At 39.7% G+C, this 121,896-nt stretch overlaps 9 protein-coding genes across 12 annotated transcripts; all 9 read right to left on the bottom strand.

Annotated features, from left to right (window-relative positions):
* Nucleotides 1–693: 693 nt before the first annotated feature.
* On the bottom strand, nt 694–12,627 carry RB195_015705 (uncharacterized protein; the record flags this gene model as incomplete). The annotated part of the gene is made up of 7 exons (XM_064206544.1): nt 2,503–2,707; nt 3,782–3,933; nt 3,986–4,147; nt 6,465–6,580; nt 6,644–6,716; nt 6,847–6,949; nt 7,236–7,426. The coding sequence occupies 7 exons, from the start codon at nt 7,424–7,426 to the stop codon at nt 2,503–2,505; spliced, it is 1,002 nt and encodes a 333-aa protein (XP_064062425.1).
* A 1,850-nt stretch (nt 12,628–14,477) lies between these two features.
* Nucleotides 14,478–18,226, bottom strand: RB195_015704 (uncharacterized protein; the record flags this gene model as incomplete). Its single annotated transcript, XM_064206543.1, has 10 exons — nt 14,478–14,633; nt 14,686–14,847; nt 15,198–15,282; nt 15,652–15,773; nt 15,943–16,058; nt 16,122–16,194; nt 16,325–16,427; nt 16,711–16,816; nt 17,891–18,057; nt 18,192–18,226. 10 exons carry the CDS (start codon nt 18,224–18,226, stop codon nt 14,478–14,480), a joined length of 1,125 nt encoding a protein of 374 aa, XP_064062424.1.
* A 3,215-nt stretch (nt 18,227–21,441) lies between these two features.
* RB195_015703 (uncharacterized protein) lies at nt 21,442–27,162 on the bottom strand (the record flags this gene model as incomplete). Its single annotated transcript, XM_064206542.1, has 10 exons — nt 21,442–21,597; nt 21,670–21,831; nt 22,138–22,222; nt 22,876–22,997; nt 23,965–24,080; nt 24,141–24,213; nt 24,345–24,447; nt 24,739–24,844; nt 24,932–25,098; nt 27,137–27,162. The coding sequence occupies 10 exons, from the start codon at nt 27,160–27,162 to the stop codon at nt 21,442–21,444; spliced, it is 1,116 nt and encodes a 371-aa protein (XP_064062423.1).
* A 2,487-nt stretch (nt 27,163–29,649) lies between these two features.
* On the bottom strand, nt 29,650–48,274 carry RB195_015702 (uncharacterized protein; the record flags this gene model as incomplete). Of its 3 annotated transcripts, XM_064206539.1 has the most annotated exons (21): nt 29,650–29,763; nt 29,843–29,917; nt 29,976–30,107; nt 30,978–31,049; nt 31,643–31,841; nt 34,130–34,436; nt 34,494–34,659; nt 35,598–35,696; nt 36,742–36,807; nt 38,271–38,414; nt 38,469–38,544; nt 38,921–39,073; nt 39,128–39,260; nt 42,123–42,205; nt 42,394–42,545; nt 42,694–42,775; nt 42,867–42,987; nt 43,048–43,126; nt 45,304–45,405; nt 45,460–45,509; nt 48,208–48,274. In XM_064206539.1, 21 exons carry the CDS (start codon nt 48,272–48,274, stop codon nt 29,650–29,652), a joined length of 2,472 nt encoding a protein of 823 aa, XP_064062420.1. The 3 variants fall into 3 exon arrangements, with proteins under 3 accessions (XP_064062420.1, XP_064062422.1, XP_064062421.1); XM_064206540.1 differs by lacking the exons at nt 29,650–29,763; nt 29,843–29,917; nt 29,976–30,107; ... (1 more) ...; nt 31,643–31,841; nt 48,208–48,274 and adding exons at nt 45,640–45,643; nt 47,092–47,205 and having other exon boundaries at nt 34,111–34,436; XM_064206541.1 differs by lacking the exons at nt 30,978–31,049; nt 34,130–34,436; nt 34,494–34,659; ... (12 more) ...; nt 45,460–45,509; nt 48,208–48,274 and having other exon boundaries at nt 31,643–31,828.
* Nucleotides 48,275–48,485: 211 nt separating this feature from the next.
* On the bottom strand, nt 48,486–60,535 carry RB195_015701 (uncharacterized protein; the record flags this gene model as incomplete). 2 transcript variants are annotated; one of them, XM_064206538.1, is made up of 17 exons in its annotated part: nt 48,486–48,607; nt 48,673–48,838; nt 49,653–49,751; nt 51,115–51,180; nt 52,593–52,736; nt 52,796–52,871; nt 53,299–53,451; nt 53,514–53,649; nt 54,103–54,185; nt 54,370–54,521; nt 56,073–56,154; nt 56,259–56,379; nt 56,462–56,540; nt 59,794–59,886; nt 59,951–60,000; nt 60,128–60,186; nt 60,507–60,535. In XM_064206538.1, 17 exons carry the CDS (start codon nt 60,533–60,535, stop codon nt 48,486–48,488), a joined length of 1,710 nt encoding a protein of 569 aa, XP_064062418.1. The 2 variants fall into 2 exon arrangements, with proteins under 2 accessions (XP_064062418.1, XP_064062419.1); XM_064206537.1 differs by lacking the exons at nt 60,128–60,186; nt 60,507–60,535 and having other exon boundaries at nt 59,951–59,998.
* A 1,368-nt stretch (nt 60,536–61,903) lies between these two features.
* RB195_015700 (uncharacterized protein) lies at nt 61,904–70,187 on the bottom strand (the record flags this gene model as incomplete). The annotated part of the gene is made up of 14 exons (XM_064206536.1): nt 61,904–62,028; nt 62,087–62,252; nt 62,379–62,477; nt 64,572–64,637; nt 66,417–66,560; nt 66,629–66,704; nt 66,785–66,937; nt 66,997–67,132; nt 67,652–67,734; nt 68,098–68,249; nt 69,102–69,183; nt 69,248–69,368; nt 69,448–69,526; nt 70,083–70,187. 14 exons carry the CDS (start codon nt 70,185–70,187, stop codon nt 61,904–61,906), a joined length of 1,587 nt encoding a protein of 528 aa, XP_064062417.1.
* A 23,657-nt stretch (nt 70,188–93,844) lies between these two features.
* Nucleotides 93,845–100,926, bottom strand: RB195_015699 (uncharacterized protein; the record flags this gene model as incomplete). Its single annotated transcript, XM_064206535.1, has 23 exons — nt 93,845–93,988; nt 94,086–94,148; nt 94,211–94,295; nt 94,589–94,686; nt 95,304–95,400; nt 95,458–95,554; nt 95,978–96,077; nt 96,248–96,329; nt 96,391–96,478; nt 96,541–96,627; nt 96,719–96,798; nt 96,860–96,994; nt 97,092–97,167; nt 97,235–97,334; nt 97,463–97,565; nt 97,650–97,767; nt 97,886–97,999; nt 98,072–98,163; nt 98,330–98,445; nt 98,524–98,627; nt 99,283–99,606; nt 99,812–99,904; nt 100,800–100,926. 23 exons carry the CDS (start codon nt 100,924–100,926, stop codon nt 93,845–93,847), a joined length of 2,523 nt encoding a protein of 840 aa, XP_064062416.1.
* A 4,173-nt stretch (nt 100,927–105,099) lies between these two features.
* On the bottom strand, nt 105,100–105,972 carry RB195_015698 (uncharacterized protein; the record flags this gene model as incomplete). Its single annotated transcript, XM_013439613.2, has 3 exons — nt 105,100–105,216; nt 105,625–105,705; nt 105,820–105,972. The coding sequence occupies 3 exons, from the start codon at nt 105,970–105,972 to the stop codon at nt 105,100–105,102; spliced, it is 351 nt and encodes a 116-aa protein (XP_013295067.2).
* Nucleotides 105,973–108,513: 2,541 nt separating this feature from the next.
* RB195_015697 (uncharacterized protein) lies at nt 108,514–112,981 on the bottom strand (the record flags this gene model as incomplete). Its single annotated transcript, XM_064206534.1, has 13 exons — nt 108,514–108,653; nt 109,161–109,286; nt 109,372–109,564; nt 109,669–109,748; nt 110,081–110,168; nt 110,405–110,581; nt 110,646–110,708; nt 110,903–111,062; nt 111,325–111,419; nt 111,679–111,798; nt 111,856–111,976; nt 112,586–112,725; nt 112,796–112,981. The coding sequence occupies 13 exons, from the start codon at nt 112,979–112,981 to the stop codon at nt 108,514–108,516; spliced, it is 1,689 nt and encodes a 562-aa protein (XP_064062415.1).
* Nucleotides 112,982–121,896: the final 8,915 nt, after the last annotated feature.

Here is a 121,896-nt window from a genome sequence, read left to right as displayed (position 1 = left end):
AAGATGGGACGTTTCTGCGTGGGAAAATAATAAAAACATAGCAGACCCAGCACGGGAATGGTGTTAAACAATTTTTTCAGAGCTGGGCCTCAAAATGCATACAATAAGCGTGTTATGGGAAAACAATCGCGGCATGTAAGGTTCATGCTCATCAGAATTATTGAAACAAACGACAAACGTAAAAAATCAATAAAAGGTGAGAATTCTGTGCTAACTGTCACAACAAAGAGGTCGAAGCATGTCTGGTAAAAATCGTTCGAGGTCCTACTGCTGATTCTAACAACGATCAGTTTCCACTTTTTTAAATATTTTTTTTCTGAAATTTTCGCTTTGCAACTACTAACGGAGACAATTGCTCATATAAAATCGTTCAGAAGACATGCATATGCGATAGATTCTGCTAAGTTTTTATTCCAAATATCGGCGCTGAAAATATGCTATTAAATGGAGGGATGCGGAGTCCTACGACTAACGTATTAGTGGTTAGTCGTGAGCGTTCTTTTCTCAATTTTAAGCATACAACTGCTAACTTTAATTCTCTTCTCATGTACAAAAAAGCGGTATTAAATTGGTAAATTTTGATTTTATTGGTTTTCGTTTTTTCCAAAATTATCCAAAGGCAACCGTACGAACGAAGTGGAGCATTTTTAAGCTTCGTTTCCTTTTTTTTAGCGTTTATTCCAGATGATATCATTACTGAGTTGCTGTGGTTTTTCGAGATTTGTCCAGTGCACAGAGAGCATAGAAGAAGACCTGTAAAACATCTAAAAAAAGAAAATAGTTCGAGGAATTCACTTGTGAAATATCTATGTTTCACAAATACTTACGGAGAGGAAGTAGAGCTGCCTGATGTTTGCCTTCGTTCGTCAAAAATGTGAATTTTGCCTCGAGATCACACCTCTTGACGATTTCGCTTAAGTTGAGAGGAAATTCTCTCTTTTCTAAACAAAAGATATTAGTGCAGTTTCTCATCATTTTTTCGATAGTGCTCATGCACATCACAAATTTCACAAGCGCGCTTTGGACCACATTACCTAGAATAAATGCAAAAAAGTTGAAAGTGTCCCGTTTTGTCCACTTTGCCCTCCGTTTGAGTAAAATGTGAAACAAATGACATTTCATTTTGTTTTAATTAAAACCACAGAACAAAAGTAGATGATGCTCTCACACTTTTTTTCGGCAGTCGCCTTCTCTTCAAACCTTGGAAAGTCAGAGACGTATGCAACATACCGTGACAACGCTTCATCACAACGCAATTCTTCATTTAACAAGAGAGTATAGTAAGGGCCAGATCAGAAAAAACAAAACTGTCATTATTATTTTAATAGGGCAAAAGTCCCGGTACAAGGTCAACTTGCTGATCAGAAAGATGTACTATTCGTTTCTGTTCATCTCTTAGTGTTGCTTATGTTCGGCTGTCCTTGAATCTTGACATGTTGAATACGAAGCTTTTTCATTAAGTTGCTTCAGCTGTGGCCAAGATTGGTATCGATATTTATTAACAGCTAACGTTTCCGCGTTTTCGCCTTCGTCAAAGACTGGAAAAATCAAAGCCACTAGTGATTTATTTCCTCAAATGCCTCGTCACCCTACGGAACCAAACGGTAGGTAAACTCGAATAGCAACACAGTAATGTAATGCTTACCTCGTTCGCTCTACGTGGTAACGCAACTGACGACCATGCCTTCAGCTGGGTACTCATTGCACATTGACACTTTATGGGCCAGATTAGGTAGATATATAAAGAACAATGTTGTGAACGTTTTGTGCCGGAACGCATTTGGAGGAGAATAGTGATTAGGTCAAAGTCCATTTGTGATTGTATTCGCTCAAGTGCTAGGTCTAGATTGCGGAAAAAGTTCAGACGATTAGTAGACCATCAGTAACATCAGAAGGTTAGTGTGTCTGTTAGGTCTACATCTGTATGTTCACCAATGGCTCAGCTATTCTATTTTTACGCCTTCGCTCTTCTTCTTTAGCTCTCAGTCACTACCTGTCATAAACGAATTGGATGCCACGATCCTGCGTGATGCCTCCGGACTTATTGATTGCACAGGAACGAAACCATTGTGGTCCAAAAATACAGATGTAGATCTAACAGAATCACTAACCTTCTGATGTTGCTGAATGTCTACTAATCGGACAATGGACTTTGACTCATCCACTATTCTCCTCCAAATGCGTTCCGGCACAAAACGTCCACAACATTGTTCTTCAAACATCTACCTAGTCTGGCCCATAAAGTGTTGATATCTAATAGGTACCCAGCTGAAGGTTGTGTTGCTCGACAAGCTTGGCAATCACTTCGAATCCAACGTGGATGGCCCAAAAAAGATTCCGTTCTGTTTACCTTACATTTCTGATTATGTGAGCAGAGCGGTACTGAGGTGTCTGCGAAAAGCGGGTCTTTAAAACGACGTGAGGGTTGATGACGTGAGATGTGATTTCTGAAAACTATGATTTCTCCAGCCATCTTATGTGGGATCCACTTTATCGAGCTTTTCACCTTCCACTTTCCTTCGAGTGGCAAACGACAGAAGAGTATTTAACGTTTTCTTCGTCGGCATCTTCTCGTGTTTTTAGGACAGAGTCTGCTCCAATAATAGCTCTCAGTAGGCCATTGTCAATTTCTGATGGCCGACCACTACGGGCGTCATATCCAAGATTTTCCTCTTCACTCCAGGACTTCTGGAATCTCCTTGGCACTCTACATTGATTAGTCGAGATACGTTCTCGATAGTGTCAGTTGCCTCCGTTGCAGTATGACCCGAATTGAATTCACATAAAAATATGTCTAGAGTTTGGTCTCTTGCTGGATCAAACCAGTGGATTACAATGAAGCTGACATATACAGATGCGAGTAAAAGAATGTAAGCAGTCCACTGAAGCAATGTATATCATTAGCATATCTAATGAGGAATAAACGTCTGTTTGAGGGATAACGGTCAACCATACAAAACCGACAGAACCTTTACATCAACCTATTAGGTATTTTCTTAATCTACCTTATTCATGAAAGGCAGGAATAAATGGATTACTACTCTATGAATTCATACTTTTCCTTCTTAATTTTGCCTTAATTTGCTACTTTGGTTATCTTATCTTATATCTTGAGTAGTCCGTTTGCACGTAAAAGCATCTGTAGCCTTTTCTAAAGTTCCTTTCAGCGTTCTCAAATATAGGGTATCATGGTTAACGCTAAGGGCGTGAAAATGGTTGAGATGGAAAGCTTTTCTCGAAGAATTGTTGATGCTTCAGGGACATGAAATGTAAAGACGATTTGCCTTTTTCTCAAAAGGAAAATAGTCTTCACATTATTTTCTATACTATTATTTTCTTCTATTCTCTTCAATTGGAACAATCTCATTTGATTCTCCCCTCTGCCTTTCTTCCCCCAACTGCTACGACCTAAACCTGAAATTGATATGCCGTCCTTAACAAGTTGAAAATTCAATTATGATGATAATCTGACTGAAATTGGACTTATAGCTAACTTTTGCACCTAACACATGCAGTGTCTCGTGTTCCATGATAATTTCTTTCTTGGCTCTGGCCTTCTGGGAACATCGTATTGTGCGCCTAAGGTAGTGTTGCGTTATCGGAAAATAAGCGGAATCCCAATGTTTTCTGTTGTCAAAATTGGTTGGGTTGTAGAAAAAAGGTTTCCAGTTTTCAAAAAGGGGGTTTCCATCCTTCATAGTTCACTTTCTTTTTTTTCTTTTTTTCCAGAATTTTCTACAGTTCAGATAGGTAACCTTGACAAAATTTATTTTATACAAACTGTCCTACAAATAACGGATTTTTGTCTTTTGTGAGAGCAAACAAAAATGGATGGTCGGCAACGAAGCGTTTTGCTTCGTTCGTTTCAAGGCTTGCTGTTTCCATAATCTCCATCATTGTGGCAGCTGCAGCGGTTGTGCCGGCCTCGTCAACCTTGATGAAAGACACTAAAAGCAGTAAAGGTGGTAGGAAGTCAGTTCTGTACCTCAATAATTGCCTTATGAGCGGCTTTCGAAACATAAAGTGGTGGCGCTTTGACAATTCCGCTGAGATCGGCGTTCGCGGTGAACATTTCCGTTGCTCCCATGGCGACGAGAGCTTTCTTCAGTTTGAAGTCTGTTTCGATTTTTATCTTCGGTATTGTTATCTAAAAACAGATGGCACAATATTCCAGAGTAGCAACATGACTACTGAGACGCTTAAATACATATTACACACTTTTATCACTTCACATCAGAACTTTAGAGACCAATGAACGATAACGTCGTATTAGTCGTGTTAGTGGCCAAAATTACCTGATTCTACAGTGTTCGTGAAGCTTGGGAATTCATGGAAATGAGACACCTAGTTTTGTTTCCCTCTTCTCATGAAAGATAAAGGATCTGGCGTTAGTCAATCCGCTTGAGATGCGCCACACGTTTATTTCAATCGTTTGGGAATCGTTTGGGATTCACGAACGTGTGACTGGCCTATACAATAACTTGCGGTGGCTAGCCGATGTCTCAGGTCAGTGGTTTTATTCTCCCAGACAAGTCTGGTACCAATTTATCGACCCGGAGGGATGATGGGCTTGGTAAGCACAAGGGCGGATTCGAACTCCTGATCGATCGTGCAGACAGCGGAATCTCTTACCGACTGCGCTACACCTGCTCCATCCCCCTCTTTTCATAAATCTTTCAAAACTCAAATATCTAACTCAACTCTTTTAAAACAGCACTACAGACAAATAAATGAAAAGATGAGTAAGATTTTTAACTAGTACTAAAAGGTATGTTCTTCCAAATCTAGCCACTACAGTAAACACAAAGTTTTATATTGACAGAAGGATTAAAATACTAACCGAAATCATTGTGGTATCCAATTGCGACAAGTACTTTTGAATTGTTTCTCCTTTGAAATTCCCACGGATCGTTGCAAGATTGAATCTGAGAGAATGTGATTTTTAGACTTAAAGGCACCACCACGAATCTGGGGTGGTACGTGTTTCAGGTGGGTTATGCCTATACGCGATCGTAGATTGTGGGAAAGAGGGTGATTCCGTTCATCCCTGCCTAATCGCCGTGAAAAAAGATGCGGCACGTGTACAAGCCTGGCGCGCTCCAATCAAATTCATTGTAGAAAATAGAGTCTCGGAACGCTCGGAGCCGCATCTTCCGGGCCGTATTTTACGGCAGTCATGAAGAAATAGACGGAATCACTCTCGTTCCCGTAATCTACGATACCGTATAGGCATAACCCATCTGAAATCAGCATCACCCCAGATTTGTGAGGTGATGCCTTTAAAGCAACAATATGCCCTATGTTTCTTGCAAGAACATTAATACACAATTTGAATTAATAGTGCTTCCAAAAACCGATAGCTATATCTCCTACCACCACAATTTAGATTTTCATGACTTTCTATCTATCGACTTCTAAAACGTGGAGTAATGCTTTCTGTCTTTACGAAGAGTTTCGCCCATAACTACTTTCTTTAAAGGCATCACCCCACGAATCAGAGGTGGCACGGATTTCAGGTGGAGTATTTTTATACGGGATAGCAGATTATGGAGAGGGGGGGTGATTCCGTCCATTTCTTCCTAATTGTCGTAAAAAAAACGGCTTGGAAGATGCGGCGCCGCACAAGGCTGGTGCGCTCCAGTCGAGCTCCCTGTAGAAAACAGTACGCCAGAACGTCTGAAGCCGTACATTCAGGGCCGTAAGAAACGGCATCTTCCAAGCCGTTTTTTTACGACAATTAGGAAGAAATGGACGGAATCACACCCCTCTTCATAGTCTCCCATGCCGTACACGAATACTCCACCTAAAATCCGTACCACCTCAGATTCGTGGAGTGATGCCTTTAAAGAAGTTGTATGTGATGTAGATTACTTTTGCTTTGGCAGGAAGATGTTGAAAGCGTAGGAAGGATCCTTGTACGACAGCGAGAGCACCTGGAGGTCTTGGTCTTCCGTGTAGAGCCTATACGCTTCAAAATCGTTCATAAATGTGATCTAAATGCAGAGATCGTATTTAAAAAGTAGAGGAACTAGACGTTCTATTGAATGAAACAAAGTTGCGAATTAAAAAGTGTTCGTCAGTCTTCAAACTCCACTACACAAAAATAAAAAATTTATTTTTTTTTTTTTTTTTTTTTTGTGGGCCCCCCCCTCCTTTTTTTTTTTTTTTTTTTTTTTTTTTTTTTTTTTTTTTTTTTTTTTTTTTTTTTTTTTTGGTTTGGGGGGTTTTTTTGTTTTTTTTTTTTTTTTTTCCTCCAAAATTTTTTTGCCAATTTTTTTACCCCGGGGGGGGGGAGGGGTTGGGGGGGGCTGGGGGGGGTTTGCACCCCCCCTGTTTTTTGGGGGAAGCGGAACCTCTAACCGCTACACCACACCCGCCCCTACTACACAAGATGGCTCAAACAAGATGGCTCAAACAAACAGACCTTTGCAATTTGTCATTTCTTCATGGAAGAACTAGCTAACCTCTCTTCCTTTTTCTGGTGTAGTGTGGAACGTTCCAAGCGAATTTCTGTTACTGTCAAACTTAATTTCCCATTCGGCGTTGAAATATATGGCATTCACAATAATAGAAAACGGATCTGTAATGGAAAGAACAACAAACATCTATTATTACATGCGACAATATTTCTCGGATTACACGCCTTTCAATTCTTCTGCTTTCACAATTTCTTCTATTTTTCCTGCCGTTGTTTCGTTGACAAATGTGTTTATTGTCTTAATAAATGAAAGTCGCAGAATATCAAAATTCTGATGGGAAAAAATCAAACTTTGTGTTGAGTGCTGTTGTCTTCAACTCGAACGATTCATTGATACACAGGTGATGTAGAATGCGAAGGAAGTCTACCTCAGCTGCCTGTTGCTGATTTGTGAAGTCCACAGACTGTATAAGAGCTGCATATTTCTTCGCGATATCACCTCTGTACTGATCTGAGATGGCGAACTGCTTGCTAAAACAACGCGTTTCAGATAACTTCGTCAGAGTTGAGCCATTCACCTTCGACTGCACAGAAGAACGGAATGGAACGGAACCTTTTTAACCGATACATGAGGATGCGGTTTTTCACTTCCTATAATGTCGCTTCAAAACTATTCAGAGTACTCCTCAGGTTTGTTAAAAATTCAACGTATTATTACCTAATAGTCAGGCATATATATACGTAGTGGGCAAGAGAGCTTAATCAGGGAAACGTTCCTCCAAGCAGAAGTAACAGCAGAAAACTCATAGAAACTCACTTTAAGAAGAAACCATTAGCAATTCTAGTGCTCACTCCATTAGTCGCATTTTGTATTTGGCTCGACAGGTTCGAATAGTAGTTGATGATGTCAGTGTCAGATGATTCTGAATCTACCGAATACCATTTAAGGTGGCTTTTGTATCTTCTTCTTGTGATCTCTCTTTCTTTCGAAAAGTTGAGGCGAGCCATCAGTTGTAAGCTATGCTATCTGCACTGGTGTGCAAAACCTTAGAACGAAATGGGTAAGGTGAGACAACATATTGTCAACTCGTTGGAAATGAATAAGAGTGCGAGAGTAAGTTGCCAGAATTTTGCAATTCTTCGTGCCTGATTGACGTGTGCCCCTTCCTGCTTGTTGCACAATTTGGTGTTCATCTACTGTCGTAGTTAATTGCGGTTAACCACCTTCTCTTCTTCAGGTAGCAGTGCCTATATGTCGGAACGCTCCATATGCACGCGAAACAATGCTGTGAGCAATACCTCAAACCCTTGGGCTTCATTCGACGTCACACTTCGTCCTTCCACTTTCTCAATGATTCTTTCTTGTATAAAATCATCTAAATGCTGGCTTGAGTCATACTGTAATAAAGAACACCACTAGGGTGCTTCGTATCTTTTTGGTGCAATAATGAGAGATCTCTTCGCACATCCCATTCATTCTCACTGAGTTGCTGATATGTCATGTTAGTTTACTTATTTCGTCTTTAAGTTTCGCACAAAGTGTATAAGGTAGTTCACAGAAGGTGCGCAAACGAAATATTTTATAACTACCACCGCGTACCTTTTGAAATGAGTTGGTTAATTTGTGTTTTCGTCTTTCCTTTCGCTCCAAGCTGAATCATTCCGAGAGCGAATATCACCGAAATGGGAGAGACAAGGAGAGATTCGGTCGCAGGCGCTTGTCTCATCATATTCAGCCCAAAATCTGTTTCAGCAATTAAAAACTTGCTGAAATATAGAAATGGTAGGTAATTTTGCGATAAAATTTCACAAAACATGAAGTCAGTGGATGCACATGAAGATTTCCGATGAGAAGCACAGACCAAAACTTTGGATCCATTCTACATGGATCAGTTTACCTGTCAGAAGTGCCTGGGTTATGCGACAATGGCATCAGTGGCTATCAAGGAAGCTTCCGTAGTTTTCCTGAAATTCTCAGAACGACAACTCAAAAGAACGGAAATTAGCTTGGTAAAATCTTCTAGACTGAAAAAAACTGATTCTAGCTTGAAAGCTGATTCTATCCTTCCAAAAATATATGTATGTAAAGAAAACGAAGAAACGATCTTAAGTTTATAGCAACAGAGAGGGAGGAACAACAGTTACCGGTTTTGTGTTAACGCAACGAATAGCTAGCAAAAAGCAAAGGCAAACGGTGCGAGGCTCACAGAACCAACTCAGAGAAATTCAGAACTCAGCGCTAACGAAAAGACGGTGTGAGGCTATCTATAGGAAAAATGAAAGGTAACGGAACACAGTATAAGAATTCAGCTGGAGAATCGGCACAATTTCTCGTGCAAGAAGGACAAGTTGTTTGAATTTTGTTTATTATGGACGTAAGAATATAACTATTGTGAAAGAATTCTACAGGGAACTGAAGCTAAGTCTTGTAGTACAATTATTCAGTAATTATTGATTTGTTAAAGTTTCTCTCATAATCATGCTATATAATAAGGGGCTTATTCTGTCGCGTGAGAGCGTGTATGTGACGTGTACAGTGGCCTTAGATAGATGTATTGGCGCCGCAAAGCGATAAAATGAAGTTAGACGGGTTCCACGACGTCGAATTGGTGTGCCAGCGTCAAGAAGTGCAAAATGTTTTAGACGGGTACCACTGCATGGCGGTGCAGTAGTACGGCGCAATGATTCCAACTGAATTTGTCAAGAAGTAAACTAAACGTTGTGAAGCATTTTATGGCCTTAAAAAGTTGCTGTGTTGGATTTAACCCTTTTGTACTCAGCCGTATCTCTTTCCGTTTCTTCAGGGAGGGTGGTAACACGACTGAAACCGACTGCTTAAATAGTAGCTAACTGTTGAACGGTCTAATGTGAAACCTTATCCTCATCGGTACGATGATGACGTTCGCGTCATTTCGTGCCAGCACATTAACTTGCGCGAATTGTTGGGGGGAAGAGAAGAAAAGTGATTCGAATTATGCTCCCAAACTTTTACGGAACCGAAGGAATATATGTAGGTGTATAATGAAGTATGAATACCTTCAAAATGCAGTACTAACAAATCTAGCCTGAGGACCATAAAATCATCAGTTCAATTAACGATAATTTCGTGGACGCTTAAATTTCTAGAAGGAAAGAACGAAGGAAGCGTAGTTAGAAAAAGTAACAATTTAATTCCTCGGAAAATGCCACTACATTTAACTTATATTGATCAATGCAGGTGGACAAGGCATGCACCAGAAATATGATGTCCGGGGTTAGCAGGACTGGTTAGTAATATATTAGTAACAGCAAGAGGTCCTTTCACATTGCAGCAACTTCAGCTCAGCGGAATTGCCTTCTGTTGAAATGGAAGGTGTTAGTACTCTACAAGTATTCTCCTCAAGAGAAGCATATATTGTCATATTTCCCGTTGTAAGGATATCTCTGCCCTTTTTTGATACTTTATTACACTTTGTTGTAGTGGACACAGACAGAAAAGGTGTTGTTAGTCGAACACCTGCACCCAGTATTTTTCTGCGCGAGACATTTTGCATAATCTGGCGAACAAATAGAAGAAATGCATTCAAAAAAGAAAAAAATGATAAGAAAAGAAAAAAAAGAAAAGAAGAACCTGGTCTTGAGCAGTCGAAAAGGCAGAGGAGGCTGCAAAGATACCGATTGGTTTCCGATGAACTATGGAGATCAACAAGTATTCGTTCCAAACAGAAATTTGCTAGCTTGGGATCACATTTTCGCCTACTTCCGCTGAGTTGGCCTGGAAATATGTTTCTAGGCCAACGAAAGGGCAAAAACGAATGAAAACAACCGTTTGCTTTCCGATGCATTACTGTAGAGATCAGTAAATACTTGTATAAATATAATTTTGTGGTTTGTTGCCTTTAAGATGGTGTCTTTAAGATGATGAGTGTATACACAAGCGTTAAATATATAGGTAATAATAAAACGTTCACGTTGTGTGTGTTCGTTTTAGTTAGGCGCATCGTCTATTGTGTAATAGGAATGAAGAGATGGATGAGTAGTTTGAGAATGTGGTCAATGTTAAGTTCTTAGTTAAACCTTTGCGCAAACCCGTTTCCTTACATTTCTGACTTTGTGTGAGTCGCTCTTTTACTACCAATATTGAGCAATTGCGATATTCCCGCTCCATGCTAAAACCAACTGGTGTGGATCAGCGTTTAAAATTTGGATTACAGTCGTAGCAGTCACTGCTGGGAGCACATTTGTTCTCATTTGGAAGTTTAAGTGAAAAGTGACCAACATGAGAGTGATGGATAGAGGAAGTACTTTTATTTTGCGATTTTTCGATTTTTATTTTCAACCAGTTTGACCGATTGATTCACGCGAGCCTTATAGCGACTACACTAGGAACACAGATCTTAGGGAAGGATATATTTTGTTGGTTTCTTTACCTTATTTTATTTGTGTCATTGTAATAACACGTCCACGTGTCTGTATTGGGGCCGCGTACAAGTCTGATGGCTAACTGTTCGTGGTGCCCGTGCGTCAACTAAACGGAATTAGGCGTTCCAATGTACGCATTAAGAACATACGAGCTATATAATCTGCACTGTTATGCGGCGAAAGATTCCAATACATTGCAAAAAGGTGCTTGCACATTGCCAAAGCCTATAACCTGAAAGGCCAACTGCCTGAAGGGTAAATGGAATCTTTGGCAACAACCATTCGTTTCGTCACGCTGAACTCCCAAACTTGTAGAGTGACCCCAACAAACTGCACTGTCTAGACTTCTGATTCTTCTATATCTCTGTTTGCCGTTTGCTACACTGCAGAAAACATGAGCATGCAGCAGCATGAAAACACGCATGAGAGATCGGCTCGTCAGCAGCATCGAAAGTTACACCTTATTTTGCGGCGATGGTGATAAGAAGAAAGTAAGTAGCTGCGCGTTCGCTGTGAGTAATGACTGTAATAACCTGGTGGAGGAATTTGGCTCAACGTTGCCTAGCATTTGTACGACAGCGAGATACGAGAGGATGTAAATTCTGGATTCTGGATCTTAAGTGTCCGTGTAATTACGTAAACCGCTGAGGACAACAACAAGGACGCCTTCCGTGATGAACTCAATCTCAGTCTTATCGACTTATGTTAAGAGGTGGGCTTCATCATCGCTTCCCGTTTAAGAGGAACCGCCGACGCCATCAGCTTACGTGGCAGAGGTCAACCTTATTGACGCCTGGAAAGCAGAAGATTAGAACTCTCAAACTCTAGCTTGACCACTTTCTGACGGGGAACATTCCTCAGTCTGATATCCGAGAATCTAGAGGTGTTTAGGATGTCGCGTTTGACTCCGACCACCGCCAAATTTTCCTCAGCATCAAGAAACCGTTCCACAAGAGAAACCAACAAATTCTCTTCCACCCAAAAATCGACAAGGCAGGTCTGGAAGATAAAGAATGGAGAACGAAACTCCGCCGCGTGTCTATTCATATTGCGGTCTCGATATTGCACGCAGCGCTCTCGGTTCCAGGTAGGAAAGCGCGCGAATGCGAATGGATGTCAAGACTGAAGAAGTTTGAGAAGACGTGGGAAGAAAACAATTTGTAAAAAGCCAATGGTTTACTGAAACAGTATAGCAGCAAAACGAAAAGATCTTCTCCAGTCCACAACACAGCCAATAGAGTGGCTGTCGGTGAATCAACGCATCCAATTTGGATGGATCATTTCAAGATCTTCCTGAACTGTCAGCCGCCGTCAGATCATGACCTCGGGCGCGTTAATGGAATGACACATGTGGTTAACGAGGAACCACCGACCGAGTCGGAAGTTCTCGTCTGTATCCAAAAGATGAAAAATGGGGAAATCTGGTGGAGACGACGGAATTAACGCGGAAATGCTGAAATATCTTCCAGATGACAAATACTGTCCGCTCAATATAGATAAACGGAAGGATACCTGACTCGCACAGACACGCTATCATAATTCACCCCCACAAAGAAGCTATCCGACACGGACCCTAGGAACTATCGAGAATTCTCTTCGATGCGGGTTATTTACAAGGTTGCGGAGCGGAGTATCTCTCACTTTATGACATGAATCAACAGCTGTTGCAGTCCAAACACCAGCCAAATGTACAACACCGTTTGGTAGGTAATTGGAGTAACACAAAGGGAAGTGGCAGGAGACTTCCTGTTCAACTTCGGTATCGATGATGTCATGCCAATAACAGTGGATCGATGTCCCTCTGACATAGCCTTACCACCATCAGGGTGCCCCTTGACTACGATGTTGTTGTATTAGCGGAAAGCAGTACGAAACTTCAACATGTCGTCAATCTTGTATCGATGTTGGCTGTAGCCTATGATTACGTCTACGCATTGATAAATGCAAGCAGATGTGGATCTCTTCGAGAGTTCGAGCGGGAATCAGGGTGGGAGGACAACCGATCGAACTCGTCGATGAGCTCTGTTGCTTGGGCTGTATGTTGACGAACAACGGAAACTACGAGAAAGATATTCGGCAAAGGTTATTTTTGCATTTCACTCCTCAACGAAATGTCTGTGGTCGACTCCCATCACTAACGAAGTCAAACTGTAAGTCAACCCACCATCTAAACAGAATTTGGTAGAATAAACAGGATTTTTCCGGACTTTCTTCTGCTACACGGCTTGACCACTGTTCAGTAATACTTTACATAGTGGCACCTCAAACTTGGGTAAATAAACCATGAAAAATACAACGTAATGACCTAACATAAAAAATTGCGAACAATTAAAAGCAAAACAACAAAATAAACTAATGTTGGGAAAAGTACGCAGGAATGAGCCCGTCTCACTAACACTGAGAATCTAACGGAATATGGTTCCTGAACAGAAAGCGAATTTAAAGGACGCTGCGTCCTTTTAAATCTTCAAGGGACGTCATGAGAAGTTCAAAGTTAACTGAGCGTTGTAAGGTCGCGAACACCATCCGCAATTCGCCGCATTATGATGTACACATCGGAGACTTGCGCAGCAACGCCTTCTGTGACGAATAGGCTTGATTGCACGGAAAGGAAGGTGATCAGACGTCTACTTAGTTACTTCTGGCTTGGGGCATGCCACAATGAAGAGCTCTATACGGAAATCGATGTTCTGTACTTGGGGACACGTGGAAGATATCAAAATACGGAAAGTTATGGATTGCGATAATATTAGCTTGCTAATTAGGTCGAGTAAGTCAAATCAGCATATGTGTTGACGGATGAATGTCTAGTTGAGCGATAAAGACTAACTATACAAAATGATGAACTTCAGCACCAGCAAAGTAGCTATTTTCTAGATACGCACTCTTCCTCAGAGGTGGAAATGGCTAGAATATATGCTTTTCTATCTTAATTCTGGTCTTAATCTGCTAGTTTGATTGTATGTTATCTTGCCTGATTCGTACCCACAGCTGCCCTTCACAGTTCACATACCAGAGGTAGACGAGCTATGTACAATAGTCCTCGATATTAGCTAATAAATTAGTTTGAAAATCAAATAATTGATGTGCAAACTGCAAAAAATAGGTGATGCTCTAAAAAAAAACAAAATGTGAAGACTATTTGCACCTTTTTTTAAAGGAGAGTTCTATTTTATTCAACTACAACAATCTCATTCAAGGAATTTCCATTTCGTAGCATATCCCCTTTTCTTTCGCTATAAATAAGAAAAAAAATGAAACGTCATATATAGAGAAAATCTGGCTTTAATTGAAATTATAAAAAACTCTTTAACACATGCAATGTCACAATGCTCCAGGATAAACTCTACAGCTTATAATTACCCCTACCAGAACTGTGATCTTTTCACGTAGTTAACCTCTTGCGAGTATATTAATAAGTGACACGGGTAGTGTCGCGTCATTAGCAATTATCAGGGAATCCGCATATGGTTTCTGACTCAAAATTGGTACGTATTATGGAAAAATGTTCTATTTCTTTGAAACATTGAATGTGATTTTTTTTCTCATTGCATGCTTACCGTTTAGTGTGTTTTTAGACTTTCCAGTACTCATAATTTATTTTTAAGCTTTGAAATTTCTCATATTCGTCGAAAAAGGCAGCCACGAGGAACTCGTTTTATACAAATTGTCCAATGAATAATGGGTTTCTGTCTTTTGTAAGAACAAACATAAATGGATGATCGGCTACGAAGCTTTTTGGCTCGCCCATTCCACTGCCGGCCATAATCTCCATCATTGTGGCAGCTGCAGCGGTTGTACCAGCCTCGTCAACCTCGAAGAAAGACATTTAAAACGGTAGAAGAGGCAAGAAATAAGATGTGTACCTCAATAATTGCCTTGTGAGCGGCTTTCGAAACATAAAGTGGTGGCGCTTTGACAATTCCGCTGAGATCGGCGTTCTTGGTGAACATCTCCGTCGCTCCCATGGCGACCAGGGCTTCCTTCAGTTTGAAGTTCGTTTCAATTTTTATTTTCGGTATTGTGATCTAAAAAGAGAATATTGTGGGTTGGCAGCTTGATTACCGATAGGCCTAAAAACATTCTCACCAACTTCTACTGCTGGACATCAAAACTTTAAAAAGATTAATGGACGATAATGTCATTATCCATGTCAGTGGGCAAAGTTACCTTCTTTAGCGGCGTTCATAATATCTTGAAAATGTGACAGCCAGTTTTGTTTCCCTCTTCTCACAACTCTTTCAAAACAAGGCTAGCGGTAAATGAATGAGAAGATAAGTAACATTTTTCAAGTAGCAAAAGTTATGCCTTTCCTAATCCTTGCAATAAGCACAATCACCGTAAAGTTTAGAACTTTCAGTATGATTAAAATCCTCACCGAAACCTTGGTGGTATCCAACTGCGATAAATACTTTTGAATTGTTTCTCCTTTGAAATTCTCCCGAATCGTTGCAAGATTATATCTGAGATAGATATCAAAACATGCAATATATTAATGCAAATACATACAATATATTAGTAGATATAAGTATATCCGCTAATTTTTCTGTGCTGTTCCTGTGGCTGGAGCTTCTCAGACAAAAAGTAACCCTACTCAGTGCATGAAAAGAGAATTCATACAATTACTGCAGAAAATAAAAGTCTCCTTTGCTAGTTCTCCTTCCACCAAACCCTAAAAGTTCACAAGTTGTCATTTATAGAATGGCTAAAACATGAACTAATTTACTCTTTTTTACGGAGAGCTCCGCCCATATCTTGATTTTATATTCCATATTTTGTTATATTTTTCCACACTCCATATTTTGAAATGAGATACGTGTGAGGTGAATTACTTTTGCTTCGGCAGGAAGATGTTGAAAGCGTAGGAAGTATCCTTGTACGACAGCGAGAGCACCTGCACGTCTTGGTCTTCTGTATAGAGTCTGTACACTCCAAAATCGTTCATAAATGTGATCTAAATGATTGTATGTAAAAAAGTAGAGGAACTAGACGTTCTACTGTATGAAACAAAGTTGGGAATTAAAAAGTGTTCGTCAGTCTTCAAACTCTACTACATCCGACAAGATGGTTCAAACAAACAGACCCTTCCAATTTGTCATTTCTTCATGGAAGAACTAGCTAACCTCTCTTCCTTTTTCTGGTGTACTGTGGAACGTTCCAAGCGAATTTCTGTCACTGTCAAACTTAATTTCCCATTCGGCGTTGAAATATATGGCATTCACAATAATAGAAAACGGATCTGTAATGCAAAGAACAACAAACATCTATTATTACATGCGACAATATTTCTCGGATTACACGCCTTTCAATTCTTCTGCTTTCACAATTTCTTCTATTTTTCCTGCCGTTGTTTCGTTGACAAATGTGTTTATTGTCTTAATAAATGAAAGTCGCAGAATATCAAAATTCTGATGAGAAAAAATCAAACTTTGTGTGGAGTGCTGTTGTCTTCAACTCGAACGATTCATTGATACACAGGTGATGTAGAATGCGAAGGAAGTCTACCTCAGCTGCCTGTTGCTGATTTGTGAAGTCCACAGACTGTATAAGAGCTGCATATTTCTTCGCGATATCACCTCTGTACTGATCTGAGATGGCGAACTGCTTGCTAAAACAACGCGTTTCAGATAACTTGGTCAGAGTTGAGCCATTCGCCTTCTGCGCATCTCGATTGCACAGAAGAATGGAATGGAACGGGACCTTTTTAACAGATACATGACCATGCGGTTTTCACTGCATGTAAACTATTCAGAGTACTCCTTAGATTTGCTAAAAATTCAACGCATTAGTACCTAATAGCCAGGCATATACATGCGTAGTGGGCAAGAGAGCTTAATCAGGGAAACGTTCCTCCAAGCAGAAGTAACGGCAGAAAACTCGTAGAAACTCACTTCAAGAAGAAACCATTAGCAATCCTAGTGCTCACTCCATTAGTCGCATTTTGTATTTGGCTCGATAGGTTCGAATAGTAGTTGATGATGTCAATGTCAGATGATTCTGAATGGCCGAGGTCAAATTAAGACAGCTCTTTTCTTGTGATCCCTCCTTTTTCCGGAAAGCAGAGACGAACCGTCAGTTCCCAAAGATGTCATCTACAGTGGTGCGCAAAAGGGAAAGATGAAATAGGTAAAAAAACATAATACATTATCAACTCGGTGGAAATGAACGAAAGTGTGAAAGCATGTTGCCAGAGGTGTGCAATTGTACCCTCTTGTTGACGCGGGTCCTTTCTTTCTCGTAGCACCATGTAGCGTTTATCTGCTGCCGTAGTTGAGCGCGGATAATAACCACCTCTACTTTGCGTAGCACTGCCGCTTCCCATGCGTGCAAAACAATGCTGCAAGCAATACCCCGAACTTCTGGGATTCTTTCATTCGACGTCACGCTTCGTTCTTCTTTCACTTTTCAAAGATTTTTTCCTGTGTAAAATCATCCAGATATGGTCTCCAAGTCATAGTGTAATGAAGAATTCCACAATAATGCATCGTAACTGCCTGCTAGGGCGGGTGTAATGTAGCGGTTAGAGGTTCCGCTTCCTGCACGATCGATCGGAGGTTCGAAACCGCCCTAGTGCTCACCAATCCTTTCATCCCTCAGGGGTCGATAAATTGGTACCAGACTTGTCTGGGAGGATAAAAACAATGACTTGACACATCGGCTAGCCACCGCAAGTCATTGTGTAGGCCAGTTACACAGTTCGCGAACCTCAAGCGATTCTGAATTGAAGTGAACGTGGGGTCGCAACCCAAGCGGATTGATTAACGACAGAAACTTTATCCTTTATCGTTTAACTGCCTGCTGATCGACACACACTATCCCTTTTTGTTGCCTCAACTGTCTCGTGTTGCGTGGTCACATCCAGAGTTCAGTCACGTTGGCTCAGCGCCTTGTCCAGATTTCTGTGGAACACTGATAGACCTCTGGCAACGTAATTCCGCACTTTCATTAATTTCAACTGAGTTGGTAATACGTAATGTTACTTTACCAATCTCGTCTTTAATTTTTACACAGCAGTGTATAAGGTGTTCCACAGAAGATGCACAAAAAAGTTTTATAACTATCACCGCGTACCTTTTGAAATGAGTTGGTTAATTTGTGTTTTCGTTTTTCCTTTGGCTCCAAGCTGAATCATTCCGAGAGCGAATATCACCGAAATGGGAGAGACAACGAGAGGTTCGGTCGCAGGCGCTTGTCTCATCATATTCAGCCCAAAATCCGTTTCTGCTGTTAAAAACGCGCTGAAATATAGAAATGGTAGGTAATCTGGTGAAAACCTTCACAACACATGAAATCAGTGGATGCACATAAAGATTTCCGATTGGAAACACGGATCAAAACTTGTAAAAGGTGCATTGTACATGGATCAATTTACCTGTTGGAGCTGTCTTGACTGTGCGACAACGACATCAGTGGTTGTGAAGCAAGCTACCAAAGTTTTTCTGTAATTTCTACAGCGACAACTCAAAAAAACTAGAACTATCTAAGTAAAATCCTCGACCATGACAAAAGTGATTGTTGCTTTTGAAGTCCCACATCCTTCAAAAAAGAAGATGACGAGGAACACGTCCCTCACGTTGCACGCTTTTTAGTTCAGAACAAGAAACTGTAGATACAGCAATTACCGTTTTTTAGTAGCAACCACCGTGAAATCCTAGTGAATTTGCTACAAATGTCGGTTTTTGAGGAGTTTGTGTGAAATCTCAAGGCTTTCTTTTAGTGGATTGTTTACGAATTTTTGATTGATTGAAATTTGTCGTTTTTTTTACAGCAAACCAGCAGAGGCTTTAAGAACGTTTTCGAACATTTACTGGAGGGTTCAGAGCTGAATAATATGGGGTGTCCAGGGAATCAGTACCAAATAAAAATCCTTAAAATGCACAGTTTTCAACGAAAAAATTCAATCTTTTGTGCAGACTGTTCGAAGATTGTTTGCCGTTTAAGTATGAAATATGATATTAGGCAGACTTGACAAATTTCCACAAAAAGAAATCGGATAGCCTCAGATCACTGGATCAGGCCACTTTTGACAGCCACGCAAAGAAAGCCCAATACGCGACCTCTACCTACAAAATTCCTTTTTTTTTCGAATTTTTCGAACTTCCCCTTTAACTGGAGCTTCATGACGACAGAGCATTTCATGCAATATGCGAACGGTTGCTGTGGAACTTTTATTGTCTTTGTAAAAAAAAATTCCCAAATGAAATAATAATAGCTGAAATACGTTGCTTAGCAATCTTTTTCTCCATGGCGAAATGAACACTGAACAACAGTATAAACGACAAGACGCTATGAGGCTATAAATGGCAAAGATGAGAGATAAGGAAAATTAGAAAAAGAGTGGGCAATTGTAGTTAGAAAAAAATGGGCGCCAGTTCTAAGTTCGCATCAACTGCCTGAACACCGTATAAAAATTCGCCAGTGGAATCGGTACAATTTCTAGTGCAAGAAGGGCGAATTGTTTGAATTTTGCTTCCCAATATGGACGTAAGGATATTACTATTGTGAGAAAACTGAAGCTAAGTTTTGTGTAGTACAATTATTTAGTAATTATTAATTTGTTAAAGCAACTCTCATAATTATTAATATACTAGTAACAGCAAAAGGTCCTTTCTCGCTCGCAGCATCGGCAGCTGGGCAGAATTAGCTTCTATTTGGACGGAAAAGTGGTGTTGGGTTCTGTGGAAGTACTTTACAAGTACTCTCCTGCACTTATATATTGTCATACTTCTCGTTTTAAAAGAATATCTGCTCCTTTATGACACTTTATTACACTTTGTTGTAATGGACATAGAGAGAAGAGGTGTTACTAGTCGAAAAACTGCAAATACTTTTTTTTTCTGCGTGAAACATTTTGCATGACTTGTAAAATAAATAAATTGCAAAATAACAAATAGAAGAGATATATTTGAAGAAAAAACCAGGAGAAAAGAAGAAATAAGCGGTCATAGATGAGCCGTCGAAAGGTTACTGATTGTTGCAAAAAAGAAGTGCAGACGCAATCGATCAATCGGCGATGAACATCTGTGGAGATCAATAGGTTTTCGTTCAGTTGCACGGAAACCTACTATATTTGTATAATTTTTACTTACTTTTTCTGAGTTAGTCCAGGAATATGAGTCCTAAAAGTCAACAGAAGGATTCGAAAACGAATGAGATTAACGAAGTATACTTGAAGTGTAACAATTTTTGACAATGATATGGTTTAAAGAGGCACATAAAGAGGCAAAACTGATTGAGAGGCAAATAGAAACTTTATCTAGCATTAACAAAGAAATAAAGAATGTGGTGAAGAATTCAATACAAAAATCCTGATATTTTTGAGGTCGAAGTCGAAGTCGAGAAGCAAAGTAGTCGGATTTCTTCAGAATTTTCTGCAAAATTATTACAGATAACCTTGAAATGATCCTTGATTGATCGGTTTTCGAGTAGTTCGCTGCGCGTATTTGCACCAATGCAACTAAAGAGAAAAAAGTGAAAAAGTGAAGAAATGTTGGTTCTGATGTCTGTTCTCAAAAGTTCTTTTCTTTTCCTTACTCAGAAAAATGGAGGAGAATATAAAAATATGGAAGATGGTTGCGATTTTTTAGCGAAGGGATAGGGTTATGGATGTAGATTGCAAGTGTCCATGCCCGTAACTTTTTCAAGTATTTCCTGCCATCAAATTTTGACCAGTTTGACTTTTTTGTGATTCACACAAACCTATACAGATTGCACTGAGAGCACAGATTTTATAGCAGAACATGTCCAGTTAGTTTCTTCATTTTATTCTATGTATACCATTGTCGATATTTTCCAATTTTGCCAGATTCTCTATAAGATCAGACGGGGTTTCTGTTGGGATCACTTAGGTGATCTGAAGCAACTTGGACCAAATTTTGTTTGAAGATGTCTGGGGATTTGCTTTATTTCTCGAGGCGCTCGCCACTGCCGTTGCTTCACTCGGTTCACTCGATGGCAGTGAGTCTCGACAGTGACGTTGGTTTGCTCCTTTGCTTGGAAGAACAACCTTGGATTACATTTATCCTGAGAGCGACTAGAAGGGGTGTGGTTGGCTCGATACCTTCGTTCTCCTGCTGGAAATAAGCAACGATTCGGGACACGTTGAATCCTAAAATAATATCTTTTTTTTTGCTGAGATTCATCACTACAACGTCTCCAGAAATTATTTCTTTCAAGCCAGTTAACCACCTTAAGGCATTTTAAAACTGCTGGGCGCGCTCGGTTCCGAAAGTGATTTTTTTGAGGAGGGCAGGTGTAGCGTAGCGGTAAGTGGTTCCGCTTCCTGTACGATCCATCGGGGGTTCAAATCCGCCCTAGTGCTCACTAAGCTTTTTATCCCTCCGGGGTTGAAAAATTGGTGCCAAACTTGTCTGGGAGGATAAAAACACTGACTTGACTTCGGCTAGCCACCGCAAGTCATTGTATAGGGCAGTTACACGTTCGTAAACCTCAAGCGATTCTGTATTGAAGTGAACGTGGGGGCGCATCCCAAGCGGACTGATTACCACCGGACACTTTATCCTTTACTTTATCTTTTATCTTAATATTTTACATATCTTCTACATATCTATCCATTATATTGAAGTATCCTTCTAGGTCGGTTCTTCTAGGTTCGAGAAATTTTATACAAATTGCCCAATGAACAGCGGATTTTTGTCTTTTGTAAGAACAAAGATGAAAGGATGGTCAGCGACGAATATTTTTGGTTGTCTCATTGCAGTGCGGACCATGATATTGAAGGAGGTGGCACCAGCGGCTGTTGTACCAGCTTCGTCGACCTAAACAAGGGATTTTTAAGCAAAACAACGCAAGTGACAGACAGACAATAGGTGGTGAAGAAAAATGTTCACTTCGATTACTGCTTTGTGATTTGCTTCAGAAACGTAGAGCGGCGGTGTTCTTGCAATACCAGTGAGGTTGGCGTTATCACTGAACATCTCCGTAATACCCATTGCAATCAGAGCTTCTTTCAATTTGAAATCATTTTCCATTTTCATCTTTGGTATTGTGATCTAGAAAAAAATGACTACACAACTACAGTAATAACTTGAGAGCAGCCTCAAAAAAAGAGGTAAGATCCGAAAAATTTTGAGGAAAATTCTCGCCGAGTGAGATCATCTCAGGCCGCATTTGTCACTGAGATTATGGGGAATTGAATTTATTGAGAGAGATGAAGTTATGTTTTGCAGTTCTTTGATAACACCACCTAATACCATTAATCTTTTTCAATACAATTTTTTATGTTTTAGCATTAAAAGAATTAGAATTAGAATTAAAAGCACTCATGCAAAGAACTTCAACGACATTCAAATCCTCACCGAAACCATGGTTGTTCTTAGTTGCGACAGAAGTTTCTGAATCGTCTCTCCGTCCAAGTTTTTGCGAACCGCAGCAAGATTGAATCTAAAAGTCATGTCTATTTGAAAATGAGGTGGATCAATTTGCAGTGGATTCGTTTTGTTCGTAGAGGGGCTTTTGACGCAGGTAACCATGCGTTCTGACTAAACGAAAACTCCCTGTCTAAGGTACCGCATCACGAAAATGACGATATTGGGGTCCCCGCGTGCAGATGCAGTATCCGGAGAGTAGACGAGACGCGCACGAGAGTGGCATCGCTTAATTCCTCCCAATGTTCACGGAAAACGGCGTTTGTTGCTAAAATGTACTTGGAAACGTTCCACCTTGTGCACGCACCGCTTTCATGAATGAGCGGTTAATGAATGATCAATGAGGTCTCCTCAATGCTATTCGTAGGAACTAACGCCATTTCCGATGTCGTTTTTCAGGATGATTAGAGTTGAGTGCAATTCCGATTGCACTGGTAATCAACACTCCGAACTTTGTATTTTCCCACAGAGACCCCAACATCTGTTTCGAGATATGCCGTGCTGCCCTGATCCGACCACGTTACTTTATGATACAAAAACAACATCACTATTACAAAGAATATGTGTGAGAACAGATTCCAAAGATTGGAAATCGTTTGGTGCAGAATATGGGAAAGAGGTATCCATAGGCGCTTCTTGCTGCCTAATGCTAAATTTTCATAAATGTACCTTTGTTTCGGCAAGAAAATATTGAAGGCGAATGAAGGATCCTTGTAAGGCAATGAGAGGACCTGGACATCTCGATTTTCCACGTAGAGCCTGGGAACTCCATAGTCGTTCATAAATGTTATCTAAATATGGATTTCATTTTAAAAAAATCATAAAAATGTGCAACGTATGGTCAGGTCAAACCGGCATGAAGCACGCAAGTGGCTGCGCTCGAGGCGGCGCGGTGGAGATGGCGTTTGGAATCGAGGTGGGACCATTGCGAGCGAACTGCGGCGATTCATGGTTGCAGTAAGGGTCCTCCCCCGATCCTAACCGCTACACTCCACCGCGCCGCTTCGACCGCAGCCGCTCAGGCAACCGCGTCGTGCTTCATGTCGTTTTGACCCTACTTTATAAACCGATGAAATTTAATTAATTATGGAATAAACTGTTATTGTTTTGTATTAGATAACAGGATTCTCTAGTGCTATAGTATTACTACATTGTAGTGCATTGGATTTATACGACGATTCTGGGATAAAGGATAAAGTGCACGGTGTTGGTCGACCTCTTTGGGATATGACTACGGAATCGACTGCACTCCAAATCGTTCGTGGTTTTTAAGCCTTTCACTGACCTGGTGGGGAAAGCCGGTGTGTTGAATCAGTGTTTCTATCCTCCCAGACACAAACAAGCCCTTTCAAAGGATAAAGGAAAAGTGTCTGGCGTCAATCAATCCGCTTAGGATCCACCACCACATTCAATTCAGAATCGTTTGAAGTTTGCAAACGTGTAGCGAAACAAGTCTGGTGCCAATTTATCGACCACGGTGGACTTGGTCCTGGTTCCTACCACGCAGGATTCGAACATCTGATCGATCATGCAGCCACAATGAAATATCTCACCGATTACGCTACATCGCCCAGTTACTATATACCATGGTTAACAGTGTGAAAGCAAAATTAAAAGAGAGTAGAGTGGTTGAACTCGCAGAATTTCTTGAAATTCTTTTCATAAAGTTAGTGGAGATTTTTAAGGGAAGAAGAACTTTATTTCATAGTTTTGTTACATAGTATAACAATGTACAAGATGATAATTATTAATCTTTACCTCTTTACTTTTCTCCTCTGCACTGTAAAACTTAGAAGTGGTGCTGCTTTCATTGTCGAACTTATTTTCCCACTCGGCATTGAAGTAAATAGCGTTCACCACCACAGAAAATGCGTCTATTTAAAAAAAATTATTACTTCTTGTAATTTGACATATCACGGGAGAGAAAAAACAACCTTTAAGGGTCTTCGCTTCCACTAGTTTTGTTATTTTCCCAGCTGTTGATTTGTTGACAAATTGATTTATAATCTAAACAGATTAAAGAATCTGGTTGAAAAAAAATAATAATAGATTATCTTAATTTTTTGGGCAAAAATTTTGTAAACAGTGGAAGAATGTAAGAGCCAGATCATGAAATTTTATGTGCATTTTTCACTTACCTTTGCTGCCTGTTCCTCTTTTTTGAAGTCTAGCGATTGTATCAATGCTGAATACTTCTTCGTAATCTCATCTCTGTACTGATTTTCAATGACGAAGTCCTTACTGTAATACGAATATGAAGTGAAATACGAAAGACGGACACGTCCATCATTCGGAAATACCAATATTGGACAATAAATTGGTTAAATCGGAGTCCCCGAATCTTTTCTCTACGTTTTTCAAATGAATTCTGTTTGTGGAGTTTCGCCGGAGGAAACTGTGTTTGACAGCAGAATGGAGCACAAAGATTAGAGAACCGAATTTTGCTTCAGTTGGTTTCTAACAGCTTTGTTAGAAATATGGAGGAGGTAAAAGAAGTCGTGAGGAGATCAATAACCGCCAATTGCAACTAACTTCAGGAAAAATCCATTTGCGATTTTAGTGTTTACTCCATTGTTTACATGTTGTATTTGGCTGGATAGGTTGGAATAATAGTCTACTATTTCCATGTCGGTTGATCCTTAACATTGACACTTAACACTAGTGATTTAAGTGTTGTTTTTTTTATATCAAGTATTTATTAATTTACTACTTTACAACCGTTTACCTTTCGAGATGAGCTGGTTGATTTGTGTTTTCGTTTTTCCTTTAGCTCCGAGCTGAATCATCGTAAGAGCGAGTATCACCGAGACGGGAGAAACTACCAGTGATTCAGTGATGGGTACTTGCCTAATCATATTCAACCCGAAATCCGTTTCCGCCGTCAAAAACGAGCTGAAAAATGGATGAGTTATTGGAGAAAATTGCCCATGTTCGACTGTCTTTGAATCCTGGCATGTTGAAACGTAGTTTTTAATTGATTTTCTTGAGCTGTAGCTAAGATTGGTATTGATCTTCCTTTATTAAACAACAGCTAACGTTTCGGAGTTATCACCTCCGTCAGAGCCTAGAAAAAATCAAAGCCATCAGTGATTTATTCTCTCAAGCGCCTCATCACCCTAATGAAAGCATGCAAACGATGGGTAAATTCAAACAGCAACACATCAGCTAGTGTTTACCTCATTTGCTAGATCAGGATACGCAACAGACCGCTATGTACCACAACTATGAGTCACAAGGGCTTTTTTATAGTGACCTCGCGGCCCGCCCGTAGATCAGAACCCGCATAGGTCTTGATATGGGGACAGTTCGTTTCTGATCGCAATACATTCATCCTTTCTGTTAATTTCTGCACTTTTGGCGGTGATTCAAAATGCCTTTAGTGTTCCGTGTGCTGTGATTTCAGACTCGTAGGATAGTATACTAACTTCTGTTTCTACTCCGGAGTTTTGATGACATGCTCTACGGTATGGTCCAAGTGGGGTGGAGAGTTTAGATTTTGCGAGTCCATTTAGATGCTCCTTGACCCGAACACACAGTGGACGTCCCGTTTCCCCTACATAATCGTCTCCACACGACCTGCATTTGATACGATACACCGCTTCTGATGTCATACAAACCTCGCAGCTAGGACTATGTAGAGTCGGTCATGCGCACGATTACGTACCAGTTGGCCCTTGAGGTTCACTGGAGGTATTTCCACAACCCTCACGTCATTCTTAAGACCCGCTCTTTGCAGGCAGCTCAGTACCGCTCTACTCATATCATCAGATATGTAAGGTAAACAGAACGGAATCTTATTTGGGCCATCCATTACGTTGGATCTTCGAGGTGAATGTCGAGTTTGTCGAGTAACGCAGTCTCCAGTTTGGTACCCATTGGATACACCCGCTTTATGAACCAGGTTTATAGAATATGTCTTCTCCTGGCTACTCGATGCCACTCTTGCCGCCATCCTGTACATGTTACCTACAACAGATCTTTTCATTCCGCTGGGATGCCCTTATCGCATTATAATGAGAACTGCACTACAATGTCACAAATAACTCTTCTCTAATGTTACATCACAGATGTTCTTAATCAATTAATGATAAATATGACAAAATTGGTTCGGCAAAAAAAATTCGCTTAGAAAACTCACTTACTTGTTGTAATTGGTGTGAAAAATGTATTTATATAGTATTTGTATTTAATTCTAAAAATTACTCTATTATAATTGTAACACTCTGTGAGCCGTAAGATTGTCCCACATACAGTTCCTCAACGTTATCCAAACATCAGTACTTAAGGATACTGCACAGTGCGTAGATTTCATCCGCCTTGGTAGCAATTTGTAAGAACGCAGTGGCCCACCAACCCCGCTAATCGGTGAGTTTGTTTTGCTTTCAAAGGTCCTGCGCGGTATAGTTAGAACAATATCGAGGCTTGGCAAGAAGACAGGAGTTTGGCGGGATATGCATAGCATCAAAGACTTCGAACCCTTTTCAGGCCTTTGATTAAGACGAGTTTGTCCCAACGTCAGGCGAACAGTTAAGTTTCACTTAAACCTCGTTGGCATAATAAGAAAACCTAAATACTTAATTATTGTAATTGGTTAAATCAAATGCCTCTTCCTTCCACTCAGTATCCGAATAGATTAGCATTGGTATTGTTTACAAAATGGTTCAAGGACAGAAGATTGAAATCTGCAACTATTTTAGAAGCACAGTTGAGGGTGACCTCGATTAGTTTACAAAACAGTTGGATGAACCATTCATGACTATCCTCTTTCGCTTTTTATACTGCCACAGCAATCATATACGCAGATAACTGTCCCATGGAATTCACGTACGTAGGATTTTTTTTCCAACCAATTCAACTTTTTTTGAAATACTCTATACTCATTTTCTACTGCCATTTTTTCGAAGTTTCACTAACGTTGCTGATCACGTACCTGTCGGACGCCTCGGGCACCGGCATCAGTAGTAGCTGTACGGCTGTTCGGATCCTGTTTGTAATTTTTGAAATAAGCAAGAACAAAAAAGTGAAAAAAGTAATACCGAATGCAACAGAATACACAAACGTGAGAGAAAAAGAAATAATAAGTCGTATCACAATTCAGGGTAGTTTTGGTTGAAGTTAGAATATGCGCTCATTCTTTAGGAATTTTCTTTTAAATCATTGATGAGAAATTTTGGACATAGATACGGTAGTTATGATGATACGATAGGCAGTAGGTATTTGTTGTGGATTCTATCTTTTTCTTACATATTCTATGAAATAGGATACCGAACAAAAACAAGCCATCATTATACCTATCTAGTCGAATGCAATTCAAAAAATAAACGAGAAACGTTTGTGTTCAATTGAGTATGTATGTGGTTGGAGCGATCCAAAAATGCAGAAAATCACCCTTTTAAACAGAACCAACAGTCATCATATGCTAATTTTGTTTACAGATCCATGTGACACAAACATGAAAACATTTCAGCAACAGATTACGAGAACGCAGTTGTGATACAAAAAAAAATTCATGGGGACTATAAAGGATTCGTTCTACATTCACCCAGCCATGCATCTATGGATAAAAGTGGTCCTGGATGGCGTTCAGGAAGGTGTTCCATCCGCGGAGAAAAGTAGCAATATGTTACCAAAGTTCAACGAACAGATTAATCGAAAACGGTAATTGGGAAAATGAAAATTGGGAAAACGAACCAAGAAAAGTTGGGAGATTGGCGAATACTATCCTGTTGCTTAGTGTTCGTTTTGTGATTTCTCCTAGAATATTCGAATGGCCAAACTCGTCCTTCGAATATTTTACGGTGAAATCAATTAATTTTGATTTATGATTTAAGATGGGACCAAAAAGTGCACCAAACTGAGTTGTCCGTGATCGCGCGCAATTGATCGTAACGAAAGCATCACTGTCACTGTCCTATCACTGCTCTAGACAATCTTTGAACCAGGGTAGAATTAAGGGAACGTCTCATGCAGATTTCAGCGGTGATTTTCCCGATAATGGAGAAGGGAAAACAGAAATCAGGGATTTTCCCGGGATCTAAATGAGTAATTGAAAGAATCAGGAATTGATAAAGCTTAAAAAAATCCAGAAATCGATCGTTCTAGGAAAATTCTAAAAAAAATTAACTGCATCAATCACCGAAAATTGTAGGAAAATTTTAATAGATCTTCTGAACTTGCTGAGAACAGTTAAACTTGAGAACACCACAAAAACTATGTAGCCAAAAAGGATTCTGAAAAAAAAGAGAGAACAGAGTGAGAGAGAGAGCAGAGACTAACAAGGTGGTCATAGTTCTACCGCTGTTTAACCCAAACAGCGGTTCACCAAGGAAGAGAAAGTTGTTTTGTCCTTATTACACTTTGCTTCCCCGGACATAAAAGCAAGAAGTACTATTCTTCCTGCACTTGCGCAAACGTTTCTTTTTAATCTGTACAATTTGCCGAATAGCGAGCAGAAATCCGTTACGAAAAAAGGAAAGAATGAATCAGCAGGACGTTACGGATGTGGATGTGTAATCGAAACGTTAAGGGATCGATGCACACAAGTCAGCGGGTTACGTGGAGGTCGCAGATCTGTGGTTTTGTTGGTTTTAACAGTTGAAAACAGTGACATCGTAAGAAGAAATTACCAGTAAATATGTACTCTTTGAATTGCAGAAAGAGTTTATCATCTTAGTTCCTATTTCCTAAACTGTTCACTCAATTCGTAATGAGAAATTGGCTTTTGTTCTTTCAATCGAAAGGTCAAATGGAGACTGACCAACTCGTTTACTCAAGTGATTTTTAATGGAATTTTTCTTTTACCTTTTTTGAAAAAAAAAACAGTGAGGAAGATGGAAGACACTCGGAAAAAAGGAAAAGAAAACGGTCGTAGATGTTAGATGAGAGGGGTAGTAGTTGTATGAGCAAATGAATTTAAGGAATGACGGTTTGAATGACTAAGGAATGACCGCATGAACAAGGAGAGATGGATAAAAGGGAAAGGCCAACGGCTGGTGCATTCTATAGAACGAGCAGGAGTTCAAGAGTGAATGCAACGTAATTACTTCGTAGCAAAAAATAAAATAATCCTCGATGAATCAGCGTGCGCACTTTCTGTACTCCCAAAAACAAACAAAGGAATTAGAAGCAGTTTTTTTTCCTGCAATCAGGTTTTCGTCACGTTTTCGAAAAGTTTAGCAACAGTTCGTTGTGATGTGCGTCGTAGCAGCAGAGAAATTTCTCAACGTTTTTGAAAACACATCTGATTCTTTTCAGGAGGAGCATGTGAAAAAAAACTATGACTTGACTTGACTTGACTATGTAATAATTCATTCCTTCCCCATTTCTGTATTCTTTGAAACATCTAAATCTATCATGCACGTCTTCTCATGTGTGTGCTCCTTGGAAAAACGTAAGAGAATATTTTTATTCAATTGCTGTTGCTTCAAAAATACGGTGCTCCGACTATCGTTGTTTCGTGGGGAATCGCATTGGTTCGACCACAGTTCTATTCCAGTAGCTGTCCATATTGTTAATCTCCATTACAAGCGCTAAGACTTGCTTGTACAGCTCCATATCCTATAAATAAGTGCACTATGCACAAGGCTTCTGATAGGCGAAACCAGATAATTAGACTATTCTAATGATCTTATAATACATTTTCATTCTGAGCAATATCCAGAGCGGCAGCGATGATGACAGACAGCTGCATAGAACGGAGTAGCTTCGTGTACTGTAAATAAACGCCGTAATCGTCCCTTGGGGAGAAAAAAGAGGGGAAAACCGCCAACACTTTTCGCTTCGTCACCAGTGATGTCAACGATTTCTGCCAGTTTGTAGACGAATACACTCATTTTCTTGTAGAGACCAACTATTCGTGGTATTGCCACATTCAGGTAGGATGGTCGGTAACGCGTATCAATCTGAATTCATACTAACAAACGTTTCGAAAGCATAATCGTTCTGATTTCCACCAAAACCAACGCTCTACATTGCAGGACTATTTTCTACGACCACGAAAAATTTTCTGGGAACCAACTTCTTTAGAATTCGAGGTTTGTTTTCAAAAAAAGAAGCTTGGGTTCCAATTTACAACAAATCTTCGTCAGGTAAGATACCAGAAGATAGGAAGCTTATCAGGGAGTCTAGAAAAAAGAAATACTACATCAAAATGTAATGAGGGAGCAATAATACAGAGAACTGGAATGTAGACAGTTCCGTAGCAAATAGATACTGTCAATTTTAAATCACTTCTAACCAAAAATATTGCTTTTATTTTCATATTTTTACTGTTTTAAAGTTCTTTTCTCTTGTTCTAAACTCTACTCTTCTCAGTTCGTTCGTTGATTTATTACGTCATACTTTCCTGCTCTTTTCCAGTGTTTCCCATTCTCCACTATACAAAAGAGTTAATGAAGGGAAAGTATTCATTGTTGAGTCATTTTTTTTCATAAAAGTCGGTCCACAGTCGTTTTTCAGCGTTTTTCAGCAAAAAAAAAGAGATTATCCTTTAGGACTGAAGTATAAACGTTACAGAGCATAATTGACATTGATCCGTTCCAGCCTGATGTTGATAGAGCTACACACAATATACAATTCGACACAAAATGATTTCCTACACACAATATACAATTCGACACAAAATGATTTGAAGAGATCAGAATTCATAGAAATGAAATGAAAAAAAGAAAGAGAAAAAGAGAAATGAAAATAAAATGTTATACACAATGCATGGAAATTCTGAATAAAATTCTAAATTTCAGTTCCAAAGCATGAGTACAAAAGTAACCCACCTCTCCAACAAGTCCCCTTAGTATTTTCCTAACTGTAGTTGCTTTGACATCTTTCGACATAACGCATAAGATCTGAAATTATTTTCTTCTAATTTACAAAGAAGAAAAATATCCTACTCTAAGTTGACAGCTTGAACTTGCTGTGAATTCATGTTACTGAAGAGCGATTAAAAGCCATACACCTCATATTACATCGATATTTTGTTGCGGTGTGAGCTTTGGACTTTAAGTGCAATTCTTTTCTTTGTTTTTATCTCCAATAAAGGTTTTTTTTTCTACAATTTCACGAAGGAAATAAATAATAATATATAATAAAATATAGGAGAAATACAGCATGTATTATGCTAAAATCATTTGAATAATATTTTAATCTACAATGATAATGATTTCATTCCCGTTACACACAATCTCGGAATACAATATTAGGTCGTGCAACTTTGAGACGGAAACTAGAAGAGACACACAAATTCAGGCACTACTCTAACATTAGCAATTTTTTTGAAAAATGTCCCCAACAACATTGTAGCTGTAGCCCTGTAAATGGTAAACACGCCTTTCCACGCCTTTTCCTCCTGTTTTTCAAAAGTTCAGTGATAATTCCTATTTCTGCAGTTTTTTTTTGTTTTTTAAACACTGAGACCAGGGACTTGGAAGAATTTGCCCACCACTTCAATGGCGTCGGCATCCACTGTCACGTTTGAAGTGCGTAATATGTAGTAGATCGTTTCATACATGGTATATGCGTTGTGTAGTGCGATACCGTCACTATTCGGTTCGGATTTGTCATTGGAAGAAGTTGTTGTTTCGATGGCAACCAGTGCGACAACAATTTCGATCACATGGTAGAGCATCCACAAGTTGATCCTGTAATGATTATGTAGTGAAGGGGGAAATTTGAGATCCTGATTGCTTCAACAGTTTCGCATTTTTAACGGCGTCTCAGACAAAAACATGCTGTACTTTTCATTTGATTCAAAAGCTGCTATTTTTTTTTACAATGGAAGGACAACGTGATTAATCGATATTATACGAAGATATAATGAAACATGTAGTGAAATTTTGAGACAACGTCCACTAAATAAAAAATTTTCTTCATAATTTGGTCTGATCCGACCATAAACATGCGGATCAGTAGGTCCACTAATAGGGCTGAAAACGCGCGCCACCGCTATCAACAAACAACAGAATAATGGGAAGTATGTATATTTGTAATAAAAATATCACTTCCCTTGAGACGTATGTAGAAACGCTCTGCGGTAATTTCTGCCTGTTTAGGTAGAGATTAAACGTCATAGACTTTATGAGGACTACGGTATTCTTCTGTTTTTACACATTAGGCTTCAACTAAAAAGCTGTCGCCCATGTTCGACTGTCTTTGAATCTCGGCGTGTTGAAACGAAGTTTTCAACTGATTTCCTTGAGCTGTAGCCAAGGTAAGTACAAGCCAATGTGTTGCTGTTTGAGTTTGCCTACCGTTTGGGTGCTTTCTGTAGGGTGAAGAGGCGCTTGAAGGGATAAATCACTAATGGCTTTGAACTTTCCAGGCTCTGACGAAGGCGATAACGCCGAAACGTTAGCCGTTGTTTAATAAAGGAAGATCAATACCAATCTTGGCTACAGCTCAAGGGAATCAATTAAAAAGCTGTTTTTTCTACAGTCAACAATACGATTACGGATAATTGATGAACTGTCGAGCATCATTATAATCAACACATTAATACGAAAGTTTCTAGGCGTTGTTTGAAATTATCACAAATATTGCATTGTCCTGAACTATTGACCAGAGTGGAACCTCTTACTGAACATTACATCCATCACCACGATTAATTTGTTTTAAATACAAGAGTGATTGCATTTCTTTGCAGTAATCCAGAAAAAGGCGTGAGAAACAGCTTGGTTTAATCCCGTCTGCCCAACAATGCAACTTATTACGGATAGTGGAACAAGAGCAATTCGCAACGCGATCGCTAATGTGCAGCTGTTGATTATTTGAGTTATTCTAATTGGATTGCTGGTATTGGATGGTGGTGCCCTCGTTCCATCGCGTAATAAGTTCTGTCGTTGGGGAGACAGGTTCACGTAAAGCTGTTTCACGTGCTTTTCTCTAGACTACGAGGGTGAAAGGGCGTAATCACATTTATACTCGTAAATTATACTGAACTTATCATTTTTTATAGATCCCAAAATCATCATTTTTGAGATATTCTTCCCCTAAGGTGGGCAGGTGTAAGGCAATCGGTTTGATGTTCTACTGCGATACTCTACTTCGCGTTTTTCCATGCGGCCGCACCCAGTCTATAGGCTCCCAACTCCTTTTCGTACACCTTTTTTCTCGGGTGGTGGCGAGGTTGTTTTATGTTCTTTTTTTTTGGTTCATGCGTTAGTGCCATCGATGATTCGAAGCCGTCAGAATGACAACTAAGCATTTCATGCTTCCGTAGTCAATAAATTGGTCTCGGACCTGTCTTGGAGACTGAAAATACTGAATTGACACATCAGGTCACTCTTTAGGTCACTGTAAGACTGCTCACAGGTTCACAATTCTCAAACGATTCCGGATGAAAGCTAAACGCGTAGGCGCATCCTCACTTGAATTGATCAACGCCGTCCGCCCGGGCTTTATATCTCCCTTCAAAAGTTAGATAACTAGCGTAACTTAAATAAGGATGTTGTGGTTACGATCTATTTTACAGTTTATCAAAAGTTTAATTTATGAGGCGTTGTTTTGCCGGCAATAATTGTTCTTTTAAAATATAGTAAGATAGGGAAATCTGTCTAAAAACTTACGGATAACCCAGTTCCGAAGCTGATTTTTTTGTTTATTTTATTAGTTTTCTATAATATAAAACAGAATAGATACCTGAAAACCTCTCAACGTATGCGAACATAGTCCGTCTTTGATTTTTAGGTTAATTTATACGACCCCTTAATCCCTCTTAAAAGCTTTTTTAAATTAATTTTCCCCATTTTGCAGTGATCGGATGAGTGAAGGTGCGTATTTTGAGCAGTTATCCTCTTTGAACAGTCATGATGCTTCGAAAATTTATCACAAACTACGTAAAGAAGTTTCGGATGGACCAGGTGACGTTTCGTAGCATTTGAAAGACTGAACAAAAACTATTATTTCTTTTTTTTATTCTCTTTTGAAAAACTTGTGCAGAAGATAAAGTAGCTCTTCTGGTATGGTTAAGTGCCCTGCTTCATGCCTTTCTTCTTTCTGCTGCGTGCTGTTCCCTTCATCTACCGGTGGGGGTGCTGCACTTTCTTTGCTTCCGGATTCTGCCGACGATGGCTTCACTTCGATATTTTCGCTTCTTGGAGCTGTCGAAGCTGGCATTTCACTTTCTTTACTTTTAGAAGTTGCTGACAACTGTTTTCTTTCGCTTTCATCGCTTTGGGTTGGTGCCGACGGCAGGGGCATTTCACTTCCGGGAGGTTCAGGAGCAGGTTTAACGATCCCTTAAATGGATTTAACTTAGATTAATGCGACTTTAAGCAGAGAACTAAAGAATTTACCCATGTGTTCTTTGAATTTGTTATTATCTCTGACAAAGGTGTACGCAGCACAGAAGAACAATACTGCACCAAGCAATAGTATGGCATTTGGAAGATGGAAAGAAATTACAAGCGATCGGAAATTCCCGGCCGGAGAAGAATCATCTCCTCGTATATGATCCGAGATCTGCAACATAGTTCTGTAAATAGTCTCAGATGGAAAAAATGTCAAAGTGAGCATTTTATGGTTTAGAATTACAAAACTACTCCTAAAATGTATTTCATGAACAACTTATTTTTTCTGCACACGCATACCCCTCCAAAATTTTATAGTTTCTTAATCAAACATTGATGATCATCCGGGAAAAATAAAATTCCTAAGATTGATTTAAGAGGACTGAGACGCAAAGAACAACTCAACCTCATACTTGAGATCAATGAAGGAACTGAGCAGTTTTTTGCTTCAGATGCCGAGAGGCTCGAAACCAGTGGTATTCCGATGGGGCAAGAAATTCAGGGAATAGGGTGTATAGGTAACTGGTTCTCAGTTCAAGACTTTAACCTGGCGGCGAGTGGTTAAAGGCATCACCCCACGAATATGAGGTGATGCAGATCTCAGGTGGAGTATTCGTATACGGGATGGGAGACTATGGAGAGGGGGGTGATTCCGTCCATTTTTTCCTAATTGCCGTAAAAAACGGCCCGGAAGATGCGGCGCCGCACACGGCTGGCGCGCTCCAGCCGAACTCGTTGTGGAAAATAGTGGCCAGAACGACTGAAGCCGTATCTTCCAGGCCATTTTTTACGGCAATTGGGAAGGAATGGACGGAATCACCTCCCTCTCCATAGTCTCCCATCCCGTATACGAATACTCCACCTGAAATCCGTACCACCTCAGATTCGTGGGGTGATGCCTTTAAGCAAAATGCGCGCGACCGTTTGTTGCTCCGGCCACTCGCCGCCAGGCTGTGGGAAATGGAATGGGCATCGAACATCGATGATCATCATTGTGTGATTAAGGAACTATTGAATCGTAGATGGTATGTGAGCACGGGGAAGTAAGTAGCCAACCTAATACAACTGTAAATACAAGGCAGGCATCAATGAATCTTCAGAATGACTCACTATTCCAACGATATACGGTCCTGAAGCGTCCCCAAACATGTGGGAGAGCAAGATTTGCCAAGAATTCGCCGCATTTCGTCGTGTTGGTATAACCACATCCTAGAACAACGAAACAAAAACCTTTAGAGGACTACAATTTGATTACTGAGAAGAAGAGAAGGAGATGTGGCGTTCAGGCTTTTTTTTTAATTCAAAAATGGGGGATCTTCCAATTAAACATGTAGACTTCACACGATTTCTTGATGCATCGTATCACTACGGTGTTTGGTGTTTCACCTCAGAGTGCAACCATCAGAAGCTAAGTAGCAATGTGAACTACATTGCAATAGTTCCAACTTGCATGAAAATTCCGAGAATGCGAGAGGACACACTTCATGTGTGCGACATTTTTTCTTAACAATGTCTCTGGCTTATCGTCACGCCATAGCGTTTTACCACAATTCGTAATCGTTGAGGTCTTGGAACGTGTGTTGGCCTATTCAATGACGTACGGGGCCAGCGGATGTATCAAGTATCAAGTCAGTTTTTTTGGCAATACTTTTTACCACTCAAGCATGGTGCCAATTTATTGACCCCGGAAGGAGGGGAGGCTTGGCTGGATTGAGCCATCGACCGTGCGGGCACAGCGGACCTCTTTCCGACTGCGCTAATCCCTTCTTGGAAATGGACACATAGTTAATAAGGATAAGCTCTGAGCAAACTAAAAAAACGACGTTGCGCACCCATCCGCAGTTTCGCCTTTTCACAACCATAAAAGCCATAGTTGTAAAAAATTAAAGTCAACTATAGTTGTAAGAAGTTGTGGTGCCTGGCGGCATTCCATCAAATACCTCTATTGATACGACCGGCACCTCCTCTCGTCTTAATATTTATTTTTCTTCAAGCGACGTAAAGTCTTGAAGGTAGAAATCAATGTGGACACCGTTCGAGCACAGCACTCTGCGATCCGGTCCAGAGTGGCTGTACTACTGCTACTTTTTTCTCCAGCCTTAACGGCCTAAACGTTGTGTCGCTGAGTCCACTTACTCCATCTTCGACTCGCTTTCAAACTCAACATTTACGATAACTTTAGGGCCAGTTGTGATCCCATTCCATGTGCTTTAAGGTCTTGATTTGGTTTACCTTTGATATGCAAAAGACTTACCATTAACATATCCACATTTGTAGCCCAATTAAAGCAAGTAACAGTAATTGCGGTGAACATAAATGCCTAAAAATTAACGACTGTTCGTAAAAGTGGAACAATCCTTATTCTAAAATATTGTAGCCTCTAGTGCATACAAAGGTTTTCCCATACTCTTTAGACTTTTCCACACACATAGAACGGCTGTACTATGTTCCTGTATTTAAGCATTTCTTGCTTCTCCCACTTTATTTTATCCCTTACTTATCTGCATCCTCTTATCTGAAATAATCCGCACAGCTGCCTGGATACTACCTGGTGGTTCGCCTTGTAGTGCTGATGCTGATGAGGGATGCTTATCTTAGTCAATACGATGATGATTTTCACATATCTTTAAAGGAAACTCCACGAATCTGGAGTGGTACGGATTTCCGGTGGAGTATTCGTATACGGGATCGTAGATTATGGGAAGGGTGATTCCATTCATCTCTTCCTAATTGCCGTAGAAAACGTCCCGGAAGATACGGCATCGAGCGTTCCGGCGCACTATTTTCTACAACGAGTTCGATTAGAGCGCGCCAGCCCTGTGCGGCGCCGCATTTTCCGGGCTGTTTTTTATGGCAATTAGGAAGACATGGACGGAATCACACCCCTCTCCATAGTCTACTATACTACTAGTCTCGCATACGAATACTCCACCTGGAATCCGTACCACCTCAGATTCACGGAGTGATGCATTTAAGTTAACTCAATGAAGGAGTAGGAAAGAGATCTAATAGCAAAGAGTAGTAGAGGGAGAGTCTGATCGACAATTTGTTACCCTAAGAGATTCGCTCTTTAAGGCCTATCTGTCTAACTCCTTCCTCTCTTTCAATGGCCCAAAGCTGTTGAATTATTTGAATATTTCACGCAGTCATGGGCTCCCAACATACTTCGTCAATAAATAGCTCACTACAGCCCCAGCGCTAAATTTGTTGGGTATCATTCATGATTTTGACCCGTCTCTCTTTTTCATCGTGTGAACATACTAGACGCTTCTCAGAATATATTGTTGGCTGTGCTTTTTTTTAATTCCCCAAATATGTTGAACCAGGTGAGTGGGCGCCTGACAATCACTGACAGTCTCGTGCCTCCCATATCGTTACGTGGAGTGTAAACTGCGAGCCGCCGAAAAAGTAATCACTGCCACAACCCGTTGACGCTTAGATAATCAGTGTGAGTGTCGAGAGGTGCTACAGATATTTGCAGGGTACAGTATGATCGGAAAATTATTATGCTTGCTCTGTTCAAGAGCGTTTTTGATGGATTAGACGAATTGTGGGTCTAGTCACGAATAGAGCGGTATTTCAAGGATGATTTTTAAGGAAGGCGACATAAGAAGTCCGAAAGCTCAAGCGTCGCTTTAAGACTAATCCATTGCTGTTTTCTTTCATCTCTTATTCTAAGCTTTTCAAACTTTTGCACAGGGAGAACACATAGTAGGAAGTAACGCATCAGCGTATCTCATGCTAGCACATATCCCTAACAGAACTTAACAGATTACATCGTACCCATGCTGCTGGCATGTTTATGGGGATCAAATGAAGGGACAAAAACAACGTTGGTACACCGATCAGGGCTCCAACTCCACAAATAATTGCATCTGATCGGACGGTCTGAATAGCTTTGAAGGGTCCATAACCGGTCCGAAGCAGCTGAATGATAGTTTTGAAATCTAAGAAAGTCAGAGGATTGTCCAATAAAGTTACCATAGAAAGTGTGGATCCAAGGCCTACACCAAACAGACCTCCAGCGCATGTAATAGCCCCAAAAACCAAACTAACTCTGAAATGAAACACTTACATGAGAAAAGGTGAAATACAGCTCTGTTGTTCTGTTCCAGAAAGGGTCACGTTGTCGACTATGAGAAATGACAAAATGTGCAAAGATTTTGTCTTGTCAAACACTTGAAACTGAGAGATTCATTTGCATTCAGGGGTAATCAATGGCGGTGAAGGATAAGTAGGGTCTTTCAACTGAATAAATTAGTTATATCGATCTGATCGAATTTTGGGCCTAATTTTCCATCACATTTTTGAATAAACTTCTTGACTATTTGGATGTATTGCTAATTTCACATAGCGTCTGCGCATCCTCCAAAATAATTTTGGTGGGCTGATGAGCTGGATTATCTGATGACATAGCTGATGACATAGCTTACCGCGCTTTTAGTTTTGGATCCAATAAAGCTGTGCTGTTCAAGCCCAACTTATTTGCCTCGCTATGCTCGATAGTTGTTGCTGCCCACCATGACAATGTTCCCACCATGAAAACAATAGCAGTATAACCGGCCGTAGAAAGTACGTAAGTGGGCCTTAAAAGCTCATTGTTCACTGTTCAGTTTGCGAAGTTAAGCTATATTACTTACGTTTTAGCAAGGGCTACGATGTCGTTCCAGTAACTAGTCGCTACCAATGTTTTCTCACGTCCTTCTACTCGCTCAACTGCTCCACGTTCAGGTTCTTCGATGAAAATGATGATCATCGCAAGGCAAATGACGCCTGCAAATATAGCGTAGGGTGTGTTGCTGCTGTGTTGGAGTAAAGTTGCCTCGGATCTCCCTCACTAGAGGGTTCACAGCCGGTTAGTCGCGAAGGTACGTGGCGCGTCCTTAGCTTGCGGATAGGGGGCTTGTCGCGGGCCAAGAGCGACCTTCTGCCTGCTCTGCGACGCATATGGATCCAGGGAACGGACTCCCTGTTTCTGCTGTGCGAGGTCTGACTCATAACATTTTTGTATCGTGGGTCCGGCAAAAAGTCTGAATCAAGTGACTGCAAGATGGAAGAGAGGCGGTTTGGAGTCTCCTTCAACAAATAAGCTCTACTTGTCTACTGCGGGAGAACGCAACATTCTTCCAGAAACTCTTTGGACTAGAGGCTCGCAACCTGCCTATGGGAATTATATGCATCTCACTGCAATAAGGAAGGATCTGCTGATTTCGGAGAAATACCTGCTACAACAGAGCCAGGAGGTACGGGGTTGCAAGAGTCATCCAGGCTACCGAGAAGGGCTAGAATGACAATCTGTAATTACAACGCCCGTACTCTTGCTTCGGATGTTGCCATTGAAGATCTGATGAAGCAAGCCAGGAAGTTTATGTACGACGTTATCGGAGTGGCCGAGACGAGACGACGCCACCCACTGAACGCCTTGTTTGATACTGGAGAAGAACTGTTCTTAGAAACATGCAACAGTAGAAGAGCTAGTGGAGTTAGGCTTTCTGAGTTTATTATGATGACTAAGACCATCCATGGAAACTCGCAATATCAGAAGCCCTTCTCTCTACGCTGGACGTGGGAGTCTTCCGGTGGAGGGTACCATTATAGCTGCGCTATGAAAGATCAATAATACGGTTGGAAAAACACATGAGTAATTTAGTTGTTCTTTGCATATAATACTTATCAACAAAACATCTATTACAGAACGCTTGATGCTGACATACGCCGACGCAACCATATCGCTCGCCTGAGTATAAAAGGATGTCCCACAACCGTGCGAGCAGCCTTCTCATTCGACGGCCAACAAGGCAACAAGCATCGCAATACCCGCACAGCTTCGATAAACAATATCAACAAGCAGTGATCTGGTACTGGCAATACTGTATATACCTTCACTGTAAATAAAGTGTATCCTTCAGTCTTGGTCGACAACTAGACCGCGTGGCAATACGGATAAGATAAATCTATCCGTATCTTTGGCGAGCAAGAAAACCCCTCACAATTCCACAACCATACTGAAATTGACCACATCATCGTCAGTAAAAGGTTTTGCCTGACGGAATTCGCTGTTGTGCCAAATTTTATACGGGATCGGACCACCGCTTCCTCCGGGGAAGATTTTCACTTACCCGAAAAGAAGAGAAAGCCGCGAAGTTCAAAGAGCAAAGTCTCAGAACTATCTCAGAACAGGGATCTTTTCGTCACGCTAGCCGGCTTTCGGGAAGACTCCGCAATGGATAGCATCGAGGAATACGATCGGTCCGTTGAACATCTTCATGACTGCAAGAGGAAGGCTCAGAGTTCTAAAACCACCAAGGGACGCCTGTTTCCGGAAACTCTGGAGCTGATACGTCAGCGTGGAGCTGGACGAGCAGCAGGCAACGAGGAGCTCACGTCCGAGCTCGCAAGGCATTGCAGAGAGGCGATAAAAAGACCTCAAAGAAAGAAGAGCAGAAGTGTTGGCTGAAGGTGCAAAGGCGGAAAAGAGCATTCGCTACGCTCGTTGAGAATTCGCCAATCGAAGGCCTAGGATGAGTGCTCTCCGGAATCCAAATGGAGCAGCTATAGCATCGAGAAGAAGACTGGAGAAAATCATCCTCGACTTCTACTCTGATCTTTTCGACAGCCATACCCATATACCCCTTCTCACGTACGGCACCCGGTCCCCACAGGATAAGATCTGGAAGTCTGAAGAATCTTTCGCCAGTTCACATCAACACCCTGGCAAGACTCCTAACTCGTTAGCTGTCGGAATGCAAGATTTCCAAACTGTGGAAGACCAGCGAGACCATGTTGCTGTATAGAGAAGGAGATCCACATGAAATCGGCAACTTTCGCCCAATCTGCTTACTGTCCGTCATCTACAAGCTCTGCACAAGAGTGATCCATAACAGAATCAAAAAGCTGTTAGGTGAAGGACAGTCATGCGAAGTAAGCAGGGATTTGAAAGGGATTCAGCACAATTGATTACATTCACACGAAACTCATCGACAACGATCTGGATGAGCTCGCAAAATCAAAGTTTTCACCTCACTGGCAGCGAAATAAGAACTGCAGAACAAAGTTATAAGTTACAATACTGTCCTTCTTGTCGTACATTATAGCACGCAAAACACTACAGGCATTTTGTGACAAGACTGATATCTAAAAATAAACAGAAAGGATGGGTGTATTGCTATAACAAACGAACTATCAGGTCCTCTGCAGGTTTTGATTAATAGGATTGGCCGCTAAGCCACTTTCTTATGAGAACCATTTTGTTTCGTGATTGTGCTATGAGACGTACTACGTTATCAACTTCACAACCAGGGGTAGCACTAGCTGATGTGTTGTTCTTTGGATATGCAGAACTTTTGAATGCTTGCTGTAGGGCGATGAGGCCCTTGAGAGAGTAAACTATGTACCAATAGCTCCGATTTCTCTAAGTAGAAAGTGACAATATCGAAGCGTCGATAACATCACTAAAGAAGGATCAAAATCAAAACCAATACCGGTCACAACTTGACATCAATACAAATCTGGGCCGCATTTTATGGATATGCAGCTACGCGCAAATAATGAGTTGACCGCTTGACAGGCGAATGCATGAAGCGGTCGTTCAATGCAGCATAAGTATCACTGTTTGTACTTTTGTGAAAAACATACCAAGAAATACTGTGACTCGTACGCCCCATGTCCAATGTCCAGTTAAGGCAGCAACATTAGAACCAACAATGAATCCTAGACCACTGGAATGTTTTTTATCATCATTTTTCGAAAAATGTATCCCGGATAACTTTTAAATTCCCGACAACACATCTGTTCTCGTCACTATCTTTAGCTCTAAGGGAGATAATTCTTGAAAACAAGAAATATCTGTGAGAATTGGCATACTCATGTTTTTTTAAGAAATGTCAGGAGGTTCTTCGTTTCATACCTTCCAAGTGGAATTGCAAAATAGAAGATCATCAACATCCGACTTCTACTTGGTCCAGTAAACATATCGGCAATTATTGACGGAGAAATCGTTGCATACGACGCTTCACCAACTCCAACAACTCCACGTAGTAGGAGAAACAACACAAATTTCTACAAGACGTTTTCTCACGTCCACAAAATCTCTGTCATTGTTTCTCAGCATATAACGGAGCAATTAAGTTGAATCTTCTGACTCTTTGCCCAAGAACAAATGCAAGAAAGGTTTTGTAGAAGTAAAAAGCAAAATTATGAAACATACTTCTTTAGGAACAAATGTTGAGCCAAAAACAGCGAAAACCCAAATAGCAATTCCAACGACCATAATCCATTTCCGGTTATATCTGAAACATTTGTAAACTAGTATTTCCCCTTTCTTCTCACTTATAAATGTAACTTCTTTGAGTATTTTATATTTATTTGTGTTCGATTTACCTGTCGCCTAGAAAACCACAAACTGGAGAACAAAACATAAAAAAGACCATAAATGAACTCTGCAGCAAACCAGCATCAGCGTCATTAATTTCAAAAAATGCTTGTATATTTGTTAAGACTCCTAAACAGCATTAATAGAACGCCCTTAGATAAGAATTCAACTTTAAGATGAAATATTGACCTGCAATTGTAAACCTATCCATGTAATTAAGAAGATTAATACAAATTAAAGTAGACATTTTTATTATCATTCCACATGTCTGAAAAAGTTTTAGAGAAGCAAACATAAGAAAACGCAAGAGCTCATGAAATACAGGAGTGCGGTAAAGTCTAAAGTAGAATGTGAAACCCCATCACGGGCATCTGCCTCCAATGCTCTTCGTAGAACGCAGGCGAACCCCAGTAATGCTTCCGTGTCTTCCTGTTACGTGCAGAAAATCCCTAATTGCTTCTACTTTCGGAAGGGACACGGAGATCATCAAACTTTTTTTCAGAGAATTTGTGAAGAAATCTTATCAACAGAAAGACGCTCTCTACGCAGTGCATTCAATATCACGTGGAGCTCAGTCGCTCAGTGCTCTGATTCAGCAGTCCATTTCTCATGTTATTCCGTTCCTATGTTCGCAGACTCTAGCGCTGAATATTTTGGGTAAGAGTGTATGAGTCTGTCGGATCTCTCCTTCTCTCTTCACTTTGATGGCGACGTTCTTCTGCTATGGGAGAATTTTAGTCATTGTGTCAACTGAGCCAGAAACTTTTTTTGAGGTAGTATACCACAAATTGGATGATGTCGATTTCTCCCCGAAAGCGCTGATGATCAGTGAGCAGAGGAGAGCGTAAAGAAGCTTTTGATTGTCGCTTGCAGACGCGGCGCTTATGCCGCATTCCGTGAAAGGATAGAAATATTGTCAGCTTTGTGGTATGCTGCCTTTAATTCGATGAAAGTGAGATGCGGCGGCATGTTCTACTTCGATGAGTTTCGAAAGTGTATATACGTGGTCACTGATTCGTCCTTTTCAAAACATTGTTTGCTCTCATAGTTCTTGCTCATCTAATGGTTTCTTTTTGATTTTGTTCATGAATCGTGCTTGTAGAGTGCTCGTAGATGATACACAGTAAAAAGATTGAACGATAGTTGCCGATGTCTAGTGTCATGGATCTTAATTCTTATACAGCAACGTGGTCTTGCTCATCTTCCATTGCTTAGGTGCCTTATCTTCTGACAGACTGGGAAGCCCCGCTATTGTTGATAGTTGATAAAGTCGTTTAGTGGCGGCAGATTTCTTAGATGTCCTAACTTAATCCTGCCGGGATCAGGTGGGATACGCTCTGGAATCCCAAGTGAACAGCCTTTGAATGGAGAGGGAATGGAGAATGTCATTCACAAATTTTACTCCGAACTCTTTGAAACCCACGTTCGATTGCCTCCCTTTTCATCAGAGTGGGTGGATGACGCGCATATAACCTTAGAGGTCTTTCCTTCCAAACTCCGACATTATGGCATGTAGCTGGACACCATGTCGGACTTCAAAAGGGAAGACATGGACGAGATGACATTCGTTCGTTCGTCGTTCCACTGGTGCTGAACGAAGCAAGTGAAGAGTCTGTCAGACAGTTCGAAGCAGAATTTGTGAATGATCCTTCTCTATTCTCTTTCTCGATGCGATTGCTGTTGCATTTGGATATTGGAGTGCAGTGACATTGTCACGACGGGCACAACGCATGTTCTTTGCGAAGACTCGCGAGCTCTACGTGAATTCGTGATTCCCTGCCGTATTATCTCAATAAGTTCTGGAGACAGGCGTCTCTTTGTAGTTTTAAAACTTACAGCTTTCCTCGTGCAGTCGTGACAGTGTACACCCGTCAAGGTTGCTCTTGCTGCTTCTTCTCTTTATGTCGATGTCCGTTGCAGTATCTTCCCAAGAACCGGCTAGCGTAACGAACAATACACAGTTAACGATGTTACTGGGACTTTAGTCTGTTAACTTCGTTGCTTTTGCTTTTTTTGTGAGAAGTGAAATCTTTTTTGAAAGACGCGAAGATCCTCTGCCTCGTAAAACTTTGGTAAAACGGCCACAATCGTCAAGCAAAATGTTTTAGTAACGACGATGTTTCTTCATAATGAAACACTCCACTGGGGCGAACCACATTTCCAGAGTTGAGTATAAATGTATTGAGGGTGTTTTTTGTATCGAGAGTTTTTATGGATGGTGCTATTCCTGATCTTCACTTACTAGTCTCACTTTTTTTGAGCAGTGAGTCTGCAATATTGCTAGTGATGCAAACTTTGTCAAAGTACGGAAGAGATATTCTCAGCTAAATTCTCAAAAATCTAAACCATGAAGTGGGTGCACCAATGTCACCTTTCAGTGAGCAGACCATAGCGCCCTCAATACTTTTTATTGAATCAGATCCTGTTCAGAATAATTTTACATACCATCTTTTCTTTACTGTCCTTAACTTTCACCTCCCGTGAGGCTTCAGCTCTCTCATCTTTTTCTCCATTCATCCTTTCATTGCTGCTGACTTCTTCTAATTGCTGAAAAAACAGTTCAAACGCTCAAAGCAACGGTTTTAAAAGCAGCTATTTCACTTTGAATTCTGATTCCACATCCATATTTAACGTATCAGCTTCTTTCACTTCTGCAAAAAATAATTGCTATGGAGTCAAACCAGTAAAATTGCGTGTGTGTGTGTATTCTGTTCATTTGCTACTTGAATTCGTGGAATTGGAACTGAATAGATAATTTAAAACTAAGGCACTTATACTCACGATACTATAAGTTAAGATAAGTAGGAAAGCGTCAAATAGCAGTGGCAACGAAGAGAGTGTAGCAAAGAGCAATGTCCCAGACTGCAGTTTCAACAAAGTAGGAGAGGAGGGGAGTACCAGCACTGCTTAATAGCAAAACTAGTAGAGAAATGATCCTCCTTCTTTTTTTGTGGAGATGGTTCCGTACTGAATGATAAGATGTTACAAACAAGGACATCTTGTTTTGAAAACACAACATCTGTTGACGGCCTAATTCGAATACATGATGGAGAATAGTTTTCCCGAAAGTGCATGGTACGAGGACGGTCACAGGCAGCCGCTAATCTGGTGCGGATTTCAGGTGGAGTATCCATATACGGGGTCGAAGGTTATGGAGACGAGGGTGGTTCCGCTCATCTCTTCCTGCATCACTGCAAACAGCCGCCTCCAGAATGCTGTTTTGTACGAATACCGGTCACAACTTGACATCTGTTGTAACGCTCCACCCCTTGCGCCGCCTCCACCCTGCGATTCGTTGAAAATCGATTCGGACTGCCCCAATAGGCAGTAAGGGAAGCTACGCGTGCAATAGTGGCGCGCACCAGTAGAAGGCATCGTACCAAACAGCATTAAGGGGCCGGCTGCTTACAGTGTTTCAAGGAGAGATGAGCGAAACCACCCCGGTCTCCATAATCTACGACGGATACTCCACCTGAAATCCGTACCACCCCAGATTCGTGTTATGTTGCCTTCAAACGAAAGGGATCACAACGCCGTCCACCATATTCTGTCTCTTTCCACCGACGGCACACAAATCTGAGGCCGTGTGATCCGTACCATTCCATTTTATCGCTTTCTGGTGCTGGCGCACTAATAAGACGCCACGAGACCCGACTCAGTTCATTTTATCCCTTTGGACGCCGGTCCGAAGGAGGCTGTAAGACTCGTTTCACCTTATTATTGGATTTCGTTTCACACACAACGATATATACACAGACGTGCCAAACTAGGCCCGTTATTATAGAGCATGATGCTCAGTCTTGTTCAAGTATCATCTTATATCTTATCAAAGCTTCAGAGTTCCGACGAGATTTTTTGTACGTTAGTAATACCTTTACACATGTGAAATGTTTCAAACCGTCGTAAAGGATGTTAATGTATCATCACCACGATGCTGAGAAGAGTAAATTCCTATGCCACGTTAACCATCTTCTTCATGCTTCATGCTTCTTCTCGATTCTTCATGCTAAATGAGTTACATTTACATTTTCAATTCCATTCAAATTGAGCAATGAGCAGCTGTTCACATATATGTACCGTTTCTGAAAACACGATCCGGCAAGGATCTTTGAGGAAAGACGCACTGAGACAGACAATAGGATATTACGGCGCACTCGCCATGATCATGGGAAGATTTTTTTAAAACGTTTTGTATATTTCTTGTTCGCTTTCTTGGACTCTATTTCAAAACACCGATATATCCCTGATCCCGTCGGACCCAAATTTTAGCGTCTGTGCATAGAACTGATGAAGTTGCATCCGTCTCACTGCTTTCTGTTCTTTGATGCCGCAGCGAAGGAATTGCATCGTCCAGGTTTTCTGTCGTTCACTTCCTTATGGCTACGATGCTCCACTCTGACGCTGTTGGAGCCGTTCCACTATTTTCCAGTACTGTTAGATGCACTTGACGGGATAAACGTAGCATTGCTCCAGTCATCCTCTATTTAGGCCTCTGAAGACGGCGAAAAAGCCGAAACGTCAGGCAAATAAAGGTTCCATCTAAAAACCTTGCAGGCACACTATCACAAAACACAGACAGAATATGCTGAGGTTTCAAGACAACAGAACATTCGAACTTCTAGATGCACCATTTTCTGGCGTTGTAAGACTCGTCCTCATCTTCCATCATTTTCGTACCAACCTTACTCCGAGGAAGCGTTATCTTATCTCCATGCTTCCTTGCAGTAGCCACTACGAATCATAGGGGAATGAACGATCTAACACAGCCACTGAGCATTTCACAGAATTTCACTTATTTTTCAACAATTTCGCTTGAAATTATCAGGCGTTACTGATTTAGTAGTAACCGCCGGTTACAATTTCTTCCGCCAATCTCGTGCAGTGTTTCCTGGAACCACGGGACCCGTCTCATCATGTTTTACTGCTTTTTGGCACCAGCGCAACTATCTAACGCAATGATCTGCCTTTCCTTTATTTCCGGATTTTCATCACTCATACACGCAAACAAACAAACGCAGTTGTCAGAATAAGCGCTAGTACATAGCATAATAGATAATGATGGTGGTATTTGTAAACCATAGATAATATTTAGTACCTTTAATTAGATAGACCGAGCTACAACGAATAACCCATGGTTGTTCAGTGGTAAAATGACCTCCTGGCGGCCCAGGTTGGATTCCCAACGATTGGTTTCCATTTTTGTATTTCACAGAGACAAACACAAAACACAGACACAAACATTTTGGAGTTTTGCATAGTGTACTTAGAACGATATCGAGGCTTCGCAAGGAGAAAGGGGAAGTTTTATGGGATATGGATAACATCAAAGACCTTAAACCATTTTCATACCTCTGACAAATGCGAAGTTGCGAAACGTCAGACCAGTAATACCGTTCCACCAAAACCTCGGTGGCATAACAAGAAAACATAAATACAATAAAAATAAATATATTATTTGAATATTTAATATATAATAAATAGAAATTTCAAATGCACAGGTTTCAAGAAGTGAGAACTTGGAGATTGTTAATGAAGAAGTATGGTTCGAACAATTATTACAGTTTCATTTTTCTTCAGCAATCGATTTTCGTGCAGAGAGTAAAACGGTGGTTTTAATTCAATCAAAGTCATGTCTGTGCTGTGTCTTGTGTTTCTTGCTCTCGTGGTTCCTCGCTTTTGGAAGCTGCTGACTGTGGAAGCACATCACCTTCCGGAACTTCTGTTGTCTCAGAAGCAGAATCAAGTGCACCTAAAATGGATTTGACGCTACTTAGTGCGATTATGAGCACGTAAAGACAGACACGGAAAGCTTACCCATGTATCTCTTCATTTTGTGATTATCTTTAACAAATGTGTACGCAGCACAAAAGAACAGCGCTGCACTGAGTCCAAGTAAAGCATTCGGGAGATAGAAAGAGATTACTAGCGACCGAAAATTCCCGCCCGGCGAAGAATCTTCTCCTCGTATTTGATCCGAAATCTGCAACGCAATTATACAAGCAATCGGTTTTTGAAAATTATGAAAGGCGAGTATGCCATGGAACAAAATTAGTGGGTTTAAAACTAAGCCCAAGTGTTTCTTCTCTTCTTTTTTTTTAAATTACTACTTCTTACTTGAAAATCTTCATAAAAATGGGAACAATTAGTGAAATCTTAGTTATTTGAAAGAGAACTTTCCTTTGTGCAAAAGTAGCGTGTTGATTTTTTGTTGATCTTATTAACATTTGTTTTTTCAAACAATTGAAATGGAGTATCTAGTGAACAAAAGGGAAAATTATCGACATCAATTTTTTTCACATTCAATCGAAAAGGTGAGCCCATTGGAGCCGAGCTGCCGCCATACACCGCACAAATGCCCCATGGGCAGCTTCATAGGTTTTACCACTTTGGCTATGTGTAGCAATGAGAATCTGTCAAAAATGCTCCTTTTGTCCGCTTGACCCTTCCTTCTAATGATGTGAGTAAACAAAGGTGAACAAATTAAAAAAAAAACCCAAACACTGATGTCATATAGGGCAAGTAATTCTTCATGAAATACCATGAAACATTTTGGCACTACTTTTTTCTTTCACCTGCATTTTTGAGAAGGACGCTTACGACTTATCCCTCAACCTTTAAAATCATATGATCTGCATTTGAATCTGAATTCGAGTCTTGAATTGAATGATTCAAATTTTTCGAAATAGTGATACGTTTGTGTTTCCGAGTGTAAGAATCAAATCGTAATTTGTGGTGTTTTAGTGTTTTGTTGTCTTTGTTTTGTTGTTTTTCAAACTTCACACACATATACTTACTATTCCAACTATATACGGTCCTGACGCGTCTCCAAACATGTGGGAGAACAATATTTGCCACGAGTTGGCTGCATTTCGTCGAGTTGGTATAACTACATCCTTAAAAAGTAGGGAAAAATTCTAGGCACATGAGAACACCATAAGTATCTAAGTAACAAAATGTCGGTCTCCTACGTAACAGCCATGTATGAAGAAACTAGGGAATATAGAAAGAAGCGAGAAATATTGGTAAAGCCGGAAATGATTGGGTGTGTTGGTACTATTACTGTACTACTACTTTATGAAAGTCTCTATAAGTGGTGCAGTTTTTGAAAAATAGGATTGTTTTGAATCAAATTAAAATTATGACTTTATCAAAGCACCGATGTTTTGTCGTTCAAATGGTGCCGAAATGTCTCCAAATCTTCTGCATACTAAATCATGACAGCAGTTAAACAGTGAATTTGATAAGCAATCCTCTTTTAATATTAAACAAACCCGGATAGATTGAACAAGGAAGCAGCAGCTCTTTCAAACCTTTAAAAAAATTTTGGGATTTTTCACACTGCATCAACGTATTTTCTGCGGCATAAAATATGTATTTACGATAAATTCTATAGTTTAGCATGAATTATATTCTCATGGTGAATAAGGAAAAGTAGGAAATTGTAATTAGTTTCGAATGTCTGCGCAATCGTTTTTTTTTTCGAATGTCTGCGCAATCGTTGAATGTGTATGCCGAACGGTAACGAATGAAGTACGTTTTATTTGTTATTTTCATTTCTCCGTCTAGACTTTTTCAATATTTGTCGCACACTGTCGCATTACAGCTTCTGCTGCTTTCTGCAAGCATTACCTTTCAGTACACAATTAAAAGTGCTTCAATTTAGAGCTAGGCTAGCAACTACGAACAGGATTTAAAATTCTTGAAATTTTGTCTCGATCTTTGTCACGAAACCACAAGCAACTCATTTCAGAAATGATTACCTACTTGAGAATGGGGAACAGTTGAAATAAACTACGAATAAGCGGATGAAAACAATTCTGCGCCGCAGTTGCTGGATTTTATACTGTGGGAGTTGAAATTGCATATCCTTACTTGGAGGACGCGACGCAAAAGTTTAAATTTACATAAACTGTTCTCCTAGCAAGAACATGATTTGCTCGTTTATGCAGTATCTTCAATGGAGTCATGATATGCATTCTCAATAGAAAAAAAATGTCTTAGTTTTGATGATGTCAATGTTTTCGACGAATTTTTGTTCAAATATTATTTTAAATGGAAGGAATTATATATAGAAGGAGTAGTAAAATATGAGGAAAGATGTGGTCACTGAGAAGCCTAAAATTAAGCTAAAAATTAGAGAATTAGATTAAATTCGATTCTTACTATTACGGTGAATTTGGGGACAATTACGATTTGGAGAAAAAGAAGAGCTGCTCTTTGCTACAATTCTTTAATTTGACGTATTAAAATACTCACCATCAGCAGATCCACATGCGTAGCAAAATTAAAGCAGGAGACGGTAGTAAGAATGAATATAAAAGCCTGAAAATTAATAACTGCTTCTTGAACTATCTTCAATGCCCTTTAATTTAATTCAGGTTTACTTCGTCATAGGGGAGAAAATGGTTGGATAATTATTTAGAACTAACAAAATGCCAAAAAAAGTTTTGATTTGAATTGTGAAGTGAGTTGTGATGTGATGAAACAAATACTAAAATAGGAGAAAAAAACCGCACTCCAACATTCAAAGTGTTCTCTGTGTTATGTCTCAAGCATAAAAAAGAGGAGTTAGTTATGCAGTAGGCATCTATCTATCTGTGCATTAGCAATTCAGCTTCAAAAAATGGGCTTTATGGTTACTGGCGCAGGCGGCGCCAGAGAGGATGAGTGACACGCCAACAACTTCGAGTTGGCTCTCCTATGCCAAAAGTTTAAAAAAATGAGATTGCAGTGTGATGTAGTAGCAATCATAGTGTTGGGATGTCTGTGTTAAAATTTGCACCTCCGTGTTTCTACTACCTCATATCTTTCTTTTTCGCTAATTTCCTGATTTCACTTCCTGCAAAATATATGGGTACAGGTGCTGCTCAACTAATTCATGGTTGCTTTTATTCGATAGACTTATAATTCTTATCCTCATCACTATGTTCTTGATTTTCACATCGAAAATTACGTTCGTTACTCCAAATTATAAAGGTGTCAAAGAAATCCATTAAGATGCTTCAAAATCCCAAAATCTTGCAAAAATATCCAAAATATTTTGCAATTACTTTGTTTGAAACAATTTAGATTTAAGAATGCGGTACACATGGACATCTGTGATTTTTCTGTCATCTTCTGAACAAATTATTAGTGGTTCTTGTTTAAAATTTGGGATGTTACTAAGCGAAGAAGTTGTCGACCGCTGTTTTGAAGCCGTCCTATTTGTCGAACTTCCAACTGTTCGTTGAAAACCCATTCGTACGAATTGCAGGCGGGGCCGGGGCGCAAGGGTGGCGCATTGCAATAGAGGACGCCGTAAGAAACAGCTCCCCCGGGTCGTCCGTTTACACTGATACAGGGAGATATGAACGAAATCACCCTCTTCCCCGCAATCTGCGACCCCGGCATTAGGCAATACCCGCCTGAAACCTGCGCCAGCCCAGATTCGTAAGCTTTTTTTCCAAAGTTTTTGATATTCAGAATGCAGTTTGATAGTCTGCATAATACATCCAGACAGATCCTTTATGAGCCATCACTTTAACTACGAGAAAGGAACAGTAGCCTTCTGAACGTATGAAGTTGGAGGTTCTGATCATTGCGCAAACTTTACAAAAGAATAATGGTTAGTATAGTACAAAATTCGTTCACTTAGCGATAGGCAAAAAAGGAGATCTCAAAAAATCGTGTTCTGACAAATGACGCTCTCTTCTACTATCACACTTCATTCTTAAAAGAATCAGATTAGATCTCACCCATGCTACTGTGATGTTTATTGGGATGAAGTAGAGGGATAAAAACAATGCCGGAACGCCGATCAGTGATCCAACTCCACAAATAATTGCATCCGATCGAATCGTTTGAACCCATTTGAAAGGCCCGTAACCAGTGTGAAGCATCTAAATCATGGGCTATATCTGAAGTTGACCAAAGTAAAATAGTTTTTTGATAGGTTTACCATAGAAAGGACAGATCCAAGACCTACACCAGCAATGCCTCCAGCACATGTTAGAACTCCAAAAATCAGATTAATTCTAAAGTAGTGCAGGCAGATTAAACAGAATAAAAGCAAATTAAATGGAATTATCTTGCTCTACCCTAGCAAATTTCAATGATACCTAATCAGAAGAAGGTTGTGGAGTGTTTGCCAAGTGAGAAAGATTTAGGTCAGATAAAAAACAATCGAATATGAGAGGACACAAATATCTACATACAATGCTGGCCAGTTTCAAAATAACGGAACGATAGAGAATGGATTTCCAATGTTTAAAATTATTTACAAATTTCCACTTGGAGAATTTGTGATTTTCCTGCACTTGTTTCTTCTTTCTATGATTAATTTAAATTTCTTCTTAATTTTTTTTTATAAATTTTGACAATCCATCTCTCAATTCCTGGACACTTTTGTCCTTTTCCGCAAGTGCTCTAAACTAAACTAATTGGAGTGATGAAAGAACTCACCGCACTTTCACATCTGAATTCAACAGAGCAGTACTGTTTAAGCCCAGCTTATTCGCCTCACTGTGCTGAATAGTCGTCGCTGCCCACCACGACAACGTTCCCACCATAAAAACAAGTGCAGTGTAACCAGCAGTTGACAAGATGTAAGTGGGCCTTAAGAGCCGTAAGTGGGCCTTAGTGTTCCGTTCAGTGAAAGGAACTAATGTGAAACTCACGTCTTAACAAGGGATACGACATCGTCCCGATAGCTAGTCGCTACCATTGCTTTCTGACCTCCTCCTCCTACTCGCTCAACGGCACCACGCAGCGGCTCTTTCATAAAAATGATGATCATCGCCAGGCAAATAATCCCTACAAATTTAAACAGTGGAAAAAAGATGAGTTTTGTTTGTTTATGGTACCAGTCACATTATTTTCCCATCATATGTAAATCTTTATGATCATACAGGCACAAATCATTCATTTTTTATGAACAAAACGGGCTTAGTTACGACGGGATTAGGTTTTTTTTTTGAAATTTTTGTTGAAGTGGAGTTCTTGAGCTGATCGATTTTGGACCTTTAGCAGCTATGCAAAGTTGCGCTTAATCTCCGGAAAAATTCCGGTACCACAGAGATCAGTTACACGAATACTTGTGGTACGAGGGTACGAGAAGCTACAGCAACCAATTAATGTCTTCAGTTTTTGGACTCACGCAGGCCCACCGAAAAGTTCCTATGCACGTCATTGCTCTAGCAGGAAAGATGAATGTGGTTAAATAATGCTATACAAACACTAGCACACGTATTTTAATGAAGAACTTACCAAAAAATACTGTGATCCGAATACCCCATGTCCAATGTCCGGTTAAAGCGGAGACCTTTGAAGCAACAATAAAGCCTAGACCGCTGAAAATTTTTATCTTCTTAACGTTGTACAAGTACATAGTTTTGAGAATTACTTGTAGACTTTGGATCAGTTTTTTTCTGCAAAGGAGGTATGTTCGCATTTATTAGTATAGCGATAAATTTTGCGGTAGATGCTGCTCTTTTTTTGTTTTTTCCTACTTTATAGAGCATCCTCATGCCCTACCTTCCAAATGGAATTGCAAAATAGAAGATCATCAACATCCGACTTCTACTTGGTCCTGTGAACATATCAGCTATGATCGATGGAGTAATCGTGGTATACGACGCTTCGCCGAGCCCAAAAACTCCACGCAATAAAAGAAATGCCAAAAATTTCTAAAAAAAACTTCCATTGTCCTACGATACTGTGCGCGACTGTATTAATTAAAATAGTGACGACGAGGAGTGCTAAGTCACCCGTTGGTGAGTAAGATTAAAATTTGACCTTCAGGGCAGATGATACGAGCTACTTTCTGCGTATTTTTTCAAATGGCCTTGCTTTCTTTCCACCCTCACCAAAACTATCCAACTTCACTCAGTGGAAACGGCTACTGCAGAACCGCCAATGCTTTTAGGACAGACGGCAAAAGAGATTAGTGCAACTGATCTATCGATAATCATTGATAGATCAGCTACACTGAGCTTCCATTTTGGTGTCGCATCCTCCTCCTCCTCCCTCGATATGTATATTCGCGCTCGTCCAATACTCGTATGTACATTAAAATTATAGAGAGATATTTATGGCTGCGTTTCAACAAATAACAAAGTAATTTATATTAAACCAGTCTAAGCGTCTGGCTAAAGCCGGACTTCAGAAATCTGAGGCTTCAGCCCCCTTCACTTATCAATTCATGGGTTTGCGTCCCGGCCGATCGATACCGTAACCGTTCCTTTCAGGACGGAGCTTCCACACGGTGGGGGCGAAGAGACCTCGCAGCTGAGCTTTTACGGGCCCACGCCTAGAGCACTCGGGGAGGTCCCTAGCCACTGGACACCGCCAGAGCAAGCAGGCATGGGACGTCGATACCAAGAACCACGACGCAACGGGAAACCTCTCGAGGATGCTCCCGATGGAGGTGACATCCAGATCATTTAATAGAGGTAAGGTTTGTTTTTTGCGCGGGTTGAGAGCTGCCTCCTCTGCGCAACGCTTGTTCAATGGAAATTAATAGCAGTGGCATTTTTTGTAGAACTAGGTTTGCGTTTTTCTTAGAACGATTTCCTCTTTTTTTAAATCATGAATAAAGGCAAAAAATCTTATAGTTGTCTCTCTAAACGCGTCAGGTCTATATTCGGAGAATATTGAAACTTCAGCTTCAAACACTCGCTGGATACCAATATAATGTAGATACAATTTCTATGCATTACTCAAAGTATAGGCTTTCCTCTTGATTTCCCCCAACAGCATAGCAGAATGACCCAAACGTAAATGTTTATACGTAAAATGACGTCAGCAACATCATTGTACTGATAAAGATAACGTCCCACGCCAGATAATGTAAACCGCTGATATGAAACGGTTGGAACGCTTTATTTATCTTTTGCGGCATCCACACGAAATTACTGCACGGTACTACTGCACCTCGATATAGCAATGTTACGCTGTGACTCCCGTCTCACTTCATTTTGTAGCTTCCTGGCGCACTAATTCGATGCTTTAGGACGGCACAAGCGCAGATATCAAACGCCGTCGGACCCGTCTAACTGCATTCTGCAATTTCATTTCACACATATACACAAACACACACATACACGGAGAGACATACACACACATGACAGTCTGAGCCCGTTATTATATAGCATGATTTTGTGACTCCTTACCCAAGAGTAGATGGAAGGAAATAACATATTCTACTGCTTAGAAGAAAAAAGAATTGCGGAACATACATCTTTAGGAACAAACGTTGAAGCAAACACAGCCGAAATCCAAACAGCTAATCCAAATACCATAATCCACTTTCGATTATACCTTAAAACTTCTAAATCACAAAAATCCAACGCTTTTCTATTTTTCATACTTCTTAAAGCAATCCCTTTGGGTATTTATGAAGCTATTATTTATGTTTGATTGACCTGTCACCGAAAAAACCACAAACTGGCGAGGTGAACATGAAAAAAACCATGAATACAGTATGTAGCAGACCAGCATCAGCGTCATTAATTCCATAAAATGCTTGTACATTTGTTAAAACTCCTGAAAGTCAACGAAAACGACAATTATTGCAGAAGGAAAGGGGGCTTGGGAAAAAGTTTTAGCTTGACCTTAAAAAACTAACCTGCTAAAGCAAACCTGTCCATGTAATTAAGAAGATTAGTACAAATTAAAATAGACATATTGAATAGCATATCACATTCCTGAAAAGAAAAACTTTTTGCAAAAATATGATTATGATGATAGAACTCAAAAACCTAGAACAGGACAATATCCACAGGGTAGTTTCCTACACTAATATTTCTTTCCTATTAACTTTAACAACAATATGGATGTAATAATTCTATGTATTAAGCTCATATTTACACGCAAGAAAGTCTTTTCGTCCTAAAGAAAAGCAAGATTTGAAAAATCTTATTTATGTTTCCCCTCTGTGCTCACACTACCTTTCTTGTCAGTAGGGTACACAACTGAACAATGAAAGCAAATTGCAGCGACTTGGCTTATTGGACTGATATTATTGCGCGAAACAGTGGTCCGCATCTTCGAAGAATTGTGCCGTCCTTGCGCATTACTCTCCCCAACCTTCTTTCTTACTTTTATTTTCAAGAAAACACTTCACATCATCGATACATTTGTTGCAATTCCATATCTTGCGAAATCTGACGTCTCGCCCATCGACCCTGAGTGTCTTCAGATCCCCTATCACCTGATCAGTCCAAAACTTTCGTTTTCGGCCAGATGGCCTTTTCTAGCTTGAACCCAACACACTTCTCAGAAAGCATTGAACAAGATGATCTGCTGTCCTACCCAATTTGTGACTAAAGGAGCGAGGACGGTTCCTTGTGGCCACTTTCGATGGCGTTGCAAGATGTTGACATTTAGCATGTGTCATCCTCCTGTACACCACATCAAACTTCCTCGTTCCTCGTTGGGGGATACTCTAAGTCAAACGTAGCCAAGCAGCCGCCTAAACAGCTTCCCTTCCGTGCAATCGAGCCTCTCTAGCACCATAGACGGTGCTGCCAAACTCTCTGATCTGTACATCATGATGGAGCAAATTGCGGATAAGTAGAATTGAAGTTCGGCTTCGTTGGTGATGGGGTTGACCATAGCCATTTCGTTAAGGAGATAATTGGCCTAAGGAGAATGGCCTTAGCGCGCCTTTACTAAATATCTCTGGCGGTGCCGTTGTTCTTCAGCATACAGTCCAGGTAACAGAACTCATCGACGAGTTCGATCGGTAGTCTGTCCATCTGGTTCCTGCTGGAAGTCTCGGAGAGACCCGCATCTACTTCCACTTATTAGGACGAGTCTATAGGTTGTAGCTTACTTCAACACAAGGTTCAAAACCTTGAACTTTTGTGCTTCTCTCCGCAAATATAACAACATAAACCTCCCAGGCTCTTTCAAGCTATTTTTCCCTTAAAGGGCGGGCAGCATAGTCGGAATTAAACGTGGATATTACTTCCGCAGATGCATGGGCAGACATTTTCCATTCGTTTTCGTGGTCTTGCTGCAGTCGACGATGCCACATCCTTTGTCAGTTGAAGTTCAGTTGTGTCAGTTCCTTTGGTTGAAGTCGCTAGTGCTGTGGGCACACAGTCAGAATTATACGTGGATATTATTTCCGCAGATGCATGGACAAACATTTTCCACGTCATCAAAATCGAAAGCGCTCTGCAAACACTTTGCTTAGGAACTTTCTCCTGCTTTATTCTCCGTACCCCAACATGAATAGATACACGTTGGATTTCCCGTGTTTCGGACATTCCAGTCGGTTTTCGGTTAAAGAGAAACTTCGGTTTCATTAAGGAATCATATCTTGAATTTGAGAACTGGTGGATGAACAGAGTAGTATGCAGCGTTGCAAATGGCTCGAGCCTAGATTTGAGAGTTTTCATCTTCGGCTTACGAAGCACTTCAAGCGTCAAAGGGTTGGCTCTCACCACGTGATCTGATGGTGTCGATAATTTCTCTTGAATGAAGAAACGCAGATGAGCCCCGCCTGTCCTCATAAGTCGACCAGAAGGTTACCGTTATCGGTCGTGAACTCTCTTGTGCAATATCATTCTCCCAACACATTGAACTACTGTTCAACACCCATTTTCGCATTCGTGTTATTTCTAAAAATGTCCACCTGCTGGTTGGGTATTTCAGGCATCTACGCATTGAGTTCATAAACAGCGTCTGTTGTTGTCTTCAGCGGTTTCCGTGGGTACATGATCCAGTGTTCGGGTCGTACAAAGGGCCATCTTGACGACATCGAGCAAAATTCCTCCCCCCACTTGTTGAACCCGTTTCTCACAATTACTGTGCAACTTTCTATCTTCTTTTCATCAGCATCGCCGTAGTAGTCAAGTTTCCTGTAGCGCAGCAAACGGCACACGGTAGGTGGAAACAGACAGAGTTGTCTGTTGGAGTTCACTAGGCACTGTTCGGCAGTGCAGTGTGGCGAAATGAATATCTGTTGCGATAGATTACATGTCCCTTTCAAGAATTTGACCTACCCTACTATTTGCTTTGGCAGCTTATCTGACGATAGCACCCTTACGCATTCTGAGAGAATCTTGCAGTATAAAACTGTCCAGGTTATATAGGTCGTTCGTTTCGAAAGCTTACACTCGAATGCCTGGTTGCGTTTAGTGAAAGCGAGCCACCGCATGCAGGTGACAATCTGACTTGCACGTGTAGCCCCCAAATCACTGTCTACCGATCTAACTCGCAAGGATGGAAATGTAGTCAAAGCGCTAGAAAGTCAAAAAGTTAGTTGCGCTCTTCGGCATCATGCAGTTTTTCGACTCCATATGTTCCTTTACGTGAGTTACAACGGTAAAATTGCAACATTTGAGAGAGAATTATTGTGATATCACACTCTCGATTGCCACAAAAATTAAGAGCTTAAGAATGGTAGTGTGCCCTTCTGTTTTCCTGTGCTGGTACACATGAACGAGTGGGATAGGGAAGTTTTCTCCAGTTTTCTTTAATTTTCTCCAGTTCCCACTTTCTCTCAAAAACGTGCAAGAGGTGGCTTGAACTTGAAATCAATCGACTTCAAACCGATGATTATTCCTAATGCTGTAAGTAAAAACAGCTTGCGCAGTTCTTGGTGACCTACAGTGTTCTTATACCAAGGCTACTAATTGTTATCAATAATTTTTCTCATTATCAACGGGCGAAGCAATCCCACGAAAGTCCACCTAATGCAAGAACTGAGCGTTGCAATGGTCCTAGCAGCGAACATAGCGCTTCGTTTAAAACACAAATTCCGTGAAATGTCTTAGAAACTGCGAGGATATTTTCGGATTCCTGTCTGTGCGAGTTGTTCCCACAACAACTGCCCCTCCCCCTTTCTTTCACCCCATCCTCATCATCAATCGAGCCAAACAGACGAGAACCACCGACCACCACTTCTCACTGCTTTCATGGAGTCCTGCTCAGAATAATTCTACACACCATCGTTTTGCTACTTTCGTCCGACTCCTCATCCTCTTGAGCGACAACTTTCTCTTCTTCTCCTTTGTCCAATTTTTCGTTATTGTTGCATTTCTTCAATGATTAAAAATAGTTCAAATAGTTGAAGGAAGGAAGGCTTTTGAAGTATTTGAATCACCTTGATCTCTGATTTAACGCCAACATTAAACTCGTCCTCTTTTTCCATTGCTGCAAAAATATATTGCAAGAGCTAAATTGCAGGCGAATTTTGTTCATTCGGAAGCAATATGTTCGTGCAAATGAATATAGACAGGTAATTTGAGGTGGATACGCTTACAGTCACGAAACTACGAACTTCGAATCTGCCAAATAGCAGCTCCGGTAGAGGAAGTAGGAGAGAGAGTAGCAGTACTGCTTTGCAACGAACGTAATAGAAAAATGAGCCTACTTCGTTGTTATGAAGATGTTTTCTCTCACAACGATAGTAACGAACAAACAAAAATTTTGTACTGAAAAACAATATTTCTCTCGCTCGCTTCCATTGATGGAAGGAAGCGAGTGAAGTATTTTTTTGAAAACGAATCAGAACAAAAAAAACTAAGGAGTAGGGACGACTTCTGGAAAATCGACAACTGAAACTGAGGACTGGTCCAATAGTTGTAAATAGCTGTTTTAAAATGTGGAGAAAGAAGTAGAGACAGTAGGAAAAAATTTCAAAGATTTTCCCCACCCACCTTTTCCCGCCACGCATATCCAAAATCATCAATGACGAAAATGCTACCTGTTTTGGTGCATTCTCGCAATTTCACCAGGGTTTAGTCGAAAATTTGATTTTGGCAGGGGAAGGAATGAAATGGGTTTGCTGAAATACGGTTGAATCAAATGAGGATGCTAAGAGGAGGATTATTGCATAAGTTGTGGCTGATCTACGGTCCCCTGTAATAGATGCCTATGTATTTGAAGGCATAGCAACCATCCGTGATAGCTTGATGGTTCAAATATACTTTATATAATTCTCTTAACTTCTTTATTTGACATAAAACCTTCTTTGTAAAAAAAGAGGAATGAGTAACGAGAATCAGAATTAAAGACATCAGCAATGACTGAATGTAGTTTTGTAAGCTTTGCTGGTTTGCAGATCTTTTCTGGGACAGCGCAACATCATCGATTATCTATTTCAGTTGCCGTAGTTGGACGGTGGCCGAAATACACAATTTTTATTTCTTTCTATGAGCAGTAAGTCAAACAGTTTGGCGGATTGCTCCTCCCGTTACTATATTTTATCTACCTGAACAGACAAATTCTGCTGCCTGTAAACAATTGCACCAGAAGTGCTCCTGAAAACGTAGCTACATAGGTCAAGATTCCATCGATGAACTGACCTTGTTTCCCGTTAAACTAATTAACAAGTCTCATTCTATTGACACTTTTCAAACATTTTTTTATTCTCTCGAAAAGCATATTTCTGAGTTTTACGTCCACGTCTTAATCATTCTTTATTGCACCAATTTAAATTAATTCCCATGTAGCAGCTTAGTCGAAATTGATACTCCATGAAAGTGAACGTAATTAGTGAACCAGTGGGAGTGATATTTTTATAATTAATTTCCAAGTTAAAACAAACAAAGTAAACGATAATTACTTTTACGGATGGATCTGAAGTTTAGTCTGATCGAAGTCGTTATTTCGAATCTATTAAAATTTCACAACTACGAAAAGTAAGTGAATTATTAGTCCTTGGGACCTTCATGTTATTCCGATGGAAAGAACAACAATGATCTACATTAGCACTCTTCTTCCAGAAGATCCCTAACATTAGTCGCCTTACTCTTTTGAATTTCTTTCTCTTCTTGTCGCACCCATCTAATTTCGTCAAGATTTCGGTTCCGTCTGGTGATTTTGGATTCCTGTCGTCAATGAAAACGTCTAGTTTGGGGAGCGGCTGAATAGCGTTAAAAAAGCCAATGTTCCTCGCATCACATACCAAGTGTGTCGAAAAAGTTCAATCATTCATAGACCTGAGGATTTTTGATCGTGCCTGTAGTGGCGGCATGGCAACAATAACAAATATGCGAATTATAAGTAATTAATGCATCTATATACACAAAATAAAATCCCCGTAGTTATTAAGTCAAATTCTGCTTGTTTCTGAATGGTCTCCCTCTGATGGGGAGAACGCGCGATTGTCCTGTCCAGGAGTTGGCAGTGCTACTTCGTCTTGTACACTTAGAATTACTGGTGCGGGTTTGAGAACACCTAAATTGTCAGCAGTTTTGACAATGTCACGAATATTCCACAGCGAGCTAAGACTTACCCATATATTCCTTGAATTTGCGGTTGTCCCGTACAAATGTATATGCAGCAACAAAGAAGAGCAAAGTGCTAACTATTAGTAAAGCATTCGGGAGATAGAACGAGATTATCAGTGAATGGAAATGGGCGTACGGAGAAGAATCGTCGCCTCGTATCGCATCCGAAATCTTAAATTAACACAATTGCTTCGAAAAAAAAAAGAAAAACAACATAGATGACCGTTTCGGTACCAACAACAACCAACAAGACTCCATTATTTTAGTAGACAAACTGAATACTGTAAATGAACAAACCAGTCCTATAATGTAAGGCCCTGATGCGTCACCGAAAAGATGCGAGATCAGTATTTGCCAGGAATTTGCGGCATTTCGTCGAGATGGTATCACCACTGCCTAGAAGGTATTGAATTAGTCTATTGGAATTAAGTAATAATCTAATATCTAATAATGTAATGAGAAGGAGAAGAAAAATAGTAATAATAATAATAATGATAGTAAGCTATCGATTATAATAATAATAATAGTAATAATGAGTCCGAGATGGTCGTTGCCAACGATAATGAAGTAGAATGGCGATCACAGTCCTTTGACCTTCCCCGCTTTAACGTATTCCTATCGCTGTCAACTTTTCTGAACCCTTTGCAACCTGATTGAAAAATTGAAATGTGCAGAAGCTAGGAGTTGTTACTGTACCACGTCGCATTTCATTCTAACCACCGCCCAGTTCTTCTCAGCTAAACCGTACGGTTCCAGAAAAGAAACTTCAAGCTTCTATATCAATCGAGCCTCAACTGAACTGAACTCGAACACGTCCAACGACCGACATGCAGAGTGCTGGACAAAGAATTCCGATTCCGTCGGTGGTTCGGCTTTGTTTCTAAGAAAAAAAGGATGGAAAATCTTGCAGAGATGATGGCATTAGCGCATTTGTGCTAAAATTTCCTCCGACTTTAAGGACGAAGATTGTCCGAAATGACGAAGATCTACGAGCTATCCATCACCAAACTCAAGAATTACTGAGCTAGCTCAAAAGGAGCATAAGTGGTTCGTGTGATGTAAAAAGGTTTAGAGCTGATCGTAATAGATTGGCTTACCGAACCTCACGAAGAAACTATAGGAGATAAACAAGCTGGCTTTAAAAAACCTTTTTTTTTTCTCTTTCCTTCCCCTCAATCATCTTTTCCCTTTCCCGATGAATTCCAAGAAAGTTCGCACGATTAATTAACAATATGAATAGAAGAATACTGCTGTAGTTCGAACATTAGCCAGATGTACTTCACTGTTTGAAGTCAAAATTGGCGTGAGACAAGATGCTGTAGAGGGGCTCTTTTTTTTGAATTTCACTGTCGAGGACATCGTGTGTAGTTGAGCAGTGTGCCGCCGATGTCGTTCCAGCACCATTAGCACGTCTCTTGGTCGATATCGAGTACGTCAACAATGTAATTATATTACCTTCAATAATAAACACTTCGCGGCAACATGTTGTGAAACTCGTATCGAAATCAGCTGCAGTACAGAGTTTGTTGCACAACCTATTGAAGTCTTGAAAAAAAGACTGCAGACGCGGATAAAATGTCTGGCGTTGATCAATCCGCAAGGAATCCGCCACCACGTTTACTTCAGTTCGGAACCGTTTGAGACTCACAAACGTATAATCGGCCAACACAATGACTTGTGGGGCCGATTTGTCAAGTTCGTGTTTTAATCCTCCCAAACAAGATTAGTACCAATTTATCGACCCCAAAGGTAGAAGGTTTGGTGTGTTTGGAACCTACAGTCAATCGAGCACACAGCGGAACCTCTTTTCGATTGTGCTTATAAGCGCACTTTAAAATGTGGATAAGTTCTGTTATTTGGCCTGTATTCTCAGAAACGATGGAAGCTATGGATCGGAGACTTGCGCAGAAAGTGATGACACGTGGAAAACATTGACATTTTGCCCGGCCTTTGGAAATAGTCGCAGAAAACCGTTTTCGCTTCCCTGGTCACGTTATAAGTGGATCGTCTGATCGTTTTGTACAAATTGTCCTGAGGATGCTCTTAGACTCGAACTGGAAAAGATCTCCCGGTCTTGAAAGAAGGTTCTGAACTTAGGTGGCGAAAAAAAGGAAGGCTTGGCGTTGACAGCTCAATCGTGACGTAACGTTCTAAAGATTATGGATAAATGGATTGTATGCGAGCTATATCAGAAGAATAAACAGGATGAACTCAGATATGTTTGAGGGCAACACATAGGACAACATAGGAGGATAGGATGCGGATAGTCACTGCCATAACATCCGCCAGCCGGTCACGTCAAGTAAGTAAGGTGCTCCAACAACTCAAATTCTCACTTTAGACAAAATCAACTTCGAATGAAGCAAGAGGAGAGAGAGAGTCTTACTTGGCTGTAGAGCACGTATATGTTGAGTTCCAAGAATGTAATAGAACGAAATGAAAATGCGAAGCTAAATCAAAGAAAACTTAGGAGAGCCCTTTTCCACTAACCATGAGCATGTCGACATTTGTGGCCCAGTTGAAACATGTCGCTGTGATTGTGACGAACATGAGAGCCTAAAGATTACCGTAATATTTGAAAATATGAAATCTGCATAAAATATGAGTTTTAATCTCAGTCTTTATATGCCTGGAAAAACTAAAGTCTATTTATTTGAGAATCTTTGCACACCGTAAGATTTCTTAGTTCAAACAGCATTGTGTTTGTAGTTGTCACGAGCTACTAGGAATCTTACCTGCAGGGCTTACTGATTACAGGAAAGTTCCTAACTAGTATGTATGTACCAACTGAAGGTAGCGTTCCGGAAAATTTTCTTTTTTGGATTCATCGCCGATCAGTAGCAGGTAGGGTTTTCTACGTTTGCACGTGTCAGCAGTATCAGGAACGAAAAGGAGAAAATCGTGCAATTCTAGGTAACAGAGGTCATGGTTTTCCTGATGAACCAATCCTTTCATCGAGGCCATTTCATTGCCGATCTACTCTATGCACAATACTTTCACAAGTCGTGAAAGAATTGTCTCGTCAGGTGAACTGAGGACACTGATACTTCTAAAGCGTATATATATATATATATATATATATATTCATTTATTTATTTATTTAAAGGCATGTTTAGTGTTTTCGTACGATTCCTACAAGATATCTGTCTACTACCACAGAAAACACAGCATTAAAAATTTTCCCGAACGCTTCCGTTTAGTACAGATTTTCTATCTTATTTTTCTATCTTAATCTATCTTTCTATCTTATTTTTCCAAGAAATGACTGAACCAATCCAGGCGAACTTTTGTCCGTAGCAGAATAAGTCTTCTTTTATCAAAACGACTTATCAGTTGTTTCGATCATATCAATAAACCAGACGCAGCATCTTCCACAAAAGACGGAAATCGGATGATCTGTTCATTCACTACTGTCTAGAGGTAGATATTTCTTTGGCAAACATGTTTCTTGTGTAAACAGCTCAAACAATGTCAAATTATCTGACATTTAGGGAACACTTGTTCTTCGCTGAATAACTGTTGGATTGCATTGGAACTTATAAACTGTACTCTGGCCCAACTCAGCGATTATCGCGGATATCGCGTCATAGAAGGAGGCGAGATCTCGAGCAATGGCAGTCGAAATAGGAATCGTAACAGCGAGAGGTCTTCTCTTGATCTTCTGCGGTCGATTAATGGCATCCTTATCATTACTAACTTACTTAAAGGCATCACCCCATATATCTGGGGAGGTACGGATTTCAGGTAGATAATGCCTATACGAGGTCGATGTGGAAAAAAAGGCGATTCCGACCATTTCTCCCTAATTGCCGTAAAAAGACGACCCGGAAGATGCGGCGCATCCACAAGGCTGGCGCGCTCCAATCGAACTCGTTGTAGAAGGTAGCGCCCCGAGACGCCCGAAGCCACAGCTTCCGGGCCGTTTTTTTACGGCGATTGGGAAGAAGTGAGCGGGATCCCACCCGTTTCAGCAATCTACGATCCCGTATAGTCTTTGACCATCGGAAATCCATATCATGTCAGACTCGTGAAGTGATGTCTTTAAGTTAAAGATGATAAGGATCAATCGACCGCACAATAGTAAGTAAGTATTTTTATCATATATGTAACAATAAATGTATTACTTCCTAATGTTATATTCTATAGAGAAGGTTCCACCAACGGTGTTCCTTAACAGCGATAAGTACTATCACAAGGATGTAATCCAGTTGGATAGGACCAACAAAACAACTTTTGAATCTGTCATTTTTAACGGGGCCCATCTTCGCGCCAGAGACTTTGTCTTTCCTTACAATTTTCCATGCTTATCAAATATAATTACCAGTAAATCCTTACCCATGCTCCTGGCAAGCTCTTCGGAATCAAATGAAATGATGCATACAAGGTCGGCACTCCGATAAGGGCACCGATTCCACAGATAATCGGATCTGATCGGATGGTTTGCACGTATTTAAATGGTCCGTAGCCAGTGCGAAGAAACTGAATCAACCGATAATTCTCAAGAACTTTAGAGTTCAGGGAGAGAGAGACATTCTGTGTAGACTTACCATAGAAAGAGTAGATCCAAGACCAACACCGGCAATACCTCCGACGCATGTAATGACTCCAAAAACGAGATTAATCCTAAACAAGAGATAGGCAGATAATATAAGATCTCGAGAGATTTCCCTGCAATGATTTATCTGTGTAAAAGTTGAACTCACTGAGCTTTCGCATCTGGATTCAATAAATTTGTGCTATTCAAGCCCTTCCTGTACGCTTCGTTGTGTTCGATAGCCGTTGGCGCCCACCATGTCAACGTTCCCACAACGAAAACGATCGCTGTGTAACCAGCAGTAGAGAAAACGTATGTAGGGCTTAAAACTTCTGCTTTCATAGTGAATTCACTACATTAACAGTAATCGGTTGACCGTACTTTGTGACCAACGATTTGATGTCTTCCCAATATCTGGTGGTCACCACAGCGTTTGCAATTTCGCCTTTTTTTCGTTCAGCTGCACCTCTTTCCGGTTCTTGGATGAAAGCGATGATCATTACGAGGCAAATAATTCCTGGAAACAAAAATCTAATGTTGAAGTTATTTGACGATGATTTTCTTCGGATCAAAAGATGGCAGGCGCTAAACTCGTTATGCTTGAAAGCTTTATTAAAGGCATCACCCCACGAATCTGAGGTGGTGCAGATTTCAGGTGGAGTATTCGTATACGGGATGGGAGACTATGGAGAGGGGGGTGATTCCGTGCATTTCTTCCTAATTGCCGTAAAAAACGGCCCGGAAGATGCGGCGCCGCACAATGCTGGCGCGCTCCAGTCGCACTCCTTGTAGAAAATAGTGCGCCAGTACGCCTGAAGCCGTATCTTCCGGGCCGTTTTTTACGGCAATTAGGAAGAAATGGACGGAATCACCCCCCTCTCCATAGTCTCCCATCCCGTATACGAATACTCCACCTGAAATCCGTACCACCTCAGATTCGTGGGGTGATGCCTTTAATTCAGCCATATGTTAACGAAATGGTTTTACGGTATGGCGCAATTAAAATGAAAGAATTTGCCATTACAGAATGACTTACCAAAAATGGCAGTGACACGAACTCCCCATGTCCAATGACCAGTAAGTGCGGCCACATTGGAACCAACGATGAAGCCCAAACCGCTGTAATAAGCCGAATAGTTCAGAGAACTCTATTCACGCACCCTTCAGCTCATATAAAAAGCTGGAAATGATTTTTGAGAACAAAAAACTAGCGTTTTATAGGTCTCATATACTTTCTGAAACGTCCTGTAGAGTATTATCAAACCTTGACCAACCCCACTAACTATTTGGTGGATTTGGACATTATTTAATGTTGTTTGACTATAAGAAAATTGAGCAGGATAGGTTTTTTTTCTCACCGAAGGTTTATGGAGGTCCACTGTAGAGACAAAAGATTTCAATACCATCTAGGCTTGGGACTTTGCTCATGCGATAACTGTTTCAAATTCCTAATTATATCATTATCTGTCTAGTTGGACATACCTTCCACAAGGAATTGCAAAGTAGAAAACCATCAACATTCGGCTCCTATTCTGACCAGTAAACATATCGGCAATAATTGACGGCGAAATTACCGCATATGATGCCTCGCCGACGCCAACAATTCCTCGCAGCAAGAGGAACAACCAGAATTTCTTCAAATGAAAAGAAAAGATTAATAACATTTTTACTAACTACTAACCAGTACATGCTGTTAATGTTTATAGCTCGTTTCAGTGGTCCGAGAATGGATGTGCTACGTGTAGCAGCTTACAGCACATGTTGACGTACTTCTCAAAATAACCGTCGTATTTTCGGAATCACCCGATCAGAATGGAAAATAAAAGGATAAATTCACTAGCGTATCAATCCACTTGGGATGCGCCAGCGCGTTTTACTGGAATTCGTAAGCATTGAGGTTGTGGAAAGCAAGTTGGCCTATCCATTGACTTATAGGGGTCAGCCGATCATTAAGTCAGTGTTTTTATCCTCCCAGACAAGTTTTGGTGCCAATTTATCGACCCTAGAGGGATGAAAGGCTTGGTTGGCATTAGGGTGGTTTCGAACCATCGACCGCGTGGCTACAACGGACCTTTAACCGACTGCGCAACACCCGCCCCGGATGGAAAATACGTTAATTTAGATGCACGAGTGCAATTTCTCTAGCGAGCAATCTCACAGAGGGGTCAATCGCTGCATCATTTCTATAGTCAGGTCAAAACGACATGAAGCACAGTACAGTTGCGTAGGCGGTTGCGCTCGAAGCGGTGCGGTGAAGCGTAGGGGGTCAGGATCTAGCTGGGACCCTTGCTTCCACCGTTTCTCGCTGCTGTTTTCAATGGTTCCATCTCGATTCCTACCGCTTCCTGCACCGCCCCGCTTCGAGCGCAGCCGCCTATGCAACTATACCGTGCTTCATGTCGTTTTGACTCCAATATAAGTGACCCGCACAGTAAATAATTAATTGAAACGGGTTATGGAAGAAAAAACAACAAAAAAAAACAAACATCAGCTGGAATGAATGTTGAGGCAAACACTGTCGCTACCCATATCGCTATTCCAACTACCATTATCCATTTTCTATTATATCTGAAATTCGGCAATTTACTGTTCCGAGAGAACAACTGAACAAATTTTATTCAAATTCACTCACCTGTCACCTAAAAAACCAGAAACTGGTGAACAAACCATAAAGAACGCCATAAATACGGTTTGTAATAGACCGCCTTGGGCATCATTAATATTATAAAAGTCTTGTATGTTAGTTAAAACACCTGAAGATATCAAATATTATTTCAAGTTATTCTGAATTGATCCGAAAAATTTACATTACTTTTCCATGAGAAAACTAACCTGCTATAGTGTATCTATCCATGTAATTAAGTAGATTTATGCTGAATAGAATACAAACACTAACTATGATCCTGGGATTCTGGAAGAATACTTTAGTAGCAAAGAAATTAACGTCATTAATTAAGGTGAGAAGTGTGATTTTCTGAATATTCCAGATAATCTCAAAAGGTGAAAGAAATGACTAAACGAGAAAAATTGGTGAGCTGAAGTTTGGTCACTCAGCTAACATTTTTCTGGACTCACTGACGTCTCTTGTATGTCACTATGATTTATTATTCCGCCAATGAATTTGCAAGAAATCCGTCTACGACAAGTACAAATTTTTGATGCGGTGACGACGTAAACCTTAGGTTTATTCATATTTACTTATTTATTAACTATTTAGTTGATTATTTTTTGTAATCGAATTAGTGAAACGAAAGTGGAACTACCTACATATTTCAACATTTCATTCTAGCACTTATTCTACTAAACTACTCTTTTTTGATGGTGTTTGTTTTTGTTTCTGATTTTTGATGCTATCTCTCTTACAGAACAATTTCCCACTTAATTTTCTGCTTCTTTACCAACTACCTCGTGGATGAAAAATATGACGATTATGCTCCTGAAAGTGTTTTTAATAAAATGTCCCATACCTTAAACTCAGATTGAGATTCCCCGTCCGATGAGGTCTTATCTGGTAATGAATTGTCATCGTTGATATATCCATTGTCAATGTTTGAGACCTTCTTGTCATTCATTGCTGAAACGATAGAAGAAACGGTAGGGCATTGAGAGAAGGAAGTATGATCCGAAGGAATCAGCTGGAGAAAGGGGGCAAGAAAGAGAGAGAGAGAGAGAGAGAGAGAGATAGAGAGAGCGAGAGAAATGAGAGGATTGTTCACAAACGGTTAGGAAAATCCTTCCCTGACTTTGTCATATTCTCCTGCTTCTCCTTTTGAAAAAGAAAACTATATATTTACAAGATTGCTTGGTTATTTCTCTGAAGTCGAAATCCTCCAATATCACATTAGATGATGCTATAAACAACGGGGCTCATTATCCCTTTCTTATTTTTCGAAATGGAGTTATAGAAAAGTTTTCATGATCCAAAATGTACTAGTTTTTTCCTTGCCAATCACAATGTTAAATCACAACTAAAACAGGACCGAATAGTTCAATTAATCAAGTGTTAATATGTGAAACAAATTGTTTTCTATTCCTCTCTTTTGTGAACAAACGTCGGAAAAATCTTTTAACTTATCCTCGTAAAACTGAAGCGAAACTGTTTCTTCCATTATGCAACTGAATATGTCATATTCAGTTTTATATATAAGGTGTCCAAAAGTATTTTTAGTAAATTTATTTTATTCTCTTTTTTTTAAATATAGGTAACTTTGCCAAAATTAAAATTTCAACGAATGTTTTTGGAAAAGAACTCCATGTTAGCATTCCATAAACTTTGAGCTGCAAAAAATCATCAAATTCTCTCCTTCTGCCTTGATGTAACCCCTCAAAAGCGTTTTTGCGAATTTTTGCGTTTTCGTTAGGGCAGACTAAAAAAAACTAATTAATCAAATTATATTCCATCAAAAAGAGTAAAAATGAGAAAGTAGAGCTTGGAAGGAAACAAAAACCGGGAACAATGCTTTCCGGGTACATTCCACTATTAGTATATTTATTTTATTGTTATTTCTACTACTATTATAGTGCACACTATACATTAGTGTAATTTTTCTACAATAGTCACAATATGCAGGTTATGGAGCAATGAAATGTAACACATCAATCACTTCCTGACACCTTTCAAAGATAACGAAATTACTGTACGTACAGTAATATCAGGAAATCAAATAGAAAAAAGCTTAACATTGGGATTACAGAATGGAAGCAGTGTAACAGCCTCCATTGCTGAACCTCTTGTGCAGTTCGAGTTCAACATTTTGCGATCAAAATTCTACTTATCTCAAATTTAGAGGATCCTTCGGAAATAACACAATCCATCCGATTTTAAAAAGCATTTACAACTTTTGAACCATCGCTTAACAGTAACAAAAAATTTATTATCTATTTATTTCTGTGGATATTTTTGGTATTTTTAATACTACACCCGCCCTAGATATTCCTGGAATGGCTGCACGAAAAAAAATTGAAAAAATATAGTCGGTCTGGTAAATAGTGAAGAAAAAGGTTGATTAAGAAACAAAAGAAAAAAGTCAAAAGGACGCTAGAATGAAATGAATGAAAGTAACAGGATAAACGCGATTCCGAAGAGTACCTATTCGCTGACTGCGCAGCCAGAAGCAATTTGTATTCGGCTAGTGATGAATTTATAAAAAAAGAGAATTGTTCTAAAAATTTTCAAACATAAATTCCGTATCTTCAAGAATATAAATGTGTTGGGGTGCTGCAGAATCCATAAGTGACCAGAGAAAATTGCTTCTCCTTCATTTCATGAGGGAAACATATCATTTACAGGAGGAGAAGTAGGTCATAGGGATGCACGGGAAAAACTGCTGGACTCAATTTTTCTGTTGTCAAAAACCCTATTAATCACAAGTTAGGATTCATTACAAATCTTCCCCTAAATAATTCACTCATTCATGTGTTCGAAAGAAAAGAGCATATTTAAAAAGTGACATCATTGTGGATCATCACAGGATCCCATGTGACAGAAAAAAATGCTTGATAAGCGGTCACGTTCTAGTTTTTATCGAACAAGACGTTACCCCAAAAGAATTTCTTTGCGTTCCATAGGAGAGCAAAAAAAGCCTCACTGAGCGAAGACGTCCTCGAAAATAATGGTAGAAATCAACAAAAGGACCACAGAACTCGTCGATTACTCATCTAACGATTTTTGAAAAAAGTGGAAAATTGGCTCAAAAATTATCCGCATACATTAAATACAATGTTTTGCAGTGATTACATGAAATACTTCTACCAAGAGAATTATAGCAGGATCAAAACGACATGAACCACGTACGCAATTGCGTACGCGGCTTCGCTCGAGGCGCTTCGGCGGAGCGTGGCGGCTAGGTACGTGGTGAGACCCTTGCTGGTACCACCCCTCGCTGCAGTTAGCGACGGTCCCACCTTGGTCCAAACTGCTGCCTCCGCCGGGCCGTTTCGAGCGCGTACGCGAATGGACAGCAACCAGGCTAATGTGATTCATGTCGCTTTGACCCGACTATAAACGTATGCATACGTGCCCAATGAATACGTGAATTTCATTCGCAGTGGATTTTTTCATTTCGAGGAGAAATTTGTTCTCAATTTCTATCCCTCCTTTTCACGTCTTAACCTACGGAACTTTTGGTAATGAAGTGACCAAAAATAGTATTTTTAATCCTCAGAAAAAACCTATTCTCTTTAAGAGGTTTAAGCGCAAGCAGATTTATTGAATCAAGGAAGGAAGAAGTGAATTTATCAAGCTGCAGTCTCTACTGTTTACATTCAATATATTTTGCGATATATTAGCTTTCAAGCCATAAAATAAAATAAGTGTCTGGTGTTAATCAATCCACTTGGGATGCGCCATGGCGTTCACTTCAATTCAAAATCGTCTGAGGTTTACGAATGCGTGTCTAGCCTTCAGGATGGCTATCGATGAAGAGTCGATGGTTCGGAACCCCTCTGGTGCCAATCGTGAAAAAAGCAGCCTCGTCACTACATGACCACAATAGGATTCGTACAACTCCGTTAGCAGTGTTTTCAGTGGACTCACAGTGGAATCTCTCACCGACTGCGGTACACCAACGGCCTTTGGAAAAAAACCATACTGGAGCGCATTTCTTGGACAAATTAAAGGATAAAAAAGGTAAAATAATAAATGAGCGTTGAAAAATTAAGTAATCGTGGTTTCTTGAGGGAATAATGAAGGTACTTAGCTCGTATGGAACATATTAAAATATCCTATTTTATTATCCTTTTTAAGATTGTAAGTAGTATCGACACTCAGAGCTCTCGTTCTCTTAGAGAGGTAGTTTGTCTCTCCCCTTTTTTTCTTTCTCTGTTTCTTTCGAATAATATCATTTAATTTCATTTCTTATCAAATTCCATAACATTTTCCTGAAAATGTTTTTCTCTATGAAGTACACAATAACAAGTTTGAAATGGCAAAACAAACGGTCAAACTCATAAAGAAAAACGCCTGAACGTTGATATCACGTGCTTTACAAAAGTAAATATACGTATACGTACGCATGTACCAACTAACAAATACGGGACCGTGTGAACACATGTGATGTTACTATAATAAATACAGCAATCAATCGATCGTGCTACGAACTATTAGATCGATGGAGGACACTAAATGAAAAGTTTCAACAAGCAAGAGGAAAATTTAATATACTAATAAATCGATTAAAACGCATACAATATTTTTTATGACTTTATTTTCTAATTTTGGTTTTTTTTTCAAGTGCCATTCACTTTATACTACCTATAACCGAAAAAAAGTAAATCGCTGACAACCGCTTTACATTGAGAAAATAGCTCAAATTGTGTTTTTTGTTTCAGTGACAGGTGATTCATTTTTAATTCACAAAATCATTGGCATTTCTAAATATTTATTATTTGAACTATTGGTATGTTATTTGTTCCTGTTATTTACTATTATTAATGTTTGTTACGGCATGTTATTTGTATCTACTGCCTTAAAAATAAAACGCTCTAGTTAGGGTGTGTTTAGGTTGCGTGAAATCGCCAACTCAATGAGGAATTGTTCGAGAAAACCATCTCGGACTCAGAAAAATAGCTACACAACCTGGATAGAAATAGAATGAAGTGGAAAAATAGCTACACAAGCTGGATAGAAATAGAATGAAGTAGTTAAAAAGGAATAGAGAAGGTAATGGAACAAAGAACAGCCATCAAACTGAAGCCACATATCATTAGCGGACTGACAGTCATTTCAATTGAAGGAAACTGCCAATTCGAGAAAGACACCCTACGTCCGTGTACAGTAGATGTGAAGAAAACAGAAAAAGTGGAAATTTTTCGATGATAGGAGTATTAATGGTATAATATATATTATATAAACGATGAAGATGCTTCTACGAAACATCTATTATGAGTTATACGAGCTATGATGAGTATTAATGGGGTACATGGGCGTTTAATGGTCTCAATCACAGACAGCACCCACCTCTCAACCTTCCCTCTCAGCCCCTTTTCCCTCCGCTCCCCATCCAGAATTTGGCTGAATTTTGTTCAAAAATACGTTCCAAATTAGTCCAAGTTATGACTCTAACGATTTCGGTTTAGGACACATTCAATTGACTTGGTTTTTTTTAGATCAAGCTGTCTAGTGATTTACTATTGTTATTGACTATATAAAAATATTTATTCATATAAAGGATAAAAAATGACAAAGTCACTGGCGTATCAATTCCCTTGGGATGCGCCAACGCGTTTTTTTTTACCGGAATTCGTAATCGTTGAGGTTTTGGAATGCGTGTAGGGCTACACAATGACCTCCGCGGGCCAGCCGATGACTAAGTCAGTGTTTTTATCCTCCCGGACAAGACGTATCAATTTGTCGACACAGGAGACAGGCGAAAGCCTTGATTGGCTTTAGGGCGGTTTCGAACCATCGACTGTGCGGGCACACGGGATCTTTAACCGACTGAGCTACACCGGCATTATTATTTGTATATGTAGTGACTCTAAGTGAGAAAATTTTAGAGAATGATTGCGAAAAGTTGGACAGTGCATTACTCCTCCCGAACAGATTGTTATGGATTTTTATTCTGGCCAACGTTTAGACGAAAAAAAGTCATAGTAAAGTAAATATTAATACACAATTTGACTCTACAATGCCAAGATTCAAAGAAAGTCGGAAATAGAGTCTCCAGATTTCACCAAACATTGACTGGTGACTGGAGAAAAATAAAGCACAGCGCTACATAGGGCATGTCGAACTGCTTATACGTGCTTCTGAGAATTTACGTCTTAGCACAAACCCAAATATTTGCCCAGACCTAATTCTGCGAGATTACTTTTCCACCTCCTCCGAATTTCAAATAGTGTAGAGCGGTCAAAGCTTTCACATCGACTTAGAAAGGTCTAATAGCGACAACGTTAGGATTACGAGCTCACAAATAAAGGCACAACCCCACGATTCTGGGGTGGTGCGGCTTTCAGGGGGTTGAGGGTTATGCCTATACGGGGTCGTAGATTATGAGGAGGATGGTGATTCCGTCTATTTCTCCTTAATTGCCGTAAAAAAGGGCCCGGAAGATGAGGCGCTTGCACAAAGCTGAACTCGTTGTGGAAAATAGCGCCCCGGAACGCTCGAAGCTGCATCTTCCGGGTCGTTTTTTTACGGCGATTAAGAAGAAATGGTCGATATCCCACCCGTTTCTGCAAACTACGATCCCGAATAGTCTTTGACCATCGGAAATCCATATCAAGTCAGATTCGTGGGGTGATGAATAGACCCTTTAAATAAACCGTTACAGAGGACTTTTTTCTCTTTTCTAGACATAAACGTCACTTAGATTAGCCTAATGCTTCAAGTTCACTTGTCCCTGAGAATCAATGAACAAAAGCTGTTCTTATTTTCAGGACAACAACAAAGTGCGGATAAGCCTATATGGAAGATTCCACGGGGAATTACATAGGAGTGACTCAGCTATGAAAATAGGTGCTAATAGGTAGCTCACTTTATTAACAAATTTTTTAACTAATACGTTAATTTCCACTTTAAAAAAAATTAAACAGAATTTTCGGCAGACGAATTACGTAGACTCTATCAAATATTTCAATATTTTTGGAAGTTTAACGGATTAAAACGCACCGGAAAAGGGAAAATGTTCGCCAATTCGTTGATGACCGTTTGATCTACGAGTAGGTCAAGCGTTAAAAATGACTTTTTTTCTGCAAACATGCAACATCTTAGAAAATCCTACAAAACTGATTCTCTTAATATAAATGTCTACGATATGGGAACATTCATTAGCATGCAAATACAATATTCGTTGTATTTAATTAGCTGTCTCTAAAAGACCTAAAATCCTTAATCTTAATAAAATTATAATATAAATAATAATAACAATGACATAATAGTTTGATAGTCTAATAATCTAATAGTCTATCCCGCATGAGATCAACACAAAAAAAAAGATTAAATTAAAATTGAAATTTTTAAAATTCTGGTTACATAAATAGTCCATCGAATTCTGGTCGAATTCGATGAAACGCGTAAAAAGATAGGTCTCCAGCTGATCCTGGACAAAATGATACTCATGAGGGACGAATGGGTTTCCGATGCCCCATTCAAGCTCAACGGAAAGCATATTTGCTTATAACAAAAGCAAATATACGTGAAGAAGTTCAATACGTTGCCGTACGTTTCTCATTAGTAGGAAGAGAATTGAAAAAAGTGTGGAGGACTGCAGGAAAAGAAACATTCGAGTAACTTCTAAGTGGAAAAGAATGAATCATTTATGAATCCAAAAAGTGGAGAATCGAAAAAAAAAGATGAATAATGGAAGCAAAAACGTCGAAAGTCTAAGCAGTGACGTTCTATGGTCAAAATGAACGTAATCCGGCGACGATTGCTGCCCAAATCGATCGAGCGAATCTCAATGGAACAAGTTCCCGTAGCAAGCAAACGAGGATGTACATTGACAAACAACGAAAACAGTACTGAAGAGCGCCTCCTAAGGTAGAATGGAAAAAAAGAAAGGAAAAAAGGAGAAAGTATTTCCCTTTTAATGCACAAAAATTGGATCTGTTTATTTGTTACTATTTGTTAATGTATATCCGAAAGCAGCGATAATGTTCTCCAAGATGGAACTAAGTAATTTCATGTTCTCTCTTATTTCAACCTCAAATTTATTCGCCATTTATTTTGTGCAATGTGTGCGAAGTTTCTTACATCAACACAATTTATTATAAGCAGATTTTCCACCTCACGATTTCTATCCAAATTTCTGGAAATCCCAGGAGCCTCTTTTGATATTGTGCTTATTTCCTGGAATCTCGTCTGCTCCATCATGCCGCTGTCGATATCGCTTCAACCGAGCTACCTGTTAGGAGAACCCCCGGTGATCTTCCTACATTTTCGACTCACTGGATGTTGTCATACATCAAAGCGTTGTGCGAAAACAACTGTGAAATGAAGTATTATTAAACATTCCGAATAGTAATATGAGAGAACAGCTAGTTCACGAAAAACTCGTCCACAAACATGCACACCGTTAAAGGCAGCATACCACAAATCTGAGGTGGTACGAATTTCAGGTGGAGTATTCGTATACGGGACCGTAAATTATTGAGAGAAGGGCAATTCCGTCCATTTCTTCCTAATTGCCGTAGAAAACGGCCCGGAAGATACGGCTTCGAGCGTTCCGGCGCGCTACTTTCTACAACGAGTTCGGTTGGAGCGCGCCAGACTTGCACGCGCCGCATCTTCCGGGCCGCTTTTTTACGGCAATTAGGAAGAAATGGACGGAATCACACCCCTCTCCATAATCTACGAATCCCGTATACGAATACTGCACCTGAAATCCGTACCACCTCCGATTCGTGGTGTGATGCTTTTAAGTTGAAAGGACTACAATATACCGACTTCAGTTTGAGAAGGCTTTCACTGTAATTTTGTCTTGTAGAGATGATGATGAGATGGGAGGAGAAGTTCACAGATAGATGTATCTCTGTTCATCACAGGCAGAAATGGATCTTCGATATCCCTCCCCACTTGTTTGCTCTCTTCACTGGAAGAAGCCTGCTCGGTGCAATAAAAATGAAAGCATAAAGTCATTGGCGTACCAATTCGCTTTTGATACGCCAACGCGTTTTACTACAGTTCGTAATCGTAGAGGTTTTGGAACGGGTGTGTAGGCGCCACAGACAAATAAATACAAATAAATGGGAGGGGATAAATTGGTACAGACAAGTCTGGTACCAATTTATCCCCTCCCACCCCAATTCTGAAGGCTTTGTTTGCTGCATTGCGGTTTCGAACCATCGACCGTGTGACTACAACGGATGTCTAACCGACTGCGTCCCACCGACCCCACACAAACCGTTACATTGGGTAATTTGCCTTTCCCAGGAAAAGGTTGGAGCTAAGATCTTCGTGATTAACGTGATCTTTGTGACGGGTACGGGTATTGCCGATGCCGTTACCGGTATTTAGAATGGGTAATGATAACATTTATGATAACAAACAAACAACAACATAAATAATGCATATGCATAGCTAACTATATCGGAGGTAGAGGGTATTCTTCCGACATCCAGTGCGATTAAAACGGTATCGATACTAGCAGCGAGCTGCTTCTTGTGCTGAGGGCGATGCTACCAGCAGAAGTTCGATGGAATGAGTAGAAAATCAAAGGATCCCGAGCTACACACACGCAAGAACACAATTTTTAAGCTGGTAATGTCGGCCGCTCCTGGGGTTCAAACATGTCGCTTTAGTCTAATTTACAAAATTTTCAGAGTCATAGACTTGTAGCTGTGAGAGATATCAAATTGTTGGCAATATTACGTAGATTACGAATATGTAACAATCATTTCACTTTTCGGAAAATATGTTCACTTCAAAGATCCTTGGGGAGCAATTATCTCGGACTCAGCCTTGTTAATATGTAGCCGCAGGTAGTTTTCTCGGAAGCTGTTTCCTCGATAGGTTTTGAAAGTTCTAATTACCTTCAATCGATAGAGGTTACGCTCACGAATCTATTGATGTGTATATCTTATAATAAAGATCAAATTGAGGTGAGTTATGAAAAAAAGTTATAAAAAAAAGACGAAAAAGACGCGAATCCGCGTTTTTTCGTCTTCTGTCGAAGAATTAGCGATTATACTGCACTTTCAGGCGTCTAAGAAGGACAACAAGGTCGGAACGCAAAAAGAAAAATATTGGTGTAAAAATCACTTCTTCATACCTACAAAAAGCCGAATACTCGAGTTTAACCTAAAATACATGGTAATAATATACATGGTAACTCACAGATTATGAAATAATGACCTATTGAGATTCGTATCGGCGAATCCCAACGATCGAAGACTCTAAAGCAGCCCCCATCACTGTTATTCAAGGATACAATTGAACAGGAAATCTGGTCTTTTTCTTTAAGATATGAAAAATTTGATCGATTTTATCGTAACTCCAAAGGCACAACGATAGTCGTGAGACAAAGGTAGGCTTACAATTGAAAATTTACTTTCAAAGAAATATTTATGTAAATAATTTCGCTATTGGCAGAAGCTTTAGCAAACAAGGGAAATAAATAGATGAATGTATCAATTAATCTGAAGTAGTGAGTACTCCAGATGAGCACGTAAAAAAAAAACAAAACTTCCTATAGTAAGATTAAGGTTATCGTATCGCAACATTTTCCCTACACGAAGGTTGGAAAAGGCCTCCATTCTACAGGCTCTATATAATGAAAAAATTATAAGAAGTCGCCATCAGTCATTTCCTGTACAACGGAATTTGTGACGATTCACCAAAACGGTGATGGAAAATTAAAAAGTACGCCCCGCTCCCAATGGCTTCCGCCCATCGTGGAGTTTCTGACGCGACAAAAACATGACGTTTTGTGTGCCTCCATCACCATAAGATCGTATAGAGAACAATATCACAAGTGCCATGACACTACCCTGATTCCGTCCTCATTCTTTTTTCCTCTACATGGGTTTTTTTTTTTGACTTGGATTCAGAGGGGGAGGGGATTTGTAGTCTAGCGGTTAGCAGTTCCACTGCCAGCACGATCGAACGAAAGTTCGAATCCGCTCTAGTTCCAACCAAGCCCCTTATCCCTCCGCGGTCGATAAATTGGTACCAGACTTGTCTGGGAGGATAAAAACACTGACTTAACATATCGGCTAGTCACCCCAAGTCATTGTATAGGCCAGTTACTCGTTCGGTGACCTCAATCAATTCTGAAGTGAACGTGGGAGCGCATCCCAAGCTGATTTATTAACGCCAAAAACTTTATCTTCATCCTTTATCTACCTTGGAGAGAAGCTTCACTTATTGTGAGGTTTGTGGCGCGACAGAAACATCGCGTTTTGTGCCACCACCACAAAATCGCATCGAACAACACCATGCCATAAACTCCATGACCTCATCAATCGGAAAATACTACCTTGGTTCCTTCTGTGTTCTTTCCCCTTGCTCTCTTCTTCCCTTTTCGTGGCTTCCCCCGGCACTATATTTGTCATTATTGGTATTATTATTGTTATTATTTGTGGTTGCTCTGGATAGGGTTCCAGTAATTTCTACATCTACATGTATATCAAAAATCAGGAGTAAAAACTTCTAAATCAGGAGGTGAGAGATCTTCAAGCCTTATCCAGAACAAACTGAACAGTGAATAAACGACCGCAGACTTTCTTCTTATCAAACTGCTTCCACAATTCGAAGGGCAAGTGAAAAACCACGGTTAAGCTTCGTTAGAAAAATATTCAACAAGGAAATGAACACATCACGTGACCACGTTAGATTTCCAGATAAGAAATGTACTTTCCGGCGGGAAAAGCTTGAGTAAAAAAAAAAAAAAAAACGACTTTAGAGTAGCAGTAAAAACGAATAACGATCGAACGGTATTTTGAGCGTAGCGTACGTAAAATGCCAAGCAGAATGGTTGAGGATTTATCACTTTGCGAAAAAAATGTGATGCGCTGCGAAGTTACGATAAAATGTTCCTATTCGAACCTTGATAAGATTCAAAAAGATCGATAACATGCGCAACTAACACTTTCTTGGATTACACTCCTCAATTTTGTCCTTGAAAAATCCAAAGACACCAAGGGGTTGTTTCATGGTGACCACTCAAAATCTATACTGGAATTTTTCTGACATTGCCTCTGGACCTTCAGAGAAGAGCAAGAAGTATGTTTGGGTGCAACCTGGAAAGACTAAAAGGAAAAAAGAATAAGAAAATACATTCATTCGGGTAACTAAACAAATACGGAATTAGAATGGGTGGAGGTTTTGAGAAGCGCAGGTTTTTTTTTTCACCGAAATTTGTGGAAATTAAAAATAGGAATAAATGAATTGGTCTTAAGAGAAGTGGATTTCTTTCGGATTTACTTAAAATTAGCTCTTCTGTGGATCTCTGTATGATCTTTTTCCGGAGATAAATACGAAAAACTTCATCGAAATAAATCTTTGGAAAGCGCAGCGATTTGCTGCTGTGGAAAACAAATAAAACAGAGGGAAACTTCCTCAAAATAATGATAATAGGCAATATATCTACGCTTTTTTTTTGAAATCGCGGGGACAAACGACACAAAGTCTTTTGTGTAGAAATGAGGGCAGTAAACATCTTGTACGACGAACAATGTGGTTAAAAGAACAGAACATATGTACATACAGTTACTGGAAACAAGTCAGATGTGGGAACAAACAGCAGCGGTATCAGGGAAAACCAGTTTCCTGTGTTCAATTCCCACTGATATTACGGGTAATGCAGTTCGCGATCCTGTGAATAAACGGCTACGGCCTTTCAGTATTTAATTCACCAGCTGAGCCAACGATTACATGGTTTAAGAATTAAACTGATAATACGGGGTGTAATTTGCAGGCTCGCTCTTTCAATGTGGTTCTTTTCGGGTCTTCTTCCTGAAAAAAAAACTCACGGATCACCTACGTACCTTCTTGTGGAAAGGAGCTTCGCCGTTCAAAAAAAAAACCTTTAATTTGAAACCTGAGTTTTCGAAGTTTTCCTGATGAAAGTACGCAGATTGGCAGACTTTTTTTTAGTTCGGATCTAGCTCCATTCAGGAACACATATTGCGAATTTTTAATACTTAACATCTTTGCTTCTTTACGGAATAAAAAAAAGTAGCACTTAACGATCACCAGCCCATCACTCCTTGATCACTCATTCTCTCGAGGGCAAAGGTAAATCTTCGAGTCAAGTGAAGCTTTTTCTTTTCACTTTTTAGAAACACTTGTCTAAATTCAGGTAATATAAATTTTGGATCAGTTTTTGTTCAACATAACAAAGTTAAGCAACGAATTAAACAAAATGTCGCTTAGAGATTCATTGAGCACATGAGCACATGAGCATTTTTGAGCATTTTTATTGTAAAAATAATAAAATTATATATAACACACAGCAGACGTCTAATACAATATCTATAATGTGCAATGCACGAGTTTATACTACGCAAAGTTTAAATAGGGCATAGCATGTGTAACTATTATTATTATTATTATTATTATTATTATTATTATTATTATTATTATTATTATTATTATTATTATTATTATTATTATTATTATTATTATTATTATTATTATTATTATTATTATTATTATTATTATTATTATTATTATTATTATTATTATTATTATTACTATTATTATTATTACAATTATTTTAATGGATTTTCTTGAGCTGTAGCCATGATTGTTACTGATCGTCTTATTAAACAAGACGATCAATAATTAATATCCATAAGATCCATTAAAACTACGTTTCAACATGCCGAGATTCAAAGACAGTCGAACATGGGCAATTACAATTATTATTTTTTGAAATTATTATTATTATTTTGTTTTTATTATTATTACTATTATTATTATTGTTACTGTTATTATTATTATTATTGTTATTATTATTATTATTATTATTATTATTATTATTATTACTATTATTATTATTATTATTATTACAAGTTGCGTTGCCTCAGAGCTTATGAAAAGTGCTGCACTCATATGGTTCAAAAACGAACCAAAAATTAGGGTATGCGTCGAAAACTGGTCTCTTCTGTGCGTTTCAGGGTGGTTTTCAGCAAGAAGGCACACAGGTAAATGACTTGGTGAAGAGAGTAATTGATTCCGACGGAAGATGTGATGGATGGAAAAGTGAGAGTATTCAGAAAACCCTACTGACTGTGCAAAATCAGAAATAAAATTAAAATAAGGTGTCCCAAAGTGACCTTAGAAGTAAAGATTGACAATTTCCTACGGTCAACATGCTATCGAGTCGCTAAACATCGAAGTTGCAATAGCCAGCTCTAGTATTTATTTATTAAAATTAATTAATTAGACACGGGTGGACGGGTGTGACGCAGTCGGTTAGAGGTCCGTTGTAGCCACACGGTCAAGGGTTCGAAACCGCTCTAGTGCTCACCAAGCCTTTCATCCCTTCGGGGTCGATGAATTGGTACCAGACTTGTCTGGGAGGATAAAAACACTGGCTTGATCATCGGCTGGCCCCCGCAAGTCATTGTATAGGCCAACACGGTTCCAAAACCTCAACGATTACGAATTCCAGTAGAACGCGTTGGCGCATCCCAAGTGGATTGATACGCCAGTGACTTTATCCTTTATCCTTTAATTAAGTAGAATAAGCCAATAATACATCTTCATTTTGCGACGATCTCTTCTTTTTAGGCATTGAAAATGACACTTATTGATACCGTCCTATAATTCCGCGCTGGTTAATCCAAAAATCCTATCCAATCCAAAACCAAACAAACAATGCTTAGTATATATCCTTGAAATAAAAAACAATAAATAAAAATAAACACAATTTAAATAGATGTTCTGTAAAACAATGCCTTTGTCTCGCATCGTACGACGGCGATGATTGATTCGGATTTGAAAGAGAACCGCGGACACCTACAGAGACAAAAATCGAAAAATAAGTCTTTGAATCTTGGAATCTTTGCAACGTGCGTAGACCTTTATGCTATCTGTGAAAAGAAACGCCTCATTATCGCTGATTGTCAGCACGAGCCCAAAAGTGGATGATAAGCGATCGTTTGATTTTTTCTTCGGGACTGTATTAACATTCCTGGAGTAGAAAAAAACGAGATCACCAGGAAGAATACAATTCTAAAATATAAACGGTATATATAACGGTACTTTCGATGAGCCTAATAAAATTATCAAGAAAGAGACAATGTGAATTATCAAGGTAAAACACAAAACAAGGATAGAGATTAAAAATTAAAGGAGATTTCTTGGATTTTTCTTCTCAGATGATCCATTTTTGTAATAAATCGGCTTCTCCTGAGGTTCCTCAGAAGGGATAGGAGGGTAATTTAAGTCACAATAAATAAGATGACATAACAATACGAATATATCGAAAACAATGGGCAATATAATAATAACTATATGAACAATAATTTTAGAAAAAGAAGAATTGTGGTAAGCAGGAGCGCTAGAGACTAATTCATAATTTCTTGATGATTTCAAAATTAATTTAAACAATAAAAACACTGCTGGTTTGTGAGTTTGGTTGAGTTAAAATAGTGTTACCGGATCGAGTAGTGTCTCAACGATTAAATTCACTGTAGATGCAAATAGATGCGCATAAGCGTTTTCGAGTTTGAATGCTCTCAGGACGCGATTCTTCCGATGTTTGCGCTTACATTTTTTGCTTCAGCTTTTGTGGATAACGTTCACTTCGAACGGCGTTTACATTTCGCCGCGGGAAGCGGTAATCACCACGAGAACAAAACTTGTCCAATCTTTCTTTGTTGATAAGTAATATTTCCACTTGATAAATTAAATGATACAATAGGTGAGGAAGAGACCATGAACCTGATGCACTTTTCCCTCCTACAGTATCCACAATAGCGCACAAATCAGAAAGTATTGCAACTTAGAAAGTAACTCAGAAAGTATACAACTTTCTAAGTTATGCTCTACTGTACTCTGAGAGAGAGACAATTATGTGATTATAGAAAAATAGAGAAAATAAAATAGAAAAAATAAAAATAGATTAGAGAAAGAAAAGAATGTGTTACGGATTCAGCAGTAGCTTAGGATGCAAAGAAATAACCCGCTATTTTCTAATCAGTGTAATAAAATATATCATAAGAACTAATATTATTATTTTTTTTGTTCATTTGTTCTTCTAAAGTTCATAATTTTCTTAAAATCTGAGGAGAGCAGTAGTTAAATCGCAGTGAACGGCCAAAACTAACTTTTTAAATTAAAGAAATGAAAGTGCTCTCTATTTACGGTAGAACACGGACAGATCCATGTATTTTGAGGTTCTGAGTCTTGCTCAAACAGTTAATGTGAATCTTTTCTGCTCAAAAATTATCTGACATGAATAAAATACTGTACCGTTAAAGGATAAGAATTTTTTCCCATACAACTCTAACCATGGAATGTATGGAATGTAATGAATTTGCGCAATGTTTGCTCCTACTTGAGAAGACTTTTTCCCGCCTCCTCGCTGACAATCCATCTTGTTTTTTCTGCTGCCGCTTCTCAAAATTAACAAGGACAATTGACATTTCCTAAAAGATTTCACGAGACAATAAAGTTGTTAAAAAATCATTTAGTTTGCATAAAACGATAACACATTGCTTGGAAAGAGTTGTTGCACTTTTTGGAATATGAAAAGAGGAATTCGGTTAACGAGAAATTCTAACTGCATCTTACTTCGATTTCACTGTAGAGAAACATAAGCAGTCGTGGTATATTGTATAGAATTATGGAATAATCTTCGTATTTTAGCCTGTAGCCTTTCATTGCTCCAGGGTCGATAAATTGGTAGCGGACCAGTCTGGGAGAATAAAAACACTGACTCGACCGCCCCTCCCCCCCGCAAGTCATTGTTTGGGCCAGTTACACCTTCGTGAACATCAAATGATTCTGAATTGAACTGAACGTGGGAGCACATCTGAAGCATCTGAAGCGGATTGTTTGACGCCAGACACGTTATCCCTTATCCTTTACAACGCTCATGGATAAATGGGCGGGGACTAGTTTTCGTTGGTTGAGTAATTAAGGTACTAATTTAGGTAATGGTTTAATTTAGGTATTAGGATGGAATAGGAACGTTCGTAGCCATCATGGAAGCTACAATTCATACTTGAAGATTTTCAAAATCCTTCGACAAAATCAATTGAAAGCGCAAGCTTCAATGTCAGGACTCTGAATAATCATTGAAAGTTGGTATGGAATGAATGCAGAGAATAAAAATTCATTTTTTTTGCATTTTACATTATCATACTAAATAGTACTGTGAAGGAAGAGCTGAAATTCCGCAGACAAGGGTTTTTTTTTCAATAGATGGACTTGGGAAGACGGGGAGAACAACCAACGCACAAGCGAACAAGAGCTCTATGTCTCAAAAATTCTGCGAATGTAAGCAGAGTAATGAAAATAGTGGTATATCAAAATTAGATAAAATCATTGCGAAATGGAAAATCGAGAAATTTCACGGAAACAACAGAAAACAGTTATCCAATGAGTCCGGATGACAGTCGGGAAACGACATTGGTGCGAGTACATACATAGATCCCGCAATGACCTTGCCCTCGTTGCACAGAGAGCCACAAATGCATAACCATAGTGACGGAAATGACCAAATGAAAGAAGGGTTATCTGGAAAAATTTCAAGAAACTGGTATAAGTAGCCAGATGTAGGCGACTGTCGCGTTGAAACTGCAAGCGCTGTGGACAGGAGCCTTCCTTTTCAGTGGAACGCGACGCATTAAAACCCTTCAAATTGACATTTTTGTGGAAGAAGACAGCATATCAATGATTAGGAACGTCTGACTAATTTATTTCCAAGGAAAGTAATAGTTTCGCTGAAAACGACGGTAATAAATATGTTTCTTATCCAGAATTGAATAAAAAAAAACAACACTTTGTTGTGCAGATTCTCACTACAGGGAATATAACTTAATTAAACTCAATTAAATATAGCTTGAGTGATAGTTTTTTTATTACCGTAAATTATTCCTAAATTTTACCGATCTTCTCAACTTATTTCAGTTAGCAATGATCATTCACTTTTTAAAAAATGAATAAAATGCCAGCCGTCGATCAATATCCATTCGGGAAGCGCAAAGGTGTTCCACCTAACAATCAGGCTTTATGAACCCCTCACCCTGGAGGATGAGGTTTATGAACCCCTCGCATTTCTATAGGATAATTTGAAGGAGATAAACTATGTACGAAGTCTACGTACTTATCTCTCCAGACAATGCGGGTAACAGTTCACCGACAGCACAGCGGTGAAACGGCTGATGGCTTCTAATGGTTTTGAACCATTAACCGACGCAAGTCCATCAAAACTTCTCCAAAACCACTGCGCTATGTATGCCCGCACAAAATATTCATTAACTCCTATTATTACACAAATACTTGATATCTTAATAACAAACACAAGTGAGAACATAGCTAGACTAATTATAATTTGTAAATTAAATGGAAAAATTACAGAAAAAAAAACGAAAAAAAAACTCAAGAAAACTTGCAAGAAGAAAGCTCGAATACAGAAAATGTGATGTTACATTGATATGTCAACGGTCGTTTTAATTTATAACATTCAAAAATTCAGAAGTACATAAAATCCATTATTTTAAATGATTTCATTAATGTGGATACGGTAGATACGGTGCTGAAATCTCAGAGATAATTTGAGGGAGATAAACAGCATTAGCGGATAATGCTATACCTTTAACTTGAGCAATTCCCCTTTGATTTTAACTGAAAAGAATTTTGTATCATTATTTGGATCAAATGTCACATGAATTAGTGTTTAATTTTTAATTTTAGTTTTTTTTTAATCGATTGAGATTGCAATAGGAACTGATTAAAGCATGAAGCTCCTGGAGCATGCTACTGAATCAATGTCAGCTTTTTTCCCCCGAAAAAAACATATGACTCAAAAAAAAGACGAATATGACGAACGATTAAAAACACCCACAAGAATGGGGTGATAACATGAGGTTGGCAGCACTCGGTTGTTGCAAGAATCACGCCATTCCCTTTCAGATGTCAGTCGTTTTTTTCTTATAATCAAAAACTTGACATTGCTGAGGTTACTACTGCCCTTTCTCATCAAAAATAGTGGCTGATAACGCTTGACTTGCAAAAGTCTAGAGGCGGAATTGTGCGAAGAAAACGAGGTGATTGTGTACAATTTCAATTTTCTTAAAAATCGATTCAGCGGATTTGCGGAGAATCTCTGCACTAAGGAGATAATAAAAATAACTTACTCAGACATTATTGAATCGAAACTCAAAACTTAAACTCAGGAATTCAGCCTACTCGTCCACCTAATAGATGAATGATAAAACTGGAAATTAAGAAATCCATTTAGAATTGAGAAAAAATAGCTCCTAAAAATATCAATGTAAGCAGCTCAATCAGGTATTGAAATGATTGTACTTGGATTCCAAAGATAAGCAATTATGGATCCTATTTAGACTATGGAGTTCCAGTCCCAGCACGACAAAATCTTGACTATTTGAGACCCATTTATCGATTTTCTTCGAAATGTTCCTTCAAAATGTCTTGACATATTGAGATTTTGAGTGCCTCATATTTTAGACACTTTTTTTTTGAGAAGAATTCATTTATTTAAACATCACATCCTGTTGAAAACGAGGAAAAGACTTTCTACCGGCGGTTGAATATATGTATAGGTCAGGTCAAAACGACGTGAAGTACGGACAGTTGCGTAAGCGGCTGCGTTGAAAGCGGCCCGCTTTCAGTGCAGCCGCTTAGGGGCGCGGCGGTTGGGATCGTGTGAGGATCCTCGTTACCGCCACCCGTCTCTGCAGTTCGCGATGGTCTCACTTCGATTCCAGCCGCTGTCTCCACCAAAGCGAGCGCAGCCGCTTACGTAACTGTCAGTGCTTCATGTCGTTTTGATCCGACTATAGTGCATAAGCTCATTATGAAAGATCCCCGCTGAAAAAAAGAAGAAATATCCTGAAGCGCAAAAACTGAGTGACCTCCTGAGTGAATTGATTGTGGTTTCAGACTGAAATTACAAGTTACAATTATTAAGTTAGAAATCTTACATTTCCAATGTAGGATTATTACCCGATTAACTGTAGGAATATAATAATGGAGCGGGAGTAGAGCAGTCACTAAGAGGTCCGTTGTGCCCGCTGCGATCGATGGTTCGAGACCCCCTAGTGCCAACCAAGCCTCTCATCCCTTACCCCTTGCTCGATAAATTGGTACCATATTTGTGTTGGTAAAATATTACCTACAAGTCATTGTATAGGCCAACACACGTTCCAAAAGTTCAAAGATTACGAATCGCAGAAAAACGCAATGGCGCATCCTAAATAGATTATTTTACGATAGACAATTTATTCTTTATTCATTCGTTGCGAAAAATTGAGAATTCATTCTCTGCAATAAGCATATTGATTTTACAAACAAAGCTGTGGAGTATGATTATTTCCTCATTATTATTTTGTTCCTTTAAAAAAAGTAATATAAGATTTGGATCGGAGTTTCTAATTTTCATTTTAGCGTTCTCTATCCATTGAGTATGAGAGGCAGATTTGGATATCGAAAGGAGGAGCAGGGGGGGGTTCGTATTCTTCTATTGCCGTAAATGGAGAGCAAAAGGGGCCTAGTGACATAGTGCGCAGAACGCATATCGGCCGTTTTAGCAATTGGAAAAAACGGATCTAGTGATAGAATATGACATTCGGGTGATAACCTAACTGGGTACTTGATTTGGTTCATTTTTTGGTGACTGGTTCTTTCACTGCTTCTCCTACAGTTGTGAAAATGTCGTGATAAGATGAGACAAACTCGTTGTCGTCCACTTTATACAGTGCAATAATACAATGTAATAAGTCTTCCAATAAGTCCTGCACCACAATTGAACACAAGCATTTTCTTTTGATCTACACCCAGAAAACCTCTTTGCCACCTCTTCTTCCAGTTGTTCTGTACAGTTTTGGCATGTTTCATGCGTTGTCTGCCTACAAAGTTATGGAGTGCCCCCTATTTTGGACTTACTGCTCGTTCTTAGTGGCCTCAATGGCGTGATTAGCACACACCATCATATCATGTGGTTTTTTTTTCCACAAATTTTTAACGGCTCTCAATCAATTGATATAGTAGGAATTTGGACATTTGTAGTTGGTGTGGAAAAACAAACTATATAAGTCAGAGTGACATGTGTGTTGTTTTACATAATATTTTCTATATGTATAAAAGGAGTCAAAGGACCAAAACAGGACGAAAATCTGCCAATTTAAAGGCAGCATACCACGAATCTGAGGTGGTGCTGATTTCAGGTGGATCATCCGTATACGGGGTCGATTATGGAGACGGGGTGGTTCCGCTCATCTCTCCCTGAATCACTGCAAACAGCCGCCTCCAGAGTGCTGTTTTGTACTATGCCATCTATTGCAAAGCTCCACCCCTTGCCCCGCCTCCGCCCTGCGATTCGTTGAAAATCAATCCGGACTGCACCGATAGGCAGTAAGGGACGCTGCGCGTGCAAGGGTGGCGCGCTGCAATAGAAGACATCGTACAAAACAGCATTCAGGGGTCGGCTGCTTGCAGTGATTCAGGAAGAGATGAGCAGAACCACCCCGGCCTCCATAATCTACGACCCCGTACACGGATACTCCACCTGGAATCCGTAAAACCCCAGATTCGTGGTATGCTGCCTTTAAATGAACGAACATTTTCTGCTGGTTATGGTGTGAAGCAGCCTGTTAGAGGTCCGTTGTAGCCACATGGTCTATGGTTCGAAACCGCCTTACTGCCAACGGAGCCTTTCATCAGTCCGGTGCGGACAAATTGGTACCGGGCCTGTCTGGGAGGATAAAAACACTGACTTGATCATCGGGTGGCCTCCGAAATTTGGTTTATAGTGCGGCGAAAATACAAGCACAGCCATCCAGAATTCCTCGAAGGATCTCAGTTACACTTCAGCCGTGAAAATTCCCTAATGTGACTTCAAACGATACGTGTAACATATAGGAAAAAGTCGGGCACGTGCATTCGTTCTTCATCATTTTAGCATAAAGGCACCAGCTCACGAAATTCACAATGTTGGGATACATAGTTGGCGTACTAATGTGTCTCGTAGGAAGAAAAACGTGCGAAAAACCGTTTTCCGCGCCGTTTCTCAGACCAGCGACCCGTTATCCTATCTTTTCCTGCGGAAATTCAAAGCATCGTCAATTTCGGTGAATTTAATTATCGTCATAAGAATGAAGACGTAATTCCATTCGCAACTAGTATTCAGAGTCTTAAGATGTATATTGGGGTGGATGTGACGCAATCAGTAAAAAGTCCGGGTCTGACTGCACGATCAGTGGGTGGTTCGAAACCGGCCTAGTGCCAACCAAGCCTTTTATCCCTCAGGGACCGATAAAGTGGGGCCAAACTTGCGTGGAAAGATAAAAACGCTGATCTGATACATTGGGTGGCTCCGCAAGTCATTGTATAGGCTAACATGTTTCTATGAAACCCTCAGTGATTCCGAATAGCAATCAAACGCGATGGCGGGGTCCCAAGCGGATTGATACGATAGATATCCTATCTTTTTATCCTTTTCAAAATGCGTTTTTAGCTTTATCGCAACTCAAGCCATCAGTTCTCACCATATGTCTCGGTTAGGACTGCAGGAACTGTAAATACAACATGTTTTTTTCGGAAAAGTCGTTAAGTCTGCACCAATCGATGGTGCAAGAAAGAACCGAAGAATAATAATTCAGAATAATAAAGGATAAGGATCGGCTACCAGATGATCGATATCTTGATATCGAGTGTTTATGGCCGTTATTTACGTTAAATAAGTAAAGACAACGTCTCACGAGAGTTGTCTCTAGATCTCTCCAGGAATCCAGAAAGAGGAGGGCAAGGGTTTAGCTCACGTGTATTAGCGTTATCACGCCAATGTAATAGATTCTTCCAGTATTACAGAAATAGGTAAGAGAAGCACCCTTTGTTTGATCCCGTCTCACCAACAATACAACTTAGTACACGATATAATGCGAGCAACTTCGCCGTCGCCAAAGTTGTCGCCCAATCCAATCAATGCAACTCAGATAAGCAGCGGAAGCTCCCCATCGCCGAATCACTGATGCGCTGCTGATTCTCCTCGCTCGATCACACGTAATAAGTTGCATCGTTGGGGAGACGGGTTCACATTAATCCTTTTCACGAAGCGGCAGGAAAATTTCTCATCCTTCATATCCTACAAAAAATCATTCACTTGGTGAACAAATCGGAACAAAAACAGATTTTCAATATGTTTTCTACAAATGTCTTCCTAACTCAGTACTCGCACATGTGGTATTTCTTAAAGCACAGCGTTCTTGTTCGAATATAAGCTGTTCGAATTTGATAAGTTGTCTACATTTCAGAGTGCTTTTTCACAATGACGATCTATTTAGATCAGATCAGATCAGTCATTTATCTCCATCGATTTGATCAGAAAAACTACGGTGTTGTGCTACACAATATTGATTGACGTCACTTCAAATATCATTTATTCGCTGACGATTCCCATTTGTAACGGAGATATTTACCGATCACTCTAGCGCTGCCGTGCAATAATGTTCTCCAGTTAAACTAGTTAGGGATGACTCATCCATCCAAAGTTACGTTCGTAATGTACTCCAGTTCTTCTCGCCCGCTTTTCTCTACTTCAATTAAATCATCGCGTAGCATTTCATCGTTGAATCCTTGTACATATTAGGGTCAAAACGACATGACGCACGTACGCAATTGCGTACGCGGTTTCTCTCAAGGCGGTGCGGTGCAGCGTAGCGGCTAGGTGTGTGGTGAAACCCTTGCTGGTATTACCCATCGCTGCAGTTTACGACGGTCCCTCCTCGGTTCCAACAGCTCCGTCCACCAACGCCGTTTCGAGCGCGTACGCAAGTGCACCTCAAGTACACTCGTGACTCATGTCGTTCTGACTCGACTATATGATAGAAATGTGACGTAAGAAATATTCCTCCTTCTCAACAATCCTCATCTTTTCATTCATTCTGAAGCTTTTTCTCATTTCTGTGAAAGGAGTCGTCAATTCGGGTGAAAGGGCCATCCAAGAAGCGTACAAAGTGTACCTAGTCAAGCCCTCGTCCCCAAATCTCGTGCCTAACGCTAGAACTTCTTTACGAAAACCATTTTGATCTGTGACTCTGCGCAATTTTTCCGCAAACAAACAATTCCTCAACAAGAGTTTGGATGGATCACACCAGACCAATGATATTTATCATAACAGGACAGAAAAGTGAATATCATAAGAAATCACCGATGAGAATCACAGATGCGTAGATGGACAAATGCAAAATACCCATGTGGAAACATTTGGATAAACTTCTCACCGTATGCTATTCAATCTCCATGTGTTCCCAAACTCTCGGGAACGGACGACGAAACAGAAACCAATAAACATTTCAAAGACTGGAAGACGTTATTGCACAATACTAAAACGAAAGTACAAATTACAAAAAGCTCATAAGAGAAAGCTGACATCGTTTATATTATAGAATGAAGCAAAAGTGCAAAATGAAGATATATCACAAAATTCTATTGTCGATGTCTATTACTGTCTGTGCATTTTGAATATACGAAGAAAATAACCGAAAAGAGACAAATAAATAGAAGGAAAGTCACTTCAAAATGAAGAAAACTGAAATGATGGACTGAAGAAAACAGATACAAAAGTGAGATCAAATACAAATATGCAGCTGATCATGAGTAAAACAATGCTTTACGGGAATGCAATTGTTCTATGGATGGACAGCCAAACGGAGGTGAATGACTCTCACTACCAGTGCGAACTCCGTTCCGAAATACAGCGAAATCACCTATGGCATGACTACGAGAAACACGAACCTAGAAAAGAGCAAGCACTTCACAGGGAAACTGAATTTTTTGAAGAAGAAGAAAATGGGAATAATATGCTGGACCTATCAATCACAAATCAACTAACCAATAACTCATGGTGGACAATATACGTCTGTGTCGGCTCAAAGTGCGTGAGTATCATTATAATCTAGAAAATATTTAGTAGATGATTGAAAAGAAAAATCTCATAACCTTTTTTTTTAAATTCACCTGACGACTCAAAGGAGGAACTGAATCAGCAACATCTAGGGTCCCACGAGATGAAAGAACATTAACGGAATTTGAACACTTCACTCTGAACACATATGAGTAGTATCTCAAAAAAACACACGAAGAACAGAAAAAGACAACGACGAAAGAAAAGAACATTTATAGAATCTGAACACTTCACTTCAAAAACACAGATGAGTTGTACTTTAAAAAAAGCCACACAAAGAACAGAAAAGGACAACGAAGAAAGAAAAGGACTTAAAAGCAGTCTTAAAAAAAAAAAAACTAGCGAGTAGAATCCCCAGAGGAATTCTACTAGATGTTATTCTGATTTTCTGCACTCCAGAAACTTGGAAATATTTAATGAATTCAACTTACTTCACATGCACCCATAAATCCTCCAAGACATTATCCACCATCAGCAGCAAACCAGAAAAATCATTAGTTATATAGCGAGGATAAACACCATTAAGGGACTGAAACAACAGTACCAGTATAACGTATAATCCATGTTTGTTGTTTGTTCGAAACGTTTGCTGTCTGTTTTCCGCTCATATTTCTATATATTCTGTATCAACCGATTTGGAAATTGAATTCTATATATTTTATTTATTTTATTATTTTATATATTTTGAATTTCTATATATTCTGTATCAACCGATTTGGATGAAATTTAGCATTGAAACACCATTAGAACAAGCGGGTACCATAGACTACTTATTAGGCAGAAATTTCTTTATGGTATTTTTTTTTCGTTTATCGAGTTTCTTATTTTCTGTCACTTTGTCGTTTGTCAAATTGAAGCAAGAGTCAAGATTATCAAGAAAAAAAAAACTTTATTACGGCTAACGTTTCGGCGTCGTCGCCTTCATCAGAGCCTGGAAAGTCAAATCATTTGTTATATATCCTCTCAAATGCCTCATCCACCACAAGTCATCATTCCCTAAGATGCTACATACAAAATCGAAACCCCATTCAAAGCATTGTAGGCAGAATATAGGAGACTAGTGTATTCTTACAATCTGCTATCTTCGAACCAATTTTTTTAAAAAAAGTATAACATTTATGTGTTCTAAACAAATGCTCAACCTACACTGTGAAGCATTCCCTCCTTAAGTGTTAATTGCACCAATGAGTCTGTATAAACTGCTGCCGGACAGGGAACCATATCCGCAAACATGGGTTTGGAGCTGAATTTCACAAAAATGACCATAACTTCCGAAAAAAGAATTTGTTGATTTCAATACCTATGAATGGCGAGGCATCCTTGAATCTTTCGAGTTCCTATGGTCGATAGACTGTGGCACACAATAATGTAATGACCGGGCCGAAGAAAAACATCGTCTGAAGAAAACCATACTGAACACAAAAACATCTACTTACTTTTCTTTCAATTTTACACTTTTTTATACTACTTGTCAAATCAGTTTTTAGAGTTACTAAATTACTTTATCACGCTAGAAAGCAAGAAATTACGATTACGATGGGAGGTGTGAAGTTTAATCATATTATATATAATACATATATTTATATTATAGATGGTTAAGACTAATTTTTGGACATACCATCCACTAAAAGCGAATTTTAGGAATTTTTTGCAAATTATTGAGCCTAGTATTCAAATATTAGTTGTTATTGGCTATCACTAATTCAACAGCAACCATTTTATTTGTTGTTTCAGAAAATCCCACTCAGTTGCAGTTCCAACGAGAAAACAGTGGAAAAAGTAATTATGAGAAATGAGAATTATGACATTTGACTCCTTACCGGTGCTAACAAATGCCTCTAATTTTCGAGCAGACCGACAGATTAGATCACCAACAGTTCCTGACGCGGAAACCATGTGTACACATATAAGGAGATCGACCTAAACAGACTGCAATTATGCTTCCTAATAATATCACTGTTTATAATACTGTACGCTATTGCTTAACCATAGCCTAACCCAGATAATTTTGACAACTAGACTCTTTTTTGAGTCATTTTAACTCTAACCTCATGTAGTTCTAGGGTTGAAACCATTCAAAACTGACTCACCTGATCGTGTGCTGTCCGAGCTCCACTTTGGAACAGCGTGAGGCACACTTCTGTTGGACTTTCGATGAGAATCCGTACAGCTCTTAAAAAAAAACATCTCGATACTAGTTTAAACAAAAAAAGAAAGGAAAAACAAAGCCTACTTATCCGAGCTCATGAACGCGCCACCCATTTGCATCGGTATGCGCAGCTCTGCCCATCCTTGAAATCCTCTAATCTTCGCAACGTCGACTGTGTACAAGAAAAACATCTGACATTACACAACTCTAGATCTTTGAATCGTGTTAAAATACCTGAGTCGAAATGCGAGAGGAAATCGTCATAGCTGATCCAAAACGTTCCCGTGGAAGGTTCTCCAGACAGCAACTTGTGTTTTAGCTCTTAAAAAGTAAATTATAATCAGTTGTCAACTTTGTACCCAAAAAAATATAACTAGTAGGCAAACACCACTAAAAATATACACTTACATACCTTTCGGCCAACCAGACCAACTTTTGCTCCATTTTCCTTTCCACACAAATGATCCCCACGGATTCCGAAGTTTTAAAAGCCTAAAAAATACAGTGGAAAAAAAATAAATTTGGGGAATAAAAACTTTAGATATAAAGGGACCTGTGTTCGCCTTCCTGGCGTACATCCAACACAGAATACGCGTGTTTTGTTAGTAGTCCATTCCTTCGAAACACTTCTTCATTAACTATTCTTTTGCCAGCTCCGCAGCTGCACCCCATAATGAAGCCAGCTTCCCTAAAATTTAGATCATAGAGAACATTAAATAGATTAAAGAAATGACAATATTTCTTGGTAAAAACCAATTAAAGTGCTCAAAAACAGCGCATCAAACCTAGCGCTCAGAATCCTGGCCCATCGCAGATCCTTATCTGTTTCGTCTTCGAGAGAAATCATTTCGACCGGAGCTCCTTAATAGAACTTTCGACAGATTTCACAAACAAGAACATTAACCATGATAGTGATGATAATAGTCACCTGTTAGTATAGCCAATCCTTCAATTGTTCTACCAGCTCTCAGGAGCGAATAGCTTCCGAACTGTTTCGCTAATGCTTTCTCAATTAGTGGCACCCAGAGCTGCAAGAAAAAAACGCAAATAACATTTAAAAACATGACAACCACTGATTTAAGGGTGGCGATAGAACGAGAACCAAAATCAGCCTAGAGCGGATCTAAACGAAGAAAACATGCAGCAAAAAAAAAACCTGATTTTTTCTGCCATCCGCAAATGCGATAGATCTTGTTTCAACTCTGCATGGAAAGTAATCATCCACCAAAACGATCTTCCACTGCCCATCAATACAAAGCCTGAATTGCGTTTAAATACGATCAGCAAACGTAGAGACTTGACTAAAAGAAATAAATTCCAAACCCGCACTGCTATTTCATTACCTTACTTGATAAATACCAAAATGAGAATATTCTTTGGTTAGAAGTATCTGTTCGAGAACATCTGGTCTTTCAGCTATAAGTGCCATTGCAGATAACAACCAGCAGTCCCCCAAAACGCCTGAAACTCAACAAGTAAAAGGTTGTCTAGCATTGGTTTATTATATTGTGGGACCCAGCCTCACTTTCGGAAATGAAAAATTAACAACTGTTAATGAAGGGAAATTTACTTCACCAACCTTGTTCTATATCCGATGATCTTGGATCCCTAAAAACTGTCCAAGGCCATGCTCGGCCATCCTTTGTGAACATTTGTTCTGGTCGCAGCCATACGAACGAAGTAGGCAAAAATCCTTGAGTAATGCAACAAAAAGGTTATCAAAGATGATACAAAGTTAGAAAACTATTGAAACCAGAACTCTTACCGACAACCGCTCCTAAGTCAGCATCGCGTAGGTTTCCTATGGATTTCTGAGAGTGAGGGAAGCTGTCATCATTGAAGGTTGTTTTGTTTTGACTGAAATAAAGTTCAATATTCCCTTATCAAAAACTTGTCATGCTTTTTTCAAGATAAAATTATAAATACACGATATTGGCGGACAGGCTGAAATGGGTAAAATGATGTAGAAAACGAAAAAGCAAGAACAACAGTAAGGAATTCAAAACCGAGTCATGAACTTCACCTGCAGAAACTGACAATACTAGCGTAAGTAGCGGCTGCACTTTCACGGTCGTTTTGCTCCACTTCTGTCATGATTTCAGAACACAAAGACGTTGCCTTTTCATCCGTCATTGTACTCTTAATAGAGCTTTTGATGTAGTGTTAAATTAGTAAAAAAAAAAACCTGACAAATGGCCAATCGAGCGGATGACTCACTGTGTTTGCAGAACTAAAACTGTTATCCACAGTATTCAATCCACTTGTGGTCGACGAGATCGACGATTGATTTCGATATTGCCCCCGATGACGCCTCTTCGAACCTGAACGGAGGGAAGATTTCAATACAGTAAATCACCCTTGAGAATTTGTTCAGGATTAAAGTCCCTTTGATTAATGTATTAGCCTCAAAAGTACTAGAAGAAGTTTAAAAAAGCTACATTATAAAGCGAAATTCGATCACCACAAGAAAACGTCAAGGACTCGGATGATTGCTGGGAAAATTTCGCAATTATTGTTGTAGATCTTGGAGGAAAATCTGGGTAATACGGCAGCTAATGAATTGCGTCAAAAGCATTACAATTTAGTGAGTTTTGTGACAGATTTGAAAATCCTAGCAACAACGGAAAAAGGCTCATTTCGTGCAAAACAAAAGGAAACTAAGCTGATAAGCTGCGAACAGAGATGTTCATGCGGCACAGAAATAATCAATAGGACAACAAAATACACAAAGCACAAAACGTAAGTGCATGGGAACTGATCGCTTCGAAAAAAGAAAACATAGATTGTATTTTTAATTAGCAGGAACTTCGCAGTCGACACTACATGAATGTCTATTATGTGATGTAAGAGTATCATTTCCCCATAAAATGAAAGCAAAGTATTGTCTTTACTATAAATGTAGTCTAATACAATAAAGAAAACATCCCCTCTAAAACAGTGTATAGAAATATTTACATGAATAAAATAATGACCAACCTATCGATCTGCGTTCGTTGCATTGGGAACAAACTGCTAACAATTCTGGATTCGGGTTCAAGCACTTCCGACAGATCCAGGTTAACGAATCGTCATTAGAGCTTGTTGAGGCTATTGAGGTATCAACGGTCGAAAAAGATGAGTCAGCAGTGGTAGCAGAGGTTGCCGTTGATGCAGTATCACGCGATGAATTTATTCCCGGTGAAGAATCTTGGATATTTAAGTTCCAACCAGGTGGAGGAGGTCCTGAAGGTGCCGGTCGAAATGGAGTGAAAGAAGTGGGGAGATCTGGATACGATGATGACGGGCGAAGAGAAGACTGACCTGAAAGGTTTTCATCTTACGAACCAAACAGAACAAAGTGAAAGTGAAGAAGTACCGTAGAGAATGAGAGAAAACAAAAAAAAGTACTGACTAAAATAATGAATATTAATAGGAAGGAAACAAAAATCTTTGAAACACTCTGAAAACAGAAGTAATAAGCATGCAACACAAAGGTGACATGAAAGCGCAGCCGCGTAGTGCATACCCGGCGAAAATGAGGGATCAGGAAACCGTTGCCTAGAGACCGAATTCGGTGGACCATTGAGTAAATCCAGTATAGCGTTTGTGACATCAGATACTGCAAAAGAATGTTCTTCGCGACGATCAGTTGATGGGGACTGAATAGATAATGCAAGTGCAGGAAGTTGAATAGAGAATGCATTTAGCTGTCATAAGAGAAAGTCAAGTAGTCTCTAGCAGTAATGAATTTCTGAGCAGCAAAACTTTTCTGATATCTTTATTTAGGTTTCTCGTAGACAATATATAATCCGGGGTGATGATCACGAGTATGACCGCAACTACGCCCAATTTCCATTAACCGTCCTGAAGAATTGCGTGGGAAACGGCCTGAGTTAATACGTCTTTACGGAGGACACTAGAACGGGCCATCTTTTAAAACGCGATCGATCGGTCTTTTTAAAACCACGATCGATCGGTCAAGAATCAGTGAAATCTCTTCAGCAGTCTACTCAAATAAAACCAGTGAATTGGCTGCTGAGAGAACCGAAGCGTGTGCAACGACGGCACGCTCCAACGTGCCTCGTACGAACTATTGTTGGGTCAAAACGACATGAAGCACGGAGTGGTGTAAGCGGATGCGCTCGAAGCAGCGCGTTGGAGCGCGGCGGTTGGGATCGAGGTGGGACCCTTGCTTCCACCATTCTTCACTGCAGTTCGCCATGGTCCCACCTCGATTCTAACCGTTGTCTCCACCGCACCGTTTCGAGCGCAGCCGCTTGCGCAACTGTCCGTGTTTCATGTCGTTTTGACCCAACTATAAGTCATTTTTCCACTCCGCTTTTCGAAACGATAAGGGGAAATTGAGCGCGGTCACGGTCGATTACCGATCATCTCGTCATCAGTCATGGAAAATTTCATGATACGCTGCCTTCTGTATAGCTGCACAATAGCTCTCCGGGGAAACATGTTATCGTTCTTTTCTATGAAAAAAAATTGGTCGAAGAACGACAAACTTGGTTTGATGATCATTCTGGGTAGCAGTGAAGATCTTCTTTGTTCGCGTTCCGAACCACATGCAGCGCACTGCGTATTTGCTTCCGTATTCGCAAGCGTACAATATTGACATGACCATGGTGACATTCAGAAATTAGCCTAAAAAACGAAAAAGATGATTTCTGTGGATCAAAACAGAAACAGCAGTATGACCGCATAGGAAACGTCTGTTGTAAAAACACGGTTACAATTGAACTCATCGTGTGGAATCGGAATTTCACACTAATCTAATCTCTAATCTCAGTTAGATGTTAGGAAAAAAAAACAGAAAAAAAAACAAAAAAAAACCTACGAAAAAACAGAGAATCATCGAAAAGAATGGCACATATTGAACTGTCATACACAGAAGAAAATCAATGGAGAAGAAAGAAGCGCGTAGCGTGGGAATAGCACTGCTCGAAGGAAACCCGTTGGATAACAGGGTCGTTACTTCAGAACGAGGTCCTCCATCTTATTCCAACGACTGTGTTAAACCCAGACCGTCACGGCGAACGCAGCCACCGCCGTGTTCAAATAAAAACGCCGGAGTTGGTGACACACGAAGAGTACTTGGAAAGAGAAGATGGGCATAGGAAAATGCTTAGTTCACATAAAAAATGGTGAATTTTTCCATGATTCCTTGAATTGTAACACGACATTTCAGGGGGATAAGCGACAAAAAGAAGGATAAAGCTTTCAATGCTGATCGATCTCATCAAGATGCACCACTAATCGGCTTCGATTCAGAACTGCAGTGAGTGATGAGTTCTTGGATTTTGAAGCTTCGTGCTCCCAGACAAATCTGGTTCCAAATTATTAATTCCTCCAGAGTGGGATGAATGGATGGGATGATGGCTTGGCTTGGACGAAACGGGCAGTTTCGTTAATCGATAGAAACGGAAAACACTAATTTTGAAGCCAGCTGGAGTTATAATGTGTGCACAGAATGTAATAAACCAGTGGACGATACCGCTGATGCTTCATCAAAACATTTCTGATTGGTTTTACTGCGGTAACCAAACGAATTTAGGTTTGTCTACGGGAAATTTCCCTGTTTGATGGGTTAGTCCAAACAATTGATAAGAACTAACAAAGCGGAAAGCTTATAAAAGAATGAAAACTTGATATAGACTATCCAGAAAATGTCCTGAATAAGAATAAGTTTCAGAGCTAATTAAAATACATATTAAATGGGTATGGTGAACGGTTGCATGCACTTTTCTTGCATCAAGCGACCACCACAAGCGCATACGAACTGCAACTTTGCCGGAAAACGAGTTCCGCGAAGAGAAACTATGTATCCGACATATGAAACGATGTTTAGAAAACAACCGAATCGAAACCACCGCTTCTGAAGAACTTCAATTCCGTTTCATTATGAATGAATTACAACAAATGATGAAACTATACTCGGATTGAATACGTGCAATTCTTCTATAGATCCAAGTAGTAAACATTTCCTGTTTTACAAAAAAAAAACGTCTGTGAGTCACAAGGTGCCTCATATGAAACAAAAAATTGTATCATTCCAGGCAGTTCAACGTCAAATACGGCAAAAGTGCCGGTGCTAATAGAAGCTTCACTTAAAAACCTCGTATGCACACTAATGGAAAACATAGACTGAAGTGAGACGAGGTCCCAAAATCCTCAGATCAGTATTGCAGGAAGTCACTTTTGCTGTACTTATATGTACTTTTTTGTTGGATTGGAAAACGAGTAGACGCGACTCTGAAATAATAACGCGAGGTGAAACGCAGAAACACGGCAAGCTATAGTTTCATAATAATGAATAGAAGGCAATGGAACCCTGGAGCGAAGTTGCTGTGCTCCAACGTGATGCGCCGCGACGCAGCCGCCGGAACAAAATTTGCGCCCGACTGTGTTCAGGTGGTTTGTGGTTTGCAAAGCACGAGAAAGTTTGAACTAATACGCCGTTCATCGCCTTAACGCTCATGAGGTGTTCATGTACACAGTAACGGAATGAAAAAGTGAATGAATACACACAACGGTTGGTGAATAACGGAAGAACGAGTTCTCTTCATGAGTCACACATAACAAAAGAGAAACCACTTTTATGAGGACAGCGTAAAAAAAAAGCTGGAAATACACAAGTAGAAGAGAGTGCAGAATTTGGGGGAAAAAAAGTTTCTACTGTATGAATCATTCCAATCTAAGCAACATCTGATGTCTATATCAATAGCAATCCACACATTTACTTTTGAAATCAGCACTCAGTTTCAACCGTACATAATAATGCATGCTGTATAAATTAAATCATAAATCTTCGACTCGTAAAACCACAAATACTAAAAATAATTGTTTGCGACACTCCCCCGACCAAGTACTTCTGGATTCCACCTAATAATATTACAAAAACCACCACTATCATCAGCAGCATTATAATATATAGGAATTTTATGAATAATTGAAGACGTTCCCATGAGAACTAATCATACTTCTTACATCTCGAGCGGGTATTCATACTAAATGTATATATGATCACGTTACCGTACTTCTCTCAGGTATGGTAACGTCATCGAATACATCCGTAGACTAACGACTTACACAGGAATATAAACGTGGAACCAGCAATGAGCGCCAAGGACGAGACACAACGAATGACGTCGGCAGCCGGCTGGCACTGCGCCAACAGCTGATCGAGCGCAGCATCGTTGCGTCGTGCCAGGACCACATGAGGGGACGAAGGAGACCGACCTTCAAGCAATGAGTGGTACGAGGACAAGCTTTAGGATCCGTTAACAGCGACATGGCAGGTAGGAAATAGTTGGAGTATTTTGCCTTTAATGGATTTCGGCACATATTTTCATATGGTATGTTTCTTGTGAAAGCTCCTGCAGTTTTCTTTTCATGGCTTTACGCTTTTGTCTTGTTTCGTTTTCGCACCTAAGGAGACCGTCAAGGACACCTTTTATGATGTACTCAATACGATGATGTCCAAGACACCCACCCACGAGGTGGTGATTGTCCGAATTGATGCGGATGCGAAGATGGGACTCGAAGAACAATTCGGTGTGCTTGGAAAAATGGTATCATACCGCAAAGCAAACTTCCGACAATGGAAATCGTCTGGTAGGGAACACACGAACCTCCCCATAGCTTTTACGTTTAAGAGGAATTATTGACGCCGTAAGGTTATTTTGCAAAGGACAACTCTTTTAACACCAGAAAGTAACACGAATGGAAGATTGCAACTCTTAAACATCAGCTCGATTACATTCTGACAATGAACATCGCTTTGTCAAACACCCGGAAGATTAGCACTGTTTGTGACGTCGCATTCGATCCCAACGCCCGCTCAATTCTTCTCAGCTTAAAGGAAGATACTGCTTCAGGCGTACTGGCACACTATTTTCTACAGGGAGTTCGACTGGAGCTCGCCAGCCTTGTCCGACGCCGCATCTTCCGGGCCGTTTTTTACGGCAATTAGGAAGAAATGGACGGAATCACCTCCCTTTCCATAGTCTCCGATCCCGTACACGAATACTCCACCTGAAATCTGCACCACCTCAAATTCGTGGGGTGATGCCTTTAACGGTACAGTCTCAGAAAAGGAGCTGTGGAGTTCCACATCAACCGAAAGCACTATTTGGCAACGCTGAAAGATGTTGAGTGTAAAAAGAAATTCTCCCAACGGTCGTCGATAAATATTGGATTACGAACTGAGGGGAGAGTGGATGTCTCTTTCACTAAATGTATCCAGTGCGTTGCGAAGAAAACGCTTTCGATCGTTCGGTGAAACGCTGAAAAAAGATCTCAAGACACTCCGCGTTGATAGGCAGTTCAAATACAACGCAATGTTTCGCAGATTGTGAATAGCTTCGGCTGGACTGATTTTAAACGATCTCCAGGTGAAGATCAAACAGGAACGACTCGGATGTGTTTACGGATGACATTTCGCAATGGAAATGCGGATAGCCCCATTAGGCCGTAGTGTTTAGGCAAATAAGTGTTTGCAATTTTTATTTTTTTTATTGCTTAACACCTCGCGTAGATTTTTTCGGCAGGTTTTCAATTTTTACTGCACTTCTTTTAGGATGGAAATGCATGAAAGTAGAAGCAACTTTGAAATTCTTCTTTTGAAAAATTTAAAAGATAATGATATGTACGTATTTAGTTTTTGTTGGAAGGCAAGCATAGAGCAAATTGCGCAGATTAATTTTAGAAAAATAGTATGTTAGCACTCATTGATGGGAAATAAAATGAAATGCAAACGACTTTATTTTCTGAAACATCACTCAGTCTGCATCCTCAACATCAATGTTACGCTCCTTTGCTACTCAATGATTTGCAACTTTGGATCTTAGTAGTTGCTGTTTTGTAATCCATATTTTCACCACTACCCAGTATTGGGCCCACTTTTTCGAATTTTACAATTCTCTGAAAAGAAAGATTATTTTGTCGTGTAGCATTAAAGTCCTTAAGCCGATTGTATAGTCATTTAGTTCTAAACTACGGGAATTGTATCCGATGTACACACAATTCTTACTACTAATCCTGTGAAGTCGTTATGGGTTTATGGCTTCTTTTTCTTTTTGTCTGAAAAATAACACCACTGCCCGAGAAATCTGTGTTGCAGCCGCTCAGATGAGGCAGCAGGAGAGCGGATCATATGCATTATGGACGTCACTTAACCCAACACAACTGGGATACAATCGTTTTAGTACGTTATAATAGTGGTGGCAGATTATGACAGTAAATATAGTAACTATAACAGTAAGGTAAGAGTGCTTTCAATATTTTTTAAACAAATAATTCCGGAAGGAGACGTATTCATGACTTACTCACAAGTCCGTTTTCTCCCGACAGGTAGACAAAATCTCTACTATCTTCCACAGTAGTATATTGTTCGAATACATTGTTTTTAGGCTGAAAATCGAAATTCTCATCTTTTACATTTACAGTTGGTCGTCGTCGTACATCTATCCTAATCCTGAGTTTTTAGTATTCCTAACAAATTAATTTCGAAAAAAAAAAACTTACAAGCTTGTTTCCGAGATGTTTCTCCAATACTTCAACAAGTTGCTGTGGTGCGTCTTTCACAAAACCGACGTAATCGTTTTTGCCATTATACAGGCATTCTGATGCAGCAGAACCAGTCAAGATGTGGAGTGCGAGCAGAATAAGGCAGCGCATCTGAATCTTATCGGTTCGCAACGAATTTCAAACATGTTGCTATATTTTTTTTAGAAGGAAACAGGTGTTCATATGAGGAATTTAAAATTTGGAGGAAATGTGAGAATCGTTGACGAACAAACGATTTTATGCACTCTTATATATTTGCCACTAAAATATAAATATTCAATAACATTTCCCGGTGTCGAAGTGAAAATGAAGCGATGCGAACGAAAGGAAATTCAAATTAGCTTGATACGGAACGATTGATTGATGATTTTGATTGAATTGGAAAGATCGATCAATACGGAAAGCCACCTGAATGCATCAATAGAACGACACATAGTTCCTTATCTGCAGCATATCACAAAATTGGTGATGACAGGATCTTCCCATGAGAAGTTAAGGATAGGATTTTGGCGGATCACGAGTATAAGCGTGATCACGTTCGATTCCCACTGGTTACTCGGAATTCTTGACGTATGGTCGAGTCTTCCGAACGATGCAACATATTACGCGTTAGGACGCGGACAACTCCATCACCGCTCAACGTCTTCAATTCAATCAATATAGCTGAAATAGACAGGAAGAAGCTGCTCAGCTGCAAACTATCAGACTCTTTCCGGATTGCCATTCATTCTACAATAATCCGTAATCACTTGTATCGTTGGAGAGACTAGATCACACAGGTCTACATCGCACGCCTTCTGGATAACCCGGGGGGAAATTGAGCTTGATCACGCTTATACTCTTGAGCTACCACAATCAGTTCGTGTAGAGACCTCAACATCATCGATTTTGTTTGTATTCTGTCTCTGAACACAGCTCAATTCGAATGGTTAATGAAACGTTTGGGAATTTCTTCTTTCGATCATGTCCTTTATTATATATGCAAACAGATGCGTGGGAATATTGCACAGATTAGATATATTTATTTATTTATTCATTTGAAAACACCCATAGGTGTGCCACAAAGCAGAAAGCAGAAACAGCAAAGCTCACTAGAAATGTAGTGCTAGTAGAAATATAAATTATTGTAATGGTGTATTATGTGTTTACGCAGTAAAACTTTATTTCGTGCTCATTTCTGCTTTTTTCCCCTTGTTCTCCTCCACGCATCAAATCAATATGGTCGAGTGAAAATCAATAAAGTATGGGCGAGTGAAATCAATAGGGCATACGATCAGATCTTACCTGTTTCTCAGAGATACGTCTTTAGATGTAACGTTCCCCTCAGGGGATTCTTCGCACCCCGTCAGATATTGGATATCAACGCTCCCAATAACTGTTTTTAACTGCTGAGGGCAGTGAAGTAAACAATTTTATTTACATTTTCAAACGACGTTCTATTCCGCAACCCTCCATCCTCCCTATTCCTCCAAAGGTGATCGTTTTAGGACAAGTGTTTGTATGACATATTTCGCAATTCCTAATAATGTGGAAATCTATGAGTTTAGGGGTATCCTGCCTTTTGATCCAAGAAAATTGTGAAACTTTCCTCCATATCGGCCATCGCATCAAGATTTTTTTTCGTTTTATCTCCTCAGAATCTACACCTCAATATATTACTCTTTTGTAAGCTTAAGACGAGTGCAATCCGCTCAAATCAAACGAATAACCTTCAGAATTACTTTCAACGATTTATTAAGGAAAATAGAATTATGACAGTAATAGTGTACCGGCGTATGTAGGACGGCGATGATAGAGAATCTCGCTGATCATAAGCTCAGAGGCAGGCAGATTACAAAAAATTTCAATCAATACGAGAAAAACGACAACTATAACGAACAATACAATATGAATTATTTACTACTAAATTAGTTTAGAATAGATTACTAATAGTTGAAATGAGGTAAATAATGTAAAATAGCAAGATATGAGATCACGAGTTTAGTTGTAGCCGTCTGCACTTATGTTTGCTCGAACGACCGCGATACGTGTTCGATTGGAGCAGCGTTGAGGACGCAAGGAATAGGAAATGCACAGACGGAGGAGGTCCGCAAGCTGCTCTGGATGGGTCACGGCCAACCGACGGACAAACATAAGAACCGTCGTCCATATGTACATGTTCTTTGTTCGAATCAATAAATATAGCCACTATAGTGTGGCTTGGAAAGAATCGATTGGGAAAAAACCAATGATTGGTTCATGGATGTGTGGGGACTGTGCTGGACTAGAGGAAGGGTGCTGAATCGTGGACCACAACTTTTCCTGACACTAAGTTTTGGTGAATAGAAGTGGAGCGGTCAGAATGGGTTTACAGTAGATGGTGTTTGTTGTTTGTTCTGTAACTGCACCAAATTAGATTTACTTACGGAAATGGTTGAATTTTAGGATACGAATGGAATAGTTAGATGTTTGTGGTAAAGGAACAGCTAAACGATTAATTTACAAACACTATGCCGATCAGACATATTAGTGCGATTTTCTAGCGCATAACCCGATCATTACAGACACATTGAAAAGGGGGAACTTTGGAAATACTTAGGATAACGTTCCACATTTACGTTTCGCTGTGAATTATGGCAATTTTTTGGCATCCTTCTCGTCTCCTTCTCGGATTTATAGCTTCTCCGCTATAGGAATCCCAGCGTAGTGATGATTTTGTCGCATAGCCGTGTTGTAGAATTGTGGTGATGAGAAATCGCTTTTAGCGTATAGTACGTCGGCCGGTTGATATTTGGCGGTGGACCGAGAAGCTCCTGGAAAAAAAGTTTAAATATCATATCTTAGGCAAATGATATTCGCAGTTATTAGGATAATTGAAATTATTTATTTATTTATTTCATTTTTTATATTTACAGTTGTTCCCTGTCTGGAAGCACTATCTTTCAATCCATGAACGTCCCTTTTATAAGAAGACGCATCAAATATCCCCGAATATAGAGAATGCCCTCCACTACAGCCTGGTTACTGTACGCGTGCTAAAAAAACAACGCAGAGTAGTTCTTTTTTTATACGCGAAAAATAGAAAATATGCGGTGAGTTGCAATTTGATCCGCCCATTACACCAACCAATCACGAGCGACCTGCGACTCGCATAAGTTCACAAGGAGTTCGATATAACCCAGCAAAACAATCGTTTTAAGACCTCAAGAAGGTCACCCCAGTATTCTTTTGTGTACTCGTTGCAATTTTAGAATTCTGAGCTTGATTTCTGGATTTTCTTTCATTTCGACATGGATTATGCAAAAAAAACGAGCACTCACCTAAACAGCATATCACATTTTTCCACGAAATCAATGTCTTTCGACTGCATACCCAGACACCACTAGTGAGTCCCATCACACACATACAAAATGACTTCACCATTGAGAGCATAAATGAAGCGTCACCTGAAATTTTCCTATTTATTAATTCCGAGAAATTATGCGAATGGATTTTTTTTGAAAAGCTGTGGAAATTGATTTTTTCACGGACCTGCATTCGCCTTACGATTAGCACACGTGCACGTGATGCTTTGTTCCCATAGCGGTCGATGATGCTGTTCATAAAACAGCGATAAAATAACGAACAACGCTGGAAGAGTGTAGAGCACGGAAAATGTCCCAATTTTTGTCATCAGATTAGTAAGCTTCGACGCATTACATAGTCCTGGATGCTGCTTTTGAACCTAAAAAAAATCGAAAAGTTATCTCGATACATGCGCATGGTGCGTGGATACATTTTTTGTAACAATTCTGAGAAAAATTTGGGAAATTCCAAAAAAAAACCGACCTCGTTCCTGATTCTCCATAGATTAAAGAATCCTACGAAAAGAAATAGCACTCCAAGAGAGAAGTAAATGATCATAGGACCTGAAATTCGAATAAAAATATTCCTTTTTGGCTTCGAATCGATAATGTGTTTAAAATTGAATTAAAAAGTATGTATGTATGCATAATAACCTCACTATACCATTCATTTACATGTATACATAAATTTATTCCATTAAAATTATTTTATAACTAATTGCTTGGTTTTTTTATTTATGGAGTGTGAAATGGAGGACAATTTTTCCTGATTTCACTTGTTCTTTTTTTTCTTCCCTTCTCTTTTCTTTCAATCATCGAATTATCGTATTTAGCAAGTCCAGTAATAGTCGAATATTCTCGAATAATGAATGGATTTTCAAATACGATGGTCCTACCTAGAACGAACATCCGTAGATGACTAACGTCTGTGTTCCCTACATAGCACATTCCGGATACCGGATCTCCGTCGATGGCGTTGAACACCTGAAAAGGATTTTTTAATAATGATAAATCAAGTATTAGAACATTTCTCAACTATTTATCTCCCGAAAAAAGGAAAGGCTTCTAAAACCAAATAAATCCATGATAACCGAAAAGTGAGAGGTTTTTTTTGACGTCGAAAATTGTTTGTAAAATGTAAAATTTTATTTTTTTGTTTTTGTTTTGAAGGGAATTTAAATGGAAATTAGAGTTGGAACCCCAAGCGGTTCTGTACTCACCAGGACAACAACTGTCTGCGCAGCTGGAAGCAGCCAACCGACTGCATGAAAATGAGCCGAGTAACTGGCGATCGCCTCACTCGACCATTTCGAAGCAGCCGCCAGAACCCACGATAACGAAAGAATAATCCACCAAACGCATGCGGCCATTCCGAAGAAGTAGGTGAGCAGAAAAACCTGGAAAATTCCAGCAATGCCCTTTTTGTCGCGAAAAAAGGCGAAAGTGGTGTTTAGTACTTACAACAAAGCAAAGGCTGCCGTTTCCTTCGTCGATGCCTTTAATCTTGTAGGAGTCGCATGCGACCTGAAAAAATGAAACTTCTAAATTGTGTAGCCTTTCTTTCTTTCTTTCTTTTTCTTCTTTTTTTCTTTCAATCTTTTCTTTTCATATTCCTTTACAGTTACTCTGAGGCGATGAGGCGACATAATTAGCACCTCTTAGAGCACTTGCCACCTAATTACTCAGTACTTGCCCCAGACGTGACCGGAAACACCAACCTGTTCGTGTCCCACTGACACTCGAATGATAAAGCCGACCGCGACCATCAGTTGACAGAAGACGAGCATGAAAATTGGTCTTTCTGGATATTGAAAGCGGTCGGTCTCGATCAGGAACGTCAGGAACGTGAAAGCGGACAGGAAAAAGCAGGCGAACGCCCTGAAATACGAATCTTAAAATTATTTAGATAAGCTATATTTGGTTTTTTTTGTTCCGTGAACCCATTGCTTCAGTTTCTGGAACCATTTAGTTAAGCGAAAATAGCTTAATATGTTCCGTACACTATACTTTCAAAGGTGTTCTTAAAACAGTTGAGATTTTATTATTATTATTATTATTATTATTATTATTATCATATTATTATTTACTATTTATTAGTTATTATCCAAATAATTGCCTAAAAAACTAAACAGAAACCTACCAAACACCCATCCAACCAGAAATAAGCTCTTTCTTCCCTGGATTTTGCAACGATGGAGCTTCACATGGATAAGAACATCGCGAGACGTTACCGACCTGAGAAAAGTGGAAGAAATTAGGTTAACAGGTGTACGTAAGGAATTTTAAACGTGAACATATGGTCATGATCCTATTCACATTGGCAATCCAATTCTAATTCGCCAGAAATAAATTTTAGAAAATTCTTAATCGCCCCTTAAAAATTTACATTTACTGAGAACTATTCCATGCCTTCATAAATAGCTCCATGTTTAAGCTATTTAGGTTAACTTTAAGTTATTTAAGTTAATGTAACAACTATACAAATAACACCTACCATGGCCTTAGGATTGTTGACCACTTGAAACGGTGGCTGACAAGAACAGTCGCATTGATTTTGTAGGTCTTGAACGGATATTCCGACATGAGGGCGTGGAGCGGAAGGACCGGAAGACGTCTGCAACGGAAAAAAAGAATTTTATAGGCATACATCCGAACAGAGAGGAATTAATACCTTGGTGTTAGTCTGTTTTGGTGTGTCCGGTGGTGCGGCGCAAATATTTCCGGACGACGCCTGCTCGCTCATTGTTGGCAGGCTTTCGCACGACAATGTTTCAGGCCATCGGAAGCCATACCTGTAAGATTACGGTAATTACAGATTCTCATGGAATTTTCGACTGAATGTAACCGTTTGATGCTGCTTTTCGTGATCTGTCTAAGCTAATCATCTCAACATCTTTACGAAAACTCTTTTTTGGACTCGCTTTGAGAGTTTTAGTGACAAAAAAGGAATTATACCCTCATTCCATGGATTGACAAACTTTCTAAATGGTGTTTTCTGTCTTGCAGCTACGAGCTTCCATTCTCCCTTATTTTTTTGAGGGTAATTCTCGCTTGTGCCCGCTAGCATGGCTTACAGTTGAGCCAGCGGACTTTTTCGAAAATCCTGTTCCAAATTCAGATCTACGACAATTTGTAAAGACAAAAAAGACAAGAAAAAGTTGGTATTTCAAGATGACGGTTGCACGTGAAGTACAGTACACTTACAGTAAACTAGCTACTGTTTGCACTGTGTCAGATTCGCTCAAAATGTCCAATTCAGTACACATTTTCACGTTTGTATGAAATTGTGCAAATAATTCAGTACAACATCGAACAATGTACAACAAAAAGGAACACTAAGTGTTTGTTCTCTCCTAAACTTTCTTTCGCGTTTTTTTTTTCCTAGAAAAAATCACACTTACTGTTGCATAATTGGGCTGCACCGTTTCTTCGCCTCCAAGCACAACTCCATACATGGAAGGATCGGTCTGTCATAGTTTTCCTGGCAGATAGGGGTGTACAGTGTGCACAGGAAGAATCGCAGATGTTCATAGCAACCATACTGTAAAGAATTTCGCCGTGATTCAACAATGAGTTGAAAAAATAGAAATATGGGCGGTGCTTTTACAAACCTCCACCAATGGGAAGAACTGATGAACTTCTAGGCCGGCTTCTTCTTGTTTTTCATGACCGTAACTGTTGGGGAACGATGTGAAATTATAACCGACACCCTTGCATAGTGGGATTGTGATAGGTTGACAGCCTTTCGCTAAAATCACTGGCACGGCGCCAAGAAGTAGCAGGAGAATCAGCAGCATTGTGGGCTGCACGGATATGATTCTGGAAGCAGAAAAATGAGAGTAACGTTCGGAAGAAGGGAATGGGAGCGGTGGCGACGAGAGGGTTTTCAGGAAATTGTGAAAATGTCTTGAAGGAGTTGGAGGAGTAGTGTACGAATGACCTGACGGAACAACAACAGAGCGGCGATGAAGAGGATGAGAGAGAAAGCGCAGCGGATGCGGCTGCTAAACGACGGGCTCTACCTGTATCGGATTTCACATGACAGCACAAAACGACGACCCGCTGCTGCTCACTCAACTTGAGGTGTGGAACAGCGGAGGCGCACATACACCGGGGAAATATGATGAACGACAGAAAATCGCAAAATCCACGAACGAAAAATAGGTGCCATAGTTTAATGGGAGCGAAAAAAAAACCTGTAGAGTTGTCTGAATAGGCAATGCAGAGAAGCTCTATTACAACGAAATGCACTAAGAGCAGTAACGTTTTGAAATTCGATCCCGTCCTTTAATAAGATCTCGGAAGCGATACGGGTAAGGCCAAGAAGGCGACTTACTTGAAGCCATAAGGTGGTTGAAGGGGTTTCGAACGTAAATCTCTGCACATGTTGGTTTTTTTTTTGTTTTTACTACTTATTTTATTCTGGATTAATAGGAATCCTCTAAGGAATCTAAGGAGAGACTAATTTAAAGTGAATCGTCTAGGTAGAGGCGAAATGATCTACCTTTCTAACCTTAGCCTCTTCTTGTTCTTATGATATGTTTAAACGATATGATATTCTACTAAGAAAAATTCTCACTTATTCTGACCAAGAAAAATTTTCCAGAGTAAAAATTCTAAGATTAAATGAGTTTTGAGAGATGTCTCTCAATTTTTTGAGTGTTGATGTCCTTTTTCAAATTTTAACGATTTCTGAACCGTACTCTACTGGGATTTGATAGCAATGTTTACACAGAAGAATCCTAGAAGATACAGAAAACCATGGACAAAAAATAGAACTAAAAACTGCGAAAATTGAATAGTACTGCTACAGAAGCAGCGAACTGTTACGTACCGTGTACGGTTGTTACAGATGGTTCCTGAAAAACGTTAAATAATCGATTACAAACTTCAAAACGATACAGAAAGCGGAGAGGACATCCAAAAAAATTCTGATTTTGAAAAATTTTGATCTCGTTTGGTTTTAAAAAAATGGGCATATTTTTACGGCGATAAAATAACCACAATTCGAGATTAAAACAAGAAGAGACCGTATTTTGAGTACAAGAGTCAAAGATCAAAAACCTTCGTGAAGAAATAAAAACGCAAAGAGATTTGCTGAGATTTATCACAACCGGAAAGATGTGTCCGGAAAAGTTTCGAGGAGAATCCGGAAAGCGTTATGAGTGGCATCTCTCGAGATCGCTCCGACGCAACTATTGACAGGAAGCACGCGGAAAGGTGCGAGCAGAAGATTCGGGAAATGAGCAGATCAGCTGTTAAAAGTAAACAAAACTCCTAGAACTCATGTAAACAGTTCACTAAAAAAAAGGCTGAGAAAGGAAGGAATTGAAGCCTGTGAACTAGAAAGAAGAGGTCAACTATTCTCATTTCTGGATGTAGTGATGGGATGTTTGTAGTAATTAACTGACCACAACGACCTCAACACCGAAACAATAGGAGCGAAATGGGCCACCGCCTCCCACTATGCCTAGCCTTCTGCTAATTGTCCAGATGCCAATTCCAAGGGAAATTTTCACACCGACGAATACCAACGGTCATGGCACCCGGTGAAATCTGCTGCTCATCAACTTTTCAGGTCACTGACATCGATAGATAGCAGCGGTAGATTAGGTTGTTTAGGATGGATTTATGAATTCAGGAGGCAAGGATGGACAAAGTTGTCCAAACTAACATATGAAGCTTGTGTTTGTCTGTGGATTCCGTGCTTTTGTACGGGCTAGAACAAGGAGTTTTCGAGAGGCTGAGACCAGTCAAAAGGCTGAAACGAACTGGTTCTGAAGTAGTTTTGCTTCTTATCCAATTGAGAATGCAAATTTTCAATGACTGACACTGTAACTAGGAGAACGAGGTCGCTCATGTATAATAATTAAGGCTTACGACCGCTGTTGGCTGAGTTCTTGTCCATTTTTCCAGAATTTTATTACCATAACGTTGCAATTCGTTCCTAACTAATTCTCCTAGCATCCTCATTAATTAGAGGAAGCAGTCACTAGCAGAAGCTAAAAAAAAATAACCTTTGTCGTCATGCTACAGGACATGATTGGTAAGTGGTTTGTGACTTCTGCCGTCGTTTTAGGACCACCTTTATGAAGTACTTAGTTTTATTAAGAAAAACTCCCTTTCTTGATTGCTTGGCTTGACGGAGGAATGGGTGATGCTGCAATCTGTGCATCCAATCACAATTTTTCTTATTGTGACGCTCCGTCACAAAACAAAAGGGAACAGAAATTACAGGAAGTTCCAGGAAAACTAATATGATCTTTATTGGAATGACTAGAAGGGTAAAAGAAGGAGAATAAAAGAAACCAATATAATGCTGGGTTGTGATGAAGTGGGAAGCGTTCTGCTGGCTTTTTTTTTCTGTTGGAGAGAAGTTAGACAGGAAATAGTTACGATATTATCCGAAAAAAGAAGGATTCGAATGATAATTTCCAGGAAAACTGCTGGAGTAGTTAGACTTAACGGCGATTAAGACCTAGAAGATCTGAAAATGTTCACAACATGATTAGATATCAAGAAAGCTGACGTGGGTCCGGTATCCTCGACGTCCTTGGTCATGAAAACTCGGAAAATTACTACCATTTATCCTTGAATTCCTCTGGAATTCCTCTGGATAACCCTCTTAAAAGAGCACCTTATGGAGTTGATAGGAACTCTTCTCATTTGCAAGTCCATATCCATTACGAACGAGAAACGAAGAGCCGTCGGCAAATCTTTTTTCTTTCTCGGATCCTAAAAACCACGCCCTAAGAGCGAAATTGGAGAAGATATTGAGGGTTTAATGAGAAGCTGATGAAAAGGAAGGAGCAACGGACATTCCGAATATAACTACTATAATTTCGTGGAATCATAAATCACCAAGCGCGAGTAGCTTGAAATTCGGAAAAATTTTCTTCGCATGAACCTCGTTCCGGTACCTTCATCTAACTCGTTACGACTTCCTTTGGGAAAAATTCATTACTTAAGCAGGTTGGATTTCATCTTTATTCCTTGCTTTCTTTGGATGGGGAAATCTTACAAGATAAGTAAATAGATTTATTATATATTTAATGCATTGAAGGGACTTTTGACATCCCGTCGAAGGTAAAATTGCAAAGAAAAAAAATTGTATGAAAGGTATACTATTGAAAGCGTTTATAGTTTGCCTCGCGCTACCCAGCTGGCGATATGTAGATTTTTAGGCGGCTGTCTCGGACAGCTATACGGAGGATCTTACGGATTTTGTAAAATCTCATAGGTCTAAACGATCTGTCTGTCGAGCGGAAAGGAAAACTCATTCGAAAACACAAACTTCACGTTATATAAACAAAATTTAGCTCGAGAAATGTGCTCATGACGACAAAAGGACATAATTCATGTAACGAACTGTATTCCAATTGATGCACGTACTGTACCATAAGAAATGTTAGCGACATGAGAAGAACACGTGTCCGCAAAGTGAGAACTCGTCCACGCATCTGAGTGACGGAAGCGATGAGACATTGAACTGAAGAGTTCAAGAGGTGCTTGACGCTCGCCGAGCACCGCCACAACTTCGGAGCTCACAGCCCGACTCGTAGACGTGTTGAAATAACGTCACATCGTCTATACTTAGCAGCACTTGACGCTGTCGCCTCGAATTCCTCGCTGGGAGGGACTGAAGGTCGAAGAATTTGAGTTTTAGGGATGACGGCAAGTAGCCACCAATTGAGATGAAGAACTGACGGGCTACGGTATATACGCCGCTTACCAGAAACAATGCATGGGGGCGGAGCAGGCCGAGATTCTAAGTAAATAAACATAACCTCTGTCCATTGTTCTCGCATAGAAAATGGACACCGTACGTTACTAGTGGGTGTGAACCAGTATTGTTCAAATATACACACTCATATACGATGAAGTGGTGACATGAATACGAGTCGGACAGGAGTGGGGCGCCAAGACGTTGAAGGAGCGTGGGAGCTGACAGCAGTTCAGAGGCAGCAGTCACTTCGAAGGGATGAACGACTGCTTCTCAAAGAAGAGGATGAGTACGAAATCTTCTGGGATGACCGTGGCTAGCTGTGTATTCACGAAATTCCAGTTTGCAGTATTAGACCAATCATGATAATATGGGAGTTCGGTCCCGTCACGGAATGGCTCAGCCCACATCACTTGAGGGAACTAAAGGTGGCAGAGGGAAAATTTCTCCAACAATTATGTAAAGTCATGGGTTTTATTGAGGTCTTTCGTTACACGTACCCCTATGGGACCCCTAAGGCTGCTTCCGCAGTTAAAAGCAGGGGGTACTTATCGTCGCCAGGAGGAGACCAAACTCAACAACTAGGATTTCATGTCTTGCAACTGATCACTGATCAAGATGATCACAACATCGTCATTTCTACTGAAATCACGGAAAAATAAAGAAGAAAGATATTTTTTTAAAGAAAAGTGTGCAATTGCACAACTATTAGCGTATTAACGTCAAAAATCACGTGCACACGTGCATACGTTGCAAACACGCGACGAAAGAAATGATGAAATTATTATAATTTGATCACATCGCAATAATTACCTTCAACCACAACTTCGTTATCTAGTACAGTAATCCCGAGTATAGGTAAATATCCCGAGAATATATCTCTACGTCTACATCCGTTGATGATCTCATGCAATGACGTCTAAAAGGTGGAAAGCTATTGCTGTGTGTGTGTGTGGTTACGCATGAAGATAAGAGAAACTACAAAAAAAAACTATATAGAGAAACTACAAATTTTCCTCAAAATAAGCATCGGAGCTACAGTAACTTCTATGTATGCCTCATCGTTCTCTCAGAGAACTATGAAATTCACGAAGAAATTCTATTTTGAAAAATGTGATTAAAAACGGGAGGAATGTGAAACACGAGGGAGTTTGGAGTTCTCTGTGCGAACTGAGAATGTGAGAATTCAACTGCAGGGAAACAAAATCGTTACAGATCCATGATTCGGAATTTTAGTTGTGTTAGGAACGGAAGGAAGATCTAACTAAGCTAAGAGAGCTAAGGGTGTTCAAGAGAGAGGTGCACTAAAGAGAACACAGAAAAAAATTCTACATATTTCACTGCCACCAAAAATTGAGAGAACTGAGAACAGCGTAACCGTTTAACACCAAAAGATCAATAAATTTCTAAACAAATAAAAACTGTTTTATTGAAGCAAAAAAGTGTACTGTGACTTATTTGTATTAATAAAAAACTTTCGATGCTGAAAGTAAAGTGAAATCCGCGAAATAATCCACGATCCATAATCCATAATCCACGAAAACCTTGATATAAAAATTTTTGAAGTAAACAACTCGTTACTTTTTGTCCAGTCCCGGCTTTTCAACAGAATAAATGACTTAAATTGGGCAAAAAAATTCATAAATATTTCGTTATTGAACAATTTACATATTTTCCATATTTTCTCACGAACGCCTAACCTCAAGTTTAACCCACAACTCAAGCTGTTTTCGTAAATTGACTGGAATTCCACATGCAAGAGAAAATAGTGGTTGAAATGCGTTTCACGAAACTCTAAATAACAATTGTTGAGCGGTAAACAAACTCGTGAATTGGCGCGTAATGCTGGGTCAGAGTAATTCATTTTTGAATAGAAGAGAAATTCAAATTTTTTTTTTGCTGAAAGAAAAAAGGAATGAGCAGAGGTGAGCTAGGAATTAAGGTAGGAGAAGCCTCAGATGAGTTTCGGTGGATGACGGTGAGGGAAAACCTCTCGGAGCTATTAACGATGATGGAATGAGACGAGTAGCGTAGCATACATAGTCAGAGTCGAGATGTGCGCAAATATTTGCGCACACCTTGTACCCAATCCTTAAGAGGCTCAGAGAGTCAGCTCGTTCGCTCCTGATCGCTTTGGCTTAGCTTCTTTGCATACAACTGCAATTCGAAGGAACGACGACGACGGCACAACGTCAGCAACGTTTTTACGATGCTTTAAACATAGAAATGTATTCATAAAGTGCATTGTGCAGTTAAAAATCACACAACAAGTACACCGTTTCCATGAAAACTCGAACAATAGACGTAAGCGCCGCCCATTGTTGACGTAGACACTAAAGTAAGCTACCGTGCACTGAGGTTTTTCACATTCAAGAAAAAACTTTTTTTTTCGAAAAAATCAAAGAAATTCAATTGTGTTGGGACTTGTAGGCAGAAAACTCTCCTGCAAAAGTAGAATTCCTTGTACATGAACAATAATTAAATATTAAACTGGGAATTCCAGGTAGTAAACTTTGAAAACAGGTTTTCTTCGAGTAAAAACTGTGACACAGAGACGATAATCGGAAAATGAGATCTTCTTAGTACTGAGGAATGGGTGTGGCTTTACTGCTACCACAATCTCCTCCACCCGTCATTTATTCGCTCATAATTATAACATATTAGAATAAAATTTCCTACTTTATTATATTATTATTTTATTATTATCGCTTTATTATTTTATTATTTTATTTTTCTTCTGAGCGCATTTACTCAGCAGCTTTTCGGTTAAAACTGTGTTTAACTTCTCCTATGCTTTTGTGGTGGGTAAAAAAAAATTGTTTTTTTTTTATTTTCAAGCCAAAAATCCTAACTCCTAACTCTAGGAATCGAAAAAAATAAACTTCACATCCACTGACTCCACAGATCTTACAGTAAACACCATAGATGTACAAACGTCATTTAAATCAAACACTGAGCAAGTGATATGTCCCCACTTAAATAATTCTGCAAGCAAAGAACGCTGGCGATTACCATCGCCACTAAAGCTATGAGAAATTAAAAAGCGGAAAGAAAAAAATTGCCTTTTCAGGATAACCAGGAGATTTTGCACTGTAGCGCAGCTGATATATGCGGTCGAGGTGGGAAACACATAATGAGAGAGGTTGATGAGTGAAAGTTGTAATCCCATCGACAACTACAAGGTGTGAGAACGCTTCCGTCCGCCGTCGACGACACCATGGTAACGAACACTCACAGATTTACATGTTCAATGAAGGAATTCACGAATGCTTCGAAGTGGAGCCGCTCGAACAATTTGCACGTAAATTTCAGAGTAGAAATTTGAGCAGAGGTGAATTATAGCGGAAAATTTCCCTTCACGTATGGATTTTCAATGAAAACGACGCCTAACATTCAAATACTTTCTAAAGCCTTTTGAATAGAGTTGAATGGAACTTATGGAAGCATTTTCCAGAAACTGGAGTACGACGCGGTACGCCACGAACGGCACAGGTTGTAGAGGGTTTCTTTTTGTCAAATACTCGATATAGAAAGAGTAATAAAAGAAGAACAGTAGGTATTACGTGAAAAAAATCACCAACAATCATCATTCATACATTTTTGTGATTTAACAGCAAAAAAAAAAGAAAAAAAAAGACAAAAGAAAAGAAGACGGCGAAAAGCTGAAACGTCAGGCTCGTACGGGTCCCATCTGAAAATGCATAGTTCCTCGTACGCATAGTTACGGAAAAATATCTACCCGATTTTGCTGTGTTAGCATGATCGCTTTTTTTCGGACGAAATGAAAAAAAAACTATTTATTATGGAAGCTGATGAGCTCGGATAAATGAGTTTTTCTAGGATTTATTCATGAACATGGTTCATAAACACTTTAAAAATGCAAAAGACTGGTATGTAACTGAGGACAATTCTTAGCTGATCTCTATAGAAGAAATTACAGGGCAAAAAAAAACTCCAGAGAAGAAAATCCATAACAAAATAATAGTAATATTTTTGGATGAAGCAGCTTGAAAATTAGGCAATTTTGGCACAATTAAAGGCAGGACACCACGAAATTGCTGGGACCACTCCAGGATAATCGAGGAAAATGTTTTTTTCTTGATGTAGTAAGTAATGAGATTAACGTGGTAGATTACGACTAATAGCGAAGTTAATGGATGAACTAATAGGGTGTCGGGATTTACATACGCGTCGGTAGAGCAAAAGGAAAACTCTGCACTGCTCTTAACCACAGACCTCGCTGCGACCCTCAACAATTAGGGCCCCGTTAATTTAATGGCCATTTTGGGTTGGTGGATTTTTGCAAAATAACGACTATATCCAAACCATCTAAACGCTAAACAGCTGGATAATTCCAGGTTCGAGCTGGAATTGTTCCGAAAAAAAAAGATTACAAAGATTACAACAACATTGTTACGACACAAGAAAAAATCGAGTAAAACATGGAATAATAGATTGCTTCATTAATTTTTTTTCTACAGGATGGATACGGTCTCACCAAATAAAGGATATGGCCTCACTCTAAAGCCTGACCGTTGTTGACAGTTGCTCAGATAACGAAAGCCAGATGTGTGAATGTTTATTTAGAAAGAAACCCGTCTCTGGGCAGTAACAGTTGATAAATGAGGACCAGAGAAGGAGAAAAATTCGGAGAAAAGGGTAGGAAATAAAGAGAAAACGAAGAAAAGAAAATCCACTTGCTACATGCTACATGTAACTCTCAATTCAGATCAAAACACGTTCTTTCGATATCATTTAAATAAATAAATAAATAAATAAAACCGAAATCTTTAGCATAAGACAAGAAAAAAAAAACAAAAATGCAATTTTACCTTCTAAATCCACTATTTTTTCCATTTCTTACGCGTTTCTTGTAGGATCGAACTTTTTTTTCAGATTTCAAATTTCAATAAAATGAGAAAGTTTTCCCTAAGCTAATCGCATGTCCTATAATTAGAAGGAAGCTGTTAGTAAACAAGTGCTATAGCA

The sequence above is a fragment of the Necator americanus genome, chromosome V (assembly GCF_031761385.1).
Source record: "Necator americanus strain Aroian chromosome V, whole genome shotgun sequence".
Classification (NCBI taxonomy): domain Eukaryota; kingdom Metazoa; phylum Nematoda; class Chromadorea; order Rhabditida; family Ancylostomatidae; genus Necator; species Necator americanus.
Note: the sequence above shows the minus strand (reverse complement) of the source record. Positions and strands in the feature narration are given on the sequence as shown.